Genomic DNA, 144,179 nt, shown 5'->3' with positions numbered 1-144,179 from the left:
ACTGCATCTTCGACCAGTCGAACTTCTTCGACTCGAATTCCAGCGAAGTTATTCAGGACCTACGACCAGTCGAAGGAAACCTACGACCAGTCATAGGAGCGCTTCGACCAGTCGTAGAACCGTCAGAGCATATCCCGCCGGATTTTTCAAATATCTGTTGTTACTTCGACTAGTCGAAGAGCTCTCTAGACCAGTCGAAGACACGATCTTCTCACCTATAAATAGTGCACGAATCTCAGAAGAAATCATTGAATTAATTAATCTATTCAAGCCAATCTTCGTCGAACTTCTGAGAGATAATTCTGTGCTCCATCTAAGCTAAGTGTGCTTATTTAATATTCTCTTTCCTTAGCTTTATTTTAATTGATTTTGTTTCTGCTATTCCAATCTGATTTGATAAGAGGAATTATTATTCCCTTTCTTTGGAATCAAAATCAATTAAGGCAAGCCCTATTTGGTTTAATTTAAAATCTATTAGAATTAGAACCATTGTAATTGAGTACTGGACATTGAACTTGGACATTCAATTATCTACTCTGATTTGGTTCTACCGGGCTGCTACATCGAAGGAGATAATCAGGTATTTTACATTTAATTGTAAATTCCTTTTTATTTTGATTTCTTTCAAGATTTGCCAGAAAAATCTTGTTGTATTGGTTATCTGAGGAGAGCCAGGAAAACTCAGAAGGGGGGTTTTTTTAATTGTGTAAGCCCACAGACAAAGACACAATTGTGAAGGTCTTGGGTGAACATGGGAAAACCTATTTTGTTAGTAAACGCTAATATCCCCTGTGTGAGGATATTAGGAGTGGAGTAGCATTTTGTGTGGCTGTTGTTTAACAGTTGGTGAACACACAGGCGAACCACTATAAACCCTTGTGTTGTGGTTGATTAATTTATTCTTCTAATCTTTAATTATTTCTTTTGTGGGATGTATGTATGGTGGTGAATGTTGTAATCATTTAATTCAAGCATTGTGAGAATGTTGTAATAGTTTAGAATTTATTTTCTGCTATTTCTTTTTCAGCTTGATTTACAATTTCTTTTGAAAGTTGTTCCAGCAAGGTTGCCCTGCCATTTTTATGGTGTATGGCTGTCCCTAGAACAATACATTTTTTATTACAAGTTATTTCAATTCAGTTTGTATTTAATTTTGTATTCCTCTTCGATTTGAGATTTGATACAAAGACCTTTCTAGAAATAAGGTTGTCCTACCATAAACTCTGGTTTTTGGTGTAAGGTTGTCCTTAGAATAACATTTGTATCAACCTCTCAAGATCTGAATTTTGAGGTTATTTTTCTTTCCTGCATTGTGATTTGCTTTGGCTATCATTTTCTTTTTAATTCCGCTGTTATAAGTTTTATTTGGCATTGTCCTATTCACCCCCCCTCTAGGACATATAGCTTGGCCTTTTCATGATGTCCCATGATTGTTCGATTTCAGCGAGTTTGTCAAAGTAATCTCATACCTCATCGACATTCTTGCTCATGAATTCCCCATTGCACATCATCTCAACGAATTGGCGCATGGAAGATGTCAGTCTATCATGGAGGAAAGTTGTTATATGCTACGTTTCAAAATCGTGTTGTGGGCATGAACTGACAAGATCCTTGAACCACTCCCAAAATTGAAAGAATGTTTCATCTTCCTTTTGGGCAAAGTTCATGATCGACTTCCTGATGGTGTTCGTCTTATGGTACGGAAAGAAATCTTTTATAAACTCCCCCATCATGTCATTCCATGTGCCAATAGATCGCAGATGTAATGAGTGCACCACGTCTTAGCTTTCTCTTTCAAGGAGAAAGTAAAGAGTTTCAGCCTGACTGTGTCTTCAAACATGTTCAGAAAGTATAAAGTGGTTATAACCTCATCAAACTCTTACAAGTGCAGGTATGGACTTTCAGATTCAAGTCCAAGGAACTTTGGAAGGAGTTAAATCACTCCAGGCTTGATGTCCATTTTTCCTATATTTCCTGGAAAAACCATGCATGAGGGCATGCTCACCCTTATTGGTTGTAGATAATCTCGTAAAGTACGAGGTGAGGGTGCGTGATGCACCTCATTCTCATCATGGACTTCCTCAACCATAGGTTGAGGTAGATTTGGAGGTTGATTGGCTAGTTAATTGGTAGCCATAACTTCAATTAACTCTGTGGATCTCGAGTGGTGTCTAATCCTGTGATGGAAAGATAACCCCTCAACCAATCCTCCTTCACTCAAAAGACATTGAGTGTTGTCACAGACCCACTTGGGCATGAAACACTCTCAGCCCTCAATTAAAGATTCTAACCTAAACTTAAAAGAAAGAAGGGAAATAAAAATCTAGAAATTGAAAGAAGGAGGGAATTAAAAAGAAGTTACCAAATTAGAAGTTCCTAAATTAAGATCCTGCAAAACAAAACAAAACAATCAGTTTTTAAAACAAAAATTCTAAAATTAGATAGTTTCTAAAAATGAAAAATAAAAAAGTTTCTAAAAAGAGGAAAAGTTAGTTTCTAAAATCAAATTAAGAAAGTTTCTAAACCTAGAATTAGAAAGTAGTTTCTAAAAACAGAAATGGAAAATTTCTCAACCTAGAATTAGAAATCTTAGTTTCTAAAATAATTCAAAAAAAAAACCGTAAACTAAAAATAAAAAAATGGAAAAACCCTAATCATAACCCAATTCCAAAACTAGCTAATCTCAGAAAAACACAACCGTTAATCCCCGGCAACAGCACCAAAAACTTGTTCACAACCCCAAGTGTAGGGTCGCGATGTAGTAATAATCTCGGTGAGACCGAGGTCATATCCACAGAAACTAATCTCGTGAGTAATTCTAAAAGTAACTAGAACTAGAACTAGAACTAGAAGAAGATGTAAATCCAAAACTAAAGTAATTGAGAGAGTAATTGTGATAAAAGTAATTAAAACTTAGGAATTTAAAGGTGGGAACTAGGGTTTCCAACGATCCACTTGTAGAGATCAGGGAGATCTATGCTTGATTCAAGGACACAACTGGAATCAGAGTCTCATCTTATCCAATTGAAAGATATCTCAGTAAAACCAAATCTGAACTTCCTTTGACCTAATTCTTAATGGATGAGAGGTATGAGAACTAGAAGTTATCACAAAACCATGCCTAGGAGACAAGGCAAACAACAGAATTTACCAATCCTATAACAAATCATAAGAGAATTGGAAAGATTAGGTAGGATTCCATTCCCCAACCATGCCCATGGGACAATGGTGAACAAAAAGATTTCCCAATTCCACAATCTCAATACATGAAAAGAACATACTGAAAGCTATCACAGATCTATTGTAATTTGAGTCACAATATACCATTAAAAACTGAAAGTATTTCTTAAATATCAAACAAGTATCAAAGATAGTACAACTTAAACATGAATCAAAGCAATAGAAAACATCCCATCATGCTACAAACTTCACCTCTCAGCCCTAGCTAAGAGGTTTAGCCAACCATAGACATGATTGAACTAAAATCTCTTAAGAAAAGTATAAAAACAACTAAGGAAAAGGAAGAAAAACTCTTGACAACGGCTTCTCCATGCTTTTGGTCCACTTCTCAAACCCCTAGAAGATGCCTAGAACATCCCAAGGACTCCTATTTATAGTTTTGCAACTCCAACTTTCGCACCGAGTTGGAAAAATCAAGAAACTACTTCAAATTTTCACAATTCATGTGCTGTCTGTGTAACCTTAGACTGGTTGAAGGCCACTTTCGATTGGTCGAGGGTTTCCTTCGACTGGTTGAGGATACCAAGAATTAAAGGATTTTGATCACTGGAGTTCGAGTCGAGGAATCTTCGACTGGTCAAGCAGGATCCTTCGGCTGGTCGAGGATGGGCTTAGACTAGTCAAAGGATGCCGATTTTTAGGGTTCCTTTTCTTTACTTCAAGTCTTCAATTCTCTTCATTATTCACTTGGTTTTCTTGGATCTTTGGCATGTGAATTCTTCATTTTTGGTCTCATAAGATCCATCCTTGCTTTGGTGATTCTTGACCATTAAATCCATGCTTTTAGCATCCTTTTCAATCTAAGCCCTTAAATTTACCTTGCAATACAAACATGATTAAAATAAAACATTAAGCATTATCATGTTCATAAAACCAAGTAATAAATGGGGTCGAATATGCTTTGACCCTCTACACAAGGCTACTCACAAATTGAGGGCATTGATTTTGATGAGACATTTGCCCTCGTAGGTAGCCTTAGGTCCATAAGAATTCTCATGTCTGTTGCATGTGCGTTAAATTTTAAATTATTCCAAATGGATGTCAAAAGTGTCTTCCTCATAGTGTACTTGAGGAAGAAGTATATGTTGAACAACCAAAAGGATTTCTGGATCCTAAGTATCCTCAACACGTATAAAAATTGAGTTACACACTTTATGGACTAAAGCAAGCACCCCAAGCATGGTACAAGCGCTTGACACAATTTTTACTAGATCACCATTTTTGTAGGGGAAGTGTTGATAAAACACCATTTATGCAAAAATATTGGGAATATCTTGCTCATTGCCCAAATTTACGTGGATGACATAGTCTTTAGATCCACTTGTGAAGATGTTGTTCATGAATTCGCTAAATTGATGAAATCTGAATTCGAGATGAGCATGGTTGGTGAGCTAAAAAAAAATTTTAGGATTGCAAGTGAAACAATTGGCAAATGGTATATCTGTATGTTAGTCCAAATATGTAAGAGATTTGATAAAGAGATTTGGACTTGACTTTAGCCACACTTAGAATACTCCCATGAGCACCACTCTCAAACTTTCTAAAGATGTCAATGGGAAGAGTGTGGATTAACACTTGTATCGCAGTATGATAGGCAGCTTACTCTACCTAACCGCAAATCGGCCTGACATTGCTTTTAGTGTTGGTGCATGTGCTAGATTTCAGGCCAATCCTAAAGAATCTCATATATCCACGCTAAAAAGAATTATACGATTTGTGGCTGGGACTACTGACTTTGGGTTATGGTACCCATTTGACACATCTACCATCATTGATGGGTACTCAGATGCCGATTGGGCCGGGAACATTGATGATCATAAGTCCACTAGTGGAGGTTGTTTCTATATTGAAAATTGTCTTGTATCATGGCACAACAAAAAGAAAAACTTAATTTCATTGTCTACTGCTGAAACCAAATACATTGCAACTGGTAGTTGTTGCGCACAGCTTCTATGGATGAAGCAAATGTTTATGGATTATGGCATTAAGCAATCTACAATGACACTTTTTTGTAACAATACAAGTGCCATCAATATCTCAAAAAATCCAGTTCAACATTCTCGAACAAAGAACATAGATATCCGACATCACTTTATACGTAAACTTGTCAAGGAAAACATTACCATGCTCTAATACGTGCCTACTGAGCAACAATTGGCCGATATATTGACAAAACCATTAGATGCCAACAGTTTTAAGGATCTCCAAAAATCTATTGGAGTTTGTGTGATTTAACATTACTTTGGGGTCCACTGCTTTTAACTGTCATAATTGAGGAATCTTAGCCTTGGTATTATTATTCTTTTGAACATATATGTATATTCAATTTTGATCCTTGAGTTTTTATTTTTGACATATATGTTATCCATTTTGGTGTCTTTTGGATGTACAAAATACTTATGAAAGATATATACTTGTACATCATCCTGGAAATACTTATAAATATCTCCTTTAAGTACCTTCGATAGCACCAAAGTGACTATCAGTGGTATAGAAATGGCATGGCCATGCCTATATAAGTCGGTTCTCTAAACAGCCCCTTTTTTACCTAACTTTTTTACGGTTTCCCTTAACCTTTGGTTGGAGGTTTCCCTATAAAACTCGACTATTTCCAAGGCATTCCTCAGGTATTTTCCTCTGTCTATTCATTTCCTAATAGGTCCTTTGCTCCGCCCTTGTCGTCTCTACCCCATTTTCTTTATGGAAGGTCAAGAATATACTCCTCCAAGGGAGGACGCACCAAAAAGAAACATGATAGGGGTGAATCTTCCAGCACCAAGTCCAAACAATGTGCCCCAAAATGAAGTCACAATATTTGTCAAAATACTCAACCTTTCGGTTCCCAAGAAGATCCTTCTCCTACTTTGAGTCCCATCACGACCCAATTTGCTTCTAGGAAAATCATCTATGAACGAAATGTTGATACTACATGTCTCACAACCTACAATATCTAAGATATCCTTCACAACCGTGGTTGAGATCCCATTTTGTCTCTTGGAGGGGAAGTGGATGTAAACCTAGTCAAAACCCTTTTGTCTCATTGCACACAATCTGAAGACCATGACTCCCTTGCCATTACGGTCAACTATCGTGGGAGAACTTTTCGTATTACCCTTGCCAGGATAGCTTCCTTGTAAGGCCCGTATCCTAGTCTATCCTATTCCATAGACTCTTACGATCCTCCCCGTCGAATTCTGGCAACACGCGACCTGTAATCAGTCTTTGCAAATGACCCTAAGTCGTATCCCGTAAATCTGAGTCGACTTGACCTGAGACTTGTACCATTACGACCGCACTGTCGTCGCGATTCCAATGCTGCATCTTGCGCACCGATGCGATACCCAGGCCAGGAGATGTGGGTCCGCATTTATCTTGAAGAAGCACCGCGCATTTGCAATCCTGAGAGAATCTCTACAACCCATCCCATCAATCAATCAAGTTGGCCCATCTCTAACCAATGATTTCTTTCTCCCCAAGACAACCAACTCACTTAAGTTAGCTCTCAAGTCAAGTACATTCATCACCCACCCATCACCTCTCTCTTACAACCACTCCCATCTCTAGCCCTACTGATTTGTTCGTGTTGTCGATGTCCGAGTTTGATGTCATCCTGGGCATGGATTGGCTCACCGAGTATTACGCCATATTAGACTACTCCGTGAGGACAATCACATTCTGTATACCCGACGTGCCGTAGTTCCAGTTCGTTGCCGAGCCCAGAGGAGAGCAGCTTTCCTGCTTGTTGTCATGTGCCATTGAGGAGTCAGTTACTCTGAGTATCAACCAGCCACCGATCGTTTGTGGTTTTCCCAATGTGTTCCAAGAGATTCTGGGGTCACCACCTCATCGGCACACTAAGTTCTAGATTGATTTTGTGCCCGGTACCGCGTCTATTTCGAAGGCCCCGTATCATATGACACCGTTGGAGTTGCGAGAACTGTAGAAGAAGTTGGATGAGTTACGCAAGTTAGGCTTTATCCATCCGAGCAGTTCGCCACAGGGAGCGCTGGTACTCTTCGTAAAGAAGAAGGATGGCTCGTTGAGGCTTTGCCTAGATTAGGTCACAATTAAGAACAAGTACCCGCTCCCGAGGATTGATGATTTATTTGATCAGCTGCAGGAGGCGCAGTTCTTTTCGAAAATAGACTTGCAATCCAGTTATTATCAAGTTCGGGTCTGAGAGGAGGATATCCCGAAGATAGCATTCATGATGTGCTATGGTGATTTTGAGTTCTAGGTCATGTCCTTCGGACTGACCAATGTGCCCGCAGTATTCATGCAGTTGATGAACGAGGTCTTTCATCCGTATCTCGATCAGTTTGTTGTGGTGTTCATTGACGACATTCTAATATATTCGAGGACCAGTGAGGAGCATGAGCGGCATCTGAAGATTACTTTGCAGACCCTCTGTGTACATCAGCTTTACGCAAAGCTAGAGAAGTGTGAGTTCTAGTAGAAGGAGGTGAAGTTCCTTGGTCATGTGGTGATAAGGTCGGGCATCACAATGGACCCCTCAAAGATAGATGTCGTGCGTCAGTGGGGCAAGCCCACGAATGCGTCTGAGATCTGTAGTTTCCTTGGTTTGGTGGGCTACTACTGACGTTTTATTGAGGGAGTCTCCCGTATAGCAGCCCCGTTGACCGGGTTGACCCGAAAGGGTGCCAAGTTCATTTGGAGCGACGCTTGTGAGCAAGCGTTTGTGGAGCTGAAGGACCGCCTCACATACGCTCCTGTCCTCACTCTTCCCTCTGGGAGTGATGGATTTGTTGTATTTACCGATGCCTCACGAGTTGGCTTAGGTGTTGTCCTGATGCATCACTAGAAGCCGGTGGCTTATGTGTCTCGCCAACTCAAGGTCCATGAGTTGAACTACCCCACGCATGATTTGGAGCTAGCAGTAGTTGTCTTCACATTAAAGGTGTGGAGGCACTATCTCTATGGTGTTGGTTCGATCTCTTCTCCGACCACAAGACCTTGAAGTATCTATTCTTTCAGTCCGAGTTGAACATGAGGTAGAGGCGTTGGATGGAGCTCCTGAAGGACTATAATTTTGATCTTCAGTACCACCCGGGCAATGTGAACATGGTGGATGCCCTCAGCCTCAACCATAAGGCCTGGTGGCACACATGATGATTCAAGAGTGGAAGATGCTTGAGGATGTGTCAGCATTCAACTTTGAGATCGTCATGCAGTCCTCTATTGTGCAGTTATCGAGCCTGTCGATTTAACCCTCTCTTATTGCAAGGGTGATTGAGGCTCAGCCGGCAGATGAGTCAGTGCAGGGTTATCGGGCAGAGGCAGCATCTAAGAGTCAGTCAAATTGGCAGATTGGTTATGATGGTGAACTTCGCTTCAGAGGCCGATTATGTGTCCCAAATATTCTTGAGTTGCGCAGATATTCCCAAGAAGATCCTTCTCCTCCTTTGAGTCCCATCGCGGCCTGATTTGCTTCTAAGAAAATCATTTGTGAATAGAATGTCGATACAACATGTCTCATAGCGTATAATGTCTATGATATCCTTCACAACCATGGTTAGGATCTGAAAAGGCCAACCTATATGTCCTAGAGGGGGGGTGAATAGGACAATGCCAAATAAAAAAAATAACAGCGGAATTAAATAGAATATGATAGCCAAAGAAATTCACAAAGTAGGAAAGTAAAACAACCTCAAAATTCAGATCTTGAGAGGTTGATACAAATGTTGTTCTAAGGACAACCTTACATCAAAAACCAGAGTTTATGGTAGGACAACCTTATTTCTAGAAAGATCTTTGTATCAAGTCTCAAACCGAAGAGGAATACAAAAATAAATACAAAAGGAATTGAAATAAATTGCAATAAAAAAATGTATTGTTCTAGGGACAGCCATACACCATAAAACTGGCAAGGCAACCTTGCTGGAACAACTTTCAAATGAAATTGAAAATCAAGCTGATAAAGGAATAGCTGAAAATAAATTCTAAACTATTACAAAATTCTCACAATGCTTGAATTAAATGATTACAACATTCACCACCATACATACATCCCACAAAAGAATAATTAAAAATTAGAAGTATAAATCAATCAACCACAACACAAGGGTTTATAGTGGTTCGCCTGTGTGTTCACCAACTGTTAAACAACAGCCACCAAAATGCTACTCCACTCCTAATATCCTCACACAGGGGATATTAGCGTTCACTAACAAATAGGTTTTCCTAGGTTCACCCAAAACCTTTACAATTGTGTCTTTGTATGTGGGCTGACACAATTAAAAAACCCCACTTCTGAGTTTTCCTGGCTCTCCTCAGATAACCAATATAACAAGATTTTTCTAGCAAATCTTGAAAGAAACCAAAACAAAAAGGAATTTACAATTAAATGTAAAATACCTGATTATCTCCTTCGATGTAGCAGCCCGGTAGATCCAAATCAGAGTAGATGATTGAATGTCCAAGTTTAATGTCCAGTACTCAATTACAATGGTTCTAATTCTAATAGATTTTAAATTAAACCGAATAGGGCTTGCCTTAATTGATTTTGATTCCAAAGAAAAGGAATAACAATTCCTCTTATCAAATTAGATTGGAATAGCAGAAACAAAATCAATTAAATAAAGCTAAGGAAAGAGAATATTAAATAAGCACACTTAGCTTAGATGGAGCACAGAATTATCTCTCAGAAGTTCGACGAAGATTGGCTTAAATGGATTAATTAATTCGATGATTTCTTCTGAGATTCGTGCACTATTTATAGGTGAGCAGATCGGGTCTTCGACTGGTCTAGAGTGCTCTTCGACTAGTCGAAGCACTAACAGATATTTGAAAAATCCGGCGGGATATGCTTTGACCGTTCTACGACTGGTCGAAGGTCTCCTACGACTGGTCGTAGGTCACCTATGACTGGTTGTAAGTTTCCTTCGACTGGTCGTAGGTCCTGAAAAACTTCGCTGGATTTCGAGTCGAAGATGTTTGACTGGTCGAAGATGCAGTCGACACTGTTCCTACGACTGGTCGAACAATTTCCTGGACTAGTCGAAGCCTAACAGATTTCATCCGGAATTTTTAACAAACTCACGACAGATCGAGGAATTTCTTAGACTGGTCGAAGCAAGTCTAAGACTAGTCGAAGAAGGCCTAGGACTAGTCGAAGAACAGACCAATCACATGTAAAATAACATTCGACTTATGTATCCGAAATGACCTACTTCTAAGGTCAACCTATGGTCAGTCAAACCTCAATCATGAAGTAAAGGACATTGAAACATTCGGAGCTAGTGACCTTGAAGAATGAGCCTTGAAGTCTTGATGTAGATCAATCTTGAAATCTTAATGTAGCTCAATCTTGAAAGGATCTTGAGTTCTTTACCAACTGCCTTGTACTCTTCTTGAAGTCTTGTCTTGTGAGCTTTACTTGTTGTGAGCTTAACTTGTTCATGAATGTTGATCCTTAAGAGAGCTTCACTTATGCAAGTTATATATAACATAACAGTGATTTTGGCACCACAAATTTAACAACAGACAGAGATATAAACTAAAGCACTTACAATCTCCCCCTTTGTCAAATTTGTGACAAAACACATAACCAAGATAAACAAAAAGTAAAACAACTAGTTAATACCTGCAAATCAATATTCAATATTCAATATTCAACTTTCAACCAACCAGTTTCAACATTCAACCAGTTTCATTCAACAAGATCAAACATATACTCCCCCTGACTCCCCCTGAGTAACATAACCAATGCTACTCCTCTCACAATCACATTAAGAACAAACCATTCTCCCCCTTTTTGTCACAATATGACAAAGGAGAACTAAATAAAGGAATTCATGAGAGTAAACATGAGGAGGTAAGAGAGTATAGCAAAAGAATGATAGAGATACTCAGCATAGCATCACATAGAATAAATATCCAGATAAAACATAAATAGAATCCAACTCAAAATCAGTCAATCAAGTGCTAAGTTATAAAGTTATTACAGACCAGAAGTCTCATAAAAACTATTCAGAACCAGAACTTGATAACGGAGCAGGAATAGAGGGATCAAGTTGGTGCATGCTTTTGTTCAAGCGCCTAAGATATTTGCGCTTGTACTTAAATTACAAACCATGAGCAACAAACATGTTTTCCAACTTTGCATTTATATTCTCAACTTTACCCTCTAATGCACTCAGATGTGCATCAACATCAGATGGTACAAAATCTGGATCATTTGCTGAGTCAGAATCCAGTTCCTCAAAAATGTCATCTATATTAATGTCATCACCAGCTTCTTTATGACCACCACCACCTTGTTCAGGAAGCAGATCCAACTTCATCTTATTGATATTAGTATTGTTGAAGATCAAATGATGGATTGGTGCCTCATCAACAGGCATATCGACTAACATATGAGTAGCCAATACAGTCATAAAATAGGCAAAAGGAATGTCACTATGACCAGGATGGAGTCGAAACCGAATAATGAAATGACAGATTAAGGATGGCAAACAAATCTGAGTACCATTGGAAATAGCATGGATAACACGAACCATAAACGAAGTTAAGTCAGATTTATTACCCGAACGAGGATACAGATTAGACACAAGGATTCTGTGGAGAATTCTGTATTTGGGTAACAAATACCTTGCGGGAAGCGCATTCCCTTTTTGAGTCCATTGAACATCCATGTTGCATAAATCTCTAGTGAGCATACGTTTTTCAAACATTGAGGGTTTATCAGTTAAGTTATGGATAGGAATACCCTCATCATTCACAGGAATTTCCATAAGGGCTGAAATTAAATGACGATCAACGTCAAAAGGCCCTTCTCTAGTAAAAATTTGAAAAGTTAAATTATCCTGTGAGAAAGCACTAATACATGTAAACATGGATTGGGCAATGGACCGGTATGCAGGCCCACCCCAATGCAATAAGTTAACCCAACCTACAGCTTCAAGCATAGGAAGGATATCAAAAGGTGCAATATGATTAACATCAACAAGATGTTCAACAATAACATTACGTAATCGAATGTCCCTAACATATGATGGATCATCATTAGGAACAAGAAGATGACACTTAGAGATAGCGGTCGATCTGGAAGAAGAAGAAGGACCACGGAAAGTAGTTTTTCTACCTCTAGAAGCCATTTGCAACAAGGATTTCAAGGAATAAAGAAGTTGCAAAGGATTGAGAAGTGGGTTTTCTCAAAACAGATTTTTCAAAATCCAAACCCCAAATCTCAATGAAATCCAAAATAGAAAGCTTCAAGAGAGAAAAGGAAACACTCTAGACACAAATATGCAAGAAAAACGGGATTTGAAACACTAACCTTAAAGAACAAGATAGATGGGTTCGACAAGTCGAAGCTCGGATCCAAGGAGAAGAAAGAAGAAATGAGGAAGAAAGGAAAAAAACCCAATTTAAGTGAAACCCGTGTTCCACGACTGATTGTGGGTATCTATGACCGGTCGTAGGACGACTGGTCGTGTATACTCACGACTGGTCGAATAAACCCCAAAAATTCAAATTTCTTACAATTTCTAGAGTGCTCTTCGACTAGTCGAAGCACTAACAGATATTTGAAAAATCCGGCGGGATATGCTTTGACCGTTCTACGACTGGTCGAAGGTCTCCTACGACTGGTCGTAGGTCACCTACGACTGGTCGTAGGTTTCCTTCGACTGGTCGTAGGTCCTGAAAAACTTCGCTGGATTTCGAGTCGAAGATGTTCGACTGGTCGAAGATGCAGTCGACACTGTTCCTACGACTGGTCGAACAATTTCCTGGACTAGTCGAAGCCTAACAGATTTCATCCGGAATTTTTAACAAACTCACGACAGATCGAGGAATTTCTTAGACTGGTCGAAGCAAGTCTAAGACTAGTCGAAGAAGGCCTAGGACTAGTCGAAGAACAGACCAATCACATGTAAAATAACATTCGACTTATGTATCCGAAATGACCTACTTCTAAGGTCAACCTATGGTCAGTCAAACCTCAATCATGAAGTAAAGGACATTGAAACATTCGGAGCTAGTGACCTTGAAGAATGAGCCTTGAAGTCTTGATGTAGATCAATCTTGAAATCTTGATGTAGCTCAATCTTGAAAGGGTCTTGAGTTCTTTACCAACTGCCTTGTACTCTTCTTGAAGTCTTGTCTTGTAAGTTTTGCTTGTTGTGAGCTTAGCTTGTTCATGAATGTTGATCCTTGAGAGAGCTTCACTTATGCAAGTTATATATAACATAACAGTGATTTTGGCACCACAAATTTGACAACAGACAAGGATATAAACTATAGCACTTACAGGATCCCATTTTCTCTCTCGGAGGGGAAGTGGATGTAAACCTAGTCAAAACCCTTTTGTCTCATTACACCTAGTCTGAAGACCATGACTCCCTTGCCATTACTGTCAACTCTCGCAGGAGAACTTTTCATATTACCCCTGCCAAGATAGCTTCCTTGTAAGGCCCATATCCTAGTCTGTACCGTTCCGTATACTCCCACGATCCTTCCCGCCAAATTTTGGCAATCTACGACCTGTAATTAGCATTTGCGTGCTACCCTAAGTTGTATCCCATAAATCTGAGTCGACTCGACCCGAGACTTGTACCACTGCGACCGCATCGTCGTCGCAATTCCAATGACGAGCCTTGCGCATCGATGCGATACCCAGGCCAGGAGATGTGGGCTCGCGTTTATCTTGAAGAAACGCCGCGCATTTGCAATCACGAGAGAATCTCTACAATTTATCCCGTCAATCAATCAAGTCAAGTCAAGTACACATCCCATCTCTAGCCCATGCTTTCTTTCTCCCTAAGATAAGCAACCCACCTAAGTCAACTCTAAGTCAAGTACATCCATCACTCACATCCATCACCCACCCATCACCTCTCTCTTACAACCATCTCTCTCTCTCTCATTCTCCACCCATTCCCCAAGCACCAAGAGAAGCAACCATCTAAGCCATCCTCAAGAAGAGAAGAGACCCAAGTGTGGCCCACTTCCTACCCCTCTCATCTCCCATCTCAACCCTCCAACCTTCATCAACCTCCATCAAAGAGAGAGCCAAGGAGTTTGGCTTTTCATAGAACCAAGAAGACTAATGGTGAGTGTTTTGTAGGCTTAGATTTATGTTTTGATGATGGCCCAAGTGGGGCCTACCAATTGATGGTATGGATCTCACTTTGGACCCTAGGTGTGGCCAATGGCCCACCATGATTCATATGATCATCCCATGATAAGGCCATTCTCCATGGACCTCATCATGTGTTTATTTTCCTAGTGTGAAAGGGTCATCTAGACCTTACATTTTTGGTGGAGAAGGGATCTCCACCATTGATTTTGATTGGTGGGGCCACATGTAATGGGACCCACTTGATGTATGTTTGTAATGCCCGGAAGGGAGGGCTCATAGCAGTGCTCTCTCTCTCTCTCTCTCTCTCTCTCTCTCTCTCCCCCCCCCCCCCCCCCACCCCCCCCCTGTTGATGGCCCCCATGATGCATGTATTTTATCCTGGTCGTCCACCAAGTGGGCCAACCTACTGCCCGATATGGGCCTGCATGACCAATCAGTCATGCAGGCCTGTCTGATGGGAAATCACAAATAGCAATTTGATCTTTCATTTGGGGTGGCCCACTGACGTGGACCCCACCCTGATATGTATGTGCAATATATCTACACTGTCCACCCTCTGATCATCCAACACACGAGTCAGATGGATTAGATTTAATCGGACGAACTACTGCTGGACTGTTGGATAGGAAAATCTAATCCCAGTTAAGTTTTGGAGTGGGGTGGCCCACCTGCGAGGACCTACCTTAACGTATATTTGTTGTATCTACATTGTCCATCCACTGGACTGGTGGGCCACCCACGTGGACCCCCACACTTATGTATATGTGGTATATCCTCAACATCCAAATCCTGGATGGTGGGACCCCACATAATATATATGTATTATATCTACACCGTCCATCTAGAGGACGATGGGACCACAGCTAGTGTGTGATGTCCACACGTGGGACGTGGACCCCACCTCAGTACACGGTGTTGTGTACACACTGTCCATCTCGGAGATATCATTTTAGGGCATGATCCAGGATGGGCCAGCGAGCAGGGATTTGCCCAGCCGCTGCCAACCACCTTGATGTATTTGTTTTAACCACCCAGCCCATGTGAATGGGTGGGTGTTTGGGGGCAGGCCCACCTGATTGGGTGATGTATGGGGTCAGCCACCTCCTGGGTGACTCACATGTAAGTGGGACCCACCGTAATGTGTGTAATATCCACATCGTCCAGCTGTTGGACCGCCCAGTAGGCAGGGACGCTGGTGGACCGATCGGTCAGCAGTGGCCCACCACCTTACTTTATATATTTTATCCATGCTGTCGTTCAAACTGTGGCCCACCTTGATGTATGCGAATCATCCAGCAGTGACCCACTGTAATATGCATTTTATCCCAACTGTCCGTCCAATTTTCCATATCGTTTTAGACCATGGGCCTAGAAATGAGGCAGATCCAAAGCTCCTTTTATCCACACCGCAAGAAGCAGTGGGGATGATGTCCAGCGTTGAAATAGTCTTGGGCCCACTGTGATGTTGCGAGGAAACCCAGCTAAGGGTTATGAGGCCACTGATGAGGCCCACCATGTATATGTTCTATCAAGGCCACCCAGCTGCTGGACGTCTAGCAAGCCCAGCGTGTAGATGGGTTGGACGCCTGGTAGCATGTGTTGTATATTCATGTGGCCCATCCATGGTGGGATGTGTAAGGCCCACCATAGATGTATATTTTATCCAGGTTGACCACCTGTTTAAGCCGTCAGGTTCAGCATGCAGTTGGGCTGACCGTCCAAAGTGGCCCACCGTGTTGTATGTAGTTTATATCCATCCTGTTCATCTATAGTGTAGGGCCCACTTGATGAAAAGTGAGGCCCACCATGATGTGTGTGTTGTACACATACTATCCATCCACCCTCTAGATAGTATAAGGGCTGTGGGGCCCATTATTAGTCAAATCCAAGTCCCAAATGGGCCGCGCCTTAGGAGCAATGGTGGTTAAAGGCCCACCATTTTAAATCTCCCTAAGGCCCATCGTAAGCCCACTCCCCATCCTTCTTATTGGGCTAACCCAAACCGTTGGGCCCCCATTGATACTAGTAACTCCCACTATACCTTATCCAAACCTTGGAGCCCATCCTTGGTGTAAGTATGCCATCTAGGCCATCCATTGTTGTAGGAGAACACATCATCATCCCTTTGCTGTAGAGGGAAGAATATGTGGTATATCCACTGTTGAAGTTTATCTTGATTCGTGGGTTAGATCCCCCATCCTTTTAGTGGACCCCGCTTAACGACACTCTATACATTAATACCTTGAATAGGTTATGATAGTCTAACAAGGACCATTCCATATAGACTTTTATATGTCTAGCAAGGCGTATTGTTCTGCCCTTACTCTTGTAAGTAACGCACCGATAAAGGCCGATCATCACCTGCTATATCTGATAATCATGCTAGTATACTTATTCTAGTAGAATACACTGAGAATATGCTTAATATATTATCATGATACATGTTCATACGCATCATTTGTATGCTTGTTATGAGGAGTGTTTAATCATAGCATATGCCGTTGGGCTGAGACATTTATGAGACTCCTTATGAGACGGAGTGCCCCACATGATCGTACGGTACGGGCAGGTTTGTGCATGACTGGATGGCGTGACTCATGCATTCACATTTCATGTGATATGATCATTGTACGCCCTAGCGACATCAGGGTCGTGGCCTTCACAAGTACAACGTGAATGGCCGGATTGGATACCAAAAATACTTGGTTCTAGCACTATGGGCACATAGGATGTCCTTAGGTGAAAGTCCCAAAAGCTTTTAGTACCAGGAGACACTCCAACATCTAGACCGAGTGAATATATGAGCGCATGAGTGCCGAATACCAATAGGCCACGTCTCCCACTGTGTTGTGGTCGGTTGAAAGGGAGTGTGGCCTTATCTGCCCGAGTGAGGGGGTTGTAAGCTAAGCTAAGTTTGACAATCTCGCAAATGGGTCCACTATCGACGAGCCAGGTAGGTATTGGCAGACTACTGGTCAGGCGCATAGTGTGGTCTCTTCCACTCACTGGGCTGTGCGGCTAGGGAGGCGGCAGTCAGTGTAGAGTGTACTAGACCTTGGTGATTCCCAAAGGGGAACTGTACTGATAAATGTACTTAATGAGGACTGGCATGCTTATGTTGTATCTCGCATATGACATTTGACTACGTAGGCCTCACATCGCATGGCCTGGATATGGCCGATAGCATTCATGCCTTGCATCGCATAGCTTTGGTATGGCTGATAGTACTCATGGACTTACCAGCATATTTTCACATTACTTTGATATTGCATACCTGGCACTTGCCATGCGCACACATTTACACAACCCTTTAAGCTTTTCGTAAGCTTATGCATGACCATTACATGCAAGTGGCGTTGGATCACAGCAGCGCTGACGTAGGAGCGCGTGGCAAATTATTTTAGAGCTTTTTGATCACCTTATATTTCCTTTTTTGCATTGTACTCAAAATTTCTGATATTGTGGATATGTGGTGATGTTGTTTTGTGACTTGGTTATGCTGGTGGTTATGCTCCATTACAAAATAAAAATAAAAATTCATATTGAAAATCCTTCTTGTAAGGATCCTAGGATCGGAATCTAGCATATGGGTGCCAGGAGCCGAGAATGGGGCACTACGGAGGCTGTCGGAGCTGGATTCGGCGATCGGGAATTCAGTGAGCTCAGTTTTCGAGTTTAGGGTGTGACATTCCTTAATCAAAATTCCTATCTACTTGGAACAATCATTTGAGCTCGATATATCTGTTGGTGCAAAACCCATTGTTTGGATCGAATTTCATTGGAACAGTCAAAATGTTGAGTGGAACAAAGGCAATGCTCTCCGAGCTACTGCAATGTCAAATATTATCGCATCCTTCATCTTATATTCGTGTCCAATGTATATCCTCGATCGGGTAATTACACAAAACTTACCCCATTCATGGTCGAAACTCTATATAAACTTGGAATGAGGGAACCAATGTGTCTGCCTTTGAGTTAAATACCGGTGAAATACCATTCGGTATGTCGGTTGGCTAACCAGTTCGGGAGAAAGGGAAACAAGGATGAAATATTTACCGCCCCGAGAGTCACGGCTCTTAACATTATAAGAAGGCAACTTCTAGCTGGGCATGGGACGAGACCTCAAGCTGAGGATGATGCACTTCCAGAAGAGGTTCCTGCGCCTATTGAAGATGATGCAAGGGCACATCCTGCTCCTTCTGCCTCCTTCGATGAAACTCTCACCTCTCTCAGAGAGCAACAAAAGGAGATAATTAAACGCCAGTCCAGATTGGAAAGAGTAATTCATTCTATTCAAAGGACCGTGCAACGCATTGCAGCTCATCTGTCTTATCGCCAGGATGATTTCGTGGAGGCTATGGAGCCCAACCCTTCTTAATCTACTGATTCTGTGAATGTGTAATGATGACTTGTTGTGTGGATAGTTGTTGTCATGGCTTAGTTTAAACTGACCCCTAAAGCTTGAGATTTTGTTACTTAAGCTTTGTCTTACCAATATTCGGGATTTTGGATGCCCTTAAGGGTTTGTTTCTGTTTTGGATGATGGATGATGGATGATTCTACCCAAACTTAGGGTAGTAATTTTGATGAATTCATGATGATATATTTTCTGCTCATCTAAAATATATTGGTAAGACAAAGCCTAAGTAACAAAATCTCCTTTAGGGGTCAGTTTAAACTAAGCCATGACAACAACAATGTAGAATAAGCTGGTTCTACAGCAGGTGGCAGAGAAACCGGCGTACCAAGGTCAAAGCCCAATCTTGTGGATCAATCATTGATCTGGGAATGATACCCCGAGGAGTCATACGTTACTCAGACAGGGGCATGACGCTTGATACATAGGTACTCAGAAGTTCAGCACATGACATGTATCAACTCAAACTTAAATCAGATTGTTTTGAATGATCCTAACCTCTCAGCCGTCGATACTTGTCTGTGTAACTAAGACCATCAGATATTTGGGTCCTTACTCTTGCTCGGGTGATAGACTCTCAGGAGTTTTAACTCCCTATCAAGGGTTCGATAACCCATAGGTGGTGAAATTTCACTAGCGTGAGTGTGTGGGGTGTGTGTGCATGTGTAAAATAATAATAATAATAATAATAATAAGACCATTAGATATTTTCATTTTTAACCATCCAATGATTGCATGCGAATCCAATATATGGTTGTTTTAGATTTGAGTACATTCAGAATCCAAAATCATTCAGCCATATAGTTAAAGGTATTTAGAATAGGAGATCTTTGGCCACAAATAACCATAGTGCAGAAAACTAGCGGATATATACAGACACCATAAGACATTCAATCCCCGCTTTCTATGGTGTGGTCTACTTGAGCTTTAGATATACTTCATTTTTGAGCTCATGCCCTAAAATTATCTATTAAAATGGGCGGATGGTGTGGATATAACACATGGACCATAGTGGAGTCTAAAAAACTTGTGACGTTAGCGCACCAGGAAGTTCACCGACACAGTCAGTTTCCCACATCCTATTTACCAGGAAGTCATTGCATAGGGATTAACTCTCACTATACTTAGCTTACTGAGTAAACTATATATGTGTGTGTGTGTGTGTGTGTGTGTGTGTGTGTGTATGTGTATTAAATGAGCTTATCATATTCTGTTTATTTATTTCCTGTTAGTCTATTCTAAACATTATGTGCTTTCAATGTCTTCTCTTCTCTACACTGAATTTAATCATCTACTTGTTATTGGCATTCTTCTTAGTACATCCTTTGCCAATGACTGACAAAAAGGGGGAGAAGAAACCTACCAACCAAAACAATGACTTTTTCCTGCAGAGATTGCTTTTTCCCTGTTATAGGTTGTTCATGGAAGAAACTAAGGGGGAGCAGCATGCTTATGTGTGTTACATGTCGACACTTTGAGTTGTAAACTTTATATATGAACATGTAATCTTTATTGTTTTGGTACGTCATCAGTATGGACCATAACACTGTCAAAGGTTAGGTTGTTTTGTCACGTAATTGACAAAGGGGGAGATTATTAGTGCACTTACCATGCACACATGTTTGTCAATCATGTGACTAGTTGTGTCAAGTAGTCAGATGGGTCCTTAACAAATGAAGACCGACGATGCAACTGGAACAGAAGCCCAAGCTATAAGATCAAAGTTCAAAGAAGCTTCTCCAATCTTGACCTTGCCTATAGATGATCCTAACCCAAATATGACAACCCACTTAGATCATTTATTCAAGCCATTCTAAGTCTATATTTTCCATCATTCTAATGTTGGCTTTAATAGGTTCAAAGTTGCTAAATGAATTACGGGACAAAAGTTCAAATGGGAAAATATGTTCCAATTTGGTTGGAGAAGGTGCCACCAAAGAAACCTTCGGTGCCATTGAAAGTGCCCAAAACAGTCCATCAACATATCAAAGATAATTCGGTACCACCGACTAAATTTTCGGTCCCACTGACTCCTACCAAAGAACAAATTTTTGGTGCCATTGAAAGCAACAAATTTCATCTAGCAGTTTCAGGATCTAATTCGGTACCACCGAGTGATATTTCGGTGCCACCGACTGCAGTTCGATGCCACTAAAAACTCACTCGGTAGAACCGAAAACTAGCAATTATAGATCCATTGAGACTTTTTCTTTATAAATATAGGATCTATAACTTTATGAAAAGTGTGGATTTAGGCATTTTAGAGTCTCTAGTGTATCCCAAGTTTATCCCACTCATCATAGACTCTATTCACATGAGATTCATGTTCTTTCATTGTGATTCCACTTCAATGAGCATTCAAAGCTCCTATTATGAAGAACATGATCTCTAGCCTATTCTAGAGTATACAGACCAAACCCATTGACAAATCCTCTTACTCCATGATACTCTAGAACATTCATTTGTTAAATCTCTTAGGAAATCCACTCATAACCTTTAATAGGAGATTCAACCCACTCCCATTACCTTGGTTACCTTTATAGGAACATCATATGCAAGGTACTTGATTGTGAAGCTAATACAACAGAAAAATCACAGCATCATGATTGGGGGATCATTGGGGAGCTGATTTAAGTACGAGAGAGCGAAGATCAAGTAACTTAAGACAAGTTACAAAAGGGGACTCATTCCGACAGGTATCATTGTTAAGAGTCCACAAGTTAGTCTCTATCCTCATTTAGGATTGATGCTAAGAGTTTGCTATCCACAAACTCAATTTAGTGCCTAGTGTGGCACCTCGGCCTGTGTGCCTAAACATAGGTGCATTGTGTGGGACCTTGGCCTGTGTGCCTAAACGTAGGTGCCTTGTGTGGGACCTTGGCTATGAGGCCTAAACATAAGTTCTTAGTGTATGACCTTTGCTTGTGCGTAGAGCATAAATTGTTGAGTCCTTTGTGTAAAGCTATAAAGGTTTATGGTAAACCTGATTTAAAACCATTGATAGTGAAATCCAACACACTATAGGAGAGAGTGCAGTTATCAGGAGTGAAGTAGGCAAGTAGTCGAACTACTATACATGCTTGTGTTTGGAATTGTCATTTGTGCATCTATTTAAATTATGTGTATGATTTGAATGCTCAATTATATTTGCATGATTAAGATGAATGCCTAATATTGATAGGTAACATATTCCACACACACATGTTCACTATATTATAGGCTAGTCGCTTAATTTACATATCTTAAGTAGACTATGATTAGAACCTCTATTAGCTTGAAAGCCTTTAGAGTTATATTGCCTTACTTGCTTTAAACTGAAGGATTGTTTAAGTTAGGCAATTAGAAGTTTTAAATAGGCATAATATTTGAAAAGTCCTATTCACCCCCCTTTAGGACTCTCGGACTATTCCATACTTCTACTACAGCGGTCTAAACCACAATTTCATAGAAAAGGAGCATCAATCATCTACAGTGATCTCTAAACATGATACGGGAAGTCCGTCAGCATTTTCATTAACGACTTCGGATGATGGTAAGAATCTTCTTTCTTCGATCATCACTTGAAGGGGACTTCGATTAGGACAGGATAAAGTTGCAGTCAAGCTAGCTAAAGTATCTGCCCTTGCATTCTTGCATCGCGGTATATGCTCGATTTCAACATTATGGAATTGTTCTAATAATTGTTATGCTTGCTAGCAGTATGGTAGGAGTTCTTGCTTTCTTATTTTGAACTCAGTTGTTAGCTAGTTTATTACCAACTTAAAGTCCCCGAATATTTGTAGCACTTTCATTTTCATCTCTTGTGCTATTTCTATTCCTATAATGAGAGCTTTATACTCATCTTCATTATCGGTACATGATGTACCTAGTGTGAAGGAATATGGCAACAGATCACCCTGAGGACTAATAAATATCACTCTAGCACCTGCTCCTGAAGATCTGGAAGCATCGTTGAAATACATTTGCCACAAATTAGGTGATTCTATCATCCTTACTTGTTCATTAGGGAAATCATCACTGATCATTTTAGTCTACCACAGGATAAGCCGCTACGAAAGCTGCCACTGTCTATCCTTTTATTGCTTTTGCTTGCTTATAAGTAATCGTAAATTCTAAAAGTAGCAGCATCCATTTAGCCAATCTTCCTGATAACATTGGCCTCATCATTAAGAATTTTATAAGATCTGCTCATGAGATTAAGATTATCTCATGAGAAAGACAATAATGTCTTAACTTCTGCACTGTAAATATTAACACTAAGCATACTTTCTCAATGGGAAAATAATTGCATTCTATGCCTATCAGAGTCTGACTCAAATAATAGAGTGCAATTTCTTTCCCGTGTTCATTCACCTGCGCCAACAGAGCCCCTAGTGAATTCTCAGCTATAGCAATATAAAGAATGAGGGGTTTGTCTTTCACAGGGGCTGCTAATACTAGAGGTTATCTTAGTAATTCTTTAATTGAATCAAACACATTTTGACAGGACTGGTCCCATACGAATTCTATTCCTTTCTTCATCAGATGGGAGAATGGATGACATCTTCCAGCTAGACTAGAGATCAAGCGCAGGATATATGCTAGTTTTCCTTACAAGCTCTTTAATTCTTTTAACTTTTTCGGTGGCGGCATGTCCTGGATAGCTTTGACTTTCCTTAGGTCGATTTCAAATCCCCTGTGTTTGATGACAAAACCGAGGAATTTTCCTGATGAGACGCCAAAGGCACATTTAGTTGGATTCATTTTTAGATGTTTCTTTCTAAGATGTTGAAAAATTGAGGTCAGATGTTCACAGTGTTCTTCATGATTATTCGATCCGACCACCAAATCATCAACATAGCATTCCACATGCTTGTGCATCATGTCTTGGAATATATTCTGCATTACTCTCTGATATGTCGCGCTAGTGTTCTTGAGACCGAATGGCATAACTTTATAACAGTGAATCCCCAAAGAGATTCTAAATGTTGTAGCCTCTTCGACTTTTGGAGCCATCCTTATCTAATTATATCTAGCATAACCGTCCATGAAGGACATAATAGTGTACTTCATTATGCTGTCAATTAGCAGCTCTATTATTGGTAACGGGAAGTCATCTTTTGGGCAAGCCTCAATTTAAGTCTCTGAAATCGACACATACTCTGATTTGTCCACTTTTCTTTTTCACCGGGACAATATTTGATATCCATTTAGGATATTTAACTTCTCTAATGAAACCAACATTGATCAACTTGTTTACTTCTTCCTCTATTAAGGGGATTAAATCTGGATGGAACCGCCTTTGTGCCTGCTTGATTAGCCTCTTATCTTTAGAGATATTTAGGCGATGCATTGCTATTGATGGTTCCATACATGGCATTCCTACATATGTCTAGGCGAACACATCTTTTATTCTCTCTTAAGAGGTTGATGTACTGACTGGTTTCTTGTTTAGGGAGACTGGCATTTATGAACGTATTTCGTGGCTCTTCTTCTATACCCAAATTTATTTCTCACAAACTGTCAATTGTCGGTTGCCCCCATCTTCCATCTATTTTGGAGTTGTTTCCGGATGCTAGATTATTTCAAAATTTGCTTCTTCGCTGACCATCGAATCTGCCGCAATCATATTTACTTGTGCTTGAGAAGACGTCACTCCCCATCCATGAAAATTTTCTCATATTTCTTCATTCACTCCAATCAGAATCTAAATGCCTTTTACATTGTTCAGTCTAGTTGGTTCTTCACAATCAAAGCCCATGTTTATCATGATTTTTCTCATGATGAGACTATATTTCCTCAGATCCTCAGATGTTAACCTTTCGCAATTCATTTTATTATTGGTCTTTTCTTCTGTTTTCGCTTCTAATAGAGTGTAAAATTCAATGGGCTCGGGATTCTTCAAGCTGGGTTTGACATGAAACTTTCTCGGCATGGATGGGAGTGGTTTGTTCCTTTCAGCATACGACAATGGTACTCTATAATTTGATTGGAGAATTTCAAACTGCTCTAGTAATGACAATGTTAGTGAAGGCTACCCATGTTGTCTCAAGTGTTTTGGCACGAAATAAAACTTCTTTTTCATGTTCACCTTTCCAGACAATTCCATTTTTGCAACTTCATGTTCTATTATTTCCGTCTAACTATTTTTTGCAATTTTATTCTTATGACTTTTCTTGTTCTCTTCTGTAGCGAACCCGTCATAATAGCTTTCGTCAGCGACGAAAGACTCTACTTTTATATATGGCTTTGCATCGGCCATTACTTTATACTGAATCCTATCTTTGCAATATTTGAAGCATTGGTGTAGGGTAGATGGTATAATGTCATATTAGTGCATCCACGGCCTACCCAAGAGGAGGTTATACGTTGTTACAACATTAATAACATGACAAACAACATTTTTCATTAACTCTCCTATTTCCAGTGTCAATGTGATTTTTCCTAATGCATGTTGTCCATCTTGATTAAAGCCCTGTATCATCATTCCACTAGGGTGTAAATGAGATCGGTGATATCCGAGTTCGTTGAAACTTTTCATGGTAACAGATTTACTGCAAACCCATTATCCAGCATTATCCGCTTGACTTGCTTATTGCGAATATGACCCACAATCATAATGGTCTATTATGTTCTCCATCGTAGGTCAGATCATCATCGGAGAAGGAAACAATAGACATGCAGTTGCTCTGTGCTTCTATTTTTATGTTTTCCATTTCAACAAGTAATGCTTTTCTAAAAATATCATTATTAGATAAGGCTTGAATTAGAGTCTGGCGAAAGTCCTATGACAATTGCAAGGCATCGTACACACTTAATCGAGCCGGTATGCATTTCAAGTGATTTACCACATCATAAGTTACATTTTCAACATTATTTCTTTCTTCTTTTCTGCTGTCATCATGCATCACGGGTGCCCTTCCTTCTACTGTTTCATACTTCCATTTTTGGGAGGGCTTGTCACTCTCTTTCCCGAACGCAAGGTAATCACTGCAGCTTTACCTGTTCGTTCTGGAGAACTATTAGTACTGTAGCTTTCTTTCTTTTTCGATCTGTCCTTTTACTCATACATAATTTCCCAGGTGGAAATCATGTTTGTTACCACTTTTTTACTCCTTTCTTTCTCTTTTCCTATTATAATCTCACCTTTGTTTATCATCTTTTGTATTATGCATTTCAGTGTCAAACAGTTTTCTGTGGAATGTCCCAGCAAATGATGGTATTGACAATAATTTCTTTCTTTTATCTATCTTGCCTCTATGGGGCGCTTGGACAGGGGTAACTCTATTGCCTCGGTGCTCAGTAATTAATTCATCATGGGGATGACATCCTCTTTTTTAAATGCAAACCCTTCGTAAGAATCAAGAGGTCAGAGCCTTTTGTCACTGATTCTTCCTTTATAACGGCTCAATTCCTCTCTTTTCTATTCTCCTTCTGTCACGAGGAACGTCATTCTTCTTCTCTCGGTTAACAATGTTTGCTATCATCCTAGTGTGCCCCCTTCTACCTACTTTGTGATGAAATGTTGGCATCTTCCTATCATCAATTCTAATGCATGGCCTTTCGTAGCCAAATCGTGAAAGGTTCTTATGTCAGTGCTTATAAGTCCAAACGTGATGCCTATCTCCATGGAGTTTAAGCACATCTTTACCTATTCCTTTTCTTCAGACAATGGCCTATGTAAAGACCCCAAAGTTTTCCCTTTGTCTATGAATTTTTCCACAGGCTCACCTTCTCTTTGTCATATAGAAGCTAATTCTATAATACTAACATCGCAATCTGATGAGAAGAAGTTTAACATAAACGTGTCTTGCATCTGCTCCCAAGTTCATATTGATTCCGGCACCAGATTGGAATGCCATCGAAATTCTTTTCCTGTTAAAGAAGAGCCAAATAGTCATAAGCAATATATTGAGACAATAGAGAGGTTACTTATCATCATGGTAAAGTGCATGAGATGTTCTTTCGGGGATCCATCCCCATTGAATTTTTGAAAGTCTGGATGTTTGAAGTTGGCTGGGAATGGTATGTCCTCAACTTCTCTCGGATATGGCATCCTGTAATGGAATCTCCTGTATGCTCAGATTCTTTGACTATCTCTATAACCACTTGCTCCACCACCTCTTGAGTTATTGCTCTCTTTGCAGGGGCAGACCCATGTGATCCTTCTCTTGGTGGTTGTGACCCTTCGCATTGTTGTTCATGCCCATTCATGGCTGCCAACATGGGTGGGGCCATGACTTGAGCCACATTGTGAGCAAGAGTAGCTAAAGCCTCTCAAAGACTTCGGCATTCTTCCATCAGAGTTGTTTCAATTTGTGCCATCTCGGCCATGTGCTCATCAATAGTCAGTGGTGGACATTGACTTGTTCCCGCCATGTATACAACAGCTTCTCCACTCCTTGACAAAGTTGTTGTCGGAGTGAGATAAGAGTGCATCTCAGTGACAGGGCTTGGTAAGAGAGGAGTCCCACTGGGTTCTTTTACACTTCCGTAGGATTTAGTTGATTATGATATGGTTTGTTGGGGCCTCATCTGTGGAAATATGGAGGCTGATGAATTCTTTGTAAACGATTTGCCCTTTTCTTTCCTCGTCCTTCTGACATTTGCAGTAGGTAATGCTGGGAAGTCTTAAGAGGATGTTAAGGAGCAAGGAGATTTTCCTAGGTACGGTGCCGGTGGAGCTAGCGCAGGATTTCTTCTGGCCGAGTTTCTTCTCACTGGCCCTCTGATCTCTCTTGTTGGAATTGTTCTGGTTGTCATGGTAGTTCGTGTCCTAGATCTTTAATGGGATATGACAATCCATTCATTAATATTTTCTTGTGCCAATGGCGAAACAATTATGACTCCAGCAGTAGCTCGAGACTTATCATTCTTAGCTGACGTAGACTGTTTCTTTTGGCTTGGAGACTGGTTCCTTGCATATTTCACCACAAATCCAGTTGGTGTGAAGTAAAAGATCATCTTGCTTGTAATGGCTTCCATTGATTGTAACTTGAGAGTATATGTCGTATTGTAGTTGCGTGTTTATCAGATAACACAAAACAACACCAATTAGTATTTAGATAGAGGAATGCTTTATCTTAGAGATGAAGGGGAGGATGTTCCCATTGAGAGTCGCCATTTTTGGCATCTATGTGATGCCAAACAATGATGAAATTCTCTAAATAGTTTCTAAGTTAATATCGAATAAGATATTAGATTCCCTAGAGGAGTCACCATTTTATTTCGACAAGAAAGGTGTATTTGATTTGGGGAATATCTTATTCGATGATAACGAAGAAAAGATAGAACAATCATTGAAATATATTTCATTCATTCTGAATTCATTTACATCCTTTCATCTCTTGATTCTAAGATAATGTATACAAAATACAAGTATTAAAGAAGTTCGAATATTAATTTCGGCAGTATTTCGGCTTGTAAAGAATATTATCTTAGTAAGAGAAGTGTTGTGCAGATTTAAACATCTTTCATTCTCTTCCAAGTCATCTTGAATGAAGGTTTCTTGTGTAAGAATACTGGATAACAGGATAAACACTTGTATACTTGTGAAGATCTGTCAATTTTGGCAAAATCTCAGTCGCTTTGCACCAATCACCGCACAACAACATGTTGTTGCGCAGGCCTGCACAATGGATTAAATCCATTATTCTTCCTTCTCTTCTCTTCTCCTCCAAAGTACCTGTCAAGAGGTATTTCGGAGATCTTCTTCATGGAGAGCTCTGATCACTTGTTATTGTCCAAATGAGAGGGGAATGGGGTATTTATAGGCCTTCACATGTACAAACCCTCGATCTCTGTGCCATGAGGTACACTTCACATATTATCTCATTCATCCGAACTTTAGTGACCAAACTGATGTTGTGTGGACCTGCGCAACCATTATTAGTGTTATGTGGCCCCACACAATCAACATTCTTTGTGCTGGTGCGCGCAACACAATTTAGTTCATTAATACTCTTTAACTTGATATTCATCATAGCATCTTGATATTGATTATTTTTATATCTCGACAAACATGAGAAAATGAAAGTAAAAGAGAAGTGAATAAGAAGGATAATACCTGAAGAAGATAGCTGAAATAGTTTGAAGTGTTCATAATCCAAAGGGATTAGTACTAAACAAAAATAAAACTAAAACAAACTATCATAATCCTAAATCCTAAAAAAAGCAATAAATCTAACTAGACCTCCATTAGACTAGAAGGTCAATCCTAATAGACATGATAATTAGAGGGATGGACATATACTTTGAATTAAATTTCTCAATGAATGGTTTTAGACGATGACCATTCACTTTGAAAATATTCTCATTCATTAGATTCTCTATCTCGATGGCCCCATGAGCATAAACCATTTTAATTATGAAGGGACCGGTCTAATGAGATCTCAATTTACTGGGAAAAAGATTAATTCTAGAGTTATACAAAAGGACTTTTTGATTTGGAGAGAATGATTTTTGAAGAATGTTCTTGTCATGGAACACTTTCATTTTGTCCTTGTATATCATAGAATTCCCATATGCATCATTTCAGATTTCTTTAAGTTCATTTAATTGTAATTTATGTAGCAAGCCAGTATTGTCAATGTTAAAATTGAATTTCTTTATTGCCTAGTATGCTTTATACTCCAATTCCACCAGTAAGTGACAAGCTTTTCCATAGATAAGTCTAAAGGAAGACATTCCAATAGGGGTTTATATGCAGTATGATAAACTCATATGTATTAGTTAATCAAATTGATCAATCCTTACGATCAGGGTTAACCATTTTCTCAAGGACTTGTTTAATTTCCCTATTTGAATTTTCGACTTGGCCGCTTGTTTAAGGATGATAGGGGGTTTTCACTTTATGAGTAATTAGATGCTTTGATTATGAGAATGGGGTTCAAAGGCATCATGTTTCTATGGAACAATCCTCCCAATTTCTGGCAACACTCACATGCTTTACAAAATTCATGTGTATCCTTGAACATAGGGGGCCAGTAAAAGCCATAATACAGAAATTTCGCTCTGGTATTCTTAGCAGAGAAGTGACCACCACATGCATAGGAGTGACAAAAGGAGATGACACTGTGATATTCATTGCTGAGAACACATCTCCTAATGATTTAATTTGGGCAATATTTGAATAAGTACGGATCATCCTAGATAAACTTGCGAACCTCAGTGTAGAATTTCTTTTTATCATGCGCAGTCCAATGAATCAGCGTGATACTTGTGGCAAGATAATTAGCAATGTCAACAAACCAAAGTAATTGGGCAACCTTAAAGAGTTGTTCATCGGGGAACATGTCATTTATTGGTGTTAGCTCAATGGAATTTGATAGGACAAGCTGAGAGAGATGGTCAGCCACTACGTTTTTTACTCCTTTCTTATCACATATCTCCATGTCAAATTCCTAGAGTAGAATGATCCATCTTAATAAACGGGGATTAACATCCTTCTTAGAAAGAAGGTACTTCAACATTGCATGGGCAGTAACTACAAAGATCTTGGATCCTATCAAGTAGAACCTAAACTTATCTAAAGTAAATACTGCGGCTAAGAGCTCTTTTTCCATAGTTAAGTAGTTTACTTAGGTAGAATTTAGCATTCTACTTGTATAGTAGATGACGTATGGCTTCTACTCATTCCTCTAGCCTAACACTGCCCCAATAGCTTAATCACTCAAACACACACAATCTCAAAAGGAAGACTCCAATCAGGTGGTTGCATGATAGGAGCGCTAGTCAACATGTCCTTAAGCTTGATGAAAGCTTTAAGGCATTCTTCACTCCCCTAAAAGGAAGTGTCCTTTTGAAGAAGATTACACAAAGGAGGAGAGATAAGATTACAGTCCTTTATGAACCTTCGATAAAAGTCGGGGTGTTCTAAAAAGGAACGCACATTGAGTATGCTCTTGGGTAGAGGTAGGTGTTCAGTGTTAAATATTGCATATTCCCCCTATTTATATCTTGGTTTTATAAACAGAATAATGCTTAATAGGTATATTTTATACATGTTTGTATTGTAAGGTGAATCTGAAAGCTTGGATTGAAAAGAATGTCAAAAGCATGGATTTGATTCTCAAGAATCACCAAAGCAAGGAATAGATCTTATGAGACCAAGATTGAAGATTTCAAGACCACGAGATCCAAGAAAACAAAGTATAAATGATGAAAAAAGACTGGAAAAGATTACAAAGTCCGGAGTAGAAAACAGGCCAGTTCAGTCCGACCGAAATTGCATAAAACAATCCAACAACCAAAAATGAAATTCAAGGCTAATTCAGTTCAATTGAACGATAATTTGGTGTGACTAAAAGTGCAGAAAAAGCTCCAGGGCTGAAAGGAGCTAATTCGGTCCAATCAAAAGATAATTCGGTCCGACAAAACCCAAGCTCGTGTGACCAAAATCGGGCAGCCGTTGAAGACAGAATCCGATCACAATTCAAACTCGACTTCAGTCCGACTGAAGCACAACTTTGCTACGTAAATTTGAGGCGGTTTTCAAAGTCAGCCAATCAAAGCTTATAAATATGGGTTATTTAAGGAGTTATAGGGACGAATTAGGGTAAGAAAAGTGGAGCAAGGTGTTGGAGAATTCCAAGGAGTCCTTCCTTCTTCCTCAATCTTCTTTTTCTAGTTAGTTTTTATGTTTTCTTTAAGAGTTTTAGTTTCAATTATGTGATTGGTTGTGAAAGGATGAGCTCTAGATGTCCTAGAGGGGAGGTGAATAGGACAATGTCAAATAATTCGATACAATGTGGAATAATAAATCAAATAAATACAATTTTAAAAAGTATTAAATTTTTTATATCAAATAGTTTGTAGGACAACCTTACACCTAAAAGTTTAGGTAAGACAACCTTATTATACGATGTCTTTGAAATCAAAATATCAAACTATTGCAATGAATAAATAAATCATAATAATAGCACAAATAATAATATCCCATCACCACAATGCACAAATGAGTTATAGTGGTTCGGTGCCTCAATGCAACCTACTCCACTCCCAAAACTACTACACTTGCAATTTTGGCTTTCACTATTTCAAGGTTTTCCAGGGTCACCTTAACAACCTTATACAGTTATCACCATCAAACCCACCTTATGATTTTATGGGGTCACCACAAACAAACCCGATGAGATTTTTGGGCTATCTAAAAAAAACCCAAGCTCAAATAATTTAAAAGACAGTACTTAGCTTCAATTTGGCGAGTCGAAGTCGTAGCTATAGCTTGAATGCAGCGATCTTCTTCTTGGGATATTGGTGAAGTCTTTGTATGAGTTCAACCCAAAAAGATGTAAAGGGATCTAATAGATTTTCAATAAAATGAATAAAACCCTATTGTTGCAGATTCGATTCTCTCTTTTCTCAAAGTAGAGTATGGATTACTCTATCAAAAACAGTTTAATCTAACTTTGAGAAGGAGAATAGAATAAGCTAATAAAAAATAAGAATTACAACACAAATAGCTTGGGAAGGCTTGAAGAATCTCTCTTTACAATACAATATGAAACTATGAATGTTCGTTGTTTAAAGAGTAAGAGAAAGCCTCTATTTATAGCCGAGGATCTGTGTAGTTTGGCTAGCTTGAGAATCGGTTCGGCTGGTCGAACTTCAAAGATTACGTTCCAACAAAACTCGGATATCGCGGGATAAAATCTTTCAAAACTTTCGCTAGCCCAAGCCCAAGTTTGGCTGGTCGAACGCCAGGTTCAACTAGCTGAGCAAAAGGTTCGGCTAGCCTAACTAGTCCAAAATCCAATTTTTGTTCCATTGTTGGAAACTTGACTGAAGCCACCTTGTGCTGTCCGAACCTACCGCGAAAAGATCTTTTGAGATTTGCGTTTTTGACCAAATCTTGTAGGGTTGGTCCAAATAGTTAGGCTGGCCGAACCAGATGTCAAGCTAGCCTAACTTGAGTGTATTTAACATGAAATATGATTCTTAATATACATGAGTGAAATACACCTAACCTATGGTTAAACTAGGTTTATACCACCTGCAAGTTGACTCATATGAAGAGTTTTGAACTTCGAACCATGAATGATCTTGCTTTCAGATGTTGAGTCTTCTTTCCAAATGCTTGATCGAGTTGATAGCTTGTCTTCAATCGAACTTGCGATCGTAACTAGACTACGAAATTTGACAAACTAAAATGTGCTTTGAGTGTAAGCACTTACAGGTTAGCTAATCTCTTAGCTAGGGCTAAGAGATGAAGCTTATAGCGTGTTGGGATGTTTATCTTGCTTTAATTCTTGTTTATGTTGAACTTCATTGATTTCTAGTTTGAATTTAAGGAATACTTTCAGTTTTTTAAGATTTATTATGACTTAACTTACAATAGACGCTACGATAACTTTGAATATCTTCTTTTCTGTTTTAAGATTGTGAGATTAGTGAAATTCGTGATTCACCATTGTCTCCTGGGCACGATGAATGGATGAATTCCCTTTCAATCATCACAATACTCCTTCATGTGTAAACTAATTCAAAGAGAAGTTCATATTGTGCTTTAGTTGCTTATCTTCCAATTATATATGATAGGACTTCGATTCCAGTTGTGTTTATTGAATCAATTGAGGTAATATCCTGATATCTACAAGTGGATCCGCGGTGCTCTAGTTTTCTTTTGATTATTGATAATTCATTCACAATTATTCTCAATTATTCTAGATTCAATTTAGATCTTTCTCTAGTTCTAGTTCTAGTTATTTTCAAAATACGTACAAGTATAGTCCTTGTGGATTCAACCTCGGTCTCACCAAGTTATTACTGCATCGCGACCCTACACTTGGGGTTGTGAACAAGTTTTTGGCGCCATTGCCGAGGACTACGGCTACATTTTTCTGAAATTAATTAGTATTAGAATTAGTTTAGGATTAGGGTTAAGTTTTTATTCACAGGTTAGGATTTTCTGAATTTATTTTTAAAACGAACTTTGTTTTCTGTTTTGTAGAATCCTAACATACCAACTCTAATCAGGTAACTTCTCTCCAACTCTCTCTTATCTTTTTAGATTTCTTATTAGCTATAGTTTTTAGTTTTCTTTTTCCTTTAGGTTTTAATTATTTAAAATTTGAGGGTTGTAAGTGTTTCATGCCCAAGTGGGTTCGTAATAACACTCTTCGTCTCATGAGTTAGGGAGGATTAGTTGAAGGGTTGCCTATCCATCACCAAATTAGACACCACTTAAGATCCTCTGAATTAATTGAAGTTATGGCTACAAATCAACCTCAACATCCAGTTGAGGAAGTTGAAGACGAGAATGAGGTGCATCATGCACCCCCGCCTCGTGATCTACTAGATTATTTACAACCAGCGGGTGTGAGTATACTTTCCTGCATGATATTCCCATTGAATGTAGGAAACATGGATATTAAACTGGGAGTGTTATAACTTCTTCCTAAGTTTCATGGGCTAGAATATGAAAGTCCATACTTGCACATCAAAGAATTTGATTAGATAGTCGTCACATTACACTTTCCAAACGTGTCTGAAGACACAATGCGACTCAAATTGTTTCCTTTCTCACTGAAGGAGAAGGCTAAAACGTGGATGCACTCCTTAAAGTCAGGATCCATTGGCACATGGGCCAAAATGACCTGAGAATTTCTCAAAAAGTTTTTTCCGTTTCAAAAAATTAAGACTTCAAGGAAAGCAATCAAGAACCTCACCCAAAAACAGGAAGAGATCGTCTTCCAATGCTAGGAAAGGTTTAAGGATCTCACGAATTCTTACCCACATCATGGCTACGAAATATAGCGAACAATTAGCTTTTTCTATAACGGATTAACTTCACTAATGCACCAGTTCGTAAAGATAATGTGTAACAGGGAATTCATGAACAAGGAGGCTGATGATGCGTGAGATTACCTTGATCAATTGGCAAAAAACGAGCAATCATGGGACCAAGACCCATAACTTCTAAGCCTACTTAATCAAAGGAAAGGGAAGGAATTTATATTTTAAAAGAGGAACATGATATGAGTGCAAGGGTAGCTAATCTCACAAGGAAAGTCGAGGCCATAGAACTTAAGAAGGAAGAACCCATCAAACCCGATAAGGCTATAGAAGTTGTTTGTGGTATTTGTACTTGCAACATACATAAAACTGAAAATTGTCCTACCATTCCTACTTTTCAAGAACTATTGAATGAGCAATCAAATGCTGTGAATAACTATCAAAGACATTTCAGAGGACCCACCTTAAATACATACAACTCTAGCGGGAGAAACCATCCAAATTTCAGTTGGAGGAATGGACAAATGGCTAACCGACAAGAAGCCCTTACGCAATTCTTAAATCAAAAGAGGCCTCAAGAGGATACAGTTCAAAAATTCATGCAAAACCAAGAACTATTCAACCAAAATACGGTGCAAGCATTCCAGGATCTCAAAACAACAATGGGAATGTTTGCATTGTCTATTCAAAGGATTGAGTCACACTTAGCGAATGAGGAGAAAGCGATGCTTCTAGCCCAACCCCTCCCCAATCCAAAACCGCAATTTGAAACTAGTAACCCAAACTCTTCAAATCAAATGGAGCAAGCCAAGTCTATCAACACTCTTAAGAGTGGAAAGACAATTGACAAATTTATTCCAATAAGGGATGAAAACTCTAAGGATCTGGAAGAAGATAAGAATGATAGACCAAGAGGAATAACCGAAAGAAGTGTGTAAGCCAATTGCGTCATTCCCTCAACGGTTGGTTGCATCAAAACCTCTCTCAAACTCTCAGGATATTCTAGAGGTGCTTAAGCAAGTGAAGGTTAATATCCTTCTACTGGATGCTGTTAAACAAAGCCCTTCATATGCTAAATTTCTAAAAGATGTATGCACTACCAAGATATAGAAAAACATATAAAAGAAAATATTTTTTACAAAAAAAGTAAGTGCCATCCACAAGCAAGATGTATTATAAAAATACAAAGATCCCGGTAGCCCAACCATCACTTATGTAATGGGGAACTACTAGATTGAGCACGCACTTCTTGACTTGGGAGCTAGTGGTAATTTGATCCCTTTCTCAGTTTACGAACAATTGGGTCTTGGCGAATTAAAACCCACCCGGACCACGTAATAATTTATCGATTGCTCAGTTCGTGTACTGAGAGGGATGATTGAGGATGTGTTGGTCCAGATTGATAAATTCTATTATCCAATAGATTTTATTGTTCTAGATACTCAACCCATCGTGAATGTGAGCACTCGGATACCTGTCATTCATGGTCTCTCATTCTTTGCTATCAAATGCCATCATTAATTGTAGGAATGGGATTATGAATTTATCTTTTGAAAATATGACATTGAAGCTTAACATATTTTTCAATATGAATAAACAGTCAGAGGATGTTGACGATATCCAAAACATTAACATGATCGATTCTTTCGTGGAAGATAAAACACTTTTGACTCTATACTCTGACCCTCTAGAGATGTGTTTGGCCCACTCTCCTAATTTAGATGATGACATGATTAGGAAAATGGATGCCTTACTTGATGTTGTGCCGATACTTAAAGTTAACCGTGGAAGCCACAATTTAAGACTTTGCCCTAAACCGATATAGTGCCTCCACTGTCTAGTCTCAAGGCACCAAAGCTTAACTTAAAACTTTTGCCCGCTAATCTTAAATATGTCTACTTAGGTCAAGATGAGACAAACCCGGTGGTGATTTCCTTCCACCTTGAGAAAGAACAAGAGAGTATGCTTATTTCTACTCTGATTGAGCATAAAAGAGCCCTTTGATGGTCGATTGCGGACCTCAAGGGAATTGACCCTTTGATTTGTACTCAGCACATTCACTTAAAAGAAAATGCGAAAACCTTCCAACAACCACAACGCCGTTTAAATCTTAACATGAAAGAAGTGATTAAGGCTGAGGTACTTAAGTTGTTAGATGTGGGTATCATATACCCTATATTCGACAGTCAATGGGTGAGTCCAACTCAGGTAGTTCCTAAGAAGTCTGGAATCATCATTGTAACCAATGTTGACAATGAACTCTTACCAACTAGAGTTACTACTAGTTGGAGAATGTGCATTGACTAGAGAAAGTTGAATATTGTCATAAGGATAGACCACTTTCATATGCCATTCATTAATTAAATTTTAGAAAGGCTAGCTGGTCACTCTTACTTCTGTTTCTTTGACGGGTATTTGGGCTACTATCAAATAGAGATAGCCCTTGAAGATCAAGAAAAGACAACATTTACATGTTTCTTTGGCACATTTGCTTACTGAAGGATGTCATTCAGACTGTGTAATGCCCCCGCCACATTTTAGCGATGCATGTTGACTATATTTTCTGACATGGTGGGGCAATATTTAGAGGCCTTCATGGATAATTTCTTTGTCTTTGTGTAAGACCCTATCCATTCCATACATTTTTTATACCTATGTGCACGATGATCGACACCCTTGGCCATACCTGAATTGGCCATGCAGAGTGTACACCCAATTGGCTGGAAACCCAAGACTACGAAACCCTTGCCATATCGACCATTCCGTCGCTACAGTCATGGAGGTACCACACATGCATCTGTACGATGCTCCGTTAGTGAGATATGATGCAAAGAATCGTTGGTGTATCGTGTGTGCATGGTGTTATATATTTCATCCCACACATGTTTACATACATGCACCATGCCACACATGGGTGAGAAAATCTCTACCCATGTGTGTGATGTCACACACCCATATCACCCCTCTCTCATGTGTATCTAAAGTCAACCCTTCTCGATACAACACCTTATGCATGATGTCATCATGCCATGCCACCCCATGTCTCATTTAATCCGCCATTAAGTCTTAATCATGCATTACTTGCTATGATCCTTGCCTAAGCCGATCATAACCACATTAATCTAACCTAAACACAATTTTAGCAAATTCTCTACAAATACCCCTTCAATCCTCAACATTTTCACCATTTTCCTATCATAAGAGAGATAAAGAGAAGAGAAAGTTGTAAGAGCCTGTTCATTCCGTATCATTTTATATGCCTATGTGTCACGCCCCAAACTCGGAAACCGGGTTCATAAAATTCCTGATTGTCAATCCAATGCGACAGCCTTCGTAGTACCCCATTCTCGGCTTCCAGTGCCCATACGTCAGATTCCGATCCTGGGATCCTATAAGGAGGATTTTTCAACATACATTTATCTCGTAAAAAGCATAACCACAAGTTTACCCAAATCACAAAGGCAACATCATCATCACATGTCTACTAATATAAACAGTTGAATACAGTGCTGAAAGGAAAATACATATATCGATAATCAAAGCTCTAAAAGATAGCTGCACGCTCTAAGCTCAACACTGCTACGACCTAACGCCACCTGCATGCATCTATCGTGCATAAGCTTATAGAAAGCTTAGAGGGTGGTGTAAGTGTGTGCGTAAGGTAAGTGTCAAGTATGTAAAATCAGAGCAATGCAGAAACATGCCGATAAGTCCATAATTATCACCAGCCTTATCCGGGCTATGCGATGCAAAACATAATAAGCCAATATCATATGCTGATGAAACAATATAGATCAGCTATGCAATGTGGAGTCATAGTAAGCTAAATATCATATACTGAGGTATACAAATCCTGATAGGTCCACGAATACCGTCAACCTCATCTAGGCCATATAAATGCAGAAATATAGCAACCTAAATGCCATATACCGCAAATGTAATGCAATATGCAGTACAAATGAAATGACCAAGTTGGAGTGTGAAGTTGGGATGATAGTACATAGTATCACAGGTTATGGGGTTCATCACAAGGGACTTCTATCCAAACCAATCTCATACCTAAATTTGGATAGCCAGACTCAATGTGGTAAACTCCTGATCTCAGGTTAGTCACGCACCCCAATAGAAATCCTTGCAATTGCAAAGGTACACAACAATTAGTTGCGCACCACCAGCCCGAATGGATAGTGAATGAATGAATGAATCAAATGCTGAGTGCGCAACTGCTGATCAATAAGTCCACATATCAGTATCGTACATCTTTGGGATCATCGCCAAGGTCTAGTACACTTCAAGCTGGCTACCGCCCTTACCAGCCGCGTAGTCCAGCGAGTGGAAAAGACCTCACTACTCGTCTGCCAATATCGGCCCAGCTTGTCGATAACGGACCCATTTGTGAGCTGGTCAAACTTGGCCTGCTTACAGCCCCCTCACTCGGGCGAATAAGGCAACACCCCCTCCTAACCAACCACGACACAGTGCGAAGCGCGACCTCCTGGTATTCGGCACTTGGCGCTCATGTCTTCCACTCGGTCTACACGTTGGAGCATCCCCTCACCACGAGAGTTTAAGGACTTTCACCCACGGACATCCAAAGTACCCATATGCTCAAACCAAACATTTTCGGTATCTTATCTGGCCATCCACGATATGCCTGTGGAGGCCGCAGCCCTGAAGTCACTAGGGCACCAAATGATCATGTCACAAAATGCGAGACGCATGAGCCATACCATCCAGTCATGCATCAAACATGCGCGTACCGCGTGCTCATGTGGGGCAACTCCGTCTCTCTGGGAGTCCCATAAACAATCTGTCCAATGGCACATGCTATGTTTAATCACTTGTCATAACACGCATATGAATGATGCGTATGGGCATGTACTATGAAGTATACTAAGCATGATTATAATCACATACACCATGGTGGGCGTATATAAGGCGGCCCATGGCCCGTAACAATGAACGAGTGGCGTGTACACAATCACATACACATGTTGGGTCTCACACATCACAATTGGGCCTCGCACATACAAGGGGCTTCACACAATCATAATGGGCCTCATAATCACAATGAGCCTCATATAATCGCAATGGGCCTCATATAATCACAATAGGCCTCATACAATCACACAATGGGCCTCACATAGTCATAATGGGCCTCATACAATCACAATGCTATGCTAACACATACTCAGTGTGTATACCAATCATTGTCATAATCGATAATCGGCCTATATATACGGTAGGGTTCATAGAAGGACAGCAGATCTAATCTATAACATGAGGATCAATCCTCAACAGTGGATATCCCAAACCTGATACCACCGATCTTTCCATCTACGGTGACGATGTTCTCTCCTATATCAAGGATAGGCCTAGATGGCCTACTCTTATCAAGAATGGGTCTAAGAACAAGGAGTGGGCTTCCTTGCCCGTTCTATCACGTAGCAATCTGGGCTTCCTAAGGGCCTAATAAGTACAAGGTCGGTCACATTCCCTATGGAAGGCTCGGTACGAACACAAGATGGGCTTCAAGGCTTGGGTGGTTCTACATGGTATGGTAGAAAGCATCATTATCAAATGGGGGCCAATGGATTGGGATAGCCTAATCAGAGGGAAAGATGGGTAATATAATCATCAATGGAGACCCACCGGTTTGGGTTAACCCATTAAGGGGAGATGAGAATGGGCCTAAGAACGAGCCCTAAGGAGAGTTACAATGTGGACATCTAACCATCACTGCTCATACAACGTGAACATTAAACCTTCATTGCTCCCAAGGCATGGCCCTTTTAATATCAACCAAGAATATGGATAGGCATCATAAACATCATTACATACATCCTGGTGGAATCACACATCACATCACATGTGTCTAATACACATCACATCACATGTGTTTAATACACATCATAATAGGCCGCATCACATGGGCCTCACTCATGGACCACATATACATCATAATGGGCTACATCCCATGGGCCTCATGTACATCACAATGGGCCTTAAAGACGAGTCGCATGCTCATTATAATAGGCCTCATATACATCACAATGGGACACAATAATGGGCCTCATATACATCAAAATGGGTTGCATCATGTAGGCCTCATATACCTCAAGTGGGTTGCATCACGTGGGCCTCATATAATCATAACGGACCTCATATATGGGCCTTAAATTATCACAATGGGTCGCATTAAATGGGCTTCAAATTCATCACAATGGGCCGCTCACATGGGCCACAAATATGGGTCATACAAACATCACATTAGACCGCACATATGGGCCACACAAACTTCATATTAGGCCTCACCAAATGGGCCATATATATATATATATATATATATATATATATATATATATATATATATATATATATATATATATATATATATATATCATAATGGGCCTCATTCAAAGGCCATATATACATCTCATGGGCCTCAAATACATCATACCGGGCCTTATCATATGGGCCTTAAATATATCACGATAGGCCACGTCCCATGGGCCTCGAATTCATCACATCGGGCCATAACCCATGGGCCTCACCAATGGGCCAACCGACCTAGACAGTCCATCAACACCATTCATCTATTTTAGAGATCATTTTAGAGCATTTCCCAAAAATGAATCATATCGAAAGATCATCTTGACCACACCCTAAATAACGGCAGAGATGATGATTGAAAGATCATCTGGACCATACCACAATTAACAGTGGAGATAATAATTCTCGTTGTTAAACAATTCATCGAGCCGGGGCCCACCATCACGTTTATTTCCATCCAATCTGTTTCATAAGGTCACAAAGACCTAATTTAAGAGGAAAACAAATTTCATAATGATCCAGAACTTCTGTGACCCAAAAATGGTTTCAATGGTGAACGTTCAATCCCCATTGTTTTTGGCAGTGTGGTCCACTTGATAAATAGATCTGTCTTATTTTAGTCTCAAGCCTTAAGATGAGCTCACCATCCGGATGGACGGTTTGGATGTATCACATACATCATACAGTGAGCCCCACACATGGATGGTGTGAATCAATGTATACATCATGGAGGGACCCACAGAACTTGCTGACACTGTATAGAAACTGTCCAACTGCGTGGGACCCACGTCTAAGGTTTGGACGGTGTGGATCTTGCACATGCAAGGTGGGGGCCATGCTAGTGCAATACAGCAGCTATATAGCTGGTTGAGGTACATCCAACCAATCCGCTTCCATCCCAAGGTGGGTCCACATGTGTGGCCCACCTGTCCAGTAGAATGGACAGACGGTGTGGATGTAACACAACCTCATGATTAGGCCCACCGTCCTAGACAGATGGACGGTGGGGATAGAATAAATACATCACAGTGGCCTTCACCTGCTTGTCCAGATGGACAGTATGGATACAAAATATATATCAAGGTGGGTCCCACCCCCACATGTGCCACACGTGTGGGGTGGGCCCCACGTTCAAAACGGATGGACGGTATGTATAAAATACATACATTAAGCTGGCACCACAGCACCGTCCTAATGAACGGTGTGGATGAAGAACAGATACATCAAGGTGGGTTCCCACAACCCACACTTGTCACACGTGTGGGGTGGGCCCCATGCTTCCAAATGGACGGACGGTTGGATATACACATGCCTCACGGTGGGACCAGAGAACTTGCTGACGTTAGTCTAGTTGCTGGGCTACTGGCCGGTAGATGAACGGTTTGAATATAAGACATACCTCATGATGGACGGCTGGGATATACAACACTACATCAAGGTGGGCTCCACCCCCACACATGCAGCACGTGTGGGGTGGGTCCCACGTCCTGCAAAACAGAGGGACGGTACATGGACAAAACAGATATATCACAGTGCGTCCCATCGTCCAGCAGTTGGACGATGAGGATGCAACCCATTCATCATGGTAGGGCCCCACATCCCTAGCTGGACGGAGAGGGTACACCCCATACATTGAGGTGGGTCCACACGTGTGGCCCACCAACCTTGGGTCAAGCCGATATTTGTGTTTTCCATTTGGTCCAGGTCAATCTAAACAGACAGCAAGGTGGGCCCCACCAACTGGACGTCCAGAAAAAGATCTGGATGGTCTGGAATGTGGCTGAACACATTAGGTGGGCCACGCACCTTATCATCACTATAAAAATGAAAGAGAGAGAGAGAGAGAGACGAGTGATGGAGGGGCCCCGCCACTATGGGCCCCTTTAACACATACATCAATACATACATAATATGGGTCCCAAATCATGTGGGCCCTAAATCAAAAATTAAGTTCTAGCGCTATGATCACCCACCGATTTCGCTCCTTCTTAGCTCCTTGGACTCCTAAACTCCTTGGCTCTCCTTTTGATGGAAGTTGATGAAGGTTGGATGGCTAGGATGGGAGATTGGGTGGTAGGGAGTGGGCCACACCTAGCTTCTCTATTTGGGAAGCTTGGACGTTTCCTGCCTTGGGAATTACTTAAAATGGAGTGGGAAATGAGAGAGAGAGTTGTAAGGAGAGAGGGATGAGAGGAATGAGTTGTTGTAAGGAAGGGTTGACTTTGGGGATGGGAGAGAGAGGGGTGTCATGCTTTGTTGGTAAGAGATGGATGAGTTATACTTGACTTGATTGATTGATGTGATGGATAGTAAAGATTCTTTTCTTGAGATTTGCAACGCACGGTGTTTTCTCGAAATAAATGCGGGCCCACAACTCCTACCCTGGGTATCGCATCGGTGTGCAAGACACTGTGTTGGAACTGCAGCGACGATGCAGTCGCTAAGGTACAAGTCTAGGGTTAAGTCAACTCAGGTAGAGAAGGTGTGACTCAGGGTCGCGTGCAAATGCTATCTACGCGTCGCAAGTTGCCGGAATTCGACGGGAAGGATCTCGGAAGTCTACGAAATGGTACAGTCCAGGATACGAACCTTACATATGTGCATGGTGATCGACGCCTTTGGCGAGACCTGAACTAGCCGTGCATAGTACACACCCGACTGACCGGAAACTCAATACTTCGAAACCTATTTCATATCAATCTTCCCATTGCCGCGATCGAGGTACCACTCGTGCATCTGTACGACACTCTGTTAGTGAGATAGGCCGCGAAGAATTATTGGTGTATCTTGTGCACATGGCGTCATATATTATATTCCACACGTGCACAACATACATTATGCACACATGCACATGTCACACATAGGTGAGAGAATCTCTACCTATGTGTGTGATGTCACACACCCATACCACCCCTCTCATGTGTACCCCAAAGTCAACCCTTCTCCATAAAACACCTTATGCATGATGTCATCATGTCATGCCACCCCATGTCTCATTTAATCCACCATTAAGTCTTAATCATGCATTACTTACTATAATCCTTCCCTAAACCAATCATAACTACATTAATCTAACCTACCCACAATTTTAGCAAATTCTCTACAAATACCCCTTCAATCTTCAACATTTTCACCACTTTCCTATCATGATTGAATTTAATGGTTCAAGAAACTTTACAGGCACCATATGATATATGTAGCATTTCTCATCCCCTGCTTCAAATTGTAATGATATAGAAGCGTAATAATATTTTTTTCTGAAAAAAAAAATAATAATATTTCTTTAATATGTTTGCAGGTAATGCCTGTATACTTACACAATGGAACAGATAAAGCATTTCATCTCATTCTTTTCTTCTTCTTCTTCTTCTTCTTCATCTTTTAAAAAAAAATTTATTTTATTTTTTTTAAATCATTTTTTTACATGGCATACCCACAATATGGCCCACAAGATCAATGGTCCCATTCACCATGTTCGTGTTTGACATGTACCATGGAGTAGTATAAACATAAACTCTCCCCTTCTCTCTCAAAATAATAATAATAATAATAATAATATTAATAAAGACCATCGATCAGCATTCAAAACAAAGAAGAGCAGTTCATCCAAAAATAAGGAGAGAAGTGTCGTGAGACCGGAAATCGCTTTGGTGATATGCTCTTCCAGACTTGAATTTCTTGAGACTTTTCTCGTGTTTTCTTGCGTGCGTGGCAATGGGGTTGTCAATCACCTTTTATAGACACCAATCCACAATCCTAACAGTCTGATATTCGAAATTCAAAAGAAACTCATTCCTCATACTTTGGAAACGCTAATTTAACAATATTTTGTAAAATTAGTATTAAAAGAGGGTTTTAAACACCTTGGTTACTAAACCGTAGTGGGAATTACCAGAGTTTTTACCACAAAGGGTCGGGAAGAAGAGGGTCTCATAGCCACTGACCCAACAGTCCATTCCCCAAAAAACTTATTAAGTTGATCCGCACCATCCATTTTAACTTCTAACTGTTAGTATTTTCCCAATCATCAATTTGCAAATAGACGATCAGATAGTTGGATCATCTAGAGGATCAGCCCATCAGGTGATGTAGCCTACCAGATACATGGATCCGGATCACTTAAAGGTTTGCCTACAATATGTTTGCTAGGGCTAGGCGTCAGTTTTCAACCTAACCCTAGAAATTTGAAAAAGGAATTAGACTGTTCAACAATTCACTGAATGAATCTCGCCTATTCAAGGATGGCTCAATGCCAAAGTTCAGTTCAGCCGTTAGCTGTTCCACTCTGAATTGGTTAATTCAATTTCAGGATCAACCAAAATGCAAACACAGCATAGCATGAAAGTATCCTTGGAGAAATTTAAAAAAATAATAATAATAATAAATACAAGCTCTTTTAATTGATCACTACCCAACATGAAAAATATTGTCATAGGCATGAAAATATTAACTCTGAAATTATTAATTTTGCCAAAATCCTGAACAGCATGTGATCAAATGACCACGGATGTTGAATAATAAATTGAAAGAATCAAAGGCAAGTTCTTCCTGAGATTCATTTGATCACATCTTTTTTTTTTCCTTTTTTCTTTTTTAAATAGCTGCTTCAGAGAGAGCACATCTTCAAGCATTTCAGCTGTCCATCCAATGTATAAATAGTGCCAGCAGAAAATCTAAACACAGAAACAGTACCGTTGTAATGCAATCTTCTCTGCCAATTTTGATTCTCTGCCCAAAGACCAGCTTCATGAAGCTTCCCTTCCCTCCAACATATGTTGACAGTCACACCACCACGGGCCTTCAGCCCTTTAACACACCCACTTGCCCATTTATCTCGTGGTAGGGCAGGAAGCAAGTACAGATCTTTTTCAGTGCTCTGGACGAGCATTTCCGCAATTGCAGCTGCAAAACTGGCATATGAAAACACATTAGTTTAGCTGCTTTTCAGGTTGCAAAATTAACTTTTGTTCTTCCCATGGAACATGTTCCTCTCTTAGGGTTGCAATTCATCCATAGAGTTACAAGTGGAATGTCAATCCCACATTCACATGAAAAAGGTATTTATAGGCCCTTTGATTGGTTCACCTCAGGAGCCAACCGAGCAGCAAAAGGGTGCCACACTCAGGTGTGTGGGTTCCACTGCCTGCATGAAAACAAATGAAACAGCATGTGGCACGTGCAATTAGCAACCCGTTCTCATTTTACCTTTGAAAAGTTATTCCTTCCTAATGCATCAATCAATGAAGTTTCCCCATATATGCAGTCAGCACAAGGGGGATCATAGTGGTGATATGGATCAATGATCTGATGGGCCAACCATGTACAGAGCCTGCCTGACAATCTTTCAGAAATAATCATAGCCATCCCAACTTGGAGTTCTCTCTGGGTTGGTGCTGGGTTATTTTCTTAAATCTTTATTTTTACCCCACTGAATAAAGGGTTAGGATCTTCTAACCTGGGAGATTTTCAAAACCCCAGCCCCATCCAAAGAAGAAGAAAATGGTGGAGACCATCAGATCAACAGTTTGGATAACTAAATAGTGCTCCCTGCTTGTATGAACTGGCGCAACATGGAGTTACTCATATCCTGATGTTCCAGTAATCCTCCGTCTAATTAGGCATGTAGAATGTTGTTTACCCAAAATTTGCATCAATCTGGAATGGAGGGTGCGCTGTGAACAAATTACTGTAGAGTCCCCCTTCGAAGTCAACTTCGTGATCAGGATCTACCAAGTCAATCAAATGCTTGATCATCCGGTATGCATGTTCACTGCTGTGAAGACGTGCCCAACAAGCTGTCTTCCATGTGGTTGACCATCCTGGGCCCTCCTCTCCTGTCCAAGTGATGAAAATACAATTGAGGCTACAACTGGCAGCTATATGATAAGGGGTCCAAACCACCACCTAACAAACTGAGATTCAACAATAGCTCTAAGTAAGGCCTTGTTGTGAAAACCATATCTCAAGTGGACATGTAACTTCATTGCTTTGTAACTTACAATGTTCTATGTATTGATGGCAGCCGACAGATCAATGTAAGCAATATAAAAACTTTCGGGAAAAGCAAATTTATTATGTATGACAATAATCGGTACATGCTGATATATCACAATGTATTGTCATCTCGTCTCGTTGTTTAAATGCAAGGGATCGGTTGATCTGTGAGCATCAATGACAGCAATATATACGCCAAAAATATCATTAAAAAAATTTTCTTGGGACATTTTTTGGGGTAATCTTTTCCTAGGTGTGTTTTAACAACCACACTCGAGTTGTTTCGCATGAAGACAATGGATTGGTGGAGAAATATCAAATGGAAAGGGATTTCGAGCCTAAACAGACGGGGGTATGGCTATGGTCATGATGCACCTACAGATGTGGACGGATATGGCTGTCTATGGAGAAAATATATCTAGGATACGGATATGGGTATGGAGGTTTCTACACACAACCATAGCCACTGCCACTGGAACCAACAGTGGTAGTTATGGTGACTCTCTGTATCCACCGATGGCACATTGGTGCACAGTACTCGTGTATCATCCATCTGTTAGAGACTACATAGTCTGGTATCATAACATCAAGTGATGGGCAAAATACTACAACTATGTTGAGCAACATTATTATGTCTGTGTTGGTTCAAATAAGGACAATGAGTTTTACTGGCTCATAACTCCATTTTGATCTTAGAAAAAGGTATGCTTTTTGTTCTTTTTAGCTCTTGGTTGTAATGTTTATGTTTAATAACTTTTATTGCCCTTGCATTCTATTGCTCGTATTATAAGATATTTGAATGGTATGAACTCATACTTTTGTCTGGTAAAGGATGGAAAACTATCATGATCATCATCATCATCATCATGTCAGCTACACAAATCTGGTCATGCTAATCCACTGTATCACAGACCATAACCTCAGTTAAACCATAGGTCCCCAATGCTTTTCTTATTATTTCCACCCACGTCCTTTTAGGCCTCCCCCCTGTACATTTAGAGCCTTCAACTTGGGTTGACTCACTCCTAACCTGTGTAGTTCTTACTTGGTCTCCATTGCACACGGCCAAAACCATCTGAGTCTACTTTCCCTCATCTTATTACCTGTTGGTGTTACTCCTAAGTTTCCTCAAATGCATTCCTAATGTTATCCTTTTCTTGCCACTCATCCATCTCAACATCTTCATTTCCGATATGCTCATCCTATGAACATGTTGTTATCCATCTCAACATCCTCACTTCTACTATGCTCATCCTATGAACATGTTGTTCCTTGACTGTCCAACATTCGGTCCCATATAGCATGGTTGATCACATAGCTATCCCATAAAATTTCCCCTCCAGTTTCATGGTATGCAGCAATCACAGAAAACTCCATAGGCACATTTCCACTTCGGCTATCACGTAAAACTCCAGAGGCACATCTCCACTTCATCCAACCAACTCTAATTCTATGAGCAACATCCTCAATCTCTTCACTCTCTTGAATTCATGATCCAAGATACTGAAAATGGTCATTTTGGGATATGCCTCTTGGTCAGCAATCTAATGGAACACTTATGTGCAGGTTTTTTTTTTTTTTTTTCCCCCTAATGTTTTGAGTTTTAGATGTGTAATCATATGTTTTAACCTCTCTTGAGGTTGCACAAAAAAAAAATTACCATTTTCCTAAAGTTTTCCCTATGCCTCCCTCAAACTGCAATACATTATGCAGTACATCCAATATTTTCCTAATATTTCCTAAGATATTTTCCAAATCCGAAGGTTGGGAGAGGCAGTATGATACCAATACTTAGAATATTGATAAATTAAACAAAATACTATAAAGTGGCTAACAATTCTGCACATTTTATCCATATGGGACAGTAGATGACTCAACATATTCACATGAACTGCAACAGTCCAGCATAGATTAGCAAGTTATCGAGGTCATATATCAATGGAAAATAACCCACATGCGCTTGTAATCTCGCATCCAGAATCATGAAACTCAGAAATAATTCAAAAAAAAAAAAAAAAACCGCACACGCAAAACAGAAACAAATAAATTGATATGTAAATTAACTTCAGGGCTGCAAACAGGTGTATTTAAAGTTCAAATTTTCAAATGGATCAATAACACAGTGATGAAACAATCCTCTTCCTTGATTTCCTTGAGTATACCTCTTTTGTCAAGGCTGTAAGCAGCAGCCTTACACAAGTCTGGAGTTTTCTCAAGGGTAATTGTATGACCAGGGAAAAGGCCAAACAGGTGAGATATATGCCGATGATGCACTTCTGGATCCTCAAAATCTTGTGCCTGTGACAAACATAGAGGATTTCTTAAGGGACAGAAAAAAAGCCTCCATTTTGTTACTTGCTAGAATTTAGCAAGCTGACGTGCAATTACGAATAGCAACCCAAGTTGAAAATCAAAATTATGAGGAATTACTTGATACTCTTCCAGCGTTTGACATTCCATACCCATGCAGACAACCACAGTATATGTGGCATACATGTACCTCAATCCAAACCATCACATTGTGGTCCCACTTAGATGGCTCAAAAAAGAACATAAAAAGGCCACTAAGTGCCCATTTGGATACCACCAAATAAGTTACTTTTTCTACTTACAGCAGTAAATAAGCAACTTATTTGAGATAAGTTTGGTTTATGATCAATTATAAGTAGCTTTTTTATTTAAAGTTAATCACTTCAGTTTAATAAGTAGAAATCAAGATAAGCTACTTAAGGCAAAAGTAGCTTATCTTAGGTAACTTCCTATCCAAACGCCCCCTAAAACACAACCATACTTGTGTAATTGAAGGCCATTGAATGGATGGTTAAACTGAAAAATAATCACTGATCTGAATTCAACAAAAAATAAAAATTAAAAAAAACACCCACTGATCAGAAGTTAGGATCAGCCAATCAATTTGATTTAGGTAGATGGTTCAGGCTGAGGAACATGTAAGCCACATGTACAAAGGATATGTGCATGTGTATGAATCATAATAATACAAATGTTCGCTTACCCATTCCATGATCGAACCATCCCTAGTAATCCTTGTTGGGTAAAGCCTTAATTGTGCCTTTTTGACCTTTTCAACTAAATCATCATTAGTTCTTCCCAGAACCTATGTTCATAAGAAATTTGGATTTTGTTACTGCATATGAAATATAGATCTGCAAGGCATCTGTACAGAACAAGGTTCATCAAGGTAGAAAATAGGACCTTCAATAAATAAGTATTACCTCTGCAGCAGAAACAACTGAAGAGAAAATCTCTCTTATGATTGCCATATCCATAGTCGATGAATAGCTCACGCTTGCGGGTTTACCATCAGGAGCAATGAAACGATGTTCTGGAGAAGTTGACGGGTTTGTAACCAAGTAACCTCCATGGCCTTCAACCAGCCAGTCCAACAGAAAAGATGCGCATCCTTCCAATAGTGGGTATGCCTTACTTTCTAAAAAACCCTAAATACATACAGAAAAATGCAAAAGTTATTCAGAAAATCAGTTTTATCCTTTTATCTTTAACAAGACAGAACTGTTTGGACTTAAATGTATCTTAAAAGATTATAGGAGCTAAAGAGAGTATTTGGCATATAATTTTAGAATTCCCTATGAAATAACATGTCAACAGATGGAATTCTACCGATATGGCATGATCCTAGCAACATGTCATGCATACCCTAAGACAAAAATAGTATGTCCACTCCAAGAATTAGTAAAGAAGGTATGGTTGCAAATGAAATCAATGCTATTCTGTGGTGACAAGTATTACCTGCATGCATGGGCTTACCATTTGAAATTCAGTCTTGCAAGGATTTCTGCACTTCAGAATACATTCGACTCATTGGACTGGCTATCTTGCACAAGGACAGACAATAATGTCAGGTACCTTTGATTTATTGTGAAAAACTCTCATATTTGAGAGTCAAAACATCAATGTAGAGTCCGATGAGATGGAATATGTAACACCCCGCACTTTTCAGTACTCGAGTGGTTACCAATATACATAAATCTAACTTATTTGAACGTTCACATTCAATCTAGCCTAAATCTAATTGTTGGATTTCAAGACCAGTCGTTGAACTTCAAAACTGACTTATACCACACAACTCAGATTTTTTCATAACTATTTAACTGATCATCGGGTAACCCATTGGATGCCAACCCCGGAGAATAAATAATAACCAATTTTTGGATGAATCACACATGTGAGCCAAGGTCAAGATGTGTTACACAAATGTGTGTGTATGTTTGAGATTCAGCACATGCAACCGATAGAGTCGAATCACGGTCCGTTGGAGATCCAAATCTGATCTAAATTGTCCTTTTATTTACACTACAAATCAAGCAGGCACTCTTGAAATTGTCCAAACCGTCTTAGTTATCCATCTAGATATAACCATTCAACCAGAAAATCAAGCACTATATTTCATAAGGCCATTCACCATCTTCCAGATTGTGCCGCCACTCAATCACCTGATCCAGTTTGGTTTTCGTAGCATAGCGTAACCTGATTGTTCTAAGTGGATGGACAGAGTGGATCACTCATCAAACATCACCATGGACCCTACACTAATAGTGTGTGTACACAGGGCGTGGGCGCCCCTGATCAGCCCAGTTTTGACGGATGACTCGAAGAGGAAAACCTCTTCTTTCTTTCTTTTCATTTTCCCGCCATGAGTGTTTTAAATGGAAACCGCGCATCCGCATCAGGTGTGGCCCACCATCTGTTTGCCTCTGGAGAATCGGAATCGCCATTGTATCTGGATGACATTTCCAATCAAAACTGTGGGTATCCGCACGAGTGCAGGTGCACTTGTGCGCTGAAAATCAGCCCGAAACCTATCCAATGCGCGTGCCAAAACCGTCTCCAAACAGAAAGATTATGTTTTCCTTTCCAGCTCAACCATGATCCGTGAGAAGGGATTTTTATCAAATTTAGACAGTTGGTGCATGCGAATCTCGACCATCCGTTTGTTATCACACGGATTAGGGAGTTTTAAATGGAAACCGTCCATTCGCATCGAATGTGGCCCACCATCTGTTTACCTCTGGGGAATCCGAATCACCCATTGTGTCCGGATGACATTTCGAATCAAAACTATGGGTATCCGTATGAGTGCAGGCACACGTGTGTGCGGTGAAAATCAGCCTGAAACCTATCAAGTGTGTGTGCCAAAACCGTCTCCAAACAGAAAGATTATGTTTTCCTTTCCAGCTCAACCATGATTTGTGAGAAGCAAGGTGTTTCGTAACGGTATCGGTGGGCGTAACGGTGCCCACCATTACCGATACAGATATGGTCGATACGGGGCAGTAACAGCTGATACGGGGTGTGCAACATTGCAATTTTTATTTTTTTTGGTCAAAAAATTATGGAAAAATATCCATTAAATCCGGAATATTCTAAATATTCCAAATATGCATTCATTAATAATTTGGAACATGTTTATGGTGGTGTAACGACCCACTCTTTGGTGAGAATGCTATATAGGGTTGTCTGATGGATTTATAAACCTAGCAACCTGGAATTAATTGCAAACCTTTTATATTTAGTTTTCTAACTATATAATATCTATATAAATTTACTATAATGAATGTAATACCAAAACATCTTATATTTTCAAGTTTTCCTTTTATTTATAGTACTAGTGCATTGCATAATTCGTGACTCACATGCATTTTATTTCAATATATAGAGTTTAGGGACTTTTGTATCCTATTATATAATTCATATACCTAACAATTTGATATCATTTTCCCCCATAAATATTTTTTAAAAAAATAATATTAAATTGAGGTAAATAGTTTAGGTAAATTTATATTTAGTTTTCTAACTATATAATATCTATATAAATTTACTATAATGAATGTAATACCAAAACATCTTATATTTTCAAGTTTTCCTTTTATTTATAGTACTAGTGCATTACGTACTACGTGACTCACATGCATTTTATTTCAATATATAGAGTTTAGGGACTTTTGTATCCTATTATATAATTCATATACCTAACAATTTGATATCATTTTCCCCCATAAATCTTTTTAAAAAAATAATATTAAATTGAGGTAAATAGTGTTGTCGATTCAGGGCTGGTTTGGGGGACCATTTGATGCCCCAAATTAACCTCAAATTAATGCAATCTATTGGCACTTATCCCACTAATGGATTGGAGGACATTTATTGGACAGTGAAAAATGAAAAATATCAAATGGTCTTATTTCAAAAAACAAGTGTCCGCAAACTAATCATGAAAATTGTAGGAGTTATTTAATTTTGGGATTGTGACTTAGCAACAATGGTTCCAAAATTTAATTGGTTAATTTTTAGTTAATATATACGTCATGTATAAATTTTTAGGGCCATGTACTGGGGTCCACTCGAATATGTATTATATATCCATGTCATCCATCCGTTTTGGCAACTCATTTAAGGGCATTGGCAAAAATAATAATAATAAAGTAAATCCAGATGGGCCACTAGTGGGCCAGGTGGACCACTAGTGGGCCAGGTGGGCCACCTCGATGTATTTGTATATCAATGCCATCAATCTATTTTGCCAACTCATTTTAAGGCACGGTCGAAAAATTCAGGTAGATCTAAATCTTCGGTGGACCACTAGTGAGTATCCCTTTAAAAGTGGGGCCCACCTCAACGCATTTGTTGTATATCCATGTGGGCCATCCTTTTTGCCAACTTATTTTAAGGCCTGGTCCAAAAAATGAGGCTGATCCAAATCTTAGGTGAACCACAAAATAAGGATTTAATTCCCACCATTAAAATTTCCTTAAGACATTTTTTTTTTTTTTTGGATCAAGCTACTATTTGTGTTCTCCCTTAATCAAGGTCAAAGTCTATGTGACCTTATCAATAGGTTTGATGGAAAATAAACATTATAGTTGACGGCATGGATATACTACACATAAATCAAGGTGGGGCCCACATAACAAAACAGTGCAAGTGCACTGTTCAGCGTGCACCGCAAAACATGTTAAAAAAGAAACTTGAAGTGTGTGGCTGTGAAACAGCCACATAGTCCATTCCTCTTTCCGATACCGAAATGAAAAAGAAGAGAGAGAGAGAGAGAGAGAGAGAGAGAGAGAGAGGGAAACCAAAAAGAAAAGAGGGAAAGAAGAGGGAGGGAGAGAGAGAGAGAGAGAGAGAGGGAGAGAGAGAAGAAGAAGAAGAAGGGCCGCAGCTGCAGCCGCAAACCGAGAAGAAGAGGAAGAAGAAGGAGAAGAAGGAGAAGAGGAGGAGAAAAAAAAGGGTATGTTTTTTTTTCTTTTTTCTTTTTTCTATTTTTCCTATTTTCTTTAGGCTCGTAACAACTGTTACGGTATCATAACGGCCGTTATGGAATGTAACGGCCGTTACAGGCACAAAAAAGAGAGGGTGGCCGTTACGACCCTGTAATGCGTAACGGTATCAACCATTACCGTTACGTATTAGCCTTTATGGCCGAAACGTAACCAATTTTGAATACCCTGGTGAGAAGGGGTTTTTATCAAATCTGGACTGTTGGTGCGTGCGAATCTCAACCATCCGTTTGTTATCACCCGGATTAGGGTTTTTCCATAGAAAACCAATGCTACAAATTTCCCACTATTGGTTACAAGTAGTTTTTAGAAACCAAACACCGCGATTCAATCTAGACAATCTATTCTCAATCCTACGGTCTAGGAGAACTAGCACATCGCTATAAATCGGAAGATTCAATTAGCAACCCAATTTTTGCTCATCGCTTATAAAAACCCTAGAAAATTGGCCAATTCCTTCTTCCTTCAAACCCATCGGTGTAACTGCATTAGAGCTTTGAAAACCGGCATCCACAACCTCCATCTCGCTAATCCAAACCTCCCTAAAGAAAGAAATCGAAGAAAGGTGCAATGGTTGAGAAATTGCCATTAGAGGAGAAGTTTTCTTCCTTGTTAAAGGCGTCAGCTGCTGGTCTTGAGGAAAATACAATCTCGTGATCCAAACTGGCCATTGTGTGGCCCAACTGGTGAACACTCAATCCCTACAATCCAATCCCGGTCATATCAACATTCAAAGAGAAGGAGAGTCGAGAAAGAGAGTTTGTGAGCTGCCGCACCAACTCACCAAGTCAGCCCAAGTGGGGATCCAACTCTTCGAGTAGTGCTGAGTTGTGCTCTCCCTCTCTTCAGGGACTAGTCTGTTCGAGATAGAAGGTAGATATAAGTAGTGTTCGAATTATCTCCGATATTATTGAAATATCTCTAAAATTATCTTCATCTCTAGCTCAACGATATCGATAACGCAGTTAGTATAACAAAATCCAAGTATTAGCAATGTATCGCTAAGTATCGCCAACGTATCAATATCACTAATGTAATCACCAATATTTTCAACTATGTAAATTCTAAGTGTCGCTTGTATTACCAATGCATCAATATCACCAATGTATCACCAATATTTTCGACTATGTAAATTCTAGGTAATGCTTGTATCGTAAGTGCATCGACGATATTTCAATATCGCCAACGAATTGATATCATTAAAATTTAGTTTATTAGAAAAAAATTTATTTCGATTTTTTTTTCATGGGCACATGGTTATATGCAGTGTTCAATTTGTCATTGATAATATTGATAATATCTTGATATTATCAATATCGTAACATGCACGATATTGAGACCACAATCTTCCGTTTCCTTTCCAATTGTTGATGATTTCTTGGTGAAATATCATTTGTTGTTGATATTTTACAATATCGATGGATGTTTGGATAGAAGGTTGGATGATTAAATAGGCCAGATGTGATGGTTGGACTGATTTCTTACAACAACACATGCTTTTAAGGCCCCATTAAATGGAAACTTGTTATGTATGCATTCTTTTTACAATTTTTTTTTCAAAATATGCAAATATGTACATTTTAACATCTCTTGAAGTTTTGCTAAAAATTCGACCGTTTTTCCCATGTTTCCCAACATTTCCGGTTATCAGGGATATTATCGGCGATATCGATATTGTTTCCATATCCCTGGCCAATGAAACTAGTAGCGATACCGACACTTCGAACACTGGATATAAGGGATGGTATTCTGTCCATCTGTCCGAGTTGCACTATCAGGTCAGATCTCGAGTCCGCTTGAATTTTTTGGCTCACTGAGCTGATTTGACAAATCTGGCAAAGTTCTGACTCAGCATAGGTGTCCAGTCAGTGAAGAACAAAAGGGAAGGAAGTAGGTTCGTAGCTAACACTGGGTCTAACACTCTCCTGTCGGGTTTCTATTATTAGGTTAGTCACAAGATGTTTGGGTTGAATCAACTCACTGAGTCAATCTGATTTTAGATCTAGTGGCAGGTCTATTTTTGTTGTTGGTTGTTCAGGAAGAAAAAAAAAGGAGGAGAAGAAGAAGAAAGAGAGAGGAGATGAGAGTCTCTTGGGTCAACCAATCAAGTCAACTCGAGTTCTAGTCTTGTTCAAATTCCTGGCTGGATTATTTTTCCAGCAACCTTAACTGGTTGTGGGGGGAGAGAGAGAGAGAGAGAGAGAGAGAGAGAGAGAGAGAGAGAGAGAGCATACAAAAGAAGAAAAAGGAGGAAGAGAGTATTGGGGGTCTACCAAGTCAAATCAGGTTAACTCAGTGAGTCAAGGCCGAATCAAGCAAATTTCTGGCTGATTCTAGCCCAACAATACTAGAAATGCTTGGGTCGGAGCTGGGGAGCAGCCACATACCGAGTTGAGTCAATTTGCACCCGAGTCCCTACCCAGTCAAGTTGAGTTGACTCACCCAAATCAGGTTCGAGTTAGGTAAGCCATTTTACTCTATCATATTTGCTAATTCTACAGCTAATTATATTCTTTATTTATTATTGTTGTTGTTACTAATATTTTATAATCATCAATCATATTTGTTAATTCTATTGCTAATAATATTCTTTATTTATTATTGTTATTGTTACTAATATTTTATAATCATCAATCATATTTGTTAATTCTATTGCTAATAATATTCTTTATTTATTATTATTGTTGTTGCTAATATTTTATAATCATTAATCATTAGATATCATTATTGTTATTTTTATTGAATATTATTTTATTGTACTAATAATTATTAGTAAATATTATCATTGGATATTATTATTATTAATAAATATTGATATCATTATTGCCATTATTATTATTAATTATCATTATCATTAGTTTATGGTGGAATATTATTACAAGTTATAACAATTATTACTTTAATATTGGTGGTTATTATAATAATTGTTAATGCAGTTTTCCGGTGGACCCTTGTATGCCTGCACACAAAACAAAACAAGGAAGACCCTGGCTAATGCAAGGGACCCTCCGATGCCAAAGTTAGGGGTCTTTGTAGAAACGATCTTAAGGGAAAAGAGTCACCAGTTTATGAAAGTTTTTGGGTTGTATTTGAGTGTGTACCTTTCACTATTTAGGGGCTTCCCTATTTATAATAGAGGGAAGATCACACAGTCAGAAGATCTTTTCTGTTGGAGGGAAAATCACTCTCTTGGAGATCCTTTCTGTTTAGGACTCCTCATATCTCGGAGATCTTCCCGAGATCTTCGACGTCCGAGATCTCTGGGATTCCGATCCTATCCCCCGAGATCTTAGGAGAGATCCTCGAGTCATTTGCTTCGGGTAGGATTGGACATCAGGCCAACCCATAGATAAGGTCACACGGTAGAGTCAGACAGTGCCTCAGAGACAGACAATACCGAGCTATCAGTGGGCCGGTACGGTTCCAATGATAATACCGACCAAGCAAGCTTGTGATGTCCCTGTGATCGTTGACTCCAGTAGCTCCTAGCCTCCTTTGACGGGCCTGGCAGCTCTATTAAGTTGTTCTTCAGGGAAGCTCATCGGAGGTTGTACCGACCTATGGTGGTGCCGACCTATCCTATGGTTAGCCCTGCTTTAACCGTAGTTATCCTTTGAGTAGCTTGGCTTATCGGTTTGTGCTGGTTGTAGGTTCGACCTCCTTCCATGGGCCATCCCATTTTTCCCATAACATTAAGCCCCCCCTACTTTCAAGTTGGTTGCACAGACTTGAAAAGTAGGTCGGAAGCTCCTAGGTCGGACTGTCCCACCATAAATGTCGAGTATGGCGACTAGCACGGGAGTTGAGGTGTGTCAGTAATCATGTACGACGTAGTCGAGGTGACGTGTCGTGGCTCGAGGCCATGTGACCTGTCAAAACGTCTTTTCGGTGCCAAACCAATTAGAGAGCGACGTGTGGCCATTCTTGGTAATAGGGTCGAGCGACGAGCGGGGTTGCGCCACGTGTCGAGATAGGGTATTTGAGGGTCGTCGTACGGGGTTTGCATTAATGGGAGCGTTTAAAAGCCGACACATGGATCCCCTATATGAGGAAAAACCCTAAGCCTTGGCTAAGTCCGTTTGCATTTCTTCCTTTTGCGTCTTCCCCTTCGTCACCGCTTGCAAAGACAATTTCCAACAATCTGCATTGCGAAATCACCGGTGGTGACAAGGCGACAATCTCCCTTGAGCCCTATTTTTCAAGTCACCCCCTCCATTTTCTCTTTTCTTCTTCATTACCGACTCTCGGCATTTGTTGGGCTAACTGCTATGTCGGATTCACTAAGCTCGTGGGAGGGAGGCTCTGACAACGACAATGGGGCGAGTAGCCTTCGCCCGATGTCGACATTGGTGATCATGAGCGACACCAATTTTTAGGCATTGCAATCATTGCGAGTGTTGGAAACATTCCCGGCGAAGCGGCCAGTTAAGGCAGAGCACGATCTGCCTGTTGAGGAGGAATTAGACGAATCCCCGGGGGAGTATGAGGAAGAGGAGAAGGGTCCCATGAGGTCATCCCTCAAGGAGACTGACCTAGCTCGAATTAGACTAGGGTACCATATACCCGAGTCGATCGTCCTCCGAGTCCCCTCACTGGACGAGCTCCCTACTCATCCTCCAGAGGGAGCAGTTGCCATTTTTCAAGTCGCCCTTTAGTGTGGCCTGAGGCTCCCTTTGCAAAACTTAGTAAGACGGGTACTTGCTATCTGGAGTTGGCTCTAAGACAGCTGATCCCCAATGCTTGGAGGGTGTTGATCAGCTGTTCCGTCCTTTGGTTTGACCTCAAGCAACCCGACCTTACCGTCGACGTCCTCCATATGTACTAAGTGAAGCCCAACCGTTTTCATAAGGGCTGGTACTACCTCTCCGCTTGGAGGAGGACCGGAGGGGGTATGGTCACAAATGTCCCAACCTCCAAAAAAACTGGAAGGACGGGTGGTTCTGGGCTTATGGCAGTTGGGAAGCACCGGGTTTGACTTTGCGTTGTGGCTTGGTTCCCACCGCATTCACTACTCCAGGTCTGCTTTCCTTGGACTTAGCTCTTTTTTGGTTGTTCTTCAATTGATCGATCTCCAATGTTTTTAATAGTTCGTGCATACCTTTTTTTTATGCAAATATTCTCAAACACCCTTCCCTTCTCGGAGACGAATCTCTTGCTCGGATCAAAGGAGCAAGGTCACTGGGAGAGGAAAACTAATCTTGCAAAAGACTTCTTCAACCGAAACTATTACTTAAGTCAGGTCTTAATACCGACCTCACAGGTAAGAGCTTTGGCTGACCTTTTGGACTTAAAAAATTTTCTGAATTTGCAACTAAATCCTCTTCCGTTCTAACTGATGCAGAGATGTTTGAAGCTCATCTTCTGTTGAAGCCCGTCTCAAAGCACAAGGCACCTCTTCCCGAGGAGACTGTGCGGCGAAGAAGACGAAAACGACCTCCAAGAGCAAAGGGAGAGTCAATCCTTCGTCTCCTACTATCGTGGAGGTCGAGGATGAGGGAGCTATTGCTGAGCCTGCCCCTGCTACTACTGAAGTGACGATCGAGGCGACCGCTCGCGAAGAGGTCTGTCCTGCCGAGGTCCGGGGAACTGTTGAGCCTTCTGCCGAGGCTCGGCCCATAAAGGCCGATGAGACCAGCGGGCCTCCTTTGGGCCTTCTAAGGTTCAGGAGGAGAGACAGCGTCCTTTCAGGACAACGCACGGAGTCGTAGAGGAGCTCATGCCTTGGGCAGAACGACACATCCCCATTGCTGAATTCCTTGGCATGTTGGACTCTTCACCAAACGCGATCCTTGCATCCGCGACGAAGAGTTTCCTTGGGATGAGTCGATCCTCTTAAGTACCTTTTCCCTTCCTCCATACAAGTTCTGACACCTTCTCTTGTTCTTTTGGCAGTTTGCCCCTTACTTCCTAAAGGTACACCGCAATATTATGCACTTGTAGAAGGAAGCGTGGGAGAGCGAGAATAAATTCTTGCAAAAGGGAGTTGAAGCCGAACAATTCCGCATTGCTGTCGAGGAGTCTCAAGCTGCGGCCGTTATGGCTGCCCAAGCCCGCTCTGCCGCGGAGGCTCGAGCTTTAGATCTGGTGGCTAAGCTAGTGGCGACGAAGAAGCTTCTCGCCGAGGCTTCTAATAGGTCGGCTCGATGGGAGGCCGACAATTCGGAGCTGAAGGCAAAGCTTGAGATGACTGAGGTAGAGATTCAAGTGATTATCCCCTTAGCTCGAGCGGATGCCGTCAAGGAATCCAAGTCCTCCAAAGAATATTAGGAAGACAGGGACGCCTCGTACCAAATGGCATTCATGAAGTGTATCGAAGAGGTCAAGGAGGCCCATCCTGAATTAGACCTCTCTGGCTTCGAAGATGCAAGCTCTGAATCCGAGGCCCCTGCTGAAGACGTGCCTTTTGAGTAGCCCCCGAGGCTTAAAGACAAGCCCCTTTTGTACCTTCAATTTTTGTGGACTTTAATGTAATACGCTCCTTGGAGCTTTATCTATACAATTCACTTTTTGGCATAGTACTTGTATGCAAATTTTTCTAAGTAGATGAATCAGATCAAGAAGATAGATCGGAAGATTCGGATCCTGGGAAGAGGGTTGATCCCTTGAAAACCTTAGTTGTGGTAGCCATCGGAGGTTTGCTCCTTTCGAGATCCAACCAGTCGGCTTGGTTTTTTCCCTTTTTTACTAGGGAGAATCCTTAGTAGTATTCTGCTTACTATGTAAGTGCTTGTAGAACCCGACCTCCACTTGGGGGGTTAGCACGTAGATAGGGGTTATTCTTCCAAGTTGGCTTGGGAAGCCCTCTGTAGATGTTTTTGACGAATGGTCGTCCATAGGCGCGAGAGAAAGAAACATAATGTAGGATTTTATTGCACTAACTCGAACTTGATCAGTACACAATAAACCATGTTATCAATATGAATCGGTTCCTTAGGGATGGTAGATCTTGAGATGTTCAGCATTCCGTGGGTGAGGTAGGAGCTAACTGTCCAGATCTTCAAAACAGTACGATCCTAGTCAGCTTGTACTTGTCACCATGTACGGTCCTTCCCAGTTAGGGCCCAAGGTTCCCGAGCCAAGTTCCTTAGTGTTTTGAAAGGTTCTTCGAAGGACTGTCCCCCGCTCAGAACCTCCTAACTTTTACCCTGGCGTTGTAGAAACATGCTACTTGTTGTTGTCGGATTGCATTCCGGGTCCGACATTGTTCTCTTCTTTCCTTGAGAAGATCGAGATCCAGAGCCATTAGCTCGGAGTTCTGTTGTTCGTCGAAGGACTCAGTCCAAGCAGTTGGTAACCCGATTTCTACTGGGGTAACAGCTTTAGCTCTGAAGGCTAAAGAAAAGGGAGTTTCCCCAGTGGTTGTTCGGGCTGTAGTTCGGTATGCCCAAAGAACATTGAGGAGTTCTTCTACCCATGCTCCCTTAGCCTTTTTGAGCTTGGTCCAAAGATGGTGTTTGATGATCTTATTGACTGCTTCGGCCTGCCCATTAGCCTGCGAATGTCGTGGCAGGGAGTAAACATTCTGGATCCCAAGGTTCTCACACATTCCTCGGAATTGCTTGTTGTCGAACTGCTTTCTATTATCAAAAACGATCATGCACGGAATACCAAGCCTGCACACAATGTTTTTCCAAACGAAGTCGTTATCTTCTACTCGGTAATCTTTGTCAGAGGCTCGACTTCGGCCCACTTTGTAAAATAGTCGATTGCAACTACAACAAACTTGGCCTGGCCTTTGCCAGTCAGGAGGGGGCCGATGATGTCGATGCCCTATTGGGCGAATGGCCATGGCCCGGCCATGGAGGTCAGTTCTTTGGGAGGTTGTCGAGGTATGTTTGCAAATCGCAGGCATTTATCACATTTTCGGGTATATTGTCGGGCATCAGCCTAGATGGTCGGCCAATAATACCCCTGTCAAATGACCTTATGGGATAAAGCTCAGCCACCAGAGTAGTTTCTGCAAATACCTTCACGGGTTTCCCTTAGGACGTACTCTGCTTCATCCAGTCGGAGACATCTATGATAAGGTAGAACCCTTTTTTGTATAAGATGTCGTTGACCATAGTGTAGTGAGCTGCCTTAGTCTGCAACTTGCGTGCTTCCATTCGATCTTCTAGTAGCTTATCCTCCTTGAGAAAGTTGATAATTAGATCCATCCAAGTTTCCTCCGAGCTTACCGAAAGAGCCATGGCAAGGTCAGATTCGCTAATACTCGGTTTGGTGAGGAATTCGATTGGAATTGATCTTGGGATATCATCTTCATCCGTTGTAGCCAACTTTGCTAACAGATCAGCCTTGGAGTTCTCTACTCAAGGGACCAAGCCGACATTGCACTTCTGGAATCTACTGATTAATTCCTTAGCTTTCCGTAGGTATGCTTTCATGCGTTCCTTCTTAATTTGGTAATCCTCGGATGACCAGCTGTGAATCGCTGAAGACTTCAAGGTATTGGGCTCCCATGGCAGCTACCAACCTGAGTCTACCGAGCAGGGCTTCGTATTCTGCTACGTTGTTGGAGGCTTGGAATCTAAATCTTAAGGCATATTGCATACATACACGATCTGAAGCTTCCAGGACTATCCCGGCCCCACTGACTTTAGAATTGGATGAGCCATCAACATATAACGTCCACCTAGGCAGATCAGGATCAGTCTAAAAACTGAATGTTTGCTCAAGTGAAATGCTCAGTATAAGTTCTAGCCTGGGTTGAACATTTAGGTTGGCTTGAATGGTCAGATCAGAACTTAGTTTGGACTGATGATTAGTCGGAACGGTCAAATCAGAACTTTGTTCGGACTGGAGGTTCATCTCGGATCCTTGTTCGAACGCTGGGGTAAGCTCGACGATCAAATTGGCCACTGCTTGACCCTTAATAGTTGTTCAGGGTTGATACTTAATGTCAAACTCACTTAGTTCGTTTGCCCATTTGGTCAACCGAGGTTGATCGGTCAGGACAATGATGGTGTGAGCTTGGAAGTATGGTCGCAATCAACGAGAGGAAATGACCAGTGCCAACGCCAATTTCTCTAGCTCTGGGTATCGCGTCTCGGCTAAGACTAAGGCCTTACACATGTAATATACTGGGAGTTGCTTTCCTTCGTGCTCCCTGATCAAGGTCGAGCTGATAGCTGCATCTAAAACAGGCAAATACAACAACAGTGATTCTCCTTGTTCAGGTTTGAAGAGCAATGGTGGTGACCCCAAGTATCGCTTGAGTTCTCGAAAAGTCGTCTCGCATTCCTCTGTCTAGTCTACGACCTGCTTCCCTTTCAACTGTTTGAAGAAAGGGAGACATTTGTCTGTAGCCCGAGACACGAAGCGATTGAGAGCGGCGATCCTTCCTGTAAGGCGTTAGACATCTTTTATCGTTTTTGGTGAATTCATGTCGAGCAGAGCTTTAATCTTTTCAGGGTTCACTTCGATTCCTCGTTGACTGACCAAAAAATCGAGGAATTTTCCCGAGCTAACCCTGAAAGCACATTTATTTGAATTCAGCTTCATCTGATATTCCCGAAGAACCAGGAACATTTCTTCAAGATCAGAGACATGATCCGTAGCTTTAATACTCTTGACAAGCATATCTTCCACATAGACTTTCATTGTCTGCCCGATCTGACGGGTGAACATCTTGTCGAGGAGCTGCTGAAAAGTATCTCCGGCATTTTTTAATCCAAATGGCATAACTCGGTAACAGTAAAGGCCTTTGTCGATGACAAAGTTGTTTTTGACTTATCATATGGATGCATTACAATCTAATTACAGCCAGAATAGGCGTCCATAAAACTTAGTAGCTCGTGCCTGGCCGTACTATCAACGAGCTAATCAATTCGAGGGAGAAGGAAACTATCTTTAGGACGGACCTTGTTCAGGTCAGTGTAGTCAACACATACCCGCCATTTCCTGTTGGACTTTTTAACCAAAACGATGTTGGCTATCCAGTCCAGGTAATAAACCTCTTCGATGAAACCAGCTTTGAGGAGCTTATTGACTTCTTCTCCAATCACTGCGTATCACTCAGGGCCGAGCGGCCTGCGCTTCTGTCGAATTGGTCGGTGATCGGGGTCGACATTCAACCGATGAACAATGATTTTTGGGTCAATGCCGGGCATATCTTTATGGTACCATGCGAAGACGTCTGCATACTATCGAAGGAGGTTTATAATCTTATCCCGCAGTGGGGATGTCAGAGACGACCCGACCTAGACCGTTCTAGATGGATCGGAGCTATCGAGTGGAATGGGAACGAGGTCTTCCACAGGACAACCCCTTTCTCCAGAGTCTTCTCGAGGGTCCAACGAGGCAATGGTCATCGTCTGATGCGAAGCCCTTAGTGTCATCGTGTAGCATTGCCGAGCTTCATGTTGGTCTCTTCTAACCAACCCGACGCCTTAATCGGTCGGGAATTTCATTATCAAGTGATAGGTCGAGACTATAGCTTACAGAGCATTGATAGAGGGTTGGCCAAGGATTGCATTGTAGACAGACGGGCAATCCACCACTAAAAAGTCGATCATTGTGGTTACTTGGTTCTGTCCATCTCCGGCAATGAGCGGGAGTTGTATTGACCCTTCTGGTATAACTCTGCCACCTGAGAATCCGAGCAAAGGAGTTTTGAGGGCTCGAAGACGGGACCGACCTACTCCCATCTTGTCAAATGCTTGTGAGAAGAGGATGTCAGCCAAGGATCCGGTATCCACAAGAATTCAGAATACCTTCCGGTTGGCTACGGTCATTATGACCACAAGCCTCGTGTGAATGGACTCCTCAAGCATCCTCTTCAATGAAGGTCAGGCTACAGGTTTTTATTTTTTGTTCTTTCGAAGGCCTGCTGGTGGAAAGGACTTCTCGTTCCAATTCGGGGTGACCGATGCTCCTTGTGTGGGGTCTTCGAGCTCGGTTTGAATCTCCTCCTCCGCTAAGACCTCCAAAGATGGTGTGGATTTCCCCAGTTGGTTCATTATTGATGGGTAGCTCGTCTTTTGAGGCAGCTCGATCTCCTCGATGGCTGACATATTTGCCAAGGTGCCCACTGTGAATAAGCCCTTCGATCTCTTGCTTAAGGTCGAAATAGTCGCTCGTCGAATGACCACGATCCCGATGAAAATGGCAGAATTTATTTTTACTCCTTTTACCAAGATCGGATTTCAACTTGCTCGGCCACTTGAGGATGCGTTTGTAATGAATCTCCATCAAGACTTGTTTAGGCGTCTTGTTAAGAGTGTGTCTTGAATTTGCTGTCGGGCTGCTTGCTCAGACGCTGATTATCTCGCGATCAGTCGTCCTTCCTCTTCTTGCTCCCACTGGCCGAGCTAGGTTCTACCTTTAGTTGCTCTTCTTTGCCCGCCGTTCCTTTGCCCTGGACAACTTTTCGTAGGGTAGAGGCTTCCTCGACGTTGGAATATTTTCGCGACCTATTCAGTAGATCGGTCATCGTGGTCGGCGGGTTCTTATCCAGCGAGAAGAGAAATTTGGGATCCCTTAATCATTCCATTATCACGGTCAAAGCAAGTTCTTCGGAGTGCTTCCGTACTTGCATCGCTTCTAGATTGAAGCGCTTAATGTAATCTTTCAGCAGTTCTCCTTCTTTTTGGACGACGTGGAGAAGGTGAGAGGCTGGTTTGAGTCTTTCCTTTCCTCCAATGAAGTTCGTGACAAAACCTGACCGAGTTGGGAGAACGAGCTGATAAAGTTCGGCTTCAGTTGTTTGAACCACAGTTGGGCTGCTCCAGTTAAGGTTAAGGAGAATGCTCGACACATTACTACAGCGGACGCGTTGTGGAGCTTCATCCAAACCTTGAAGGACTCCAAGGACGGATTAGTAGCTCCTAAGAAGGGAGTGATTTGTGGCATTTGGAACCGGTCCGACAGTTGCACCTACATGATGTCAACAGTGAACGGAGGCTCAATATCCTCCATTTGAGTTGGAGCATTTGTACTGTAGGCTTGTTGTATGTCTCCAATTTGACCTCGCAAGTCCCTGAGCTCGGCTTCCCACGGTTCGTTGCTTTCGGCCGTAGTTTCGAGCGGAGCTTTGTCGCGCTTCTTTCGGTCCAACTCGTGATGTAGGTCGGAAGCGGGTAAAGCTGCAATCCCAGAAACATGACAAGGGGCCGACCTGGTCGACCAGAGCTTCCGACTTCTCTGAGAGGTGGCGGGCATGTTGGAAGGCTGAGGAGGATTATGGCCCACTTGTTCGGCTTCCGAGGCAGTCCTCTGCACTCGCTGGGGCTATAGCTGTTCTAACAACTACCTCATGGAGTTCATGTTATTATTTCGCACTGCGACCTACTGCTCAACGGAGTTCAACCGTCCTCTGTTGCGAGATTGTTGAACTTACCTGGTGGGACCGGAGTCGGCCTGCTGTTGGGAGGTGAAGCCTCGGTGACTGTCAGGCTGCTCAGGTGGCGTAAGATCAGGCACAACAGGGGAGACTCGGGTTTTCTTCTTCCCTCTATCCATCACAGTTTATCTTGGTAAAGCAGGGAACGGCTTTGACGTCGTTTCCCACAGAAGGCGCCAAACTGTTGATGCAATTTTCCGGTAGACCTTTCTAAGACCCTTGGGTGCTTGCACACAAAACAAAACAACGAAGACCCTAGCTAATGCAGGGGACCCTCTGATGCCAAAGTCAGGGATTTGGGTCTTTGTAGAAACAATCTTAACGAAAAGAGTCACCAGTCTATGAAAGTTTTTGGGTTATATTTGAGTGTGTACCTTTCACCGTTTAGGGGCTTCCCTATTTATAATAAAGGGAAGATCACACAGTCGAAAGATCTTTTCTATTAAAGGGAAGATCACATCGTTGGACATCCTTTCTATTTAGGACTCCTCATATCTCGTAGATCTTCCCGAGATCTCTAGGATTCCAACCCTATCCCCTGAGATCTCAAGAGAGATCCCCGGGTCGTTTGCTTCGGGTAGGATCGGACGTCAGTCGAAAGCCAATAGACCCGTCCGACCCATAGATAAGGTCAGACGGTAGAGTCAGATAGTGCCTTGGAGATGGACAATACCGAGCTATCAGTGGGACGGTATCATTCCGATGATAATACCGACCAAGCAAGCTTGTGATGTCCTTGTGATCGTTGACTCCAGTAGCTCCTAGCCTCCTTTGCTAGGCATGGCAGCTTTATTAAGTTGTTCTTCGAGGAAGCTCGTCGGAGGTCGTACCGACCTATGGCCATGCCGACCTCTCCTATGGTCGGCCCCACTCTGACCGTAGTTATCCTTCGAGTAGCTTGGCTCATCGGTTTGTGTTGGTTGCTGGTTCGACCTCCTTTCATGGGCCATCCCATTTTTCCCATAATAATAATAGTTGTAATTTACCAGTTATTATTATTGCTTATGACTAGATTATTATTAAAATAATTGTTATTAGTGATATCTAATATTAATTATTGTTGTTATCATTTTAATATTATTAATATTATTAGCTATCATTAGATTATTATTTTTGTGATTAGTAATATCATTAATATTGTTATTAATTGTTACATCAATTAGAGCTTGAATTTAAGCCTAGACCTAGACTCAAGGATGAAACCCTAAATCTAAGTAATCTAAATCCTAGGTTATGATCTTAACCATATATAGTGTGTAAAACTTGGATCTAACCGTACAATTTCACAATTCATGGTAGGATTCGATCCTAAGGACGCACGCACTTCCTAGTGAGATTAGTAGGCGATTTGACTCATAAGGTGATGATTTTTCCCCTTGGGCTTTCCACTTTCATGATAGTTTAAGTGATAGTTTTACCTTTCAATTTTTGTTGATAATTGTTAGCTTTATTTCATGTTTACCTATGCTAATTATTTGAATAGATCCTTAAATCATATGCTCAACTTTTATTTAGTATAACCATTACATGTTACACATGAACACATTCTCATACCTTGTGGATTGTTTATGAAGCTTTAATTGCCAGATTGACTAGTGGGAAACTCATGTATGGAAAACTAGAATTGGAATATGAATTTGAATGGTTGTAATCACCTATATAGAATGATTCCTCGATCTAATGGCCATTTTGTGTAACGTATTAAATGAAATTTTGTTGTAGACTAACCATCTTGTGGATCATTTGTGCCTATATGGCTTTTGGTTTGATAATTGTTAGCTTTATTTCATGTTTACCAATGCTAATTATTTGAATAGATCCTTAAATCATATGCTCAACTTTTATTTGGTATAACCATTACATGTTGCACATGAACACCTTCTCATACCTTGTGGATTGTTTATGAATCTTTAATTGCCAGATTGACTAATGGGAAACTCAACTCATGTATGGAAAACTAGAATTGGAATATGAATTTGAATGGTTGTGATCACCTATATAGAATGATTCCACAATCTAATGGCCATTTTGTGTAATGTATTAAATGAAATTTTGTTGTAGACTAGCCACCTTGTGGATCATTTGTGCCTATATGGCTTTTGGGTTGACCCCAGTGTTGTCATGTGCGATCGCACATTTGCATATGCGCATATTGCAGGGGAGATCGTATATGCGGCAGTGGCATATGCGATCATTGCACATATGCGATCGCATATGCCACATGTGCCAGCATATGCGATGTATGCGATTGCATAATGGCCAATGGTCATATTTTTGACCCTTTTTTAAAAAAATCCAGATTTTTTTTTCTCTATAAATATGTATTCTAAGCATTCCCATATTTCTAATTCTAGCTTTTAAGCACTCTACAATCTACATCCACTCCTCTCCATCCATATTTCTTTTCTTTCAACTTTCAAGAATCAAGAATCAAGAATCAAGGAAGGATACAAGAATCAAGAATCCAAGATACATCCATATTCAAGAATCAAGAAGATTCAAGAGTCAAGGCTCCTCTCCAATCTCCATCCACTGAATTAATTGAACTCTCTTTCTAGTTTCTACTTTCTAATTCAATCAAAGGAACATACATAACATCACTCTCTCTTTCTATCCCATTTTCATTTAGAGTTTCATATTTCATAATATCTAAGTTCTAAGTTTTCTAAGTTCTAACTTCTAAGTTTCTAATTCTAACAACTTCTATCATTTTTTTTTTTTAGTTTGTTTGTTAATTGATTTGTTACTTTGTTAGTTGTTACAACTTAGAACTTACAAGTTACAACTTAGAACTTACAACTTACAAGTACAAGTTACAACAAGAATTCAAGATCAATACTCAAGTCAAGGGGCAAAGGTGAAGAGAAGACAACTTAGACAAGAATTTGGAAGTTGAAAGTTGGAAGTTGGAACCTCTTTTAGATTTGTAATTTTAATTTTGTTTGTGTGTAAATCTCTCTCTCTCTCTCTCTCTCTCTCTCTCTCTCTCTCTACAAGTGTAACTCAACTCTCTCTCTCTTTTTCTCATTTTCTTTTCCCTCTTCTTCTCCCTTTCTACAACTGCAAGTGTGTAACTCAACTCTCTCTCTCTCTCTCCCTCTACTAGTGTAAAGTGTATAAGTGTGTGTGTGTGTAAGTGTAACTCTCTCTCTCTCTCTCTCTCTCTCTCTCTCTCTCTCTCTCTCAAGTCCCATCTCTTTAGGCTCTTTACTCTTACTTACTCTCTTAGATCTTACTTCTTAGTTCTTAGTCTCTTACTTTACTTTAGTTTACTTTTTATTTGTAGTTTACTTTCTAGTTTCTAGTTAGTATTTACTTTTTAGTACTAGGCTACTAGCAAGTGGCAATCAATAATACACACACCACCATCCACCATCATAATGTCTTCTTCCCATTCTTCCTCTTGAAACCCAAGTCGAATGACCCAGGTTGGAAGTATGGGCACTACCGTAGTAATACCGAAAAGACTCGCATAGTATATAAGTTATGTGGGTATGTGAGTTCCGGTGGCATTGCAAGGCACAAGCAACACCTTGCACATTTACCAGGGTCAAATACAAAAGCATGCGACAAAATTACTCTAGAAATCCGAAGGGAGATCGTGGGAGTATATGGAAAAACAATCAAGAAAGAAACGCGATAGTGCCCTACATCAGGAGGAATATCTGGAACAAGATGCACATGAAGATATAAATGTAGTTAATGTAGATGAAGCTAGTCCCACTCTCCCTACTTCGATAGGCCGGTCTAGACCACAAGTACAACCATCGAAAAGAGCCCGAAGGCATGGGCCCTTGGATAGATGGTGTAGACCACACCCCGAGGATGTGATCGACCAAAGGGGTAGAGGGAAAGGGCCGGCTCAAACAACTTTAGAGAACTGGTATAAACAAAAAAATAGAAAAAGCACAATTCAATATATTGCTAAGTGGTTTTACCAAACTAGTATTGCTTTCAACGTTGTTAAATCGAGAAGCTTCAAAGTAATGGTTGAGGCTATTGGTCAATTTGGACCTGGGCTTAAACCTCCTTCATATCATGAAATGAGGGAGACATGCCTAAAAACTGAAGTTGAATATACACAATCCTTCATAGCTGAATATAGAGAATCATGGAAAATATATGGTTGTTCACTAATGGCCGATGGATGGACCGATAGATCCGGTCGGTCTCTCATTAACTTTTTGGTAAATTGTCCAGCTAGGACAATGTTCTTGAAGTCAGTGGATGCGTCGGGTCATTCACACACAAGAGAATATTTGTTTAACTTACTAGATAGTATAGTTGAAGAAATAGGTGAGGACTACGTTGTACAAGTAATTACAGATAACGCAACCTCGTATGTAATGATCGGTCGTCTTCTTATGGAGAAGAGGCGACATTTATTTTGGACCCCCTGTGCGGCCCATTGTATTGATCTTATGTTAGAAGATATAGGTAGATTATTTATAAATGTGATTGCAAGGGCTAGAAGAATCACGATCTATGTACAAACACGCCCTTCTTCTCAATCGAATGAGAAAATACATTGGGGGTAACTTGCTACGTCCAGCAGTCACCCATTTCGCAACAGCCTTTTTAACACTACAAAGGCTACATGCAAAGAAATCAGAACTTAGAAGTTTTGTAGTGTCGACCGATTTTACAAGTGGGCCGTGGCCAAAGAAGGCTGAAGGGAAACGGGTTCAACAAACAATGCTTTCTCAAAATTTTTGGACTCAAGTGGTAAAGGCGCTAAAATCATCCGAGCCCTTAGTCACTGTGTTGCGATTGGTGGACCGAGATGAGAAGCCGGCAATGGGCTACATATACGATGCAATGGAGAGGGCGAAAAATAAGATCATAGACCATTTTAACTATAGAAACCGTGATTACAAGCCAATTTTAGACATTATAGATAGAAGATGGGGCAGCCAAATGTCATCCCCATTGTATTTAGCTGCTTACATCCTTAACCCAGCCTGTTTATTCGCTTTTGCTGATCCAGCAGAAGTACTAACTATGCATATGGTTGGATTTATTGATGTCTTGGAAAGAATGATTCCAGATAGAGGAGAACAAGACAAGATCTCAACTTTGCTAGACTTCTACACAAAAAGTGAAGGGATATTCTCAAGGGATATCGTAATAAGACATCGGACAATGAAATTACCCAGTAAGTACTTCTATAAATGTTAGTGTACTGTCAATTGTGTACTGAACTCTTACAAATAGTTTTTCTACAAAGTGTCTCTAAGAGACTAAGACTTTAACCTACTTAAATTGTTTTTCTCAGTTGACTAGTGGTGCCTATGGAGTGGACCCGAACAGAAAGGATCCAGCTCTAAAGAAGCTCGCTATGAAGATTCTTGGACTCACGTGTTCTGCCAGTGGTTGCGAGCGCAATTGGAGCACGTTCGAGGCGGTAAGTTTAGACTGTTTAGTAATTATTTTTTTGTAAACTTTAATTTTTTAGTGGCCTAAGCTAAATTAATTACCTAAATAGCTAATGCCAAATGCGCTTTCTTTCTTGCAGATTCATACCAAAAAAGGAATCACCTTAAGAAAAAAAAAAGCTCAACGACTTGGTTTTTGTTCAATACAATCAAAAATTGCGAGAACGATTCCAAAGTAGGAAAGAAAAGATCGGTTTCTTTGACCCTATCTGCTTAGATGAGTTGGATGCAAATAACCAATGGCTCGTAGAGACAAAGGACCCGGTATTTGTTAGAGAGGAACTGACATGGGCACAAGTTGAAGATGCCGCATACGGATCGACACCTGGTGAAGGTAGTACCACTCGAAGGCGAAGGACCGGGGGGGGGGGGGAGCCGAGGGGCGAGTAGTAGCCGTCAACCCGTTGATGAGATTGATGAGGTTGAAGAAGGAGATGGTGATAATGATGATCAAGCAGAAAATCATCCAGTATGTACAGATGATGAAGAAACGGAAGAAGAAGTGCATGTGGAAGAAGGAGATGACTCAAATGATGATGATGATGGTGGTGGTGGTGGTGGACCTGGTGGTGATATGCCAAAATGGCTACTAGATCAATGTATATGATTAATGATTATTGACTAGATTAATAATAAATACATAACTTCTTAATTTTGTTTAATATTTACTAAGTGTGTTGATGTTGATGTTGTTGATAACTTGATATATTATATATCATGTAGTGTTGAATGTTGAATATGGATATTTCATATTTCATATTTGTTAAATGTTAATTGTTAAGAAGTAAACTATATTGTAATTTGTAAATGTATCATATGTATGTAATTGGTTTTATTTTATTTTTACTTAAATTAAATGCATTTCATGTCCCAATGACATATAATAATTTATTTTGATTTTTCTAATTTTTTTCTGATTTTTCTGATATTATTTTTTATTTTTTGAAAAAATGTGAAAAAAAAAATATATGCGACCACATATGCAATTGTGCGATCGCATATGCGCACACGCATATGCAATCACACACAATCGCATATGCTATTTGACAACATTGGTTGACCCCTTTTTGTCATGTCCTTGAATAGACTTTTTGCCCAATGTTGCTCGTGATGGACTATTTTGTATAACATTGTGATGGTAAGTTCTATTTGTCATGTCCTTGAATGGACTTTTTGCCCAATGTAGCTCTCAATGGACTATTTTGTATAACCTTGTGATAGTAAGTTCTACTTGTTGTATCATGATAGGTCACTAGTTGTAGAGGTTACAATTAACATCCTAGTAGTTGAAATCTCATGTGCCAAGCATAGTGGTATAGGACACTAGTCGGCCTATGCTGGGTGACAAGCCCCTATAGTGACCTTTGAGTATTAATATGACTGTTTGTGAACTGGACTAATAAAGGTTGGACTAATCATGCATTAATGAAATACAAGCGATATTGCATGGCTAATCTAGATGTTGTGATAGCACGTACCATTTCTTGAGGTATTTTTGCTGGCTCCCAAACCATTGTCGATCAACTCAGATTTTGCGTATGCTACTCACGATGAGTTGAGTAGTGTACCTTTGTGTATTTTCGTTGGTGACTACCACTAGGTTTTGCCCCACTCAGTGGGTTTTTGCCCAATCGCCAGCTGGATGTGCATCCCCAGGCTGATGTGCATATGCATGCATGCATACATTTAAATAAGTTGCATTATGAATTGTTTTGTATGTTTTCTTGTTTAAAACTATACTTGGCTAATGTGATGGTGTGTAGTCTCGAGGGGTTTTCATACTAAGTTGGCCACTCATGCTTTGAATTCGACAATCGTACAGATAGTGTAGGTGATTTAAATTATACTCATGTTCATACTGATGAGGAGCAGGATACTGATATCAGGGACAAGTGGCTATATCTATCCTTGGAGAAGTTGGACAATCTTGTAATCCAAAACTAGCTGCATTCTAATTTTTCTTCTTAGATTTGTTTTATTATTGAATTGGTTTAGATTTGAGACATTTGGTATGTATAAGCCCTATGGGCACCATTTGATTATCTTGGATGTATATTTGGACTTTCACTTTACGCTTAATTTGTTTTCTTCAGCTGTGATGCTCTTTTATATATATATATATATATATATATATATATATATATATATATATATATATATATATATATTGTGAAATGTGGGATATCTTTAAAGGTTAACACTTGGGATTTTGAAAAACGAGTACTAAACTCAGTTTTCGAAATCCAAGGTGTTATAGAATATCAATGGAGAGCCAAAGCATCAATCTAGAGCATCCATTATTTATAAATGCATGCATGGACCTGCATGAGATGGAACCTGAAAATGCGGTGTCTTGGGCTATATGAAGTCATCAAATCCTTAGGTCGGAAAACTCGATACTCTACAGTTTGCCTACAACAACAATTTCTATTATATATAACGCGAGTAGCAAGAGGCAATTTCTCCATGCAATTATTTTTTGGGAAGTCCTGAATTTGCAATATTTAGACGACATGGGAAGGGGTTTGGTTCAAAGGTAAGCACATTTAGGTAATTTGGAGGTGTCAGTGTGCCTACCAATAAATGGTTAAGATTTTACCCACCCAGCCCCATAAGTGGCGTTGATCTTAACATGTTCTATTAGGGATAGGAACACATCTGTCATTTTAAATTTTGATGCCAGTAGGCCACACACAACTTTCGATGGCCCGCACCCGAAACAGGGTTTGTTAGAATACTTCCCAACAAGGTTGGCTAGAATATATCTCGATGTATTGCTATAGAATACACCGAGACTTTAGCCTTAGTTCTAGGGCGATTTTCCAATAATCTAAACTGTTTATATGATGGATCTCACCTTAGCGGGGTATATGCAAAACATAAAATCTCTTATATTGGGATATTTTAGCTTCGTTTAAAAATATATATATATATATATATATGATTGGACTCTTTTCATTTGAACTTGGATGGTCTCCATAATCATTAAGTAATAAAAGAGTTGAAATACTTTAATCTGAGAGTTATTTTGGGTATCCTCCACTCATAGTTGGCCAATCATATAGACAATTTTGATCATTAAAAATGACCCAGATCAAACAGATGATGTCTTGACATATCATACCAAGTGTCCACTAATAGAATATCAAATAACTTCCCTTTCACAATTGCTCTCACTCCCCATCCTGCAAACCACTTCCTCTCTCTTGTGCATTGCACGTGCCTTATTAGTAATACTAATAATCAATGTTTCAAATTGTGAATAGCGTGTAGTGTAGTGTTCATCCCTCTGTAGTGTAAGCCACATAGCTTGTAGTGTAAGCCACGCACTACTTGTAGATTTGTTATTGAGGTTGTGCTTGGTTGCACCAAATATTATAAATATCATGATATTTTGCACCAAATTAGACTGACCCAATGTTGTCAAATCGCATATACGATTGTATGCGATCAGCATATGCTGTTCGCATATGTGATTGCACAATCGCATATGCCATGGCATATTTTTTATTAAAAAAAAAAAATTTTAAGGAAATTTTTAAAAAAAAAATGAAAAAAATTCTTTAAAAAAATAGGAAAACTTGCCTAATTAGTACACATGATTGGATTGTGTTATTTTACTTATTTCATTATAGTTTGAGTGTTTCATTAAGTTATATATTTAATTACTTATATTATATTATATAAATTTTAACTACATTAAAAGAGAACTAACTATTATAAACTTCGAACAAAGAAATTTTACTGATGAGTGGATGACTTGAAACAACTTACAAGTTACAACTTACAACTTAATTTACAAAAAGCAAGCACAACTTATAAAATACAAAAAATAAACATACTTGAAATAATTGTAGAGATATTAGAGTAAGAGATTTAGAGCTTTGGAGTAAAGAATAGTGAAAATGGAGGGGATATGAGTGCCTATTTATAGGCAAAAGTTCTCCAAGTTTAAAAAAAATAATAAATAAATAAATAAGTGCTTCCACTATGGCTATTAGGAAATATGCGATCGCATATTGGTTGCATATAAAAGTATGCCATGGCATACTTGCCATATGCAATTCGATCCACAATATGCGCATTTGCGATCGCATATGCACATATGCGATCGCATTTGACAACAATGGACTGACCAATGAAATTTCATAATATTTGGTGACCAAGTGCAATGCAGATAAGAAATATGAAAATTAGGAGAGAGAGTTGGTCCAAGTTGAAGGCTCTAAAAAGACAAGGGGAAGGCCCTAAAGGACATGGATGGAGGTAAGAAAAGACTTGATGACCTATGGTTTAAGTAATGGCCCTATGATAGAGTGGAATGGCGGAGCAGGATTCATGTAGCCGAACCCTATTAACTGGGATAATGCTGAGATGATGATGATTATCAAGGGACAGAATTTCTTTTTATTTTTTTCATGCAAATGGAGAACAACAGTTTCAGGACGAAAAAGAAAGAAGGAGACAAAGGAGAACAAGGAAGAAAAAAAAAAAAAAAAAAATTCCTGATTTGCATAGATGCACCACAAGAATAAGAGCTCAAAGTTTCTAGAAAATAAACTCAACACAAGTATACCTGACTGACACATAGATAGGTCAGCAATCTAGAACAGTGAAAAATTCAGAATACTAAAGTGATATCTAGGGGAATTCTATGCAACCCAACCGACACCACTAAAGTTTTGCAATTTAGAAAAGCTAAGTACTGAGAACTTAAGTGATATATAGAAGTCATACGATTCATTCACCAAAGATATTCTCTACAACAAAGATGGCATTTTCTGTTCGTAGTACCACTCAAGACTAGGGGTGTCCAACTGTCCATAGGTCAGGTTAGCCTATCAGGCATTTGGACTCGACCCATCACGGTCTGTATTTGGGCCTAGCATTTTGGTCTAGTGGATTAGGCCTAAAAGTTTAGGCCCCATAACCGATGAGGCAAAGCTCAAGTCAGGACCATTCATCTGTTGGGTCAAGATGGGCCACCCCAGGACCATGACAAGATGACAACAATGTATAATGGTAGCAAAGGGCAGTACACGAGCAAAGTTAGCTCGGTGGCTCGCTCGATTTGACTCGGTTTGAAATTGAGTTCAAGCCGAGTCGAGACGATTTTTTGAGCTCGAAAAAATTTCGAACTGGGTTCGAGCTTGCCCAAGCTCAACTCGGCTCGGATCGAACCCAACTCGAATCGAACTCGGATCGATTCAGTTCGATGACTTGGTTACTTTGATATTGCTGTTGCTCACCAAGTGTTTGATGAAATGACTCAATGAAGTGTGGCTGGTGGCAAGGAAGGCATGTATATGAAACAAATATCCTTTTTTTTTTCTTGATTTTTATGTTGCTTACAAGGTGTTTGATAAAATAAACTGTAAAACCATTGTTGCTATTTTATATACAGTGAGATTTTGAAGGTGCAGGCCATGTGTTTGTGAACATGCCGCAAAGGCGAACTTGGCTCGAACTGGCCCAAGCTGCTGACCGAACCGAGCTGAGCTGGCCAGTCAGGCTCGAGGACCGAGTCGAGCCGAGTTTGAGCTGGGGTCAACAAGTGGCCAAGCCGAGTCGAGCTGTGCCAAGCTCAACTCGGTTCGACTTGTGTACACCTCTGTGGTAGCATGTATATTTAATACATAATATCAAAGAGATTATATTGAAATTTTTTAATCAAGTCTTCTAATTGGGTTAGCTTATAACAGAAAATTTGGGCATGGGTGGTGCTTGCAACTCGAAAAATTTGCCTGTATTGGTTTATGGTTGGCTTGCAAATACATGATCAACCAAGAAAATATGGCACTCATGAGCTATAGGCAGAGTTTGCTATTCATTTCACACAAGGGAATGGTCCATCCATTATGGGGGCTTTTCAGATCAATGGCTTGGATAGACCAACCAAGGCCCCCATATCGTTTCCCAAACATACAGAAAATAATGATGGTAACATCTTGGAAAATTGATCTATACAGCTGTAGCAATGGAGAAGAGGAAATTGAGAAGGAAAGAGAGTGTTTAACTAATCCTCCGTTCTGCTCTTTACTTATTCTACTAGGAAGTTGCAATACAGATAAGAGATAGAGAAGGGAAGCTAGAACCATATGAAAGATAAGAGATGACTAATGGAACAGATAAGCACTGAAGATGGTGCTTAGCAGTAGCACTGAACTGAGGTGTGACAATCACATGCACAGTACAGTTAACTGCAGGAGCACGTGCATGCATATATACACTTCTAACAAGAGCAAAATCAAAACTTAGAAGGATCAGTATATGATAATGGCATCACATCACTAGAATGTGTTTTAAAAAATAATAATAATAAGTTGCCTACTTTGTCCAGAGTGTAAGTATAATGCTCCCACAAGTGTGTACATAGCCATGCTCCACCCATTTGCCACAAAGCCCAGACAGGATCACCTCGATCTGGTGATGTTTTTGCCCATATGTCAGAGACTTGATGAGCAACCCAACCACTGGCTTCATAGTTGACCTGTTGATACAAAAATCTGAGAGTCATAATATGAAGCACCAATATTAGGTCATATTTTTGAAGCGTTGTATAATGTAAAGAGCAAAGAAGAGATTTTTCCAAAATATATGCATGCCATTGAACATTGTGTCCAAGCACTTATGATATGTGGACCATGGCTTTAGGCTCACAATCCAAGTCCTATCCTATCTGCCAAAAGTATAGCTGTACACGAACCGAGTTAGCTCGGTTAACTCGCTCAACTCGACTCAAAAAAGCTAGACTCGGCTCGAAACTAGGTTCAGGCCAAATCGAGCTGATTTTTTGAGCTCGAAAAAATTTCAAGCCGAGTTCGAGCTAGACCAAAGTCAACTCGACTCAGCTCAGAACTTGACTCGGTTCAAATCAATTCAACTCGTATCAGGTTCACTTAGTATAAATATTTTGTATATATTTATATATTTAAATAAATTATATATTATATATTATTTATATTATAAAGTATAAAACCTAAACTCAAATGAAGCTCGTAGGTTCGAACTCGAACTCGGCTCGAAAGATTGAGCTCAAGCTTGGCTCGAGCTGGCCTAAGCTACTGACTGAGCCGAGCTGCCCAGTCAGGCTCGAGGACCGAGCCAAGCCGAGTTCAAGCTGGGTTCAAGCTGGGGTAGCCTGCTGGCCGAGCCGAGCTAGGCCAAGGTTGACTCGGTCCGACTCCTGTACAGCTCTAGCCAAAAGCAAAAACATGCACACAGCATATAGGTTCATCAATTGTCAATTGGAGAGTTGATGCTAAAAGTGTTTCATTTAGTGAAATAGTCGTCATTTGTTAAAAAGATAATTGTCCGAATATCCAATCATTGATCACTATAAAAGCACACAATTTAAAACATATTTGCCCCATGGTGAAAATAAAAATGAACTTTCATGTTTTAATGGTCATACCATCTTTTGCATATTTGACATGATTTTTTATTATCATTCAACAGTTTCCTTCTGAGGAATTAATTTCTTAAATCTCTCCTAGAATCTTTAAAAAAAATTAAAAATTAAAAATTAAAAAAAAAAAAACAGAATTTCATTGAAGAAGCAGGAAATTACATAGACAGATTTCGGGCCTCCTCAAGGAAAAATCTCTCCTAGAATCTTGCTTCCACCATCTTATTCTTAGACTACTAACCCATGTGTAGTGGTTAGAGTTTCACCTAGCATCACTTTATGGCTACTTCATGTTCACCGCTCCATCCTTCTTACAAGGAAAACGTCTCTTTGTGATTAGTGCAGCATACTCTTAAAAGTCAAGTTTTCATCTCTCTTCTTAAAATAATATTCTCTATTAGTAAGCTATACACTAGACCCTTTTCTTTCCCCGAACAAAACTGCAAGCTTTCTTAGCAAATCTCCTCTACATATAGGATCTACTTACAGGAGTTCACAGTTTTTCAATATTACCAACATATGGTGGTCCTTCTAGATTTGAGAGGTTTGAAAGGGAAAGGAAGAAGAACACAGAAGAAGAGGAAAAGAGAGTTTGTGAGAGAAGGTTTTCTTTGGTGTGTTAGGGCAACAAACCCCCCACACCTTTAAGTATAAGGCTAAGAATACAGAAAACCTACTCTGCAGGAGCATACAACACTATATATACTCGCACCAAAAAAAAAAAAAAACCATAAATATACACACTACTCTCTCTATACTCCCCCTTAAGTTCGAATGAAGTGACAATCAACTTCAATGTGCTTCGTGCACTCATGGAACACCAGATTGCTTGTAATATGAGTGGCAACTTGATTATCGCAATGCAAAGGAATAGAACTTGAGGGATTATAACCGAGTTCTTATAAGAGGGTTCGAAGCCAAATAAGTTCACATGTCACATGAGCCATCGCTTGATATTTAACCTCATCAGAAGATCGTGCCACGACAAATTGTTTCTTACTCTTCCAGGTGATAAGGTTGCCACCGACAAATGTACAATACCCAAATGCAGATCGTCGATCATGTAAACTTCCAACACAATCAGCATCAGAGTAACCAGATAGATAAAGGTGGCCATGTTGTTAAAATAGTAAAGCTTTTTCCAAGGGAAGATTCAAGAAACCGAAGAATACGATATGCCGTTGTCAAATGTGTGGTGCATCGGGCATGCATAAATTGACTTACAAACCCCACAACATGCGGAAGATCCGGCCGAGTAATAGTGAGATAGATAAGGCGTCCAACTAGTTGCCAATACATCCTAGGATCAAAGAGAAGCTTCACAATCATCTAGACCAATTTTATGAGTAGCATCCATTGGCATGGCAACAAGCTAATATCCTAGCATCCCAATCTTTGAGAGACAACTATATATTTTCTTTGAAGAAGCACAATTGCATACTTAGATCGGGCAACTTCAATGCCCAAGAAATAGGGAAGGGCCCCAAGATCTTTGATTTCAAATCAAGTCTTGAGAAAGGATTAATTGCCACAATTCCTATAGTATAATCTCCCGACAACACAATGTCATCTACATAGACAATCAGCACTATGATCCCCATGAACTGATGACAGGTGAATAGGGAATGATTAGCTCAACTGCGAACAATGCCAAAGTCTAAAAGAGCCTGACTGAATTCATCGAACCAGGTGCATGAGGATTGTTTAAGGCCGTAGGTAGACTTCTTAAGGCGGCACACAAGAGAAGAGTTAGAAGGCTTAGAAAAACATGGGAGTTGATCCATATAAACCTCCTTAGCAAGATCACCATGTAAAAAGGCATTCTTCACATCGAGTTGAAACAAGGACCAAGATGTGTGAGGACTATTTAAGCCCGTAGATAGACTTCTTAAGGCGGTACACGAGAAGAGTTAGAAGGCATAGAAAAACCCGGTAGTTGATCCATATAAACCTCCTTAGCAACATCACCATGTAAAAAGGCATTCTTCACATTGAGTTGAAACAGGGACCAAGACAAGTTCATTGCCAAAGAGATGACCACACAAATAGAATTGAGCTTGGCCACAGGAAAGAATGTCTCAAAAGCAGTCCACACCTTATATTTGAGTATAGCCATTCGCAACTAACTGTGCCTTATAGCGATCAATCAAACCATCTGGAAGATACTTGATGGTATAAACTCATCTACATCAAACGGTTTGTTTGCCTGCAGGTAAAGGAACCAATTCCTATGTATTGTTCTCTCCAACACCCGCATCTCTTCCATCATAGCCTTAGTCCAGTCAGGACTACTCACAACTTCCTTCATATTACAAAGGGCAACCGAGGAGGATAAGTAAGTTGCATGAGGGGCAAGGTGAACGATGGTAATATGAAACAAAATTGGTAATGGGATGCTTTGTACATGAGCGGGAAGGCTTATGTAAAGTGATAGGAAGATCGTCATGAGTTTGAGAGTGAGAGCTCATACCTGAACCACCAGTAGGAGTGGATGAAGTAGTAGGTAGGTGATTAGTAGAAGTTTTAGTTCGTCGATGATACGCAAGAATAGGCTTTGGAACAGATAGGGGAGATACCACATCATTATCAGGAGAGACAACTGGAAGCAGTATAGGGTTGGAATTAGACTATATAACCTTCCCTTGACTAGCAAAAGGATGGTGCAAAGATCTCCCTTTAGTAGAAAATTGTGGACTCTTTTCAAGGAAGGTGACATCTACAAACACATACCTTTTACAGGCCAAAGGATCATAACACTTCTACACTTTCTAAGACTGAGTGTAACCTAATAAAACACACTTAACGACCCGAGGACTCAACTTATCATTACTCTCATCAAGAATTTGAACAAAGCACGTACATCCATAAACTTTAGGAGGTAATGGAAACGGATTGTACCATGGGTGTAAGATTTCAAATGAAGACTTGTGTGACAATATTCGAAATGAAATGCGATTAATCAAGAAAACAACAGTAAGGCATCATCCCAAAATCGTTTTGGAAGATTCAAACCAAGTAGGAGGACACGAGTAACTTCAAGAAGGTGACAGTTCTTCCGCTCAGCAACATAATTTTGTTGAGGGGTGTGTAGATATGTTGTATGGGACAAGATAACATGATCTTGCAAGAAAGACAAAAAAACATTTGACATAAACACGGCCCCATTATTGGAATGTAAAGCTTTGATGGGGCATTAAAATTGGTTAACCACTTCATTGTAAAAAAATCTTTTAAATATATTAAAAACTTCACGCTTGGATTTTAAAAGATAAACCCAGGTCATCCATGTGCAATTTAATCCAAAAATAGAGGTAACGGGAGTGAGACCCCAAATATTCAAGTGGACCAACTCAAATGGTATGGGTTTCCTCTCAAACAAACTAGGAGGAAACACAGTCTAATAATGTTTGGAGAACTTGCAAGTTTCGTAGTTCAAAAGTTTTGATACAGATATGAAAGGAAACAAAAGTTTTAACCTAGACAGTAATGGATGCCCTAAACGGCAATGCCATCAGGACACTCACTCCTTGTCCAAGGAGAAGGCATTAGATGATATTGCGGGTGCATCATCAAATAAATAAACTCCTCCTTGTTCATGGCCCCCACCAACCATCTACTTCTCCTAGAGGTCCTGAAACACACAACGAGAAGGAAATAAAGTTATTGAACAATTCAAGGATTTCGTAAGAGAGTTAACATATAATAGATTGAGAGAGAAGCTAGGAACATGCAAAACCGAGGACAAGTGCTTAATAGGAGAGAGCTTGAAGGAATCAAATCCAGATATAGGACTTTGGTTTCGATCAACAATAACGATTGAGTGTGACTGGATAGAAGAAAGATAAGAGCTAAACGGAAGCTTACCAATCATGTGTGAGGTTGCTCCAAAGTCAATAACCCAGGAAGTAGGATGAGAGGCCACATGGAGAGCAGTACCTGACTAGGCTATAGAGGCTTTGGAAGTGTCAAGGACCTCACGCACATGCAATTGCATCAAGGCATCATAGGCCTCATGAGACGAGAACGGAATCACCTGAGGTAGAATTCTCTATTGCAGTCGGATTTGAAGTCTTCTCATAACCAGTGGAGACACCACAAGCCACTAACACACCTCCCCAAGATGGGTGACCAACAAGGTCCCAACAACAATCAATAGAATGGTTGGTACCCCCACAATGAATGCAATAACGAGGACCATCACATCCACGTCTTCGTCCACTGCAGCGATGACTACCACGTCATCTATGATCAACATCATGGCCCTTGACTCGAGTACTCAATCCAGAATATCTTCCACATCCTTGAGTACTCCATTTAAGAACTCTAGTGTCAATGAGGAATAAAGACCAATCTCCAACAGTGTATGCAAATCAATCCAGTGAAACAAAGGGAGAGGCAAATGATGTACCGACCCTTTGACACATTGTGTAGATAGCTGATAAAGAGGGAAGAGGGTCCATGACAATGTCTCCGACCACCATGATAGGGTTGAGCCTAAAAAGAAACTACATACTTCAAGTTTCTTCACGTTGATTCCATACATGCTCATAATTTGTAGCACAGTTACAGGAAAGGAGATGATCGATGTCCAACTCATCCCACATATCCCAAGAGCAGAAAAGTACTCCTTTGGGGATCTTGAATCATGTTGAAACCTTCCAATGTCTGAGATCAATGTGAGCATTCTTGATATATTTCGAGCTTCTGAATACATGTCATGAAGTGTATCCCATATCCTTTTCACTAAAGTTAAAAACATGATGGAACTACTCACAAGCAGCCAAGCCATGACATAATGGCAAGGTATCTCATATCGGTATCGGTTAGCGTAACGGTGCCCTCCGATACAGATACGGATATGCAGGTGTAATGGTGATACGAGGGCGTAACAGCCCGTAACATTGCAATTTTTTTTTTTTGCCAAAAAAATATGAAAAAATATGGATTAAATCCAGAATATTCTGAGCATTCCAAATATGCATTCATTTATAAATTGGAACATGTTTATGGTGGTGTAACGGTCCACTCTTTGGTGAGAAGTTGTATCGAACTATCTGATCAATTTATGAACCAGATAACGTAGATTTGACTACAAAATTCATATATTTAATTTTCTAAATATCTAATTTATATACTTAACAATTTGATATCATTTCTCCCAATAGTTCTTTAAAAAAATAAAATTAAATTCAAGTAGATGGCGTTGCCAATTTGGGGCCAACTTGGAGGACCAATCCATGCCCCAAATCAGCCTCAAATTCATGCAATTTATTGGCATTATCCCACTTATGAATTGGTGGACATTTATTGGATAGTGAATCATGAAAAAAATCAGAAGGCCCTATTTTAAAAAATAAGTGTCCACAAATTAACAATTAAAACTATTCAAACAATTTGATTTTGGCATTGTGAGTTAGCAACTGCAGTCCATAATTTAATTGGTAAATTTAAAGTTAATACATGTCTCGTGTACAATTTTTTAAGGGCCCGAATTAGGCGGGACTTGGATTGTGAAGTGTAGCACACGAGTGTCAAAGTTTTTTGGACCCCGCCATGATGAATGTGTTATATCCACACCGTCCATCCATTTTGCCAAATAATTTTAGGGCATGAGCCCAAAAATGAGGCAGATCCAAAGCTCAGGTGGACCGCACCATAAGAAACAACAATAATTAAACGTCCACCATTAAAAATTTATTGGGGGCTACAAAAGTTTTAGATCAAGCTGACATGTGTGTTTTCCCTTCATCCACGTCAATGTGACCCAATTAACAAGTTAGATGGAAAATAAACATTACAGTGGACCCTAAGAAAATTTTAATGGTGAGCATTCTATAACTATTGTTTCCTATGGTGTGGTCCACCTGAGATTTGGATCTTACTAATTTTTTGGATCATGACCTAAAATGATGTGGCAAAATAGATGGACGGCATGGACAAAATACATACATCATGGTGGAGCCCACGCGGCATGTGGACCTTTTATTAAAAAGAAAACTCGGTGGCTCACGTAGCCTCTTTGGAATGAAAGCTAATTGCCTACCGAGTAAACTCTATAGGGTCCACGTGATTTAGATATTTTATCCACTCCTACCATCCATTTTACCAGATAATTTTAGTGCTTGAGCCCAAAAATGAAGCATATCCAAATCTCAAATGGGTCACACCACGGGAAATAGTGTGAATTGAATTTCTATCGTTGAAAATTTATTAAGGGCCACTGGAGTTTTGGATAAAGCTTATATTTGTGTTTGCCCTTCATCCATGTTTTTGTGATCTTATGAACAAGTTGGATGACAAATAAATATCACTGTGGGGCCTAGCAAGGTTTCAACGGTGGAAATCATTATTCCCACGATTTCCTGTGGTATCGTCCACCTGAGCTCTGTATATGTTTTAATTTTGATATCAACCCCTTAAATGAGCTGGAAAAATAGATGGACAGAGTGGATAAACCACATACATTCACGATGGGCCCAACAGAGTTTACTCTGTACGATAAAAGCGTGTTGTGTAACTCGTACGCAGTCCGATTTCCTTTGGAATGAAAAGAGAGGACTCTTCGACTTCGTTGTGATTTCAAATGGAGAGAGATACGAGGGCTCTGTGCACGAATAGCAGGGAGAGATGTGCATGGCTCTGTGCTCGAAACCCTAGTAGAGAGAAATGGTTCTCCGATTTTGAAACCCTAACAGAGACAGTCATAGAGATGTTGGTTGGCTGATGGAGATGAGAAGAAGAAGAAGAGGAGGAAAAGAAGAGAGAGAGAGAGAGAGAGAGAGAGAGAGAGAGAGAGAAACAGCCACGCAGTCCATTCCTTTTTCCGATACCGAAATGAAAAAGAAGAGAGAGAGAGAGAGAGAGAGAGAGAGAGAGAGAGAGAAGAAGAAGAAGAAGGGCCGCAGCCACAATTGAAGCAATCCGAGAAGAAGAAGAGGAAGAAGAAGAAAAAGAAAAAAACAAAGAAGAAGAAAAAAAAAAGCATGTTTTTTTTTAATTCTTTTTTCTTCTTTTTTTCCTATTTTTACGGGCACAAAAAAGAAGGGGTGGCTGTTACGACGGCGTAACGCGTAACAATATCAACCGTTACCGTTACATATCGGCTGTTACGGCCGAAACGTAACCAATTTGGAATACCTTGCTTAATGGTTTTCCTTGGTCCAAGACTTGAAATTTGCATCTATAGAATCTGGAGCTTCATCTAGTATGTACAAAAGTCTATCTTGGCCCCCTAAAACAACTTTACAAATTGAGCTCACTGTAAATAGTTGTTACCGTTCAACTTTACGGTGGTGATTAACAAGGGATGAGATTCTAATGGTCCCACACCAAATCCTAAAGACATCTTGTCCTCCATACAACTCACACGCAAAAACCCAGGAGCAAACAACTTCAGGAGAGGACTACGAGACAAAAACAATCACAAAACTATGAAACCTCGGTCTCCAGAAATAGTTAAGGAGAACTCAGCAACAAGAATCATGAAGGTGTGAACCTAGCACAAACATTGCTTTACATATGAGAATCAGTCATCAACACATACACCATGAGCTCCAGTATACATTCAGACACCCCAGGACCAAGAAACAGTACAGTTGGCCCTCTTTTTGGCTTCGCAGTGCCCCTAAATCACATACTCTCCGAAACAACTACATGGGGAGTCAAATATAGTAAAATCAACCCATCCAGTGAGGAGAATCCAAAGAAACAACTACCAATTTGGGAGAAATCAAAGAAAAATTAAGATTTGGCATTTTTTTTGCCGAAAGAGAAAAATGAGTAAAACATACCTTAAATGGTCTCTAAAAATCTCACAAAAATCACCATAATTCTTCTAAAATCGAGATTTATCAAACCATGTTCTTCCCAATCGAAATCGAGCCATATGGTTCGTACAATAGCTAACATTAGCCATACGATTGCCAACATCAGCAATCTCCTATAGCACCAGTCAGCGTGAAGACTATGGCTCTAATACCAAGTAGACTTGAGAAGTTTGGAAGGGAAAGGAAAAAATAAGAGGAAAACAGAGTTTGTGAGAGAAGGGCTTCTTTGGTGTGTTGTGGCAACAAACCCCCCACACCTTTTATTATAAGGCTAAGAATACAGAAAACCCACTCCACAAGAGCACACAACTCTCTCTCTCTCTCTCTCTCTCTCTCTCTCTCTCTCTCTCTCTCTCTCTCTATATATATATATATATATATATTCACACCCAAAAAGACAAATATACACACTACTCTTTCTATAGTGCTCACCCCTACAAACTTCAAGATGCCCTACATCATCAAAAGTATGTAATCTTGTCTATTTATGAACCCAAAATAACCAAATCCTTCCACTATCTTTGGTGTCCATCCTTAGCCAAAATTCCATGCAAGCACAGGAGTTGGACCACTACAAGATTCAATTGTTGGAACAAAACGGTTTAACGGTGAAATCAAAAGAACTAACACTTAAAAACATTCAAGAAACCTTCTAGGAAAAAAATAATAATAATAATAAGAGCACTAGCCAAGTAGAAAACACTTGATGGCCGGTCCGATTGACAAGATCCATCCACAACTGTCCCGAGAAAGTGGATCCCATGTTCATGCATGTAAGGCTTCAACCTCATCCTAATACATGCACCTAAAAACACTGGTGTTTCGACCATTAATATAACCTCAAAAAGTGTGTCCAGGCTCACTACATTAGGACTATTGATGGGGACATCACGCGCACACGCACGTCCCCCCCCCCCCCCCCCCAAGCACGTACACAAGGAGGAGGAAGGCCACACCATTGATTTGGATCGATGACGACATCCATAGAGGGCCTCGTAGTTAGAGGATTGTGTTATGGTTCATTGGAGTGGACCCGATCATCATGTGGATTTCACCATTGGATCTCATGATCATGGCCCACTACCTTAAATGATCTAGGACTTTGAGTTTTGCTTATTATCATTATTAGGAACATCATGAACGGTTTTAATTGCATTAATTAGTTGTTATTTTTGTTATTTCGTTTCTAAGTAATAGTGTGCGCACATGGCGAGGCTTTTGGGGTATAGGGTTTTCTTATAAATAGGCAACCCGTTGTAGTTTTTTTTTATTGAAGATTATGAATAAAACTCTGTGTTTTCCTGCTTCTCTAATTCTCTAAGTTGTGAAAATCCAATTGGGTGCGAAACCCTCCCTTCTTCAAAGGGCTAACTACCGTGGTGCGACGCCACACCCATCCCAAATCGCCCCATCTCCTACCCTAAATATTCATTATCTCCTACAGCCTTCCCATCTCCAAATCCATCCCTTTTTGTAGCTAATCCTTCCTCTACAGCAGATTTGCAGAATCAGGCCTGCACGAGTGCTGAAACTTCGGCGGAGCACCGTGCACAAACCGGACATCCAATCGTCCCGAAATTTGGCATAAAGGTGGACCTCCCCTGGCCGACCAGACCCAAGTTGGCTGATTTCAAATTCGTGGGCCCCACACATGTGTGGCCAAGATCCCATGCATGTGTATCTGGGCCCAGCCGCTGTCCACACGCGTGAATCACCTCGGGTTTATCTATTTCCTCTATTTCACTCCTTTCTCACCCTATTTCCCTAACTCTAACCCTAGATTATCCTAAATCCCAAGTTCTATTCCCGTTTTACAACCCTGGGGTTTCCCGAATTGAAACATGAGAATTCCTTGGATTGGGGAAATAATCCTTTGCATGTGTGGATGAATCCACTCTCCTTTGATCATTGTTTGGTCTATAATTTTAATTGATCCAGCCCTAGCATGTGTAGGCTTGGACCCTCGTAGATCCCCCCTTGTTGAATGCTTGACTTTATGTGGGATGTGGAATTTTTGTGATTGTTCCTAAATTAGTATGATCTAAAGTCTGAAATCTTGCATATCATATTTAATTTCCATGTCCTGCATCAAGTATGAAGTAACCTCGAGTCTAAGGATTAGTCAAAGCTAGCACACAATCAATTCAACCCAATCTGAGCATGATGGGCATTTCAATTAGAAGACTTGATGAAATCCTTTGATGCAAATGTTCAATTAAGCTCAATATAGGTACTCGTGAATAAGTGAACATTCACACTCCCATTTGGAGAAGGGCATAGGGTAAGATGCGTGGTGGTGGAGATTAATCCATTTCAAGTCCTCATTGGTTCCTCATCACGTAGGATAACAACAAAATTGATCCTAGGTTGTTCGAGCCTGATGGAGTGGTTATGGAATTTAAGGTACTCGAGAACTGTGGTGCTACAACTCTCCCTTAGCCATGATGGCCATTGTGTCCACTTTAACCTTTCCCCATGGACCCACGAGAGATTCCGTAAGGAACCACAATAACCCACTAAACATATTTAATGCAAGTTCCAAACAAATTACATTCAACTAGAGTGGCCATGAATAAAGGTATGCAAGTGTGTTGTCGACGCACTGATACACCATAGGCATAATGACATCAATTGCCTCATATCAGCCAGTACGGGGTTGATACACCCCTTTTTTTTCTGGACTGAACAGTTCAACCCTGTAGGGCCTAACGAGGGTGACTGATATACAACCATTTTATACCCATTTTTCAACACAATGGTAGCATCTACACCACCGATGACATCAGGAGTCGTTGCTAATCATGGTTGGATCTCCAGAGCCTGATGGAGTGGTTATGGAATTTAAGGTACTCGAGAACTGTGGTGCTACAACTCTCCCTTAGCCATGATGGCCATTGTGTCCACTTTAACCTTTCCCCATGGACCCACGAGAGATTCCGTAAGGAACCACAATAACCCACTAAACATATTTAATGCAAGTTCCAAACAAATTACATTCAACTAGAGTGGCCATGAATAAAGGTATGCAAGCATGGTATGCCAAATCGGTTACGTATCGGCCGTATCGGCCGATACGTAACGGTAACGGTGCGAACCGTTACCCGTTTCGGGGCCGAAACGGCCGATTCGATTTTTTGTACCCGTATCGGCCCATACGGGACCGATACGGGCGTAACGGGCCGTTACGGGCCCGTAACGGGCCCGAAACGGTAACTTTTTTTTTAGCTCTGTTTTTGCTGTTTTTTTGAAACTTCTTGCTTCCAAACTGTTTCTAAGTCCTTCTACTACTAATTTCGACCAACCTTAGCTAGGTATTTGATAGAAAAACACATTATATTATAGATTTTTTTGAATCAAAGCTCGGTGGGCCATTTTTCAGAAATTCGTCAAAAATAGGTATTTATACTTTTTCTAATATATTTTGCTGTTTTAATCATGTCATATGATGTATTAATCATAGTAACATGTTAATGTGCATTTTACAGATTTGGGGTGCCATTTAATAATTTTTTAATATTTTTTTCTATTTACGCATGAATTTTGGCCCCTTTTTTTAAAATTCGAAAAATCAGTTTTTAATGGTTGTTTTGCTGTTTTAATCATGCCATTTGATGTATTAATCATAGTAGAACATGTTAATGTGCATTTTACAGATTTGGGGTGCCATTTTATATTTTTTTAATATTTTTTTCTATTTACGCATTTATTTTGGCCCTTTTTTTGAAAATTCGAAAAACCATTTTTAAATGATTCTTTTGCTGTTTTAATGATGTCATATGATGTGTTAATCATAGTAGAACATGTTAATGTGCATTTTACAGATTTGGGGTTCCATTTTATATATTTTTTATATTTTTTTCTATTTACGCATTTATTTTGGCCCTTTTTTTGAAAATTCGAAAAATCATTTTTTAATGATTCTTTTGCTGTTTTAATGATGCCATATGATGTGTTAATCATAGTAGAACATGTTAATATGCATTTTACAGATTTGGGGTGCCATTTTATATTTTTTTTTATATTTTTTTATATTTACGAATTTATTTCGGCCCTTTTTTTGATAATTCTAAAAATAATTTTTTATGGTTTATTTTGCTGTTTTAATGATGCCATATGATGTGTTAATCATAGTAGAACATGTTAATGTGCATTTTACATATTTGGGGTGCCATTTTATATTTTTTTTATATTTTTTTCTATTTACGCATTTATTTCGGCCCTTTTTTTGAAAATTCGAAAAATCATTTTTTAATGATTCTTTTGCTGTTTTAATGATGCCATATGATGTGTTAATCATAGTAGAACATGTTAATGTGCATTTTACATATTTGGGGTGCCATTTTATATTTTTTTTCTATTTACGCATGAATTTTGGCCCTAAAAAATAATTGCAAACACCTAAATGTAAGATATTTTCATATTACATTCATTCTAATATATCTATCATTGATAGTAGATAGTTAGAAAATTAAATATGTGAATTTTGTAGTCAAATTCAGGTTATCTGGTTCATAAATTCATCAGACAGTCCGATACAACTTCTCACTAAAGAGTGGACCGTTACACCACCATAAACATGTTCCAATTTATAAATGAATGCATATTTGGAATGCTTAGAATATTCCGGATTTAATCCATATTTTTTCATATTTTTTTGGCAAAAAAAAAATTTTGCGCCGTTACGGGCCGTTACGCCCCCGTATCACCGTTACGCCCCCGTATCCGTATCGGTTTTGGAGGTCACCGTTACGCGAACCGATACCGATACGGGACACCTTGTATGCAAGTGTGTTGTCGACACACTGATACACCATAGGCATAACGACATCAATTGCCTCATATCAGCCAGTACGGGGTTGATACACCCCTTTTTTTCTGGACTGAACTGTTCAACCCTGTATAGCCTAACGAGGGTGACTGATATACAACCATTTCATACCCATTTTTCAACACAATGGTAGCATCTACACCACCGATGACATCAGGAGTCGTTGCTAATCATGGTTGGATCTCCAGTTGAAAACGAAGACGAAGAAGAAGGGGGGAACAAGGAACAAGATTCCTGGCTTTGATTGGCACGAATGATCATAACATTCATGGGAGAGAGAGAGAGAGAGAGAGAGAGAGAGAGAGAGAGAGGGATTAGAGAGTGTAATCTCCCTCTGGCCACTTAAGATCTTATTTGTAATGAAATTACTCCTAAACACATTGCATGGTACCTGCAGGAGTACACTATCATACACACCCACACTTTCTCCTATGCATGCCTCAATTCACAAGTGTGTAATAAAGGAGAGCCAAAGTGCGCCCACTTGATTACAGGTGTGATGGGAGACTAATAAAAGACAACCAGTTGCCAAATTACATCCAAAATACCCCGACATATGGGAATCATTATTGTATAACCCATCCGTACAGTATTAGGCCATACAATTGGTGCACACAATCCCATGCACAAGGTATATAAGAGGAAGTTATTGATCATCTTGTTTATAGTTTTCTTAGTTTAATTATTTAAGTCTTGATCCACATGTCACTTTCTCATTGGTTCATGGTATCTTTTGATCTAAAATAGTAAAAATCCAGATTTTTAGAACCTCTGTATTTTTGTAAAAGACCATGTGAATACTAGCGCACATCAACTCGGTCCTCTTTTTTTTTCATTTATGTTGTTTCTCTTGTGGTCTCATTGAATCTCTAGATCCAGATCTGATATCTAAAGATACAGATTCAAGCCTAAAACTGAGCTGAATCAATTGATTTGTTGCATATTAAAATTTTCTTATAGCAGTGACACTTGGAAAGAACAGTATCCTTTCAAATTGATGTGAATCCAAATTCAGTTACTAACCCAAATGTATGAAAAGCACTTGAAAGCATAGAATTCGTGGCATCACAGCTTCATAAGTGGTCAAAAAAAGAAAAAAAATTCGAGTAATGCATTCCATAAGTCTTTGACAGGTAAAATGCTACTTTCTAGTTGTCCTTGAAACTTCTCACATTCTATACCAAAGGTCACGTGATGAAAAAGGAGATGATGCAAAATGCTGATTTCTAGTTGTTCACAATCTCTGGTTGCAGCATAAATTGATAGCAAATATTTATTTGGAACCCAAACTATTTTTGAAAAGGATACCCCTCCAGTGTTCGAAATATCTGTATTGCATTACGTATCGCACCCCTGGAATATAGATACGTATCGGTTACCGCATGGGATATATTGGTTGTATTGCGTACTGTATCGTTGTTGTTGGAAACATGGGGAAACATTGGGAATTGATCGAATTTTTCAATGAAACTTTAGTGATTGTTAAAAAAGACATCAATACACACTAATACTTATAAATCAAAACATTACAAAAAATAAGAACACATAACATATTTTCTTTGTATGGGGTCCTGATCTCTGTGTTGTCTAACTGATTTGATGCAAGTATATTTAAAGTCTATTCATATAATTTCTAAATGTAAGAAGGCATATAGAAACACAAGCAATACATTCGAAAGAAAAAGAAGAATTACTAGATCAGGTTATACACATGTTTGATTTTATGTTTAGACACAAAGATTGCAACCGATTTGAGAGAAATTTAGAAATTTTGATTTTTTTTCAATTTTCCGTAACTCAGCCCATCTCCTCCAAATCTCAAAATCGAAGCTCCCAATCCATGATTTTTCATGGATTTGTAATAATTTAACATTATTTACAAAAAAAAAAAAAAAAAAAAAAAAAAAAAACACAAAACAAAACAAAAAAAACACAAAAACAAAGGATCAAAATCAAAAATGCTTACCGGATCGAACATGTGGGATATATCCCACTACTTGTGGGTTTTGTATCGCACGGGTGGGATACAAGATATATCGTGGGATATATCGGCCAATATCATCGATACTTAAAACACTGGCCCCTACTAACCCAATATTATACTTGGAACCCAAACTATTTTTGAAAAGGATGCCCCTACTAACCTAGTATTACAGAAAAGCATTTAACAGTACAGGATTGATTCATGGAATCACAACTTCACAGGTAGTCGAGAAACAAACAGGTCCAGTAAGCGTATCTAAGTCTTTGACAGGTAAAATGCCAGTTTCTAATTGTTCTTGAAACCTTTCACTTTGTGTTTAATGTCTGATCGTCACATAAAATGATAGAACAAACTAATTGGAAGAGGATCTTACCCGGGCTGTTTTACTCCCATTGATTGCAAGGGAGGAAATATAATCAAATAAGGGCTCCTGGCATTCTTTAAGGTTGCAAGAAAGGGCAGGCCAGTAATTCATCTGAAGATTAATGTTCAGGTGAGGGGCGCCACTGGAAAAGTAAAGCATCGATAAATTTTCAGGATGCAAAACCGTAAGAGCATCACACTAACTAATAAACTGGAAGGTAAACACCGTGTTTCTTTTGTGTTGCAGTTAAGCAGATGTCACCAGGATCAAACATGCATAATTTCAAAATAAACAAAGAATCAATTTTACTCAAAACACGTACATAATAAAATAAAAAGCATAAAACGATGTTAGACATGTACATTGTTAAGAAAATATGGGTAAATACCATTGAAATTGTCCACAATTTGGTCCAAAATGGCACAGGTCTTTTTTCCAAGATAATGATGAAGAAGACTGAATTAAAAGAAATATATCAAAGAACCAAGTATGGCATTGATTTTGGTAAGAAAACCGGAACAGTGAGGATAAAACAGAGTCCATGATGAAATTAAGCAAAATGCGATATACAGATAAATTCATTACTGCGAGAAATTTAAATATCCAGTAAGATATTAACATGAATTTCTGGAGTTGAAAAGAGTTCGATTCGGTGCTAAAATATCATCAAAGCATAGTCGAGCAATTTCTATCAATGGCATTACCTCTTCATTTACATTTACATGCATATTGGAAGTTCGCTCATAATCATGAAAAAGAAGCTTTCTTTTCATAGCTATTGATGATTTCAATTATCAAACTTCGCCAATATGCAATCTATGAAGTGTCACATCCACCATACACCGCAACATGTATAGTGATTTAGACATTACATTGAGGGCCATATACCAAAACTTATAGTTATGGGACAACGGACCATCCGACGTTCCAACTGCTGCGAGTTCTGCCAGCTGAATAAGGACCACTACTAATTATTTGAGTTAGCCCTCCCTTTTCAGGCCACTGATTGGATGACTTCCACAGTTTGATTAATTTTCCATTTAGTTATTAGCCTATCCACATGGTAGCCCACAAAATCAATAGTATTGATCACTATATATAAGTGCCATGAGTAGAAATGGTTTGGGTACACAACGTAGGAACATTTGAACCATGTGCATCATGGTAGCATTCATCTTATATTTTTTTCCTATGATAGAATAGAATTCCTAAACCCCTTCGTCTTGAGCTTGTTAGGCTCGAAGTGGAAGGATTTAAGGACCTGATAATGCAAGGGCATTTTCATACCAAGCTCAAGTGGGTTTGCCTGTGGGATGCAGGGGCATTTTCATACCGAGCTCAAGTGGGTTTGCCTGTGGGATGTAGGGGCACACTCGGGGTGGGCGGCCCGTGTGAGGCGGGCCCCACCCATGTGAGGCGAGGTGGTTCATATGAGGCGGAACCCATGTGAAGTGGGGCCCGCGAGGGGGGTTCGGCCGAGGTCCTAACCCATGCGATGTGGGGCCTGGGCTATGAGATAAAAGGGATTAATTCGTCATGCTCTATCAGTTCGAGCTTTTAGAGCAAGTGGTTAATTATCCTGCATCAAAGTGGTATCAGAGCGGGAGGTCTCATGTTCGAGACTCCTCACTGGGGGTGATTAATGCAGGGGCATTTTCACACCGGGCTCAAGTGGGGTTGCCTGTGGGATGCAGGGGCATACTCGGGATGGGCGGCCTATGTGAGGCGGGTGGCTCGTGTGAGGCGGAACCCATGTGATGTGGGGCCCACAAGAGGAGTTCGGCCGAGGTCCTAACCCACACGATGTGGGGCCTAGGCTATGAGATAAAAAGGATTAATTATCCATGCTCTATCAGTTCGAGCTCTTGGAGCAAGTGCTTAATTGTCCTGCATCACCTGGTCTTGGTATATTGGTCCTCTTTTGCAGTCGCGGGCCATGCTTGGTTCAAGCTCTTTCATAAGATGAAGCTTTTGGTGCACAACATAAGAACATTTGAACCATGTGCATCACGGTAGCATTCATCTTATATTTTTCCCATGATAGAATAGAATTCCTAAACCCTTTTCGTTTTAAGCTTGTCAGGCTCAAAGTCGAAGGATTTAAGGACCTGGTCTTGGGATGTTGGTCCTCTTTTGTGGTCGCAAGTCATGCTAGGTTCAAGCTCTTTCATAAGATGAAGCTTCTGAAATCCAAATTGAAGGTTTGGAAGAAAGAGGTTTTTAGCCAGAGAGAACCGGTGCTCGATTCTATTCTCAAGAGAACTAGAGCTTGATTCTATTCTTTGGGAGATTCGGCCCGCTAGATATCAAGGAGGAAGGCAGTCAGTTGTCTAAAGCAAAGGCTTCTAAAAGATAAGCTCTCTGCTGATTATTATGCTCATATTAATGAAGAAAAGATCAAATGGCGGTAGCACTCTTAAGTCCACCTGGCTTAAGGAAGGCGATAAGAATACTAAGTTCTTCCATGGTATTGCCAGTGCTAGAGCCAGGGCTAATTGCATTTCTTCCCTTTTGTTGATGGCACAATGTTATCTGAGAATGATTTTTTATGCAATTGTTCCTACCATCGAAGGATCCTTGGGGTTATCCGACCCTCAACAATCTAGCCCTCTATCTTTTCTCCTTGAAGGGGGTGGCTTCCCTCAAGGCTCCTGTTAGTGAGGAAATTAAGGCTGCTGTTATGAGCCTTGAGCAGGACTGAGCCTCGAGGCCAGATGGATTCCACTTGGCTTTCTTCCAAATTTTTTGGGATTTGAGCAAAGCCAATTTTGCCGAGTTTTGTTACCGAATTCTTCGAGTTTGGTTGCTTATCATCTGAATGGGGCTGCTCCTTCATTGCTCTGATTTCGAATATTCAAAGTTCTAAGTATTCAAAGATTTTAGGCCTATTAGTCAAATTAGTAGTGCCCATAAAATTATTGCGAAGCTTCTCAACCTTAGATTGAGGGTTATTCTGCCTAAGGTCATCTCCCCGATCCAGAGTGCCTTCACTATTGGGAAACACATCCTTGACAGTGTGTTTACTGCTCATGAGCGTCTAGATTCCTTTCGTAGGGCTAGCACAAAGGGGATTGTTTGTAAGTTGGATATCAAAAGGGCTTTTAACCATGTTGATTAGTCCTTGATGCAATATTGGCTTGCATTGGTTATGAGGCCAAGTGGAGGCTTTAAATAAGAGCTTATGTTTCTTCGACCAGGTTTTTTGTCCTTGTTAATGGTTCTTTGTTTGGCTTCTTCCATTCATCAAGGGGCCTAAATCAGGGGGATCTGTTATCTTCTTTCCTATTCTTGGTGATCTCTAGAGCGCTTAGTAGGATGCTAGTTAGGGGTCAATCAGTCGATCTTTTTTGGGGCTTTCACATTGAGAATGTTAACCAACGTGTTAGTCATCTCCAATTTGCCGATAAAACTCTATTCTTCTTGAGGGTCCAGGTGGACAATCTCAAAAAATTGATCAGGTGCTTTAAAGTTATTTCGAGGATGAGGGGTGAACCTGGCCAAAAGCAAGTTGTTGGGAATTCACCTGTCTGAAGTTGAGGTGACTTGGCTTGCTGAGTCTTGTGGTTGCCGGGTTGAATCTCTTCCCTCCTCTTACTTTGGCCCACCTCTATCTATTGACAAGCATCTTTGGGACCCAGTGATTGAGAGATAAGAGAGGAAGCTATCACCTTGGACAAGCAAGCTTATATCCTTGGGTGGCACTGTGGTTGAATCACTCTTATTAAGGCAACCCTCTGCAATTTCCTGGTCTATTTTCTGTCATTGTTCAAATGCTCGAGATCAGTCCTTGACAGGATTGATAAGCTCCACCATGATTTTCTATGGCGAGGGGGAGAATTAAGAGGAAAGTTTCACCTTCTAACTTGGAAGGAGGTTTACATACCCTATAATGAGGGTGCCGAAATTCAACAGCTGGATGTTGTGAATTATGCCCTTTTAGGGAAGTGGGTTTAGAGATTTGGGATTGAGGAGAATAGATGGTGGAGATCCATAATTGCTGCTAAATATGGTCTTTCCCCTATGAGCTAGTGGACTACGAATTTCTCCCTCTATCAGGCATCTTTCCTTTGGAAAAACCATTGCTCGTGTCACTAGCAAAGTTTTCTATAGGGTGGGCTTCGCTGTCAGGGATGGCTCAAGGGTGAGATTCTAGGAGGATATCTGGTGAAGGGATTCCTTGAGACATCTTTCCCTCCCTGGCCTGCTTTGCTCCTCTAATAAGTTTCGATGGATTGATGCTTCTTATTTAATGGCTCGAGGGATGTTGGACCCCTCCGTGCTGTCGAAATTTGTTTGATTTTGAATTCGATTACTTCCTTCAACTTCTTTCTCTCTTTTAGAGGTTCCAACCCTCTCCGAGAGCCAAAGAGTTGTTGGTGTAGCTGATGCAGGACATGAAATTCAAATATGATGTACAAGATTTTCAGGCTTTAGATCACACTAGTTCAGAAACAATTACACAAAATTCCACATCCCACACAAAAGTTCAAACACTCGATCAAGGGGAATCTTATGCGGATCCAGGCCTACAAATGCTAGGACCGAATCGATCAAAATTATAGACCAAACAAGAATCAGAGGGTAAATTCTTCCACACATGCACAGAAATAATTTCTCAATCCAAGAGATTCACATATTTCAATTCGAGGAACCCTAAAGTTGAAGAAATGGCATAAAATTGGGGATTTGAGTAATTTAGAATTAGGTGTAGGGATTTTGGGTGAAAGAGGAGTGAAAGAGAGGAGAGAGACGAACCAGAGAAGTACCGCACGTGAGGACAGCAACAATGGCCCAGACGCACGTGCGTGTGTGATCACAACTGCACGTGTGTGGGGCTCACTATTCAGAAAAAGGCCACCTTGGCCCTTGTCGGCAAGGGGTGGACTCCAAAGCCCTCAAGTTTCAGCTTGATCCGATACACGGTTTGTGCATGGTGCTCTGCCGAAGTTTCAGCCCTCTTGCAGGGCCAGATTCTGCAAATCTGTCGTAGAGAGAAAAACAGCTGCAATAGAGGATGGATTTAAAGCGTAGATGATTGTAGAAGAATAGAAATATAGATGGAAGAATGTGGGGGCGAATCAGAATATGTGTGACTTCGCGCTACGGTAGTCAGCCCTTCGAAGAAGGGAGGATTTCGCACCCAATTGAATCTCCACAACTCAGAAATTTAGAGGAGCAAAAAAAAACAGCAATTTTATTAATCTTCATTGAATAAAAAAACTACAAGGGATGCCTATTTATAATAAAACCCTATAACCCAAAACTCACGTCCTGTGCACAACCTATTACTTGGCGACGAAGTAATAAAAAATAACAACTAATCAAAGCAATCTAAACCGTTCATGATACTCCTAATAACAATAATAAGTAAAACCCAAAATACTGGATTAATTCGAATAGTGGGTCACGATCATGAGAACCCATGATGAAATTCACATGACTATCGGGTCCACTCCAATGAACCAAAACGTAGTCCTCTAACTAGGAGGCCCTCCCTGGACGTCGCCATCGATCCAGATCGATGGTGGGGCCCTCTTCCTCCTTGCGTACGTGCGTAGGGGACGTGCGTGTGCACGAGATGTCTTCATCAATTCTCCCCGGCTGCGAAGGTTTTGCCACTAGGGAAACAAAACTCCTAAACCGCTACAAGATGTAAGGATCAAGTCTCTAAAGCTCCTCCTCGGCGAGCTACATACTGTCTAAAGCTAGGCGTGACTTCCACCTAACCAAGAACTTCTGAGACCCGTCTCCGACGTGGATATTATCTGATGGTCCAGAATATCCTCTATCTTGTCTCTGGGTGTGGGAAGGATAGGTATAAGAGGTAGAGGCTGGAAAGATGGATCAGGAGGGGGCCATGGATTAAGGGAAAGGTTTGGGGAATCGGTATGGTTAGGTGACATGCTAGACAATGTATCAATGGCCCCCTGAAATGTAACTAGATCCTCCACATTAAATGTGGAACTAATTCCCGTGAAAGGTGGAATATCTACCACATACGCATTGAGACCGTTTCATTTTATAATTTTGAATGGTTCAGCGCTATGCGCATGCAATTTACAAACGGCTCTCTGAGGGTACCGCTTTGGCCTGATGCGGACCATCACAGTCCCTTATATTGAATTCCTTGAAATGTTTATGTTGGTCTGCAGAAAGTGTGTAATGTTCATTACTAGTTATGATCTTCTGCCTGATTTCTTGATGTCATGAATGAATGTGATACGCAAAAGATTCCGCAAACTCTGACGGCCTATGGGATAGTGACATAGGGACAAGATGAATAGGTTTCCTAGGTTTATAACCAGTAACGACTACAAAAGGACTTAGAACTGTGGACCTATCGACAGAACTATTAAATGCAAACTCGGCTATAAGTAGTATGATGTCTCACGTCCTAGTGTGTTGTATATCCCTCATAGGGGAAAACTCATCCGGTAGATTATCATGAAAGATATCACGAAACTCATCCACTACCGAAATGGCTTTAGTAGGTAACTCTACACTAGCCTCTGGTGCACTCTCTATAGCCACAAAGCCGTACATGTCGTACCACTCAAAAAGGTGGTCCATGTCTGCCAACCAATCTTGAAAAACTTTAGGGTCCAAGAGGCCATCAAACGTGGGGGGCATCTACTCTGACTCCTTTGAGAAGTTGCGCATCGGGGTCATAGTAATCTTGATGTCCCTCACAGGTTGGGTGCACGGATGCGCCCCCATAACTGATTCCTTGGCCACCTCCATTCATTGGTCTATCCTCCTGACCACCTGCTTGAAATTGAGCATCTTCCCCAATGGTGGGGTTTGCCCTGGCAGATGTCTTTAGTTGGGTAACGCACACATCAAGTTGTTCAAAGCGTTGGTCCATACGTTATTCCAAGCGCCTACCCAAAGACTCAAACTATTGGGTCAGCTTGTTCATTGACTCTTGCAATTGCTCTATGTTTAATGTAGGGTGCAAGCCAAAACCACGACCTATACGTGTGGGCATACAACTACTAACTCAATCTAAGGACCTTCTACTACGACTATATGCACCTAGATAGGACTAAATGCTCCTATAGGACTCTATATGGAGAAAATGACACAATACTACTCAATTTCCAACAACCTATTTGCCCAAAAAAAAAAAAAATCTGTCAACAAAAAATCCAGCAAAGAGATATGCGGATTTTCTGATAGCAGAAAATTCAGCAGCCTATATCAGAAATTATGGACCTCTAAACAACTCTATATAATGATACTTAATGCATAATGGACACAAATAAACTAAACCCTAAACATGTAATGCATTCCCCTACAAGAAACCCAAGCTCTAATACCAAATTTGATGCAGGACATGAAATTCAAATATGATGCGCAAGATTTTCAGGCTTTAGATCACACTAGTTCAGAAACAATTACACAAAATTCCACATCCCATACAAAAGTTCAAACACTCAATTAAGGGGAATCCTATGCGGATCCAGGCCTACACATGCTAGGGCCGGATCAATCAAAATTATAGACCAAACAAGAATCAAAGGAGGGTAAATTCATCCACACATGCACAAAAATAATTCCCCAATCCAAGGGATTCACAGATTTCAATTCGAGGAACCCTAAAGTTGAAGAAAGGGCATAAAATTGGGGATTTGAGTAATTTAGGGTTAGGTTTAGGGATTTTGGGAAAAAGATAAGTAAAAGAGAGGAGAGAGACGAACCAGAGAAGTACTGCACGTGGGGATAGCAGCAATGGCTCAGAAGCAAGTGCGTGTGATCATGGCAGCACATGTGTGAGGCCCACTATTCAGAAAAAGGCCACCTTGACCCTGGTCGCCAGGGGTGGACTCCAAAACCCTCAAATTTTAGCTCGATCCGATGCACGGTTTGTGTGTGGTGCTCCGCCAAAGTTTCAGCCCTCCTGCAAGACCAGATTCTGGAAATCTGTTGTAGAGAGAAAAACGGTTGCAATAGAGGATGGATTTGAAACGTAGATGATTGTAGAAGAATAGAAATATAGATGCAAAAATGTGGGGGCGAATCGGGATAGGTGTGGCTTCGCACCACAGTAGTCAGCCCTTCGAGAAAGGAAGGGTTTCGCACCCAATTGAATCTCCACAACTCAGAAATTTAGAGGAGCAAAAAAACGCAGCTTTATTAATCTTCATTTAATAAAAAAGACTACAAGGAGTGCCTGTTTATAATAAAACCCTATACCCCAAAACTCGCGCCATGTGCGCAACCTATTACTTGGTGATAAAGTAATCAAAAATAACAACTAATCAAAGTAATTTAAACCGTCCGTGATACTCCTAATAATAATAATAAGCAAAACCCAAAATACTAGATTAATTTGAATAGTGGGCCACAATCATGAGAACCCATGGTGGGATTCACATGACTATCAAATCCACTCCAATGAACCAAAACGCAGTCTCTAACTAGGAGGCCCTCCCTGGATGTCGACATTGATCCAGATCGATGGTGGGGCCCTCCTCCTTGCGTACATGCGTAGGGGGGCCATGTGTGTGCGCGAGATGTCCCCATCAGTGGCTTAATGACAAATTGAGGACATTTTCAACAAGTCTTTCTACTTGGTCCTTGAGCTCGAGAACTCTGCTTCTTGCTTCCATATAGGCCATGTCTGGTATTATGGTGCTCTGCCAAAAGTGGCAGCCTTTGCTTGGCTTGCTGGCAGGAGTAGGATCCTGACCATCAATAACTTGCATAAGAGGGCAATGGTGTTGTCTAATGTCTACAGGTCTTTGTGACAAGGAATCTCTTGATCATTTACTTCTCCATTGCAAATTCTCTGCATACATTTTGTCTACTATCTTGTCTTCATTCGATGTGTATTGGGTGATGCCATACTCTATTGAAGACGTCTTCCTCTCCTCGCATGCTGGTGGCTGTGGTAAGCAATGTAGGGCCCCGATGGAGAGTTACCCTCCTTGTTGTTCTTTGGTCGATCCGGGAAAAAAGGAATGATCATTGCTTTCATAATAGGAATTCTTCAGTTAAGGGGGTAGTTAATCGAGTTATGTTGTTAATTATGGAGTGGGTTCCCTAATGAGGTTTCTTTTTTGTTTATTGTTTTTTTCCCCGTTTTGTTTCAGTTTTGTTGTTTTCTTTTCCACCTTTGCCCTTTAATAAAGTGTATTATCTTTCAAAAAATAATAATAATAATGTCCCCATTCAGGGAAAAAAAAAAAGAACGAATGAATATCCTACATTTCAAAAGAAAAAAGAAAGCATTAATAAAACATTATGCAGTGGTGTAGTTAAAGAACATACTCCCATGCTGGTTCAATGTCTTTGCTCCATATCCCTTGCAAGTTTGAAGGCTGAGTTCTGGCTCGTGAACAAGAGATGAGCAAATACCGACCATATTGGAACAGAAGCGCCACCAAGTACGGATCCTCATCATCTTTGAAAGATTTCACTCTTTCAGCAGTAGATACCACACCTCTGTTATTTTCTTCAGTGGAAATTCTTGACAACATAATTTTCTCCCATCCCTGCAACCCATTTCCCTTCACCCAAGTTCGGCATGCATCTGGATTTTTAATATGGGTGTCACTACAAAGAGCTAACTTTTGTTCCTCATGTGCACTGATAGAACTGTTACAAAGTTGCAGTGAGACACGATGAAAAAGCTTTTGATAATCATCCAAATGATGTGAATAAAGCTCAGAGTATGACAGATTTTTTATTGAATTAAGAATGTCTAGAGATGCCAATGTAGGATCCTTCTTAGAATCTGAAGGCTTAGTGAAAGGCCCATCAAATGAGGATGAAGCTGCCAGAAGCAATACAGCCCAGCTTGATCCTTCTACTTTCAACTTCTTATCATCCAGTATCTTTATTGTTCCCGCGCCATCGCTAATTCGCAGCTCCAGGACTGCAGAGAACTGAATTCCCTTTGGATTTTCATTAGCATTTGCTTTGGGTGGTATTCTTTTGCCAGGACAACTTCCTTCCATGATGATCCGGTCTGCACCACTTACATGTGAATGATGATGTAGTTTGCTGTCCAGAGATACCATGAAGGAGAGAGAACCAGATACATTTGCAGAAAGCCTGGTTACGATAACTTGATGTGGGTTCGAAGCGAAGTGTTCCCTTGTGAATTGTACATCACCCAGAGTGTATTTCACCGTTGCTGTTGCTGTATCCAAATCGAGCTCTCTTTCATAAGTTTCTGCAGCATATGCAACATCGGGATCACCAATGTCCAGGTTGATATCACCGAGAGGCTGGTAAACCTTCGCCATCACAAAGAAATTGTTAAATAAGCAGGACCTTAGATGAGAGTGCCCATGCAAGAATGAATGTTTGTTTCTCAATTAATCCCAGCTTATTCTTCTAATGAGTCTTGTCTCAAACATGAAAGCATTATGCTCTGTTCTACACTATAAATCTGAAGTATAAAGATAACTGTACAGTAATGAAACACTGTTAACAAGATGGGCACAAGTTGAGCATGCACAATTGCACTAAACTGTTGAGACTGTAAACTCTTACCTAGGATTGCATTTGGATGCACTAGTGAATTGAATAGCCATTATTAGTCTAAAAAAGAGGAAATAACCCTAAGTTCCCTTGTTGGAATTTGTATGAGGGACTGGGATCCAATTGCAATAACGTTACTCATGAAGTTTTTTTTTTTTTTTAAGATAGAAAAATATTATTAAGAAGGGAGCTGAAGCAACCCAAAACCAAAACAAAAGAACCTAAAAAAGAACCTAACCAAAACAAAAGAACCTAAAAAAGCTATACAACTGTAAACAACAAGAACAGAAAACGATATACAAATCGAACCAAAAGAGACATTACCCTAGAAGAGAGGCGACTAAAGCGCTGTCACAAATGTTTAGTACCAGAAGCCAGTCCTTCAAATCTCGAAATAGGAGATCTGAAATTCTCTCAGGGGGAGGAGGAGCTTCGAAAGCAGTGCTGATTCCTTTCTCTCCAAATAGCCCAAAGAGTGGGGTGGCCAAGGCAGCTAAGATCCAGATCGTACAAAAATCTTTTCCAGCTTTTAGACCATGCCAGGCAAAGAGGAAGCTCGAGACTGAGGAAGGCATACCCAGAGATACTGAAACTTGAGCACAACAGAGGACCAAACTTTTCTTGCAAAAGAGCAGTGCACGACAGAGGACCAACTTACTTATAAGTTGGACTCAAAAGAAAGAAAAATGCTAAGTGGAGGCTACTTTCTCATTTTGAGTCCTAGGACACAATAATTTTTGCCTTTTTACTATTGATTAAACTGAATTTTCAGAAATCCAATCCTCTAGTTGACCCAAATGCATTCTAGGAGTAAATTCCAGAAGCCACCAGTCCCAATAATTTTCACATAGAGGTTTTGTTGCTAACATCCTACTATGGGATGCAGACATGGGCACGTCATCATCTCCAGGCATATTCTTCTTAGGGGGTGTTTGAATTTTCAAATTCTTGTTAAATACCAGTAAATGGGTAATTATTACTTGTAACAAATATTTGAAAAGAAATGGAATTCTTCCACCTTGAAAACTGGTATGGAAAGATCTGATTTAAAATAGTGGCCCCACCGTGATGTATGTGACTTATCCACGCTGTCCATCCGTTTTACCAAAACATTTTAGGGCATGAGCCCAAAAATGAAGCAGATCCAAAGCTCAAGTGGACCACACCATAGGAAACAGTGGTCCATGCAATGTCCACCGTTGAAGTTGTTTCATTCCTTGGGCCCACATTGATGTTTATTTGTCATCTAACCCATTCATAAGGTCACACAGACTTGGATAAAGGGAAAATACAAATATCAGCCTGATCCAAACTTCGGGGGCGCAAGGAAGCTTTCAACGGTAGGCGTTCAATTCCCACTGTTTCATGTGGTGGGGTCCACTTGAACTTTGGATCTTCCTCAGTTTTGGCTCATGCCCTAAAATGATCTGGCGGAAGGGATGTACGGCGTGGATAAGTTGAGGGCCCCATAGTTTTACCCTCGGGTTTAGAAACGGATAAATTCAAACAACACCATCACTATCACATTGAGAATGGTGTAGGAATTACCACTATAAATAATAATTACTTATTTACAGTGAATTGCGGGGTAAATTAGAAAATCAAACAGACCCTTAGGAATATGACTGATCCTACTGCTTAGATTCCTCTGCCTGTACTTTCACATCTATAGCCATGGCTTAGATTCCTCTACTTGTACCTTCACATCTATAGCCATGACTACTATATTTGGCGACTTCTCTCGTACCGAGATTGTCACATGAGATGCTCATTTCTATCTGATTTTGTGTTTGCAAGCAGCATCCAAACTCAACTGCTATCAATAATTCATTTTAGGATTCTTTACACACCATAGCTCAAGGTATTCTATATCGGTAACGGTGGCCGTAATGGTCACTACCATAACCGATACGGTTATTCGCTGTAACGGGCGATACAGGAGCATAACTATCGTTGCAACCCTTGTAACAATTGAAATTTTTTTTGTTGCCTGAAAAATTCTAGAAAATATTTAGAAAATCCGGAATGATGTAAATATTTCAAATATGTATTCATTTTTTGTTTTGAACATGTTTATGGCAACATAAAAGTCCAATCTTTGGTGAGAGTATTGTATTTGGTTGTCTAGTGAATTTACGAACACGGTTATGTGTCTCTAATATTTGCACATCACAATTAAGCATTAAAACTAGACATCTTTAAAAAAGACATAAATACTACTTTTTTATATTTTTTTTGAAAAAAAAAATAGCCCTCAGAGCTTCTATTCGCTTAAATCGCTTCAATCTACAGTTTTAATCCAAAAATCTATAGTAAGAGTGGTTGAAATCTGTTGTAGAATAATCTAGGAAAGTTTTTGCAATGAGAAAAGTGGAAAAATGAGGAGAAAATGGATTTAAATAGAAAAACTAGTGGTCATTTTTCGACCGTTACGGGGGTAACAGTCGTTATGCCCCGTCAGAGTTGTTACGGCCCCTGTAACGGCCGATACAGTCTCAAAAAACTAACTGTCCCGTTTCACCCCTGTATTTTGTAATGGTCACGTCCGTTACCTATATGTATCGGTCGTATCGTAACAAATACGGAACACCTTGCCATAGCTCCAAGTATGACTTTCAAGCTAAAGCAGTGGTGGTGTATGCAAGTTACCTCATTGGCGCCTTTAAAGATTGACATCTCACTCCTAACCACTACTGTTATCCAATATCATCCTATTTACATTCCTTCATCCTACAAGTTGGTTCTCCAGTCAGTGATGCCATGGACGGCAAATTTCATGCACTACAATAGACATACTCATGAGCTTGTACCAAAAACCTACTAATAGAAAGATCGTGTCACAATGATGGGTTTACACTCTCATGTATGCTCCTAATTGCACTACTCAAGGTAACAAGGCATGATTAGTTGCTCATGTGTTTAGATGTTTAGTCAAGTGGTGAGGCCTCTACCATTCGTGTTATGTTTGCTCAATCTACCTACGTTTAGTCCCTTTCCAGACCACATGTTCATCTGTTGTTCAATGGCCAACGCTCTTTTGGATTATTCCCTATGGTTGCTCGAGATGAGCAGGGTCCTTAATAAAATCGCTCAGGGAGGCATTGACGGGTGGCATCCTGGTCGATTTCAGACACAGGGAAGTTACCTGGAAGATGTTGCCATTTGCTATCTTAGGGAGGGCTCTGGAATGGAAGGAACATAGATTTTTTATGGCAAGTAGGCATCAGTTCATTTAATGAACAGAAGAACATTTCCATGATTGAACTGATCTCTTGGGTTTCTAGAGTTCTTTGATGTGTCCCATGGGGAGCTATGGCAGGATAGAATGGACAATCCACAAGGAAAGGGGGCAGCGAGGATCTGAAAGGGCAATTAAATTGGCATGGGAGCCTCCCCAAGATGGTTTTTTTGTCAGATTAATTTCACAAGGTCCTCAACGAGAAGTTCGGGTTGTCTGGGATTGGTGTGACATTGAGAGAAGACAGAGGAAAAATTTTGTGAGCCTTTTCTGGGTCCTACGAGAAGGTTGAGCCCCCATTGATGATCTTCATAATAGTCAAGGTCTACAATTTGGACCCTTCAAGTTCTAGAAACCTTATAATCACGGAAGTTCTAGCATGGTTTCTCATTGGGCATGGGTTGATCAAGAGTACCAACCTCCTACATCAAAGAAATTACGTGTCTCATGGACTAGTTGGGCACATGTTTTTCAGTGATTCCCAAAGGTGTCAATGATGGCCAAAAGACTTGCTTCTGAGGAAGAGATGGGAGTGTCACTCTCTTTTGGTCACCCATTGCCCCTATTGTAATGCATTTCCCAATTAAATAAAATTCTTTGACACTTTAAAACAAAAGAAAAAGAATCAATCATCTACAAAGCAACTGCTTGTAGGATAAAGTACAACCCACTTTTATAAGAATTTGCACGTACAACAAGGATATTCTCTCTCTCTCTCTCTCTCTCTCTCTCTCTCTCTCTCTCTCTCTCTCTGCGTGTGTGTTTGAAGGATCAAGATTCAAGGGTAAAATTGGAAACTAAAATTTTGAAGGCATAAAAAAATGGGTTAAGGCGTAAAACTAGTTGTAGGCAATTAGGGCTATTTCTTTTAACCTTCTCATTATAAATGTTTCTTCACCATTTTTGTATACAATTGCCCATGAAAGGTTTGTCAAATCATCACTTGCTCCAAAAGCTCGAGCCGTTAGAGGATGGCGTATCAATGTATATCAAGGGACTAACATTCCCCCGCACATGCAGGGTGGAACTCCGCATGGGAATATATTGGACAAGGGTGGAGGGACACTCACAACTCACACCATAAACGGCCCCCCGTGGGAGAATATATTATTGAGGCATATTTACTGCTCATGGGATTCGAACACAAGTCCTTCTGTTCTGATACCATATCAAATCACCACTTGCTCTAAAAGCTCGAGACGTTAGAGGATAGTGTATCAATGTATATCAAGGGACTAATACGGTTTGCTAATGTTGCCTCCAATAGAACACACGAGATAAGATAATGAATGATAATGGGCCACTATCTCCTAACGCTCAGTACCTCCTATGTATTCTTAAAAACAAGGTAGAAGGTTTTTTCTGTTCTTTTTTTTTTTTGAATGAGTTGATGGTAGAAGGTTATGTACGTTCTTGTTTATTCCCCATTGTCCGTTACCTGGATCAAACGATTTTCATTTTGTAAGAAACATAATGGAGTTTCCTCCATGGATTAATTGCCACAAATGAAGAACGTTACCTGCATAAGGCTTTGGAGTATTCTTTCCAACTGAGATAAGTAACAGCAGATGCAGTTGGAAGTGAATTGACTACATACAACCAGTGTTCGAAGTATCGGTATCATTATAGGTTTCGCTAGCCAGGGATATGGAAACAATATCCATATCACTGATAACCAGAAATGTGGGGAGACATGGGAAAAACGGTGGAATTTTCAGCGAAACTTCAGGAGATGTTAAAATGTACATACTTGTATATTTAGAAATTTTTTTAAAAAAAAATGCAAAAAAGAATGCATACATAACAAGCTTCCATTTAATGAGGCCTTAAAAGCATGTGTTGTTGTAAGAAATCAGTCCAACCATCTCATCCTGCCTATTTAACCATCCAACCTTCCATCCAAATATCCATCAATATTGCAAAATATCAACAACACATGATATTTCACCAAGAAATTATCAACAATTGGAAAGGAAAAGAAATATTGTGGTTTCAATATTGCGCATGTTGCGATATTGATAAGATCGAGATATTATCAATATTATCAATGACAATTTGAACACTACACACTTTCAAATATATATTTTTTTTAAAAAGAAAATTTAACACTACATACAACCATGTGCCCAGGGAAAAAAATTGAAATAAAATTTTTTCTAATAAACAAAATTTTGATTATATCAATACGTTGGCGATATTATTGAAATATCGTCGATACGCTTATGATACAAGCATTACCTAGAATTTACATCATCGAAAATATTGGCGATACATTGGCGATATTGATGCATTGGCAATACAAGCAACACCTAGAATTTACATAGTTGAAAATATTAGCGATTATATTAGCAATATTGATACGTTGGCGATTCTTAGCGATACATTGCTAATACCTTGAATTTCTAATACTACCAGCGTTATCAATATCGCTACCAGTGTTATCAGTATCGCAGGGCTGGAGATAAAGATAATATCGGAGATATTTCGATAATATCGAAGATAATTCGAACACTGCATACAACAAAAACATAATTACGAAAAGTAGAAACTAGGACTTCAATACGCAGCAACACACGAGATTTCAATTAACAGTTCTCTAAAATAGTATAAGAGTTCAAATGTATTACACATTCACATCTATTAAAGATTGGCCTCAAATAATATGCATATAATCTCGAGTAAGCTACATGCTTAACTAAAAGAGAACAAGGAACATACATCTGATGGATGACCAGCCAAGTCAAAAGCTGCAGCAGTGGCTTCTACATATTGGCCTTTATCAACAAGTTCTCTGACCTTAGATAGAACATTACGCGCTTGCGGATTTGTATAATCACCTGGTACCCCAGTCCAGAGAGTATCATCTACACAAAGTTTTACCAAATGACATGAGTTTTGGAAGGATATAATAATAATAATAATAGTAGTAGTAGTAGTAATAAAAGTAGGTTCAAGGACAATGACAAAATGATAAGCTTATAAGGAAGGGAATGAGGCGCAAATATAAATTTCAAAAAATAAAAAAAAAAAAAAAAAAAAAAAAAAAAAAAAAAAAAAAAAAAAAAAAGAGTCAGAGAATAAGGGGCTCAACTGAAGATCATTCACATAATAAATTACAAACTAGATATGAAGGCCAAACAGAAAGCTCCCTACCTTTCTATAGGTTCAATGTGAAGGTGAAGGTTAAGCACATCTTCTACCTAAAACCTAGTGTAACATATTATGCAGCCTGCTTGAAGATTAGCTACATCAACACATTAAACAGACGGACCAAGTCTGAAGAGAGACCAATAAACCAACACGGAATGCAAGTGCCATAATGATCTTTGATGCATTTCCGATGCATACCCAGGTTATCAATCTTGGGTGTATTACGTGCCTAAATCTTTTACTAATCACCAACACAAATGCAAAGGAATCACTCCCAATCAACGTATTTCATTCTCTAGGAATTTCAAAGGGACTTGAAAATCCTCACAAGTGCGGAAACAATATGGGAGTGCAATGGCATCCAAAGACATCTAGCAAAGGTTTGTAAATATCTTCCAGACCGAAAACGATATGATATGGGCACCCCATCCATATCAAACCATATCACCCTTAGCCCTCAATTTTCCTTTAAATCCAAAGAATTAAGGAAAATATCAGGAAAAAATCAACAACCTATCATTTTTTTTTAATGTCTTGTACATGAATATAATGGTGTATCGGGCCATTCTTCAATAAGAATGTTGTTTGTCAGCTTTGACTTGTTAAAATTCAACCAAATGTGTGCTATTCGAACAAAAATCAGGCATGATTTGTTGAATTGGGGCCCATTACATTGACATACAATAAAAGAAGATAAAAACATGCTTTTAAAAAAAAAAGAGTGAAAGATTACCATTTTTCCCATAATGAATTAATGATCCATTCTACTGTGATTCATCTCATCCGACTCAAATCTTTTGTTTTGATCCTAAAAATAGACCTAGATCCAGTAAAAAAAAGTGACTTTATAAGCTTCCTCCATGGTTGAAATGAAAAATGAATAAAAACAAGTAAAAAAAAAAAATCATACTTGAGATTTTATAGGCATATTTGCCCGTATCAACCCTATATCAATGCCAATACACCCCTTGCAGGTCGATCCAGTCCTTTTTTAGGGTTGGTTGTTTTGGCCCTATATCGCATATCATTTTAGGCCAATATGGATAATGACACAACCACAACAACCAATACAATACCGATCTTCAAAATAATGGGATGATGATTTCAAGCAGTAAACTAATGCTACAAAAAATTACAAACGTTAAATGTCTATTTTGGATTACTAATCTTGTCTTTTTATAGGTAAGGTAGGCCCTAACTTTAGGAGGGCATGGACACAAAGCTAGATTTATGGAAGGGTGTTTTAGAATATAAAGAAATTAAAATTAGCCGACTAAAACTAAGTATATGGAGTGCAATTTTACTAACAATGGGAGTGAAATGAGGAATTAGTTAAGATTGTTGACCAAGGAGTTTCTCCAAATGACCACTTCGATATCTTGAGTTAATAATTCACGAGAATGGAGAGATTGAGAAGGATGTTGCCCATGGAATCAAGTTAAGTGGAAGAAATGGGGATGTGCCTCTAGGGTTTTATTTGATTGTACCACTCAAACTGAAATGGAAATTTTACAGGATAGCTACAAGACAAGCCATGCTTTGGTTGGGCGCGGAATACGTGGCATATTACATTTTGAGTGCTATTGTTACGAACCGAGTGAAGAGAATACATGATCAATTTAGGGAGCCAAAATATGGAACTTAGTGGCCCACTCAAATCATGTGTTGTTGGGTCCTTACTCTTGCCCGAGTGGTAGACTCTCAGGAGTTTCAACACCCGGTCAAGGGTTCGAGTACGTGAAATACCACAAGCGTGAGTGTGCAGGGGTGTGTGTGCGTGTGTAAAAAATAAAATAAATAACTAAATAAAGATTTGGATCCTTGCTATTGCTCGGGTGGTAGACTCTTTGGAGTTTCAACACCCGGTCAAGGGTTCGAGTATCCATAGGTGGTGAAAGCCCACTACGGCGTGAGTGTGTGGGGTGTGTGTGCGTGTGTAAAAATAAAAAATAAAAAATAAAAAAACCCACATGCATGAAGGCAAGCCAATTCATTTCTTTGATCCCATGGCGAAGATGGTATGCCAATGCACAATCCCAGTCAAATGCAAGTGGACAGACCCACTATCTTTATTTCCCCTCTTTTTTTCACCTCCTTTCCAATTGAGCACTATACAGAGGGACCGCAGATGCTACAGCCCAAGAAAGAGGAGGCACAATGCACAATAAAAGAGGGAGAACAAAAACACGGTCCAACGAGGGCACTCATATTATATCCTAGGGAGGGAGTGCATGTTGTGCAGTCTAAAGTGGAGAGTGTGTTGCACAGTCCAAAGGGGAGTGCAAAGCATTCCAAGGTAGATTGTCTTATGGACAATTTGAATGTGGGGCGTGAGCACTGTTCGAAGTATCCCCAATATTATCGAAATATCCCTGATATTATTTGTATCTCCAGCTTGGCAATACCAATAACATTGGGAGCAATACCGATAACATTGGTAGTATCAGACAAGGTGTACCGTTGCGGTAACGGTCTCCACCATTAACGATGCAGTTACAGCCCATATCGGTTGATACAGGGCTGTGACGGCCGATATAGGCCCGGTAACGGTCATTTTTTTTTTTTTTGTCAAAAAAAATCTAAAAAATATCCATTAAATCTAGAAAATTCTAAACATTGCAAATATGCATTCATTTATAATTTTGAACATGTTTATGGTGATGTAACGGTCCACTCTTTGGTGAGAAAGTTGTATTGGGTTGTCTGATGAATTTATGAACATGACAACCTGGAATTGACTGCAAAACTCATAGATTTAATTTCCTAACTATCTAATATCAATGATAGATAAATTAGAATGAATGTAACATCAAAATATCTCACATGTGTAGGTGTTTGCAATTATTTTGCAAATTTTATTCTATATTAACATACCTAAGGAGTGAGGACTTGCATAAATTACAATGTTAATTCTATTTTAACGTCTTCAACATGTCAGAAACTTCTCCTATCTTGTGATTCATGTCTTGTATTCCTCAAGTCAATATATATATATATATATATATATATATATATAGTGTCTAATATACCCCCCTGCAACTTGATTAAGGATTACTTAATTGGTTGTCAAGGGAATTATTTTAAGTACGAGTTCGGCAGTGTCAAATGTGTGCTTGCTTAGTGAATGTGTGGGTAATGGACTAATGGGTATATAGCAATGCTTGCCTTAATAAAAATATGTACTTACAGTTACCATACTAAAATTCATGAGCCACCACCAAAATGAAAATCTGTTTTGTTGTGGTTGCTTAACCTCCACCTCCACGCCATTGTCATCATCAAGTTGCGGCTGTGGAACAGGTACCACATATCCATAATATCCAATGCCAGCGGGAAAGACCAGGTCAACGAAACCAGAGGATGACTGATCTTAACTAGGCAACGACTCCGACCCCAAGTAAAGATATCCACCAGTGCCCATCGAACAGCAGTATTGGTGCCCGTACTCGGGCTGTTGAGAATTTAAGATTGAAAATGTGTCTGTGATGAGTAACTTGGATTTGGATCTAGATATCTATAATCATATGGGCATGGATCAAGAGGACTACTCCATCATGAATGTGACGAAACGGGCTCCGCATAACTATAATCCCATTGGCCACAAGAATATCCATCATAATGCTCGGGACAATGGGCCTGTTGATGTTCCAGACCTCCTGGTGCACCACTACACCTAGCCTCCTCTTACTGGTTGTATCGTGACTCAATACACTCATAAGTCCGACCCCGTGTACCCTGTCAATGTTCATCACCCTCGTGATCTGTAGATGGTTGGTCGTATGGTGTGCTGAGCAACACCAGAAGTGGGACCAGCATCTGGGGCGTCATCACCACCACCATCATGATCATCCGACTCGATCTCGCTGCCACTACCGCTCGTACTCTTCCATTGAACTTAAGCCAGACTTTACATGAAAGCCGCCCTTTTTCTGGGTCCAAGACAGTTGCACGATTCTTTTGTTGCGTTGTGCATATTATTGGGTCATTAACTTCCAATTATTCACTATCCTCTTCAATCTGTTTTTCCCTTGCTTCCAACCAAGGTAGAAGCAAGTCGTCCTCATCATAAATATTGTCCAAGTTTATTGGACAACAGTCCGTATCACCAGCGCCTATAATGCTCCTATGATGTGGCCGTATTCTTAGCCTCATGTTGCGGCACATGAAGACAAGTCTATCCAACATCCTAGTCTACAATCTATTACTATTCTTTAAATGAATAATTGCAAAACAACTCCAGTTCCTTTCGCAGCTAGAAGAAGATGTTGTATGGATCAAAACTTTTACAGCGCCTGTAATGCTCCTATGATTTTCTTTTCTTTTCTTTTTGAATTTTTTTATTTATTTTCAAACAATTTTCGGTCGATTTTTAAAAATTAGAAGGAAAAAAAATCATTTTTTTCAATTTTTTCTGTTTTAATGGTTGAATATTATGTGGTAATCATATTAGAACATATTAATGTGCATTTAACATATTATGCAACTGATTTTCTATTTTTTTTATTTTCGGAATATTTACTTTATGTTTATATTTTCTTATTTTGGACAGTTTTAGAGCTTCACAGGGTTTGGGCTTAATTTCTTCTTTATTAATTAGATTCAAAAGTTCAAACTTTATTTCATTAATCTATTTATATTAAGTTTCGAGATTTAATTAATTCATTCTCCTATAAAAATATATTTAAACTTAGAGAATCGAGTAGACTTACACATAGGCCATATCTACATGAGAAAGTGTCTGGGTCTGGCCAACAAGTGAGGATATTGAATAGCAACATTACCAAAGGGTAGGTAATAGTAGGTACCAAATGAAATGCAACTATTGTGATAGACTAATAATTAGTGGAATTATGCAACACAAACAACATTTGGCACATCGAAAGGATCAAGTTGCACGATGTACCAAAATACCAAAAGAAATAATGACCTTAATGCAATCTAGTTTGGATGAGTCGAAGGGGAAACATTCTACTATGCATAAGAAGAAAGATGAGATTATGAAGGAGGCCCGACAGGAATTCTCAACTCCAAAAACTCCCCAACAAAATGGAGTTGTGGAAAGAAAGAATAGGGTGTTCCAAGAGATGGGCTCGGTAATGCTCAATAGTAAAAATATGCCAGAACGTTTTTGGGCCGAGGCCATCAACACCACCTGCTATATAATTAATCGGGTATATCTTACAGCAGGTTTAAATAAAACTACATATGAACTTTGGTGTGGAAAACAACCTAGTGTGAAATATTTCTATTTCTTTGGTATGAAATGTTATAATCTTAGAGACCGAGAACAACTAGGTAAATTTGACTCTAAGAGTGATGATGGCAAATTCTTGGGATACTCCTTAAACAGTCGCACTTATAGAGTCTACAACTTGATGCAAGACGGTCTAAACTAGAATGCATGTATGAGCACAGAAATTATCCAGCGAAATAACTAAGTAAATCAATTGAAATATTCAACATTCCACACCATAGTAAAGATAACAACAAAGGAAACATGCAATGGTTGCAAACCATCATCACAATCCTGCAGTACCGCATTCAAATCATGCTGGATTGGATCCGACGAGGGATAGGACCTCCCGATCTTGCATGGTTTCAATCCAACAATCAATGCAACTTCTCTAGTCTAGGAAATCAAAGGATTTCTGGAATAGGGATGGCTAGAAAATCTAAGAGAAAGTTGAGATCAATTCTCAAATTTTCAGGGTCAATAGCAAAAAAATAATAATAATAATAAAATAGGCATAGAAAGAGAAGAAGAAGGTTGGAGGGCTAGAAATAAAATTTAAAAGACGAGAAGATATTAGGGGGAAGAGAAGAACTTACCACAAAGAGAAAGGGGAAGGAGGCACCAAACTTTCATTAAAAAAACATTATTAGGTTTAGGGTAGATAACACCATATTTATAAAATTCGGATTTTCTTTAAGAAAATGACTAAACTACCCCCATAACAAAAGAAAAAAATGCGCGAAACAAAGTTTTCTAAAAAAAATAAAAATAAAAAAAATCCCACGTAACAGATCAATCTTCTGACTCATCCTACACGTGTCCTCCTAATGTGGGACTTTCAATTAATCCAGGGATGCGTGCAAGGTCTTCAAAATCCTTATTGGTTGTGCCAAATCCTCATTGGTTGTGCCACGAACCATCTTTGAGCCATAAAGATGTATTCGTTGGCCGCCTTCATCTTTGATAAACTTTGAAGGGTCTGATGTCCTCATCAACTCCCCTCGGGTGAAAAAACTCGGCTCCGACGAGTTAAAACTGTTGTGCATCTCGAGAAGGTCCGGATCAATCCGCCGTAGTTCCGCATCTATAAGGCACGTGGAATCAGATGGTGGCTTGTTCTTCCATTTGACAAGGTACCTTTGGAAGCCCCCACCTCGTGTGAAAACAATCTTCTCATTCACTATCCCTTCAATCTCTTCCTTACGGTCAATTGATGGTGGAAGAGGTGGAGTGGGTTGAGAAGTAAAGTCAGAAAGTGGCTAAGGGTGGGAAGAAGAAACAATGGAAGGGTTAGGACAGAGAACTAGATCTTCCACATGGATCGTCGGATTTATTTCCATTTCAGGTGGAAGGTCTATCCTGTACACATTAAATCCAATTTTACGCAATACTTTGAATGGTCTAGTACTGCGAGCTTGTAATTTCTTAGTAGAACCCGGAAGAAACCGCTCTGGTCTAATCCTAACAATTACATAATCCCTTTCATTAAATTTTGTCCACCTACGATGTTGGTCTGCCGAACATTTATAATTATCATTACCCGCATTAATTCGTTGTCTAACATGTGCATGCAAATCATGAATGTGTCGTGCAAATGCATCACTGACTCAGAAGATCTTTGGGTAACTGACATGGGTAACAAGTCTATGGGCATCCTAGGTTTGTACCAACTAACAATTTCAAATGGACTCAACCCTGTAAAATAATTGACTGAACTGTTGTAGGTGAACTCGACTATAAGTAGAATCAAATCCCAAGTTTTCACATGTTCACCCCTAAGCATCGTAAGAGGTTTCCAAGGCTACGATTAACCACCTCATTTTGGCCATCAGTTTAGGAGTGGTATGTAGTAGAAAACTGCAAGCGTGTTCTTATTATGAACCATAGTGTCTTCCAAAAATAGCTAGTAAATTTGACATAACGGTCAAATACTATGGTCTTAAGTAAACCATGGAGACAGACCACACCATCGAAAAAGACCTTAGCTATATTAAACGCATCAGAAGTTTTAGAACAGGGGATGAAATGCGTCATCTTAGATAAGCGGTCCACAACAACAAAAATGGAATCGTGCTTTTTAATCATCTTGTGAAGCCCAAGCACGAAATCCATGCTAATGTCTTGCCACGGAGTATGTGACACAGGTAATGGCGTATATAATTCAGAATTTTTCTTTTGTTGCTTTTCCATCTGACACGTTCTACCCTACCCTAAAATTCAGGCGACATCTCGCTTGAGACTTGGTCAGTAGAAACGATCCTCTACAAGGACAATAGTCTTATCGCGGCCAAAGTGGCCAACTATCCCTCCCGAATGAAGCTCCCAGATGAGGAATTCAAGGAGGGATGTATGGGGAATACATGAACGATTTCCTTTAAAAAGGAATCCATCTCTCAACACGAAATCCCCCGCACTTTGCTGATCAACCGAGAGTGACATATAGGTACCCCCAAAATCTGGACATGTGGGGTACTCGTCTCTCAGTTGCTCAAAGCCGACAACTCCTGCACTCAAAGAATTGAGCAACGTCACTTTATAGCTAAGGGCTTCGGCTAGTTTATTCTCTACTCCGACCTTGTGTTTCATTACAAACGAATACTCTCGAAGGAACACAACCCACTTAGCATGCCTTGGGTTAAGTTTTTTCTAGTAGTGAAGATAACGTAAGGCCTCATGATCAGAAAATAATACAAATTCCTGCGATAGGAGGTAGTGGCGCCAATGTCTTAAAAACTGCACTACCGCATAGAATTCCTTATCATAGGTAGAATATTTTTGTTTTGCCTCATTCAGCTTCTCACCGAAATAGGCAACAAGATGACCCTCTTGACCTAGGACTCCACCTATACCAACACTAGATGCATCACACACAACTTCAAAGACTTTAGAAAAGTCGGGAAGGCGCATGACAGGAGCTTCGAACATCTTGTGCTTAATTTCTTTGAAAGCCTTAACTACGGCTTTCAACCACATGAATTCTCCCTTCATACACTCTGTAACAGGAGCCATAATTGTGCTAAAACTCCTAATGAACCAACGATAGAATGTGGCTAAGCCATGGAAGCTTCGCACTTCATGGATGTTCCTCGGTTCAGGCCAATAAAATATAGCCTCGACTTTCTCTGGGTTTGCACGCATCCCTTCTGCTGACACTATAAACCCTAAGAACACTACTTGACTGAACATGAACAAACACTTTTTAAGGATAGCATATAATTTCTCCGCCCTAAGGACGCTACAAACCAACTTCAAATGTTCAAGGTGTGATTCTCTAGTAGTGCTATAGATCAGGATATCGTCGAAGGAGACCACTACGAATTTCCTCATGAACGGTCAAGACTTGGGTCATCACCCGCATGAAAGTGCTAGGTGCGTTAGTCAAGCCAAAAGGCATGACCAACCACTCATATAGCCCATCCTTCATCTTGAAGGATGTCTTCCATTCATTATTGAGGCATATACGGATTTGGTGATACCCACTCTTGAGATCTATTTTGGAGAAAATGGTGGATTTGGCCATCATGTCTAACATGTCATCAAGCCTAGGTATGGGAAACCTATACTTGGCCATGATTTTGTTGATGGCTCTACTGTCCACACACATGCGCCAAGTGTCGTCTTTCTTAGGTGTCAGTAAAGCGGGTACGGCACACGACCTCATGCTCTTCTAGATGAAACCCTTTCGCAAGAGCTCATCTACCTGCTTCTTCAACTCTGCATGCTCTGCAGGGTTCGTCCTATAGTGAGGAAGGTTTAGTAGAGTCGACCCAGGGACAAGATCAATGGCATGCTGGATGTCCCTCATGGGTGGTAACTCATCTGGCAAATCCTCAAGGAATACATCTCTGTACTCTAAGACTGAGGCTACCTCATGGGGTAACTCTATTGGTACTTTTGGTGTAGCCTCTCTAGCCACTAAGGCATACATCGTCGAATCCTCTGTCTCTCTTTCAAACTCTTTAGTTGTCATGATGTGGAGAGACTTAGGTGTGGATTTCTTCACTTCTTTAGGCTCAGTAGCCTTCTCACCTTTCTTCTGTGCAGTGTTTTATGGTGGCATAGGATTAATTTTGATCTTCTTACCGTTATGCATAAAGGTACACGCATTATAACGACCGTAGATCGTGACGTCATTATCGAATAGCCACGATCTGCCTAGGATGATGTGACCTACATCCATGGGCAACACATCACACCACAGGGACGCCTTATAAAACCCGAACTCGATGGGTACAAGACATTGATGGGTGACAGGAAGGGAAGTTTTGTCTACCCATGAGACTTTGTATGGGTCGGGATGAGGGGTGGCCTCTAACTTTAGACGGCCTAATGTGCTAGTGGAAATTACATTTTGGCAACTCCCACTGTCCACTATCACCTTACAATTTTTCTTACCACACTTGGTGATTGTGTAGAAGATAGTGTTGCGATGTCAGTCAACAATACTTCTAGTCTAGGCTAGCACACACCTAACAACTGCTAATGTGGCATCATCACCCACCTCATCCTCATCACTCAATGATCATACGGGCTGATATTCTTCAACTTCAGAGTCGCCTTGATCATACTCGTTATTCTGGGAATCGCTTATGACTAAGGTTTTTCCTTTGCTCTTAGTGGGACACTAAGTTGCAAAATGGCCAATATTCCCACATTCATAGCATCGCACATTTTGTCATCCACCTGAACCAGCACCAAGGACGCATTTTCTCTTGTCATCCTTAGGCCTAGGCGGAACATTTGTCTGCGCCCTAGGTTGATTACCAATGTTGGGTTTAGTTCCCTGAGAACCAGTCCAATATTAGAGTCTCGGGAATTGAATCATCTTGTGACAGGAGTCTTCAAATACTGCTCTAATTCCTACACCGCTTGGTACATCTTATACAAATCTATCACGGGACGAGCCCAAAGCTCACACTGAAGATCCGATCGAAGGCCCGTCCTGAAACGCATGAGCGTTACTAGAGGGTCTTCCTCAATGTCACACCACATCATGAATTCCTCAAATTTTGCGATATATTCCGTGACAGGCATGGATCCTTGGAGTAAAGATTGCCATTGTTCCAGGAGCTTCTAGCGATAAAAGAGAGGGAGGTACTTCTCTTTTAGCATAGTTTTCATCTCACTCCATTGGGTAACAGGAGCTCCTCTCGTTCAATCATACGCTCTTTATTGGTCCAATACATCTTCGCTTGCCCCACAAGCTTCATTTTGGCAAACCGCACTTCTCGGTTCTCTGACATCTCATGCCACTCAAAATAGCAGTCCATGTCAGCTAACCAATCAAGGAATGCCTTGGGGTCAAAGCGACCATCAAAGCTCGGGGCATCAATCCTGACATTCTTCATGGCCCTCTCGTCAGGATCAAAGCGGTCTTGATATGCCCGTTCTCTACCCACATGCCCACCATTGGTGGGGGTTTGTCTAAGGGTTGGCTCCTCACTGACACCACCTGCCTGCGACTGCACATCTCCCCCAACAGTGGGGTTCTCCCTTTGGGATGCCTCTAATCGCCTAAGTCTAGCTTCGGTGGCGATCAGTTTTCGTTCAATATTTTTGTTGGATGTCTTTATGACAGTTATCTTTTGGAGAAATTGAGCGAGGTGATCGTTTAATTGCTCGTTACTCATGATGGGGTATTGGCCAAAACCCTTACCACTTCTAGTGGGCATACACCAAAAACTCGAACTCAATTTTCCTAAGCTCAACTCTAAGATTTGAACAGACCTCATTATGGATGTATGATCCTATTTCTATATGATGTATGGATGCTGCAGATTTTCATATTTAACTAGAATGAAAACACAAATCTGGAAATTCAGATTTATATCTCACAAGACTGTAAATCTGAAAAATCCGGTTTGCAATTTATGCGGGATGTAGATCTGGAATTATTTAGACAATCCTAGATGAGAAAACAGATGATCCCAAGTTCAGATAACTCGATCTAATAAAAACCATGCAAAACCTAAAGCTTTGATACCAAATTTGATGCAGGCCGGTCTAAATTAGAATGCATGTGTGAGCACAGAAATTATCCAACGAAATAACTAAGCAAATCAATTGAAATATTCAACATTCCATATCATAGTAAAGATAATAACAAAGGAAATATGCAATGGTTGCAGACCATCATCACAATCCTGTAGTACCGTATTCAAATCATGCATGGATTGGAAATCAGTGCAACTTCTCTAGTCCAGGAAATCAAAGGATTTCTGAAATAGGGACGGCTAGAAAATCTAAGAGAGTTGGGATCGATTCTCAGATTTTTAGGGTCAATAGTAATATTAAAAATAATAATAAAATAAAAATAAAATAAAATAAAATAACTAGTCATAGAAAGATAGGAAGAAGGTTGGAGGGAAGGTTGGAGGGCTAGAAATAGAATTTAGAAGAAGAGGAGATTAGGGGGGAAGAGAAGAACTTACCACAGAGAGAAAGCGGAAGGAGGCACCAGGCTTTCATTAAAAAAACATTATTAGGTTTAGGATAGAAAACACCCTATTTATAAAATTCGGATTTAAAAGAAAATGACTAAACTACCCCTATAACAAAAGAAAAAAAATACGCAAAACAAAGCTTTCTAAAAAATAAATAAACAAATCTCACGTAACAGATCAGTCTTCTAACTCATCATGCACATGTATCCTCCTAATGCGGGGCCTTCAATTAATCCAAGGACACGTGTAAGGTCTTCAAAATCCTCATTGGTTATGCCACGAACCATCTTCGAGCCATAAAAATGTATTCTTTGGCCGCCTTCGTCTTTGATAAACTTTGAAGGGTCTGATGTCATCATCACAACTTGAGGACACTCACAATCCAAGAAACGATCAATGTGGTTGTTGATGACCAACCACATGACAAAAATGGTCCTACCACTGATGTGGAGGATGATGTGGAACCGTGCATTATACGTAAATTAGATAACAAATCTACTTCTCCACGTGAGTCTCAGCTATCGGGTGACATATCGGTTATCAAGGATCATCCCCTCAATCAAATAATTGGAGATCCTAAAGCCGGTGTGAAAACTCGGCAACAGCTTGAGACTACATTCAGTCATCTCTACTTCACCTCAAAATTTGAACCAAAGAATGTTGCAGAGGCACTTAAAGATGAATATTGGATTGCAGCAATGCAAGATGAATTGTAACAATTTGAAACAAACAAGGTGTGGCAGCTAGTCCCTAGGCCACAAGAAACAAATATCATCGAAACAAAATGAATTTTCAAGAACAAGTCCAATGAATCTGGGAATGTGGTGAGGAACCAGGCAAGACTCGTCGCGCAAGGATACTCGCAAATAGAGGGCATCGATTTTGATGAAACGTTTGCCCCGGTAGAGCGTTTAGAGTCTATCAGAATACTCATGTCCATTGCATGTGCATTGAAATTTAAATTGTTTCAAATGGGTGTGAAGAGCGCCTTCCTCAATGGTGTGCTAATCATTTGCTTTAAAAGCTCGAACTAATATAACGTGGCGAATCAATCCCTTTCTCTTATAGCTCAGGCCCCACATCTCATGGGTTTTAGGTTCTCATTTAAACCCCTCATGGGCCCCTCATCACATGGGTTCCGCATCATACAAGCCACTTGCCTCGCATGGGCCGCCCACCCCTAGTCTGCCCCCATCCCACGGGCCACCCCACTCGAGGCCGATGTGAAAATGCCCTTGTATTACTCTCTGTCCATTAGATGTGTAATTACATGTTGAGCCAGGAGCCAAAAAATCAGGCTGAACTATGATTCAAGTGGGCCGTACCAATGGAAACAGTTGGGGGAGACATCCACCATTCATTTTTATAGGGCCCACTATTTCGACAAGAAATGAATGTATTGCGATTGGGGATATCTTATTCAATAATAACAAAGGAAAATGAAAGAACAATCATCATTGAATATTTTAAAAATTCTGGAATTCATTTACATCCTCATATATCCCATGATTTCAATACATAGTATATGTAATGAATGTGATAACATAAATAGAAAAATTCAAATGTTGATTTCGGCAGCATCTCGGCTTTTGGAGTGTTCATCTTAATGACAAAAGGATTATGTGGATTGGGAAATCCTTCAAAATCCTTCATTCTTTCTTGATATGCTTGGAGTAATAATAATCTTGAAGGAGCATAGAAGATCACTGCCTTTATGAAAATTCTGCAAAAGCCATATTCATGGTAAAAATCCATTGCATCGCGCAATGTGTTCCTGTTGCACAAGTTCGCGCAACACGCACAACAAGTATTCTTGTTGCTTCCTTCTTCTTCCTCTTCTTCTCCCCCGGAATACCTGGAGGTGGTCTTGAGGAAATCTTGGATCTCTTCTGATTCCTCTGGAGCTTCGTACTCGTGAATGAATCAAATGAAGAGGGGAGGGGGTATTTGTAGGCAACCGCATGTGTGAACCCCATTTCCATACAACCACATATCATTGCGTGGGTATGCAGGAGGCTTGTTGTGCGTCGCACAATGGGCCACTATCTTACCCACGCAACACATCTGTTACGCGCGTGCAACACTTCTGTTCTACACAAATGCGAATTTCTCCTCCTTTCTCTGTCTTGATTTCTTTTCTTTCTTTCTGATTTATGTGCTCCAACAGATGCCCCCTTGATCTTCTGTTAATTTTGATTCAAAATGAATGGAGAATCAACCTCTTTTCCCATAAAATTCCTCTCTCAACTCGTTACGCAGTCACGCACAAAGTCATTGCGCTATCGGGTCCACATAACAACTAAACAGGTCTCGCCTGGCTATATATACCAGCGCCTTATCATTTCAAGTCACAAAATTTTCTTCTTGCAAAAGCTATTGCGCACAAAATTTTCAAGTCACAAAATAAGGCGAAATCCGGTCGATAGTTACTCGACAACTGGTATTGCCAATCTACCCATTCAGGGTATGGTTTATGATATGTAGGGTTAGCATTGCAACCTAACACTTGGCCAGCAACTTCCTGCACAAGTTGCAGTATTTGGTCATGATCAATACGTTTAGGTTCCATAACTAGCGGATGATCTGGACCAAATCGATTAAAATTCTCCTAAAACCTGGGACCTTGCGATGAGTAGAACCCTACTGGCAGTCCTTGATTCCTATTTTCAAAATTCATAACCTCCAGTTCAGGTCGTCTGACCTGTATAGGAGGCGATGCATTCCTGACCTCTAGGGGAGGAATAGGTGGTGAATTGCATTATAACGGTGGTGTCAGTGGGATGGCATAGCATTACCGACCGAACTTTCGTTATGTTGCTAAGTTGGTTGTGTTCATTCTGTCACAACGGCTAACAATCGTTACATAACCTCAGTTCAATTGGTCATGTTTGGTCCTGAATATATAGGCGTTTGTGATGAAGATATTATTGATTCTAACGAAGATTCAAATTGGAAAGTAATTATAGTTAGGATAAAGAACTTGCGTTTTACTCGTGAAGAGGAAGAACGTCAGTGCATGTTTGCCGTAAGGGGGTCTATACATGATACAAGGGGGCAATGGGAGTGGGAGTCGGAGTGCAGTTGGGAGTGCGACTGCATCTACAAGTAAGGATGGGGGTAGTTTGCATGGACTAGGATGTATGTTTGGCTGACGATGGGAGACATCTTCACACGATGCCCCTCTACATATGGAAGAATAAGTAAATGAGCCTAAGAGACCCTCTGTTGATCCAATCATGTTTAAAAAAGAATCAACTAAACAAAAGAAGACAAAACAAATGTGGAGTAAAACTTTCATTGAGAAGCTAGGTAGGGCAATAGCAAAGTTAATTATATATGCCAACATGCCCCCTAAAGTGGCCAATTCTCTGTATTGGCAGGTGGTAAATGATGCAGCAGCAGAAGCTGACGAATGAATTAAAGCTCCCACAGCTAAGGAGAATAGGGAGAAATGGACAGATGCAGAGTATGCAGATGTGAAAGCATATGTGGCTACCTTTAAACCCATATGGCAGGCCAAATGATACATGATCATGTGCAATGGTTGGATTGGCCCAACCAGAAGCAGCATGATCAACTTCATGATGTACTACCACTTGAAAACGGTGTACCATAAGTCAATTGATGCCTCGAAAGAAACAAAAAAAAATGCTAATTATATTTTTTTCCCTAATGGATAAAGTGGGGAATGATATTGGAGAGGAGAATGTGGTGTTGATTGTGACAGATAACGAAGCAACGTATAAGGTTGCAGGACAAACGTTGATGATAAAGAGACTACATATATTTTGGTCACCATATGTTGCCCATTGTATTGATCTTATCTTGGAAGATATTGGGAAGAATAAGAGTGTTAAGGAAACGGTCGAAGCCTGATGATGACGATGACATGGAGGTCGAGCGACCACAGTAAAGCAGATTTTCATTTTGGTGGTGACTCGGGAATTTTATTACGGTAAGTATATATTTTTATAAACATTACTTACATTTTAGGTAAGTATTGTTATACCCATTACCCACATATTCACCAAGCAAGCACACACTTGACACTGCCGAACTTGTACTTAAAATAACTCCCCTGACAACCAATCAAGTAATCCTTAATCAAGTTGCAAAAGAGCATATCAGACACTACTATTTTTTTTTATCTTAACTTGAGGATGACACGACAGAAATCATGGGATACGAGAAGTCTCCAACATATTAAAAACTTTAAATAGAATGAACATTGTAATTTATGCAAGTCCTTAGGTATGTAATATAGAATAAATTAAAAACTTCGGATTTTTTTTTACCAAAAATTATAGGGGGCATATCGGTCGATATCAGCCGTTACGACCCCGTATCGACCGATACGGCCGTAACTATATCGGTAATGGTGGGGACCATTACGCCCCCCGTTACCACAATGGTACACCTTGCTTCAGACATCAGTATATCAATCATCTCATTGTTCTTGACCCACTCTTCAAATCCCCGCATGCTTTCGGTGAGTCTGTTTCCATTTGACTTCTCGAATGAGAAACTGAAAACGTTAAAGTCACCCCCAATACACCATGGGTATTTGAATCTCCTAACCGTATCCAACTCTGTCCATCAAAACTACCTATAATCTGGAGTACACAACCCGTACACTGTTGTGAATAACCATTTGAAATTTGAAAAGATTTCCTTAAGTACCATTGAGACCAAGAAATAACTAATAAAGACATCTTCAGAATCACACAAGTCCTTGTCCCAGGCCACCACAATCCCTCCCGCAACTCCTTAAGCTAATAGAGCTACTCATCCCTTATTTTTACTCCCCAAATAGAATCAAGTATTTTTTTAATCAAACACTACCAAGTTTAGTTTTCTGAAGAGAGAGAATCTCCTTCACTACATGTAAGGGTGTTACATACAAGCCATCCAAAGCGTCACCGATTTGTTCATCACTAACCATATCATTAGACAAAAAGTAGTTTACATCCTCCTCAATTGCCTCTCAGCCTTCTCTAGCAAACATTTCTTCAAAGGGGACTACGGGAGAAACAACCTATTCGCTTGGGATTCCGCAAGCTCATTACCTAAAGAGCACTTGTCTTCATCTTCCTCAATAACATGATCGTCTCATGCTGCCATAATAGCCTGAAGGTTCTACGAACAATGTTGAAGCTTTAAGGAAAAAACCCCCTTTTCTCTTAGTTATAAAGTTCGTGTCTATCTTCCATGCGTAGGTGTTTAGGTGATGAGTCTCATGCAAACTTAATAACTCACCTTCCTCACGTGGGAAAGAAGGCATGAGTGCCATGGACTCATCATCTGATTGGCGACATATCAAAACAATGGCCTTTGATTCTACCGCTATCCCGTGATGCTCTCTGTACGTATCGAGATAGCCCTCCACACGCACGATCGAATTCTCCTTATAATTAATGGGGTCATTATGATTGTCACCAGGATAGGAACTCTCTACAACCGTCGCCATCTCACTTACATGTCGACACCTCTCCTTTATATCTCCTACACGTGTCCAGCTGAAGCTTTGTTTCAACCCCAAAGTTAGATCTAAGGCTTCCATTTGATCGTCGAACCTCTCCCTGACTGCCATTTATACCTATAAACTTAGCGATGTGGTATACTATAAACTTAAAACATCATTTAGATACCTTTTTTTCTACTAGGGAATCCTCATTCCTCAATAGTCACTACATAGCCACATACCCACATGTAGATTGTGTAGTGAAAATAGTGATTTAGTTATGCTAATTGTTACACCTAAGATACACAATTATATTGTATTGTAGGTCCTAGAAAGCTTCCATAAGAAGGTGAAACAAAAGAAGAGACGGTTGAAGAGAGAATTTCTTTCATCTGATTTTCAAGAGGAAGCAAAAGACAATATTGATCCTCAAGATGACATGTGTTTTGTTATTTTTTTCTAATTTAAGTAGATTTTTTTCATATTTTTTCTGATTTTCTAGGAAAATCGGAAAAATTTTACAATTTACGATTTGATTCAAGCTCTCCTACGATTTGCTATACGATAATGATTATGAAAATATTGGTCTTTGGGTAGAATTTGGACTCTTTAAGGTTGTTTCCTTATTTAATTAATCCTTTTTATTCTATTAGAAGATCTTCGTATTAGTATGGGACAATTTAGGAAAAAAATCATGGACAAATAGGCTTCAAGCCTCGAGCTTTTTTACATTTATAATAAGGATTTGTATTTCAAAAGCAATAAATGTATACATGGAACAATACACACATGAATATGATATTTTAGATTGAATAAGTTCCTTTTTCTCATTTCTTGAGACTAGAAAATGCCTTTAAAGGTGAGAGTCTTATGAAAATGCTGAGGGTGAGACTCCTCTAGGCCTTTTTTTTATTTGTAGTGAGACCACACTCTTTTGTTATCCTTTATTTTATTGTTGCTGCTGAGGAAATTATCAAGTTTCTGGAACCTAAAGGTGAGATATCGAAGTGCTAACTGGTAACCTATCATCCTTTTCCTTGCAATTTGGTAGCACCATCATGATATCCATATATTTGTGAGCCTTTGCCATGGACAGTTCCACAACCCAGGTAAAAGAGCAAGGTTGAGGTCCGGTTGGTAGCCAATCAGAAAACTTTTGCCAATCTAGTATTAAAATCTGATCCAGATTGTTGGAGAAAGGTTGAGATAATTTTTTTAAAAGGTAACACTGATAGGGATTGAACCCTAGATCACTCACACACACTACACTGTCTCTACCAGCTCATCTAACATGTGGGAGTAAAAAAGGTTGAGACGATGATGATAAAAGAATTAAGTCATAATTTCAAAACCATAGAAGGCTTATCTGTACAGCAGGGAGCATTTGAAAAAAACAAACCATCTCTAAAGGGGATGTTGACTTCTGAAAAATAAACTAAGTATGGGGGAGTAAGAACCCAAGGATTGCCAACTCGTACAAGTCGGCTCAAACTCACTTGGGACTGGTTGTTACCAAAGATTTTATAGATATATTTTAGCATGAGACTTCAGGAGCCGTTTGAACCGACACGTCCTCGGTCGGAGGTGGTGCAGTTGGTGTCAAGGGTTCAACCCCAACAATTTGATTGCTTCTTTAATCATATTTCGAATTTATAGATTTGTAATGTCACACCGGTAAGTAAACTAGAGCGAGTGTCCCACCAGGCGTTCCAAGCAAAATGTTGTTGTTATTTTAATCTCAGTCACGTGATTTGTGCAGGCGTGCCAAAATTGAATGTACGGCTCAATTCAAACCAAACAGCTACAATCCCAAGCAAAAATATAGGCAGATACGTTGAAAATCGATCGTATAAGACCGAGATCTAATGAGATCGGTCATCTATTCAGCTACTTGCACAGTATTGCTTAAGATGATCATGCGATTGTCAGAGAGTGGGGTTCGTCCTCTATAAATGGGTCACACCTCTGCTTTCCATACAAAATAACTTTTTCTCTTCAGTACAGATAAAACAAAAGGGAAATTCTTACAGTCGACCGCAGAAAACAACTGTAGAACGCCTCTTTGGATAAAGAACTTTGCTTGATACTCGAACTAAATCCAACATATGAGTGTAGACTTGAATTGCAGCTAAAGTTAACAACTACTTAACTGCTGCTGCAGATTACACTAAGGAATGTAAATGGCAGATAAAGGTAAAGATTACACTAAGGAATGTAAATGTCAGATAATTAAAAGATAGATTTGGTTTAGTTTGGTTAGTATGAGATGATTTCTTCTGCTGAACTCATTTACTAATTATAGCATTAACCTGACTATCTGGATACTTCCCACATTCTAACGATTGTTATAACCGCTTCAGCACTACTAACCTCTTAGAGCGTTTTCTTCTTAGCTTGCTACCTGTACAGACAATTGCTCCAAGCTTCCTTATTGACTCAACCACGTTCTGCTCAAACACTGTTGCTTTATGGATGACATGGCATCACTCGATAGACGCTAACTGTATACCCGCAAAATCCTCTTCAAGTATCTCCACGGATTTTAAATACACTACACATCCCGTGTAAAATTACACATGTCTCTCTTTAATTGGCTCTTAAAGTAACGGACAGAAATAGGGTACAACAAATGACACCCAACGTTGAAATATTCATAAGGTCAAACAAACCTGGATGAAGGGAAGAGGCAAATTTCAGCTTAATCAAAATTTTTCTGGCCCCCAAGAATTTTTTAATGGTAAGAGTTCATGTCCCATTGTGTGGTCCATTTGAGCCTCGGATATGCCTCATCTTTTGGATCATACCGTAAAATGATATGTAAAAAACTAAAAATGAATGGGCGGTGTGGGCACCACCTATCACACACGATGCCCTGAAGCAAGGATGATCTGGTCATCAAATGGGCCACATGTGAATGTTGAACATATCATCAACTGACCTAAATTTTGGGATGCTGCACGTGCTAATGAAGCATGCCAATGTGAGATCAAGGCTTCTTATCAAGTATACACCACTTGTCAAATGCGACAACTAGAAGCCAAGACAATCCGGCCAACAGGTGGGCCACACATGAGTGTCGAATGCAGACCATTGGTCATTTTCAAACTATCCATATTTCTCATACACATTGCCCACTTGATGACCGGACCATCCTGAATCTCAAGCAGCGGCACATACATGGTGTGGCCCACAGGATGAACAACCAGATCTCCCCCGCACGTGCCACATTGCCACGTATGATGCGAACTCAAAGTTCATCATAAAACTGATGTAGATAAGATCAATCCTATTCCGAGGAAGCGAATTGGTTGGTGTACCACACACCATCGATCTGGTTGGTGTGGGTACGTGTCATGCGAAGACGAACACTGCCGCTCCTTGAGCTCCGAGTTGTACGAATGGTTCAAAGGAGATCAAAGTTACGTTAGCCCCAAAATGATGTATTTATTATATCCACATCGTTCATCCATTTTGCGAGAACATTTTAAAGCATGATCCTGAAAATGATTCATATCCAAAGCTTAAGTGGACCACACCACAAATAGCAGCGAGGACAATGATTTTCACCGTTAAAGCATTTGTAAGGCCCAACATAACGGTTATTTTCCATCCAATATGTTCATAAGGTCACACACACCTGGATGAAGTAGAAAAACAAATATCATATTGATCCAAAACTTCTATGACTCCAAAAGGGTTTCAATGGTAGATGCTTAATCACCCACTACTTTTTGAAGTGTGGTCCACTTGATCTTTGAATCTGTCTTATTTTTCGGCCCAGGCCTTATGGCAAGCTCGCCAAATGGAAAGATAGTTGGGATATAACACATACCTCATGATGGGACTCATAGAACTTGGTGACATCAACACACCAGCCAGGTCGGTGGTGTGTGGTACACCAGCCAATCCACTTCCCTATTCCAAAATGAAAGGTCAAAGATCCACTAGCATCTTACAAGTACTACAAAATGAAGAATGCTAATACTGTAGCCTGTTTGATTTTTCGGCTCAAGAGTAATTACCATGTAAATGGGTAATAATTATTTACCTAGGTAATTACCACATCTTTCCCAATGCTGATATGATAACTTACTTTTTTAAAACTTAAATCGAGAAATTTACAACATCAATGTGGGGCCCATCATGATGTATGTTACTTATCCATGCTTCTCATTTGTTATGCAAGCCAAATTTATGGCATGAGAAAAAAAAAAAATGAGGCAGATCCAAAGCTCAAGTGGACCACACCACAAGAAACAATAGGAATCGAACACTTGCCATTAAAAACTTCTTGGGGCCCTTAAAAGTTTTGGATCAAGCTGATATTTGTGTTTTCCCCTTATCCATGTCTGTGTGACCCTATGAACGGGTTAGATGATGAAAAAAAAAAAAAACCTTAATGCGGACCTAGTGAAGAAATAACTTTCAATAGTGGACGAATTAAGGCCATTGTTTCCTTTCGTGTGGGCCATTTGAGTGTTGGATCTGCCTCATTTTTTTATTTCATGCTCCAAAATGTTCTAATAAAATAGATGGACAGTGCGGATATATCATATACATAATGGTGGGGTCCACATTTAAGTCAACACTTTTGTTTCGATTTTCAAGGTGGAATTACTCTCATATTTTCAAACAAGGTGAAAAAGTAATAATTACTTACTTACCATGATTTACATATATCATGGAAAATCAAACAGGCCCTAAATCTTCAGAATCTCATTCCTGACTGTAGCGAAAAAACAGTTTCCCTAAGCCCACACGTGCGTAGAGCCCTGCCCATCCATAAGCAAGCGCGTGTGCAACCATTATTTTTCTACAGTGTGGCCCACAAGAAGAATGAAACGGCCTGATCTTTTAACCAGACAAGATCTAGAGTGGGAGCCGCCTGAAGGAAAGCTCGAATCTCCTACACGCGTTCCACATTGGCACGTGCAACTTCGTGTGAATGGGCTTGGCGACTCTCATAGAGAACAAACACAATAATTCGAGAACAAAAGAAGAGAGAAGGGGAGGTAAAGTTCTACCGTTGAGCTGCATTTTCTCGGAGGGGACCCCACCCCAGACCATGGCCCCGAGTCGACCGTTGCCGATGGGAACGGCATCGGTCCAGTGCTTTGCAGGAGCGGCGAACAGGACCTTGAGAGGAGTGTCCGCCGGTTCGGTTTGGGCGGCGGTCGAGCTCCATACGTCGATGTCGTTAGGGCGACGGACCAAAACCCAGTCCAATTCATCTTCACCCATGGAAACAAACGACTGTGGAGAAGAGGGTTACAAGAGGAGTGCTGTGGTGGAAAAGGCATTCTCTTTTTCCGCCTTTTATAACGTGCTTCTGCCCTCGTGGAGAGAGAGAGAGAGAGAGAGAGAGAGAGAGAGCCCGACAGGAGAAGGACGCGATGGACCTCCGTGCCACGAAACGCACTACACATGAATGACCTCTCTTTTTTTTCTTTTCTTTTTCCCCCTTCCGTACAGCCTGGATTTTTGCTAAATTTTTCAATGATAATTTCACTTTTAATCCTCTAGTATTTTTAAACCTTTGAAACTTTACTTTCCATTTCTAAACCCATAATATTTAAATTGACTATTTTCAAACGAAAGTACCCTAATTTTTTAGATTATATTCATTTGAATCGGTTATATCCAAAAACCTAAAAACTCATTTTCTTTTTTTTGTTTTTCTTCTTGAAATTTCCAGTTAAATCTCCATTTATTATTGTTGTGGGTAAAAATTGACTAGCTAAAGAGAAGAGGTCAATTCGGACATCTTTACATGACATAAGATCGTCCAACGCCGATCATGACCAATGAACTCCTCAATAACCAAAGAAGAGAGGTTAGTCACCTACTAAATATGAAGGCGGGTCGGCAGGTTGGCAGGTTGATAGGTCAGCAGGTTGGCCATCTACCCAATGGGGGAGGCTCGAAGCTCATCCGAGTATTCAGGTCGGCCAAGACCACCTCAGACTCTTGAAGCAGGTCGGTAGGTCGGTCATCTACCCAATGATAAAGGGAGACTCGAAGCTCATTCGAGTATACAGGTCGGCCAAGACCACCTTAGACTTTTGAGGCATGTCGGCAGGTCGATCATCTACCCAATGATAAGGGGAGGCTCGAAGCTCATCCGAGCATCTAAGTCGGCCAAGACCACCTCGAACTTTAAGGCTGGTCGGCAGGTTGACTATCTACCCAATGATAAGAGGAGGCTTGAAGCTCATCCAAGTATCCAGGTCGGACTCTTAAGCTCGACCTCCTACAACATATGTCATCCGAATTATACTAAGGAGTTCGGCCTCACTACCCTAACATAAAGTATGAGGGTAAGTTGGCAGGTCAACAATCTACACGGCATTGAGATCAACGAGGTTCAATAAGAACAAGAATCAAAGCAAGATAATCATCCAAACACGCTCCAAGTTTCACCTCTTAGCCCTAGCTAAGAGGTTTAAGCCAACCATAGACATGATTGAAACAAAATCTCTTAAACAAAGCATGAAAAATAAACTACGGAAGAAAAAAAAATACTTGGTGGCTGCTCCACCCTTGTGCTATGCTCCTCGCGACCTTTCCAAACTCCAGAAGATGCTTTGGAGCATCATAGGGAGTCTCATTTATAGTTGTGGAACTCCAACTTTCACACCAAGTTGGAAAAATCTAGAAACCACCTCAAATTTCCGCACTCTGCGTAGTTTCCTAAAATATACTCAGAGTTTAAACTGCCTCAAATTTACGCACTTTGCGCAGTTTCCAAAAATATACTCAGAGTTTCAGAATTTATTTTTTTCAGGATAATTTCAGGAATATGTTTGTTTTTAGGACAATTTCAGGACTCCTTTTCTTCACTTTAAATCTTTGATTCTCTTCATTCCTCACTTGGTATTTTTTTTTTTTTAATCTTTGGTATGTGAAATCTTCATTAATGACTTTAAAATCTCCGAATCTTCATTTAGTAATCTTTTAAGCATAAATCTTCCTTTTGGCGTCAATTTCACCTTTAAGCTCTCGAAATTATCTCGCACATGAAAAAATGCATAATTAAATCGATTAAGCACTATCATGCTTATAAAACCAAGGTATAAATAGGGAAAAATATGCAATATTTCACACTCAGCATACTCTTCAACCAGCATTTTGCTAGTCATGAGTAAAACATGCGTAAACTGATCTTCAATCCTCAATGTTCAAATCACTTTCAGAAAATAATTTTTTGTGCAATCAAGTATGAATGAATACAATCTAAAGAAGTGAGAGTGCAATTTTGAAAACCTAAGCCGAATCACATGAGCAATCAATCAAAAAGTTCCTTTATCAATTATTTAAGAGCATAAGTTCATATATCAAAAATTTCCAATGTGTTTAGTAAATTCTATTTACTTTCCATAACATACTATTTTATAATGTTAGTCATGCTTATCACCTCAAATAATCAAGTACTGATTCCAAACTTATCACATTTTTCTTCTTTTTCCACTTTTTAATTTTATATCGACGGACCCTTTTATTTATTCATTCTTTTCAGACTTTTCATTTATTTCTAGTCTTTTCATCATACATGACCTTTTTTTAGATCTCTTTGTTTTTTAACTGGTTCTTTTCATCTTTTTAAGGTGGATAAAATTGTCCAGACTTAATTCTCAATATCTTTCAATGATATACATACTAACAATTAGAAATTCTAGTACTATCTTTCAATGACTTAGATTAATATTAGTTCTAGGTTACACATGTTATCAAGTCAATTAGCGTAGGTAATGATAAAATAAGAAATCAAACAATTCCTAAAAACTCTTGTTGAATGTGTATATGAAGATATAACATGATGCATGCTCTTTCCAAATAACACTCCTTCCCAAGCACTTCAACACCTATATCGCATATGCCAACACTTCCTCATAGGCGGCCCAACGTCAAATCGCAAGTCTTATCTAATGCAATGTGGTGAATGAGCATGTTAGTTGAGTAGTTATTAGGTTCCATTCATCCGGCACATTGGAGAAGCTAGGGTACCTTCATTTTATTATGGTCTCAACTGAATCACTACGCTTGGAGCGGTCAAGAGGCGCTTTACCTGTGTCCCTTAATCCATGTTCGGGTTTATCACTAAGACGATAACTCCCCAATCAATGTGAGGTTAACGCTGGCCCGACCAATTGGCCTGGCTGATCACTAAGGACCTGGATGACATAGCAGCAGCCCATCAACGGGTGGAGGGCGCTCACAATTGATATAAGAGTCGTCACCCAAACACAAATGTGGGGTGGTTATGACATCAATACAGTTTGATATACTAGGCTCATAGCCTTCTTGGTTGTTCATTGGTCACTATGGGAGGCTTGTCACTACAACGTAGGCTGACAGCTCTGATACAATGTCCCACACCACCATGCCCTACCCATTAGTCTTGTGGAGAGCACCATTAACAGTTAAAAGTAAACTCATTCAATGGAAATGAGGTATCCCATATTCTACTCAGTGTTATCATACATCGTGAACATACATGGTTAATTGACTATTAGGCTACTTCGATTGACTTGGAGAACTCCAGCGTAACCAACATTGGGTGCGAGCATCCGGTGTAGTCCAACTACTGTTGGTCGTCCGTGTTTAACCTAGGTCGATCAAACAAGCCTAGGGTGGACAACCTAACTTAGGTCACCCCTTATCTCGGTGTTCACAACCCCAAGTGTAAGGTCGCAATGCAGTAATAATCTCGATGAGACTGAGGTCGAATCCACAGGGACTAATCTCGAGTGTAATATGAAAGCAACTAGAATCAAAACTAAGAGAAGATGTAAAACTAATTCTGAAGTGATTGAGAGAGTAATTGTGATTAAAGTGATTAAAACTAAGAATTTAAAGGTGGGAATTAGGGTTTCCAAGGATCTACTTGTAGTGATTAGGGAACCCTTTACTTGATTCAAGTACCATAATTGGAATTGAAGTCCTATCATATCCAATTGGAAGATATAAAAATTAAGATCAAATCTGAATTTTCCTTGACCTAATTCTCAATGGAGGAGAATTGTGATAATTGGAAGGGATTTCATCACCAAACCATGCCTATGTGACGATGGCCAACAACAGGATTTACCAATTTCACAATCTCAAAATCAGGAAAAGAAGATACTCAAATCTATTGCAAATCTATTGTAATTAAAATCGCAATAAACCATTAAAAATTGAAAGTATTCCTTAAATATCAAATTAAAATCAAAGAAGGTTTAATATAAACATGAATCAAAGCAAGAGAAACATCTCATCATGCTACAAGTTTTACCTCTTAGCCCTAGCTAAAAGGTTTAGCCAACCGCAGACATGATTGGACCAAAGTCTTTAAGAAAAACATGAAAACAATTAAGGAAGAAGAAGAAAAACTCTTGGCGACAGCTTCTCCACCCTTTTGATCCCCTCCTTAAACGCTAGAAAATGCTTTGGAGCATCCTAAGGAGTCATCCCGCTCAATCTGTTCCTCCCACAAATCCTTAGAGGAATATGGCATACTTAAAGGACCCATTGCCTAGTCATGGTCCCCAGGAGAATGTTAGCTGTGTCACCCAAGAGGTGTCATCCTTCCCAGCTCCTCCCGTTTTGGCCACTATCAACCGTCGTCTATTAGGCCATAAATGATGTGCCGACATAAATGATGTGCCGACAGAAGAAGACCCCTCCAGATGAATCATTCAAGAAGTATACTAGTCATTATGCCGGAAGAGCCTAAATTGCCTGTTCTTGTAAAGGAAGAACCCAAGGAGAATGAGCCTAAGAAGGATAAGCCTAAGGTAGGTGCTGTCGGGAAGTCGCTTTTCCTACCCCTCTGCCCTCTATTCATCCTTTTTATAGTTGTGGAACTCCAATTTTTGCACCTAGTTGGAAAACTCTAGAAACTGCCTCAAATTTACATAGTTTGTTAAAATAGACTTCACTCTGCATAGTTTTCCAAAATTGTATTGACCTTGAAAATTTTGTGCTAATCTTTCCTTAAGTAGTTGTTTTTGGGGTAATTAGCACTATACTCGATTGCTTGTGAAATCTGCATCAATCACTTTAAATTGTATCTACATGACTCAAAACCTGTAGATTAGTTAGCGCTATGTTTCTCTGAAATCTGGGATCCATCGCTAAATCCAGTTGTTCTGAAGAATTTTTGGAAGTTCTGGATCGGACCGGGACCGCGCGTCGGAAGTCCGATAGCGATGATCTTAGGTTGTTGCGGTCACCATGTTGGGCTTGACCATCACCTCGAAAATCAAGTCCATGTGATGTTCTGGGTCAATTTGTTTGAGTCTGGAGTGAAGAGTGTGAGAACAATCGGAAATTTATTAAGCTTTTATGAAATCTGAGTCGTGTCACTTGCGCGATGATTTTAAGCAATCTGACCGTTGGATTCTGACCCAATTTCACCCTCTGATCAGGGAAGGTGGCCCAGGCATATCCTTGTGCTTGTGGACCTGATCGAGATTCAGTGACCGTTGAATTGAGTGTGGTCCGCCACGGCTGATCTGAAGAGCCGGTCGGTACGAAAACTCAGCTTGACCTAGATCCATGGTCAGTGAGCTTAAGTCCGACCTTTTGTGGTTATAGGCCCAACAGAAGTGCTTTGTTGGATCGTGAGAGGCGGGTTTTGGTTATACCCTAAGTATAACTTGGCCCTGGGTTATTTTCATCAATTTTAGGCCTATTTATAGTCCTTAAACCCTAGCCTCTTTTCCATACGAATTTTCTCTAACCCTAGCTAAGAAAGAGAGTGGAAAAGAGAGAGAAAGTGAGAGAGAAGTTGGTGAATCATCTTGGATTCTTTCCGGTTCTTCTTCATCCTTGAACCTTCACTTTGAATCGTTATTCTGACGATTCTGAGTTCATCTTTGGGTAAGTTAACCTAACCCTAATCTGTGTTAGAGCTTAGAATAGTCTTGGTGTTGTTGTATCTCATTTCTATTCTTGCTTTAGGGTATTCTATCGCCGTTGACGAAGACAACTCGTCTGAAATCAATTCGGTGTTCTTTTCTGGCTTAAGGTGCGGACTTTAAGTGTATAGGTTATGGTTTTCAAGGCTTTCAATACCAGTGAATGATTTATTCTTGTTATGGATGAGATTTCACATGCCAAATGTTGTGTTTACTTTGCATTCCTGATATGCATGTGTTATATTGAGACTTGTGTATTCTATGTGTATGTATAAAGTACCGTATACGTATAAAATATGCACTTGTGTTTGCCATGATTATTTGTCATGTATGTATGCTAGATGTATGTGCGACAACTCCTTGGTAAAAGGAATTGTCCAAAGGTGTGTATTTCAACATACGTCATGTATGTTGTGTTATGTATTCTAAGTGTTTGTAGAAATGTCTGAATGATCTAAAGTGTGTTGTTTCATCCTAGTATGGGCGTTGAGAAGCGATTCTCAACTCTCCCACTAGTGTGTATAATTTCCTTCTTGCAAGTTACATTCCTTGTTGTTTAAGTTCAAGCATTACTTATGCTTACATTCATGTTAAGTTGATATTCTTCAAATGCTTGAGTGCCACATGATTTGAGTTGTTGTTCCATTACTGTTCTACTTTTAATACGATTATCTGTTGTAGTGTAATGTGTGTGGGACTATGCATTAGTCCAGGAAATCGGTAATCGACCTTAAGAGCGTGGCTGAGGTTGCTTTCGCCACGTAGGACGTATTAGACGAACCCGAGTCGTATTAGAGTTGTCGGCAGTGGTTTGGTCACACGGAGTGTTTGCACATTCTATGTCATTCAACCCAACGTGCACTCGTGCTAGTCGAGTTCGTCAAGTAACTTGATTGTCTGATGTATGTTCACCATGTATGGACGCTACTGTTTGAATCTAGGATACCGAACTTACCGATGAAATCCTATTAACCATGGTACCTTGATCCGCTAAGACTCATGAGCTGGACATGGTGGTATGGGACACCGTGGTCCAGCTGTCAGCCTACGCTGGGGTGACGAGCCTCCCTGTAGTGACCATTGAGCAACTAAACTCATGAGTCGATTATGGTGGTATGGGACACTATATTCGTGCTGTCGGCCTACATTGATTGGTGACGAGCCCCTTTGTAGTGACCTCGAGCATACTTAGATACCACATTGAGGTGATGAGCCGAACTATGGTAATAAAGGTGTGATAGGCGTGCATTGATTGGTGACGAGCCCTTTGCTACGACCTCAAACCATATGATCGTATAAGATGTTTAGGATTGACGACCCTAGAATGGATCACTGTTTGGATGGTGATATGAGGAAGGTACCTTAGCTTCCCAATCCTGTTGTATGAAAAAGACTAATAACAACTTGGTAATCATATCCATGCACCGCATTTGCATGTGCTTTGTAGATGTGGTGCACTTTGAGGTGGTGTCATGCGTAACGTAAGATGAAGACGCTGAGGGTGTACGCGTGAGGGCACGCATCATTTTGCATACATTCTTGCATTAATAAGAGTACTTAGGACTCGTTTAATTGTTCTGCTTTATCATTACTGCTTGATTGAACTGATAACATGTTAACCAGTGCCTTATTGTTCCACTGAGTTGATCACTCACTCCCACGTTCTGGGGCGGTGTTAAACACCCACCAGACTCTGTCTTAGGTTCTGATGTTGCAGATGTTGATGCGACTTCTGAGGCAGAGCGGGAGATGGATGATGATGAGGCTGCTTTCTCTTATATGCAGTTTTTGGACGGGTTTTAGCGAGCCTTGTTCTGATACGCGGGATGCTGGGATTTCTTTTGGGAAACTAAATGATGTAATCTAATACTTGTAATTTTAATAGTAACACTTTCATTACGACCTGGTATGCTTATGTACTTCAGGGATTTGAACTTGTACACATATATTTTTATAAGTCTTCCGCTTGCTTTCTTCACTTATCCCTGAATTATATCTGTGCTTTGGCTTAATCTATTCCATGTTTTATGCACTAATACAGTCAACATATATCCATCATTAAATATGTTGTATAAGTGATGTTTTGGAACTCGGGAGCTGAGTTATACTCGACCCCCGAATTTCAGGGTGTTACAAAAATAGACTTCACTTTGCGTAATTTCACAAAGTGACCCAGAGTTTCAAAATATGCTTTTTTAGGACAATTTCAGGATTCCTTTTCTTCACTTCATATCTTTGATTCTCTTCTTTCATCACTTAGTTTTCTTAGATCTTTAGATTTTGAAATCTTCAACCTTGGTCATCTAAGATCCATTCTTTGCCTTGGTGATTCTTGAGCATCAAATCCATGCTTTTAGCATCCTTTTAGATCCAAGCTCTTAAATTTACCTTGCAACACATACATGAGTAAAATAGAACATTATGCATTATCATGTTCATTAAACCAAGATATCAATGGGGGATAATATGCAATATTTGACCCTTAACATTCGGGCAGTTAGCCAATTATCCCAACATTGTAAGCAATCTTAAACATCGCTACAGACTCATTAATTTGTCATGTAGTCATAACAAGATTTCAAATGAAGCAAGGATTCAACCACACATTCACTTGGGCATTTCATCAAACATATGAGCATAAGTGGAATGATACATTCACTTTAGCATTTTATCAAACATATGAGCATTAATAAAGCAATACGTTCACTTAGACATTTCATCAAACATATGAGCATCAATGGAACAATACATTCAATCGTTTAGGCATTTCATCAAATATGTGAGCATCCATAAATAACTAATAACACATATTGCAATCAAATTAGAAATATGGATATGTTAGCAATCAACATGCCATTCACGTTAAGACATCGTTAACCGAGACCCTCAAGAGTCGATAAATGGAAACCTAGGCATAATGGTCCACACATTAAGAAGGGATTTCCAATCTTTGAGCTTATAAGGTTAGAATATTGGAAAAAATCACCAATTCCTAATGTAAAGCAAGGAAGTATTGTTAATCACAAGGAAAGTAGGTATAAGTTACAAGTCTTACCTCTGGTTGCAAGCGGCGGTAGACTCAGTGAAGGATTCGGTAAGTTCTTGGGTTTGATCAATGAGATACTAACCCTCAATTACCAGATCATTCATTTTCTCTCACAGTCACTCTCTTCCTCTTTCTCTCTTCTTCTCTTTCTCTGTTCCTTCTTCTCTTTCTTTCATAAGGCTTGGAATTCGTATGGGAGAAAAAGAGGCCCCAAATGCCTTATTTATAACACTAGATTTGATGCAAATAGCCCTAAGGGCTGGGTTTTTACTATACTAGCCCTAGGGGAGTGTGTTTCTACCCGTTGGGGGCCATATGGGGCATAAGGGTCAACACTTAGTGATGATCCATGCATAGACACAATCGGCTCGCCATTTGGATGCATCAATCGATGGGTATGATCAGAAGTTAGTTCGGCGGTCACCTACCATCGATCGGGCCCATGACTATACAGATCTACGTGGGACATTACTTTAGGTTGTTGCGCCAAATTTGGTCACAATCTAATGACCCAAAAGACACGACTTTGGCAAAGATTGGACACATGCGATTAACTTAAGTTCTAGATTGATTTTAGAAATATTCACACATCTCATGCACTTACCTTGCGAGTTCAAGTTGAGTTATTCGAGATACTATCCCAGCTCAACATTCGTGTTGGACGTCAAGCCCGGTAAAATGGTCATTATTCTATAGTTTCGAGTCTAACGGACCCCTAATGTGCAATCTGGATCTAATCTGGTGAATCTGGGCATTTTTTAGATGAATTGAGCAGCGAGATTTATTAGGAGCAATGATTAGGGTTTGGATTATCTAATTTCATAGTGTGACCTATTCGTAATTAGCGGAAGCAATGATTTGATTCTAATCACCCTACTCAAGAACCATAATTCAACTATACTTGAAACTACCTGGTTTAGTAAAATATTCTAAAATAGAAAATTTTAATTTAATCATATATGATGATTCCTAGTATGATTAAAAATAATTTTTAAGAAGACACTGAGTATAAAAACTCTAAGATGAAAAAGATATGCACAACCCATCGACAACGTGTAGTTGCAGAAAATTTTTAGTTTCAATAGGTCTATTTTATATAATATTTTTGGCACTTTTTGTTACTAGATTATTTTTATTATTTTTATAGTAGTTCATCATCAAGTTTACTTTAGCCTCACCAAATTTCATTACATTTTGAATTCTATAAAAATTCTAAAAATTCTGGAAGTACCAGCTGCCTGAAACCAAGTTTTTTGGACAGTTTCTGAAACACCCTAAAATTAACCTCCTTTAAATATTATTATTATTTATTATTTATCTTTATATGAAACTAGACTCATCAAGCTTCAATCTGAGTATGGTGTTGGGCCTGTTTTCAACCGTTGTAAATTCACCGAGTACTTGAAAATTCAATGAGTACTCAGTTTGATGCCATTGAGTGACCTTCGATGTCATCGAAGGATTTTTCAATGTCATTGAAGTGCTTTTTTTTTTTTCATTTCTTATAGGAGTGAAAGTCTATGAGACGCACGAGAAAGAATTAGTCATTCAACTTACACTATGATGGGCTGGCAATCCTAACATAATCGTAGTGTTGAAAGTTTTATCACTACATTTGACAATGCAAGTAAGAAAGAGCAACTCACTACCAAAGGAAATGGTCTTCGGCTGCAATTCTTTCTAAGCAACTGCATATCTTTTCAGCTAGTGGATTTACAAATACTCACAATGCCTTAATGAGACTTAGAAGTTGTAATGGTTAGTCTAATGCATTTTGATGCAGTCAATTAAGGAATGAAATGGTCCCAATCAATTGCAACTTAAGATCCAACGGTATGGGTTACATACAGTCTTTTCAATTTCTGCTAAAAAAACAATCGCTAGAATTTCCAATAAAATCAAAGACTCTACAT

The 144,179-nt window shown here is 39.9% G+C and overlaps 1 protein-coding gene and 1 non-coding gene across 5 annotated transcripts; one reads left to right on the top strand and one right to left on the bottom strand.

Moving 5' to 3' along the window:
* Positions 1–1,578: 1,578 nt before the first annotated feature.
* On the top strand, positions 1,579–1,685 carry LOC131219690 (small nucleolar RNA R71). The gene has a single exon (XR_009158336.1). It is a non-coding gene; the product is annotated as a small nucleolar RNA R71 (small nucleolar RNA).
* A 43,501-nt stretch (positions 1,686–45,186) lies between these two features.
* Positions 45,187–133,699, bottom strand: LOC131219066 (alpha-L-fucosidase 2-like). 4 transcript variants are annotated; one of them, XM_058214042.1, is made up of 11 exons: positions 133,344–133,694; positions 110,751–110,896; positions 103,577–104,547; positions 94,313–94,445; positions 78,225–78,383; positions 50,036–50,260; positions 49,816–49,917; positions 48,965–49,100; positions 46,447–46,642; positions 45,894–45,951; positions 45,580–45,718 (listed from the first exon to the last, which is right to left on the bottom strand). In XM_058214042.1, exons 1-10 carry the CDS (start codon positions 133,558–133,560, stop codon positions 45,930–45,932), a joined length of 2,307 nt encoding a protein of 768 aa, XP_058070025.1. In that variant the 5' UTR covers positions 133,561–133,694; the 3' UTR covers positions 45,580–45,718; positions 45,894–45,929. The 4 variants fall into 4 exon arrangements, with proteins under 4 accessions (XP_058070023.1, XP_058070024.1, XP_058070026.1 ...); XM_058214040.1 differs by lacking the exon at positions 45,894–45,951 and having other exon boundaries at positions 45,187–45,718; positions 133,344–133,690; XM_058214041.1 differs by lacking the exons at positions 45,894–45,951; positions 110,751–110,896 and having other exon boundaries at positions 45,187–45,718; positions 133,344–133,699.
* Positions 133,700–144,179: the final 10,480 nt, after the last annotated feature.

This window comes from Magnolia sinica, chromosome 11, assembly GCF_029962835.1.
Source record: "Magnolia sinica isolate HGM2019 chromosome 11, MsV1, whole genome shotgun sequence".
NCBI lineage: Eukaryota > Viridiplantae > Streptophyta > Magnoliopsida > Magnoliales > Magnoliaceae > Magnolia > Magnolia sinica.
This window is presented reverse-complemented; position numbering and strand designations above follow the sequence as displayed.

Excerpts from the sequence above, each read along its gene's own strand:
- LOC131219066 (XM_058214040.1), bottom strand. The coding sequence starts at position 133,560 with ATGGGTGAAGATGAATTGGACTGGGTTTTGGTCCGTCGCCCTAACGAC. Across the intron at positions 78,384-94,312 it reads ATGGGAGTAAAACAGCCCGG|GTCAACTATGAAGCCAGTGG; the intron begins GTAAGATCCTCT and ends TTGTATCAACAG. Across the intron at positions 46,643-48,964 it reads TTACAGCCTTGACAAAAGAG|GAGAGGAGGGCCCAGGATGG; the intron begins GTATACTCAAGG and ends TCACTTGGACAG.